The 110,066-nt window shown below is 43.2% G+C and overlaps 1 protein-coding gene across 5 annotated transcripts; it reads right to left on the bottom strand.

The window, feature by feature from the left end:
- Positions 1-8,300: 8,300 nt before the first annotated feature.
- On the bottom strand, positions 8,301-105,642 carry TGFB2 (transforming growth factor beta 2). 5 transcript variants are annotated; one of them, XM_005898568.3, is made up of 8 exons: positions 103,851-105,641; positions 87,563-87,646; positions 47,193-47,356; positions 21,221-21,353; positions 20,986-21,096; positions 19,182-19,359; positions 17,381-17,534; positions 8,301-12,930 (listed from the first exon to the last, which is right to left on the bottom strand). In XM_005898568.3, the coding sequence occupies exons 1-8, from the start codon at positions 104,194-104,196 to the stop codon at positions 12,772-12,774; spliced, it is 1,329 nt and encodes a 442-aa protein (XP_005898630.1). In that variant the 5' UTR covers positions 104,197-105,641; the 3' UTR covers positions 8,301-12,771. The 5 variants fall into 5 exon arrangements, with proteins under 5 accessions (XP_005898630.1, XP_005898631.1, XP_070241609.1 ...); XM_070385508.1 differs by having other exon boundaries at positions 12,768-12,930; positions 19,182-19,244; positions 103,851-105,642; XM_070385506.1 differs by lacking the exon at positions 8,301-12,930 and adding an exon at positions 12,979-14,950 and having other exon boundaries at positions 103,851-105,642.
- Positions 105,643-110,066: the final 4,424 nt, after the last annotated feature.

Below are 110,066 nucleotides of genomic sequence, written 5' to 3' on the forward strand. Positions count from 1 at the left end.
AGTCTATGAGCACACAACATTATCAATACTCATCTTCTGACTGACAGCTTTTCAAATATTTACAGTATCTGGAACCTCTCTCATTGAAATGGTCCCATTTTTATGAACATTTTCTCATAAGTTTATACCCATTTGTTAGACAATACAGTGAATCAGTGAACCATGCAGGAGTTAGGGGTGTCAATACTCCCCAAACCGAAAACCCACATATAATATAAACAGTTGATATATATTAATAAAATAAATAACCAACAAGGACCTACTGTGTAGCACAGGGAACTATATTTAGTATTTTGTAATAGCATATAAAGGAAAAGAATCTGATAAAGAATATATGTATTTGTATACATGTGTATGTATATGTCAGAGAAGGGAATGGCACCCCACTCCAGTAATTTTGCCTGGAAAATCCCATGGACGGAGGAGCCTGGTAGGGTGCAGTCCATGGGGTCGCTAAGAGTCAGACACGATTGAGCAACTTCACTTTCACTTTTCACTTTCATGCATTGGAGAAGGAAAATGCATTGGAGAAGGAAATGGAAACCCACTCCAGTGTTCTTGCCTGGAGAATCCCAGGGACAGGGGAGCCTGGTGGGCTGCCGTCTATGGGGTCGCACAGAGTCGGACCACGACTGAAGCGACTTAGCAGCAGCAGCAGCAGTATGTATATGTATATCTGAATCACTTTGCTATACACTTGAAACTAACACAACATTTTAAATCAACTATACATCAATAAAACAAACAAACAAGACTTTACATTCAACCCTCCCACACCCAAGAATTCAGCCAACTGCAGACTGAATAATACAATGGTATTTAATAGTGAAAAAAATCCATGTATAAATCCTGTTGTTCAATGCTCAACTGTGATTAAATGCTAGCATGGGACCACATAAGATTTCCTTGAAAGATTTTCTTTTTTTTACTGTACAATTCCCTCTCTATCTCAAAAATAACCTGATTTAGTAGGCTGGGATGTTCATAGGAATCTCTGGTTTTTAAATTCCTCCATGTGACTCTGTTTGTACCCTGGTGTAGGACCATTGAGCATAGACAGAGCACCCATCCTAAGGAATCATGAATTTTTTCCACTCCCCTACTTTTCAAAATGTCTTATGAAGGAAACGGGGTAACAGAGTTTGGTCTAATTGGCCCAAATTGTTCTCTATTTTTGGCACAAATATCTAGCCATTAGCAGATATGTGTGTGTGTGTGTGTGTGTGTGTGTGTGTGTGTGTGTGCTCAGTCCCTTCAATCATGTCCTACCTACTCTTTGTGACCCCATGGACTGTAGCCCACCAGGCTCTTCTGTCCGTGAGATTTCCAAGGCAAGAATACTGGAGTGGGTTGCCATTTCCTACTCCTGGGGATCTTCCTGACTCAGGGATCAAGCCCTTATCTCTTAAGTCTCCGGCATTGGCAGGCAGGTTCTTTACTGCTAGTGCTACATGGGACCTACAATAAACCAGTTTTATATAGTCTGATCTAATAATTTTACTAGACTTGTTTTCTGTTGTTTGTTACTCAGAACCTTAATACATTTCTAATGCATTTCACAACGTATTATTATCACCCACTAGTATCATTTCCATGCATCTGTCATCTCAAAACTGCTGTATTCCCAGTACCCGCAGAGTGCATACTACATCACAGGTACTCAACAAATATTGGATAAATTAACTGCTTTTGACTTCCATATTGTACTTTATATATTAATATTTATATACCTAGTTCTTTCAGAAAACTGAAAACTTCATGGCCAGAGATTGTGGACTTTTTTTATCTCTTAATCTCCAGCAATTTATACAGATCCTGCTAATATTTAAAGTTTCTGGGACTTCCCTGGTAGTCGAGAGGCTAAGACTCCACACTCCCAATGAGGGAAGCCAAGTTTAATCCCTGGTCACTGAAATAGATCCCACACAGCACAACTAAGAATTCATATGCTGCAACTTAAGATCCGGAATGCCATGACAAAGATCGAAGTTCACGTGCGCCACGGCTAAGACCCTGTGCAGCCAAATAAATACGTATTTTTAAAAAGTTGCTGAGAGACTGAATTCAAAAAGTTATTTTTTGAGAGAAAAGAGTCCATGCAGATCATCTAATTAAAGTTCCTATTTTACACAGGCTCTTAGTTTAAGGGATAAAAGTCAGGCATCTAACTTCTTAATTACAAAAGCAAAAAAATAGTCACTGTTTCAGTTACCATCACTGTATAACCAATCACCCCAAATTGGTGGCTTAAAAGGGCAACAATCATTTTGATTATTGCCTTTTGTCAACAACTTCGTACACCCTCTAATAGAATTTTCTATTGTCACCGAATTCGAGTTTGGCTGCTATTCACTTGAAAGTGTTAATTGGAAAGGAAAGGATGCTTTATTCAGGAGGCTGGCAACCTGGGGAGAAGGCAGACTCATGTCCAAAATCGAACTCTGAAGATTATGCACAGCCATGGAAGTTTTTAAAGGGTGAATCATTTGGGTAGGGGTTCAGAGTCTTCGTTTTCTTCCACCGTGTGCAGACTTCTTCCAGATTGGGTGGTAACGAGGCAACAGGGCAGTGCTCCAGGAATCCTGTGCTCAGCCCAAAACTCCCATCCTCCCCCCAGGTAGGGGCCTTTGTTCCTGCAGAAGAACTAGGTTCCTGTTACATATATCCTCGGAGGAGGAAGCCGGATCCTGCTTTATTGATGCATTACTGTTTCTTAACTGTTCCTCCTTAGTTTCTACATTCCTTCCTTTCCTGATTAGCAACTCCTCAAATCTGCCTTTTGGAGCTCAGGGAAGGTCAAGGAAGCTTATTTCCTACAAACAAGTAGGGGACACAGAAAGGATTGGTACCCAGGAGGGTCCCAGAGGGTCCTACTCCACTTCACTATTAATAAAGATGTTTCCTGATGCTTGCATTTTCCGGAGACTTAAGACTTCTGAACACACTGGGGTTGAAATGACATTCCAGTACATGCAGTCATAACTGGAGCTCTGTAATAGACACAGATTAATGAGTAACATGCTTTTAGAGACTCGGGTTGAGGTGAAAGCTTTCAGAGATACTCTCACTTCTGTTGCTGTGTAACTAGACTGTGATTTCGGAAACTCCTTATAGTTACTCACACTGCTGCTGCTACTGCTAAGTCGCTTCAGTCGTGTCCGACTCTGTGCGACCCCATAGATGGCAGCCCACCAGGCTCCCCTGTCCCTGGGATTCTCCAGGCAAGAACACTGGAGTGGGTTGCCATTTCCTTCTCCAATGCATTAAATTGAAAAGTAAAAGTGAAGTCGCTCAGTCATGTCCGACTCGTCGCAACCACATGGACTGCAGCTTACCAGGCTCCTCCACCCATGGGATTTTCCAGGCAAGAGTACTGGAGTAGGGTGCCATTGCCTTCTCCAGTTACTCACACTACATTTCTGCAAATATGTTCATCAACATTTACTGTCTTGTGAAATACTTGATAACTACCAAATGTTGCTGAAGTTTTGATCTAGATCAGAGTTTTTCAGTCTCTGCAATACTGACATTTTTTTGGCTAGAAAATTCTTTATCGAAGGAGACTGTCCTGTTCACTGTGGGATGCTTAGCTGCATGCCTGGCCTCTACCTCCTCTATGCCAATAGCACTTTCTGAGTTGTGACAAACAGAAATGTCTCCAGACTTTGTCAGATGTCCCATGGGGGAAAGGGGAGGAGGGAAAACAGCTCCCAGTTCGGAATAATTGGTTTAGATGGAACAAGTTAGCCATGGGAGATAAATCAAGATACACACACTTAGTAAGTTGCAGTGATGATTTTGTTGATGATGATATTGTTGGCAACAGAATCAATGGTAAGTATAATTGGGCTCATTGTTTCTTACACTCTAAACTGTGAGCTCCTGGGGTGCAGAACTAATTACTGTTCACTGTGGTGGAATGAGCATCTGAAGCCCTCTTTGCTGAGTCTCCACTTGTAGCAGCAACATGCTTCCAGTCTTCCTTCCTCATGAAGAGCAGTTTATCAATTCTTTCATGCTGGGTTATAGCCCAGTCACATCTTGGATCGGCAAACGAGAGGCTTGGCTCTACTGGAGAAAGTATTGGGGAAGAAGGGCTTCTTCCTTCTCCATTTCCTCTAAAATCAGCCAAAGAAGTGGCTGCCGATTCTGCTTCCACCAGAGATGGTCAACCAAGCCTCAGTGCCTGCAGCAAGGAAAATACAGCAGGAGGGCAGATTACAGCACTCTCTTTAGAGTTTCACTGAAGTGAAATTCACCCCCCTCTACCCAGAGCATCACCTACTGAAGGCTCAGAAGGGCCTGTTTTCTTCACTTGTGTGAACCTAGAACCTAAAACCTAGAAAAAAATCTAGTATATATGATATGCTCGGTAATTATTTGTTGAATGAATTGTAGTGAAGAGTTGTTTCATGCTCACTGGTGCAATCATAGAAAAACACACAGAGCACCCTACCAAACAGGAGGGGGAAAAAGGAATTTACAAAGGACTTTGTAGATCATCTAATCTAACCCCTTTTTTTTTTATTGAAAAAGACACTGAAAGTGATATCTCTGCATCCCAGATAGTGTGTCAGTGGTTGGGTGGGGGGTATAATCCCATCTCATGGTTTTCTTCAATTTATGCCATAAGCTAAGTTGTATAGTGGGCTTCCTTGGTGGGTCAGTTGGTAAAGAATCTGCCTGCCTTGCAAGAGATACAGTTTCAATCCCTGGATCAGGAAGATCCCCTGTAAAGAAAATGGCAAACCACATCAGTATTCTTGCCTGGAGAATCCCATGGAAAGAGGAGCCTGGTGGGCTACAGTCCATGGGATCGCAAAAGCTTTGGACATGACTTAGCAATTAAGCCACAGCCACAAGTTGTATAGTAGATGCTGAGGATTAAGATAAATGAGGATAAGTCCAGAATAGGAAATTTAGGATTGGGATGGCTCAGGGTTCTGAGGGAGACTCCTGGGCATGAGATGGGACCATTCCTAACACCTGGCACAGCTGGGCAGAGACTAAGCAAAAAGAATTACTTGTTCCAGTCACATCATATATGCAACTAGCTTCTTTACTTCTCAAGACACCTATTAAAAAACAATGGCACATTAGAACTCCCCCTTTGAATCTTGTGCTTGAGCCCAGTTGACTAACTTGTTCTGTATTTCTCACCGCATTTGTTTAGCTACTTTGGTGTTATATACAGACACCAATCTCTTGACTCAATGTGCGATGCACATCAAGTCTGGTGATCATGTAACCCACTCCCTTTCCTGTCCCCTTCCATTGTGCCCTGAGTGTTCACTGGTGTCACTATTCCAGATCCCAGATCAAGAGAAAAAAATCAGAATCGACCCTAGTATTCCCAGTGAATTAAAGGTTCTCACTTAGTCGCAAAAGAATTCAGAAATGAAGTTATAGGTAAGAAGCGGATTTATTTAAGGAGAAACACACACCACAGACAGACTATGGGCCATCTCAGAAGAAGGGAGAGAGTGAGAGAGTTTAGAAATATGACATGGCTAGTTTTTATGGGCTGGGTAATTTCATAGACTAATGAGTGGGAAGATTATTCCAATTATTTGGGGGAGGAGGCAGAGATTTCTAGGAATTTGGACATCACTCAGTCTTTTAAGTTTAGCCTCGGAACTGTTATGGCCTAACGGGTGCATCATTTAGCATGCTAATGTATTATAATGAGCATATACTCAGGCTCAAGATCTAGTGGAATTTGCCTCATTCACCATCTTGACCTATTTTTACGTTGACCTAGTTCACGTTGTGTCTTTGGGCTGTGTCATTCTTTCAGAGTGTGCCCTGCCCGCCTCCCTCCTGTTTCCCTAGCACCTCTGGTTGGAATTATTTCCTGCACTACACCCCTAAGGATACCAAAATTAATGTTAAAAAAATCTACCTACCTACCTAGCTAATCTCCTTGAGGAAAATTCTATAGGAATAATTCCTCATGGCTGACTGTAAGAGCCGGCTGTCAAGGGTTTGCCAGACCTCCCTGGGCCTTCTCCAGATCTGCTATGCCACCTTCTCTCCGTATTTTTCCGTTGTAGGACTCTGAATGTAGCCAGTGGCTTTGGAGGACACCAGGGTGTGAGCAAGTGGAAGATGTACATGCTTGGTGATGCAAAATGTATTACTTCATGAAATGGACAACCACTGCTTGATTGAAAGCGCTTCTCCATTTTCCGTACTGTTTCACTTAATTTTGCTTCAAATGAAGAAATTAGTGTTACACCCATGCTTGAGGACAAGCCAAACTACATGACTTCACATCAACTTCAGAGCTGGATGGGATTATGTAATATCTTAACTTGTTTGCTCCCAACATCCTGAGAGTCATTATTTTCTATATGAATCAGAATGGAGATTTGAGCCTGAGGAGAGAGAGGGTTTCCATCTCTAGGGCTGGCTAGCCCTTTACAATGCCACCTGAGTCACCCATCTGTGTTCTTCTAGTTGGGTTGGAATCTATAGGAGAGAAAAATCCCACCTTGGGGGAAAAGCCTCAGAAATGGTATTGGGCCTTTTTCTTGCCCACTAATGTCTTGCTTTGCTGTTTAATTATGTCTGTTCTCTTGGGCTGAATGATTTTCCTAGTTTTGATCACACAGTCTCCCTCAGTACATTCTGTTCCTTTTACTAGGTCTCTGCCCAATTACAGGAACACACTCATCTCTTCTCCAAACAGCCATTACTTGCTGAAATAGAGAAACCAACTACAAAGTGTTTCAGAGAAATAAGGACACAAGTACAATCATCCCAATGGGGGAGGAGAGGGGATCAGAGCAATTCTTTCCTTTCAAACAAAGTTAATTGAAATTTGCAATTTCAGGAGAAGTTATTCGTATCCATGATACAACTACCTGATATTTATATGAACTGCATCTCCAATCTCATGGGGTATTTCAAAAGAGGTATAAAAATAACATTATTTCTATTCCTCTGATCCAGGATGTCAGAAAAACCATGGTCTTCTTCTCCTTTGTTTAGCACACAGATGTGGTTTAACAGATGATTGAAAAAGAGATGGGATCTAGTTTTTGATGGAATTACAAGGTGACCATCTGATAGGAACTAAGGCATGTGCTAGCTCAAAGCCCCAAGGCCAGTTTCAGTGAAGCTCTCACAGCTCAAAATGTTCTAGGTTCTCACTTATATGGGCCTTTTCAAAGGCTCTGACTCTAATTTTGTATTTGTGATTTTTATTTTTGGTAAAACAAAATCCTCCCTTATATAAGCTTCTGGAACACAAAGTCTGGATCCACCCTTCCAAGACCTGTTAGTAAAGGTGGTACAGCTTATTCACAGATAGGAAAGCAATGTCTTCTCAGTGACTTGAAGGAGCACAGTATTTGGCTTTCCCAGCCGACTTCAACACAGTAGAAAATGTCATTACAGGTACATTAATGAAGATTTCTATGAACTGAAAATATCTGCTACAATAGTCTATCTACCCTAGAAATAAGTTGTACTGTCTCAGTAGTGCTTTGCTGATATGTAACCATTAATTTTACCTAGAACTTTGCCAGTAGACCTATTTGTATTTTCATTAATACATCTGTCAATCAGTTCCAACTATTAGGTTGAACCCTAAAGAACTGACGACATTCAACAAATCACAACCTACAAAAACAGTCTCCATAGTGTTTGACTCAGTATTGTTTAATCATAGGTTAATTACAAAAACAAGAGCTGGTCATACAGTTTATGGGAATAGCTTAGTCTTTGAACAGAGCTGTTATCGAGCTCTACACCATTCTATTCTCTATTCTAATAGAGAGCTGTCTAACAGAGGTAGAAAGAACTTCTGGCTCCACGTGTAAAGAGCTTAGGAATCACCACTCTGTCCTAACAACTAATAAAAAGCTGAACAGACTGAAAAAAACCAGCAAATCTTCTTGGATCCAAAAGAGAGAAGAGGAAACCAGGCAACCTTCCTCCCTCCAAGGATGGAGAGATAGATGGTACCAGATATGGCAGGGATGTTGGAATTATCAGATTTGTAATTTAAGACAATTATGATTAATATGCCAGGGAAGGCTGGCATGCTGCAGTCCATGAGGGTGAAGAGTCAGGCAAAACTCAGCGACTGACAAACAACACTATGCAAAGGGCACTAATGGATAAAGTAGATAGCATGCAAGAAGAGATGGGCAGAGAAAGCAGAGAGATGGGGAAATTCTAAGAATCAAAAAGAAATTCTGGAGAGATAGAACATAGAGTATGAGTACAAGTCCCATATGTAAGTTTAAATTTTCTAGTAATTGTATTAAAAAAGTAAAAACAAACAGGTGAAATAATTTCAATAATATACTTTATTTAATCCCATATATTCAAAATAGTATTATTTAGACATGTAATCAATATAAAAAAGTAATGAGACATTTTACATTCTTTCTTTTTTGTACTAAGTCTTCAAAGAATGGTTTGTATATTATACCTTGGAATATCTCAGTTCAGATTCACCACATTTCAATAGCTTGAAAGTCACACATGGCTAGTAGCTAGTGTATTGAACAATGAAGTTCTCGACCATCCTCTTGCAAACTGGGTGACCTTGGACATGTCATTTAACCATTCTGAGTCTGCTTACTTCTCTATAAAATGGAATTCTATCCAAAAAACCCTACATCCTAGGGTGATATGTGAGATTAAGTAAGATAATAGAGAACACAGCTGGTGGGTGCTCAACAAACTGGAGTTCTCGCAACCATCATCTTAGAAAACAGGTCCTGCAACTAACCACCTTGACTCTGTTATTGTGAATTCAGTTGGTGGACTGGAAGCAAAGTCTCACTTGAACATTTCCCCACCATCTGAAACAATTTCTGGTCAGTCATGTAGCCAAACAGTTAAGAAACAGAGTGACAGAACATTCTCTGAAATAACTGATGGCCTGATTCATTCATGAGATTAGGGTCTAGAGGTTACACATTTAGTAACAAGAGGAAGAAATACGACCCCAGCTTAAAGTCTGAACAGACGTTAAAAAGTTCATTACAACAGGATTGCGGAGCCCAAACCAGCTCAGTTTGGGAAATGTTGTTAAGACTATGATTTACTGACCATCAACTACAGGCCAAACACCAAAGTACTTTTTGTGTGTCCATTTACTTAACAATAGTAAGGGCATAGAAACAAACATGCAAAGCCCTGTAGAGCAGGTCATCTCATCCTCATTTTAAAGATAAGGAAACAGAGACTCAGAGTGGCTGACAAGTTTGTCCAAGTTGATATAGCTCTTAGGTGACTCTTCAGAACCCTATGATACCCTCTTATTCTCACGTGTCAGATAAAGGTGATGTGGGGTGGTACTGGCCTGCTACTGGCCCCCTGCAGAGAAGCACACACAAATTATTTCAAAGTGAAACCCTTCCTCTATGAGTTGGATATAAAAGATGAAACACAAATGGCAGAAAAGGAACCATTTTCTGTTCTACCTATTCGTCTGAATGGATGGTTTGTTTCTAGGTGATGTTTTTAGACAACAGGCACAAACTAGTTCTCTCACGAGATAAAGTGGGCAATCGGAGCCACAGTGGCTTTTTTTTTTTTTTTAATTAGTTCTATTTATTAAGAGACTGGCAACTCGCTTGCAAAGTCTGGTCTTGTAGGGAGCAGCCAAGGAAGCTTGCGGGAATAAGGGGTTTTTGGTACAGCGGTAGGGGAGAAACAGAGAGAGGAGTAGCTGCTCTCAACGATCAATCCCGAAGAGCACATGGCTCTTGTTATATCTGGCTGGCTCAGCAATTATCCAAGTTATGGGGCTGCAGGGGATACTGTCTAGACCAGTTCTTTTGGCCCTGGGGTTGGCAGAACATAGGATCAGAAAGCCAAGGCATGGTCCAAACATCTCTCTGCATTTTTTTCTGGTAGACAGTCAAGCTGGATGGAAACTAAATCTCCAACAATTACCAAATAGCAATAAACAAGGGAATAAAAAGACTGCACAGGGCTTTCTTCAGGCTTTGATAGATACATCCTGGCTCTTGAACTATAAAGTATGACATCTCTGGACTGAATCTCTTTGAGAAAAAAAAAAAAGCATGATATTAAAGCTGGTATGACTTTTCTAGCTTGAGCTGACGCTCTCTGCATTAGAAGCATTCTCTGATCTCCACAATGGACAGGAAAAACACATCGACGTATCATTGAAATAATTTATTTACCACTAGAGCACCACAAAAACAGACATACATTGTGTTAAAATACAGCGTAATCAGTCATCAAAATACAAAACAGCTATTCTTATGTTCCATTTAAAAAAAAAATCATGCCAACCATAAAACTGCATTGCTGTTTAACACAGAAAAACTGTAGCCCCATCCCACCCACATACTAACATTTTCCCCATTCCCTCCCACCTCCCTCCCGTCTCATGGCAATATTTACTTATGGGAAATAAAGGCCTTATAGAACCCCCCAAACTAAAAAAAAAAAAAAAAAAGATTCAAGATATCTTAAAATAGAGCATTTAAAATATTATCAGTGCATTCATGAGGAAAGACAAAATAATACAAAACAAAAATGTCATTCTATCTGAGAAGAAAATACCTGCAGAAATAAAAGTGATTTACATAGAATGAATAGAAAAGTGGAAAAGAAAAAAAAATCAACACACTCCAATCTGGGATTGGATTTCACCCAATCCAAAGGTTGTTTGGTATTGTGGCATCCTATCTCTTGCTTTTCCAGTTTTCAGACAAATCCAATTTGTCATTTTAATAATGGCCAGGAAATTCCAAGAAAAGGAAGTATACTATATCAAACAACTTCATTCTGGATTCACACCTCACTGTGCTGCTCTTTAGGTAAAACTGCAAATATTCCATTGTCTTACTATTAATGATTATTCTAAAGCTAAATAAGAGACAACTGACAAACTGACATATCCTACAAACCCTGACATAAGGTTACCTCCTCTGCAAAAATGTAGCAAATCGTGTATTTCGGCAAGGTAAATTCTAGCCTCTGATTTGGTAAGTTTCATTCAGAGGAAAGAAAGGACTTTTTGATCATGGGAGAATTTGCCTTGTGCCTTTGCAACCTTCAAAGAACATCTATAAAACCTTAATTTCAGTTAAATACACTAAATGACTTATGCTGACATGGGTTTATTTTTTCTTCCTTAAAAAAATCAACTGAAATGTTAATCTTTCCATTTTTCCCTGAACACTAAAAACTCAATTAAAGAAAAAGTTGTTTCCTGTGATCTGTCTGCTCTTTTTTTTTTAATAGCAGAATTCTGTGAAAATACTGATTAAACCAAGTTAGAGACACCTTTCTTAAACCAGTCACTAAGACTCTGAGTTCCAGTCAGATCCTTAAGCCCTTGCTAAATCTAAACATTTCACCTCAATTATCTATGTATCTATAATCCCGAATTTTCCTAAAATAGAAGCTTGTTAATGTCTGAATTGATTAGTAATGATGCTTAGAAAATGAAGAAAAACTATGTCTTTTTATAAAAGAAAAGAAAGGACAAGTGGACTCAGGTAGTTTATGTCATAATAATGGACAATGAAAAAGCACGAGTGGAACAAATACTATCAAACATGTATTTGTAGTGCAAGTCGAAATACAGGGGCTTATTCAAAAGTTCTGGCCAGCTAAAGGAAACACACAATTCCCAGCGATCATTAGAAAGAGCCCAAATTTAAGTCCAATCTAAATCAGAGTTGGCATTACTATAGAACATTAAAAAATATGGTAAAAATTTACACATTACACATAAAGTAGTTAATGTTTTGATTTCATCATTTGCAAAAGAGATCTGCAGTTGTGTTTCCAATTATACTGGCTTCTATACCCATCTATTGTAATAATATAGGTATGGTTACATACACCGAAATGAAAGAAAAATCTAGAGCGCAGCTGCACAGCAATACTTTAAGGTCTGAAGCTTGACCAGTACGTATCTAAACATCTCAACATCTCACTGGTTGACTAAACTGACAAAGAACCATTTACAATTAAAGAGAACAAAAAAATCTTACAGACTTAATCTGACTGAAAGTTTCCTTTATTAACAGGCTTTTCAGTTTTGAACCTTACAAGAAGCTTCCTTGGGCAGTTGGTACAAAGCATGTATTTGCAGGGTCTTTCTCTTTATGCAGACTCACTCGGTCATATAATAGATCTCACTCGCATTTTTCATCTTGTTAATATGACCTCTTTTGCTGGCCCGTTTGAGTTCAAGTTCCTTAAGCCATCCATGGGTTTCTGGCAAAGTATTTGGTCTCCACTTTTTTTACACCTGTTTTATTTTCCAAGGGCAATGAAATGTTCATTATATAGTAACACACAATAAATAACTCACTGTTAACTCTAAGAGTAAGAATGGGAAAGATACCTATTGCATAGCAATACAGAAAAATCAAGTGAGGCATGGGATAAGAACATATGTACAGCAACTCCACTGAACGGGATTTTCCTGTTTGTTTTTTTTTTCTTTCACATAATTAACACTAACAAATACTTCCAGTGTTTATTTTTTTCTTAAGAAAAAAAAGGTTTTGCTTCTTGTCTCTCTCACTTACAGAGTAGGTAAAATATAAAGCCTTCAACTTTTTTTTCGTTTCAGATGCCAGTTTTAACAAACAGAACACAAACTTCCGAAGTGTTTGAACTAGTACCGCTTTTTTCAATTTTTTTTTTAACACTGATGAAGCAAGGCTCTCTTGTGTTTTCTTGTTACAAACATTGCCTTTGTCACCATCATCACCATCATCATCGTGCGATTATCATCTTGTCACTTTTCCGAGAATCTTAGCTGCATTTGCAAGACTTGACAATCATATTAGAAAGCTGTTCGATCTTGGGTGTTTTGCCAATGTAGTAGAGAATGGTGAGCGGCTCTAAATCTTGGGACACGCAGCAAGGGGAAGCAGACGCTTCTGGATTTATGGTATTATATAAGCTGAGAACCTGAAAGAACGCAGGAGAAGAAAGAAAACATAGGAAAAGCCCAAACAAAATTAAGGGCAATTATTTTTTTAATTTATTTATTTAATTGGAGGATAATTACTTTACATTATTGTGATGGTTTTTGCCATACGATATGAATATGAATTATCAATATGCATTGGCCACAGGTAAACATGTGTCCCCTACATCCTGACCACTATGGAGAACAGTGTGGAGATTCCTTAAAAAACTAGGGCAGTTATTTTTAAATAGAACCATCCCACAATGTTATCAGTTCCAGTACTGAGTAGGCAGTTTAAATGATTTGGGGCTTACACTTTACTTATCCTCCAATTATAGTCAAATGGGGAGGCGTCCCCAAGAATCCCTGAGTTTATCATTTTCCTACAGAATCCTTTTCTCACACATTGGACAAAATTGCTCATTCAACAGATTTTCCAGTTTTTCCAATGAGTCTTAACTTTGATCATAGCTTTGCTGTCTGCACTTCACAGGCCCTCAGAAAACTAGGTCCAAACTTGGCAGTTGGTCTTGTAAATCTGCCTGCAATGCAGTTCGATTTCTGGATTGGGAAGATCCCCTGAAGAAGGGACAGGCTACCCACTCCAGTATTCTCGGGCTTCCCTGGGGGCCCAGATGGTAAAAAGTGAAGTGAAGTGAAAGTGGCTCAGTCATGTCTGACTCTTTGCAACTCTATACAGTTCATGGAATTCTCCAGGCCAGAATCTGAGTGGGTAGCCTTTCCTTTCTCCAGTGGATCTTCCCAACCCAGTAATCAAACTGGGGTCTCCTGCACTGCAGGTGGATTCTTTACCAATTGAGCTATGAATCCATCTGCAATGCTGGGAGACTTGGCTTCAATCCCTGGATTGGGAAGATCCCATGGAGGAGAGAATGGCAACCCACTCCAGTATTCTTGCCTGAAGAATCCCCATGGACAAAGGAGCCTAGCATGCTACAGTCCATGGGGTCACAAAGAGACGGACACAACTGAGTGACTACACAAGCACAGCACTAGACTTCTTCATAACCGAAGTTGTTTCATGAATAGATATTTTCAATTCCCACCCAGATGAAGAGTTCCCTTGAGGTCGGGGACTCTACACTCTTCATTTTTCTTTTTTTTTAAACCTTATAGCCCTAGTAAGACTTCTCTGGACAAGATGAGACTCATGTGCTAGGTGAAGAAACGAATACACAAATAAGTAAGAGAATAACTTTTTCTTTATTAAAATTCTTAGCAGAATGTTAATCTATCCTTAGGTAGAGCAAAAGACACCTGTCTGCAGTGTGAAATATTTCTATGCTAAGCGTCTTCTCAGGCCAATTTAATGTCATCTAAAATTTTCATTTAAAAGAAAAAAAAGTTCAAATTCTTTTCACTTGTCATTGCTTCATAAATATAATCATGTGAAAAAATAAGCAACCTATGTTCTTAATTATCCAGTTGGTCACATTTTGCTTATAACAATGATGATAATAATAAAAATATAATAATAATAATCAACCCTCCATTTAACTTTTCATGTGGTAAATAGTAGTGGCTAAGTATGGCACCCCACTCCAGTACTCTTGCCTGGAAAATCCCATGGATGGAGGAGCCTGGTAGGCTGCAGGCCATGGGATCGCTAGGAGTTGGACACAACTGAGCAACTTCACATTCACTTTTCACTTTCATGCATTGGAGAAGGAAATGGCAACCCACTCCAGTATTCTTGCCTGGAGAATCCCAGGGACGGGGGAGCCTGGTGGGCTGCCGTCTATGGGGTCGCACAGAGTCGGACACGACTGAAGCAACTTAGCAGCAGCAGCAGCAGCAGCAAGTACAGAATGAAAAGGAAGTTCTACAGTTTGCGCTATACCTTTAACCCTGTCCTCTATCAAAGGAGCACGTGACTTCTACCAGCAGAAGTGTGGCACATCCCCAGTGATGATAAAGAGACCTTTCCAAGGATGCCATTAATGTGTTAGTCAAACAGCAAGTGACCTTTTCCTCGAGATCCACGGCAACATTTTCAGCCTAAGACAGAAAATCTGTTCAGCACACCAACACTGACTACTTTATTAAGCTACCTCTGGCTTTTTGGGTAACTGTCCAAACCACATATTTGTGATCATGACAGTGATTCTTCCTCTCTCCTTGAAAAACAAGCATGGTCTCAGCCTTCACACACTCCCTCTGTGTATCAAGAAGGAGAATTATGTTTCTATTTGGCAACTGGGCCTTCCCACATTAGGGCTACTGTTGCCACAGCCCTGCTGAAGCAGCCTGGCCTGAGAGCTCAGACAAAGGGACAGGCAGGAGCAAGCTTCCCTCACATGGCCAAGCACGTGGTCAGTCCTGAGAGCCAAAAATCTCCAAGGGAGTCAGCAAAACAGTTGAAGGAAGGGGGGCCATGTTTGTCAACTGAAAGTTTTGTGGATGTAAGCATTTATCAATAAATAGACTTTATCCTCCACCAACACGTGATTCTTCCACTGAACACAAGAGGCATTTTCTAAGACAGATTGTCCAAAATAATGGATATCCCCCAAACTCTCGAATTCAGCTGAACACATTATGCGATCTTTTTTTGGCAGCGCATTCATTTTCCTACCCTGCAGTGAAAGGCAATTTTTCTAATGCTCCTTTAATAAGAAGATTTACAGAGGCATAACCCCAATGTGTAGCCAAGACAGAGCAAATGAAGGCCTGGTTATAAAACCGGGAGTCTTGAGTCCTAAGCTTTGGTTTGTCACCAACTGTTTGATCCTGGATAAGTCATCTACACGATATGGACTCTAATTTTTCTAGAAAAATGAAGGATTTGGACAATATAACCCATTTTTTGTATTTTATATTATGATTATTTTGTTTTTTATTGAATATAGTTGATTTAAAATGCTGTGTTAGTTTCAGGTATACATAAAAGTGATTCAGTTATACATATATATGTATTGAGCTGGCCAAAAAAATCACTGGGGTTAAGATGTTATGGAAAAATCTGAACGAACTTTTTGCTCAACCCTATATATATAGAGATAGATAGACATTCTTTTTCCGATTCTTTTCCCTTATATGCCATTACAAAATACTGAGCACAGTTCTCTGTGCTGTACGGTAGGTCTTCGTTATTTATCTATTTTATGGATAGTACTACAGGGTGGACAAGATAATTTATCAAGTCCTTTCCATCTCTAAAATTCTACACGACAAGGCACCAGAAAAGAAGCATTTGGAAAAATATCATTATTACATAGAAAAAGTCTTGGCTAATCTGGGCTGGGAACTCATGGCATCTACTCTGGGACCTGACTTCTGAATGAGACTTCATTCCTCATCAAAGTAACTTAATAAAATGTTGAGATTCTCATTTACTCTAGGTGATATTCAAAAAGACTTAGAGATACTGATTTTCAAATCACTGTCACATATATCCTCTTATGTTCTTCACATCTACTCTTGAGTTGGACATTATTATTTCAAAAAATAATTTTTATTCTTTTTACTGATAAGAAACTGAGGTTCAGAGAAATTAAATGATTTTATAATTGTCATACAGTAGTGAATCAGGTGGCACTAGTGGTAAAAAAACCCACCTGCCAATGCAGGAGATGAGACTTAAGAACCATGGGTTTGATCCCTGGGTCAGGAAGATCCCCTGGAGGAGAGCATGGCAACCCACTCCAGTATTCTTGCCTGGAGAATTCTATGGACAGAGGAGCCTGGAGGGCTACAGTCCATAGGGTCGCACAGAGTCAGACATGACTGAAGCGACTTAGCAAGCAAGCAAGTGAATCACTCAGGCTTCCCTGGTGGCTCAGTGACAAAGAACCCGCCTGCCAATGCAGGAGATGTGGGTTGGATCTCTGATCCAGGAAAATCCCTTGGAGAAGGGAATGGCACCCCACTCCAGTATTCTTGCCTGGGAAATCCCATGGACAGACAGCCTGACCGGCTACAGTCCATGGGGTCGCAAAGAGTCAGACATGACTTAGTGACTCAACAACGACAACACTGAATCACTCCACCAAAGCATCTACAGAAGTCCTCAGTGTTCTTCCTAGTATGATAGACCCTGATTGGGGTGATAACACATCCTTTTTTCAGCTGGAGAACTGGGTCCCTGCACATTTTAACAATATCCGACACTTAGTAAGATTTTGATTCCACCTATTTATGCTTACAGATGTTAAGAACATAAAACAAAGAGAAAATTAAACAAAATTGTCCTCAAGTTGCTTACAGGCTAATTGGAAAGGCCAGACCTACTTGTCTAAACTCATCAGTATTGCTTTCTGAATTCACCTACAGCCCGAATTTTTTCTCATCATTCAAAAGGGTTTCTCCAGCATCCATTTATGTGTGGTGACAAAAGGGCACGAGGCTATTGAGAATCCATGCAGTAAAACTATCAGCAGTTACAATTAGCAGCCCAAGAACGAAGAGACAAGTGAAGCCTGTACTTACCCTACTGTGCTGAGTGTCTGAGCTCCACAGATATGGGCATGCTCCAGCACAGAAGTTGGCATTGTACCCTTTAGGCTCATGAATCCATTTCCACCCAAGATCCCTCTTGAAATCAATGTAAAGTGGGCGTAGGCAACAATTATCCTGCACATTTCTGATAAAAGAAAGAGCAATGGAGATTTTAAAGCTGATTTCCGTCCCACTCCAGGTCCCTTATTCCAAACCAGAAAAAATGACTCATTTGTATATTCAACAAATAAATATGAGCATTGGGGTTCCCTGGTGGCTCAGTTGGTAAAGAATCCCCAGGCAATGGGAGAGACCTGGGTTTGATTCCTGGTTTGAGAAGATCCCCTGGAGAAGGGAACAGCTACCACTCTAGTATTCTAGCCTGGAGAAGTCCATGAACAGAAGAGCCTGGCAGGCTACAGTCCATGGAGTCACAAACAGTCAGACACAACTGAGTGATTTTTATACATACGTATATGAGCATATATCCCAGACAAGGTTTTAATGGTTGTACAGCAATCTCGACAGACTTTCAAAATGGGGTGTGATGGTGATTTTCCGGACTGCTTTCCCTTGTGAGTTCTATACTCTGACCCTCTTATCTGTGTCCTCAAAAACCAAACCCTGAAAGATGAGACATTGCAGAAAGGTGGCAGACTGAGACCAAGCCCCTTCCAACCTACAAAGCACAGTTTTGCCATCCAGCCTCTATTGCCTTTTCAAATGCAAATGGATGAAGTACAACAGCTATTTACAGAGAACCATCTCAGGCATTTTCCTTTGAGAAAAAAATCCTTTATTTCATTTCCTGGCCCTGGATCTAGGGATAAACCAGAGATCAAGAAACACGGAGTCTTGCTTATTAGTGCAACCACTGGCTCTCGCAAACAAAAAACACCCTTTTCCTTGCACTTTATCAGTGACGACCTCTCACCACCCCATAGCTCACAACATAAAGAAAGAGCCTTTCTCCTACCAGGCTCACTAAGAAACCACAGAAGGACATTCACACTTTCCCTCCATGAACTCATGTAGGAATAGGAGATAAATTTATGCTACTCCCCCTTCTCCCGTATTCTGTAGCAAAAGACACAACAAATAGTACTTTTCTTCTATCTCTCTCACCACTGTTACTGTCTGTGAAGGAGATCTGACCATGGGTACCCTGCCAGGTGGAGTGGATGATAAAGAACCCGCCTGCCAATGCAGAAGATGTAAGAGATGAAGGTTCAGTCCCTAGTCGGGAAGATCCCCTGGAGGAGGGTACAGCAACCCACTCCAGTATCCTTGCCTGGAGAATCCCATGGACAGAGGAGCCTGGTGGGCTACAGTCCATAAGATCGCACAGAATCGGACACGACTGAGGCAATTTAGCATACACGCATGCACGCACACCCTTCAGGGAGAGGAAAGGCTCCTACAGATGGCGAGTCTCCCAATTAGGGAGCCACCATCATGCTCCTCAAATAAACCTATCTTTGCTCTGGGGAGTCGAGAGTTCCTTTTCTCCTTCAGCCTCAAAGTGCTTCAGAGAGACTTGGGGCGAGGGGTGGAACTCAAGGGGCTAGTTTTCTCCCTTCATAGTGGGTTCGTTGCTAAAGAACTGATGAAGATAGCATAGAAATAACTTTAAACCTCTGGTGTTACAAAATACGATGGCTCTATTTTTCTATCCCCGGCTTTAAGCAACGAGTTACAGTTCAAGTCCATTTTCAGTAAAACAAAGGCAAAGGCAGTACAGGAGTTAAACAGAAACACAATTCCTTTTTGGTTTTCTTTTTATTTCCTTTACCTAAAGCAATAGGCTGCATCCAGAGCGCGCTTCTTCCGCCGGTTGGACTGTTGGGACTCAAGTCTGTAGGAGGGCAACAACATTAGCAGGAGATGTGGGCTCTTCCCACTGTTTTTTTTCCTAGTGGACTTTATTGTTTTCTGATCACCACTGGTATAGGTAGAGGTGCCATCAATACCTTGAAAAAATGCATTCGGGTAATAAACATTTAGCTTTACCTTCATCAAGTAGAATCAGCCATACCTTTTTTCCCCCCTTTGTCTATTGTCACAAACAGCAGTGATGACCACACAGCAGCAGCAGCAGTTGGCTCACTCCCCACAGCAACGGACAGGACGAGTACCGGTGACAAGGAACACGGCTAAATGGGGCTCTTGTCAGAAGGCAGTTCAGTGTCCAAGGCAGGGCGAGTTGCTTATGAAAGTCACTACAGAAGGAGTCTTTGACCTCTAGTCCAAGGGCACTCTTTCTCAGTAGTTCAGTCAGTCCTCAGCGTAGGCTGTGCTCAAGCCTTCAACAACTGATGACACGGCTATAGAACATGCCTTGTCACCCGCTGGGTTCCTCTCTTCCTAGGACTGGTCAACTCAAAGACTTTCCTCATGAACCTAAACTGAGTCTTACACTAAACTGCAGTGAATGAGGTTCAAGTGAAACAGAAGTCACCCTTACCTAATGCTGTTTGGGGAAGCTGTGAAGAAAGGGCTTTTTCATTGATTTTTATGGCATCCTCAACACTTTCCTGATTCCATCTGAGATGGAGAAACCTGAGCTTCCCAGAGCATGCTCAAGAGACTGCCAGCTTAAGCATTTAATCTCTGTACTTCTCAAGAATCATGACTAGGTTAGAGACTGAAATAAATCTCTAGACTTCTGGGAGGATTTTTCCATGAGCAAGGGCCACTGGAGGCTTCGGCCAAGGGATGGAGGTCCCCGGTGGGGTTAGTTAGGGAAGGGCGATCAGTTCCCTAACCTGGTGGTATGGAGTAAGTGCTACACCCGCAGTTGGTCCAGACTCTCTGCTCATCTCTCATCATCCAATGACTTGTTGTCTAGTGGAAGACATGACTTGAACCCTTAGCATCACCTCATCCCCTTCGACTTTTGGCTAATTCACTAAAAGGTGAGCAAGACTGGGGGAACAACTAACACTCTGTTCCGTGTTTACAAACTAATTATGAAAGTGTGATAAGGAAGCCACTTGGAATATTGGACATCAGCCAGAAAAGGGGGTGTGTTCTGACACAGATCAGGTTAGTTACAGAGGCTATGGCAGGAGGGGACATCCTTCTGTGAAATCCAGTGGTGGATTCCTGATGTTGGGTTTGGGAGCATTATCAATGGATGTCCTTGAATGCATGTTATCTTTTTCTTCTATAACATTAGCATGGGAGGAGGAAATGGCAACCCACTCCAGTGTTCTTGCCTGGAGAATCCCAGAGACGGCGGGGCCTGGTAGGCTGCCGTCTATGGGGTCGCACAGAGTTGGACACGACTGAAGCGACTTAGCAGCAGCAGCAGCAGCATTGAGGGAATGCTGATCTGCTTAAATGAAGAATGAAGAGCTTAACAGGTTCTTTAAGAGTCTGGAAGGCTGGTAAGTCTGTCAGTTAGTATTGCCAAGTCATCACCCAGCTTCGAGCAATGTAAACTGGAAACCAATCCCTTTCTGCCTTCACGTATCTTACCCCAGCCATAGCTTTGACCAAACAAATCTCATTTTCACACACAAACTGACCTCATTCCCCCAGATTATCGACAGAGGCCTTCCCTCCCCCACCTCCTTTGCCCAAGTTTCATTTACCTGCAAAGCGTGCTTCTAGTTCTTCACTTTTATTGGGGATGATGTAATTATTCGATGGTACAAAGGTGCAGCAGGGACAGTGTAAACTTATTTTAAATCCCAGGTTCCTGTCTGGAAAACATGACGTCAAGGAGGTTATTTTTCTGTGCATCTAATACGCCTCCACCTGCCAGTGCTTTGCAAATAATTTAGGATCAGTGAACATCGAAGGAGGAAAACAGAAAGCAGTGGTCACCTTTATGGTGGAGCCATTCGTGAACAGCATCAGTGACGTCGAAGGAGAGCCATTCGCCCTCTGCTCTGGTTTTCACGACTTTGCTGTCAATGTAGCGCTGGGTTGGAGATGTTAAATCTTTGGATTTGAGAATCTAAAGGAGGAAAGGGCAAGAGAAAAGCTCAGCTGGCATACTGACAGCAGGACTAAACCCAAACTATTAACAGTATCCCAATTCACTGTCTGAGGTGAGTCCTGCTCCAGTCTACCCAAGTACTGTCATCTCATGGGCATGGCCACATGCATAAAAAAGTAACACCAGGCCATATGCCATGAAAAATAGAGCTACTAAATCACCCATGTGTTTTGATAAAGGTGACAGAAACCATAAAGCCAAGTGTCTCAAAGAAAGTGACAGTAATTATTTTCCTCTGCTGACACAAGCTTTGCAAGATTTCGGCCATAAATTCTATGCTATTAAGTTAATGGTTTTGTTGTTCTGCTTCCCGACTATATTTCGTATGGGGAGCTGGGATGTGGGGAGGGACCAGAGGACTGGTCCAGGTCAGAGGATCTGGGCTCACCCTTGGAAGGCTCTGAATATAAATCTTCTTCAAATAAAGAGACAAAGGCCCTAATCTTGGTTCCTAAATCCACCACCATTTTAATAAAATATGGGACATGCCTCAACTTTGGAGGTAAGTCTCTAGCTGGGATTTTTACTCTCCCTGTGACTTGTTATGATTTATAAGGATATTCCACATCCCGCAGACAAAGAACGAATTTGGGCAGGAGCAGTCTGGCACGGTGTGGAGGGAGAGTCTGAAAGGAAATCAGCCTGAACACTAACAATTTAGAAAGATGCATTTATTTCAAATAAGTTAAGAGCAACTGCAGTCTGTTCTTGGGTTTCTATAGGAAGTGAGCATTTTAGGTTGCTTTTTTAAAAAACTTTCTGTCTGTCTTTAAATGATAGTGTTTTATGAACCAGTCAAACCACGACTCTAAGTCTCCAAGAACTATATTAAATCCCTACCCAAACCCATATCCTGCCTTTCCTCAGTACTTACAGGCTCAAGCCCTGTTCTTTATATTTATTTCCTGAGACTGAGTCTAACCGTGATGTGGTTACTTCATGTATACATGTTTGGTCTCTGCAACAAGTTCATAAACCTTGCCAGGGCTGGGATCAGGTCATCAATTTGATATCATTTCAAAGCACAGCACTTGACTTAATCAATGTCTATTAATAGGACTGCCTGCATATCTAGAAGATTGATTTATCCTCCTTTAAACCTTGTAAAACAAAAACACATAGTGTTCCTGCAGATTTTACAATGCATTTTCCTTCCATGTGTGCACATCATTGGTTTCAAGCAGTCCAACAACAGACACTTCCTAGGAAATTTGGCATTATAGTAGACTTTTTTTTTTCTGGATTGTTGTTCAGTCACTAAGTTGTGTCCAACTCCCTGCAGCGCCTAGGACTGCACCATGTCAGGCTTCCCTGTCCTTCACTATGTCCCAGCATGTGCTCAAGTTCATGTACATTGAGTCAGTGATGCTATCTAACTATCTCATCTCCTGTTGCCCCCTTCTCCTTTTGCCTTTAACCTTTCCCAGCATCAGGGTCTTTTCTAATGAGTTGGCTCTTCGCATCAGGTGGCAAAGTATTAGAGCTTCTTCTGGATTAAGGAAGTACAAAATAGGGAGAAAATCATATAATTGGACTTCGGATGTCCTCATGAATCTTTAGACTAACCTTACTCTACAAGCCTGCCTCTCAAGTGCAACAAACCCCACTATGCGCAGAGAATCTAGAGGTAATCGTGATCCTACCATACACAAGAGATGCCCTTTGTGAACCAAAGGAAGAAAAGAAACATGATTTAAGGGCTGAGTACATGGGCCCTGAGTTTGGCACACATTATTTCATTTAATTTAATTCTGAAAACATTCCTGTCAGGTAGATGAAGGAAACCAAAACTCAGAGAGGTTGAATAAGTTGCCCAAAGCCTCACAGTGAACAAATGATTCAAAGCAATTCCAAGTTATTTTTCCAACTCTGATGCTGGATTCTTGAAGGCCAAAAGAGTTGTGAGAGCCCTCTTGGATCATGACTCACCCTTACCCCTTTCCAGATGACAGAAAATAGTCAATGACAGAGGCAAATATTTCTAATAAGATTATAGTAAATGTTGGTAGAAGATGAAAATATACCACATGGGACATATATGTAGTTAGTTAATGCTGACTTATCTATAACTTTCAAGATGCAACTTAACAGTTATATCCTCTGGAAATCAAACCTTGATTTGATTTCCTGCCTTGGAAATACTCCCAGTTGGGGAAATAAGACACTATCTATCCAATTCAGGGAAATCAGTACAATTCACCTAATAGTTGAGAAGACGTTTTCAGGCATTTCCATCCGTCTCTGACTAAAAACGGTAACATTCCCAAAGCTCACCTTTCCAACTTTAAATTTCTTCCTCTAGCTGACTTTCTATCATGATGTGTTATTTCATAATGCTTTGTGTACTTGCTTTGTTCCTAATTAACATGTGCATGCTAAGTCAGTTCAATCATGTCTGACTCTTTGTGACCCTATGGGTTGTAGCCCACCAGGCTCCTCTGTCCATGGCATTTTCCAGGCAAGAATACTGCAGTGGGTTGTCATGCCCTCCTGCAGGGGGTCTTTCTGACCCAGGGACTGAACCCGTGTCTCTTATGTCTCCTGCACTGCACGCAGATTCCTTACCACTACTGTTACCTTGCTGTTCTTATTCAGTCACTCAGTCGTGTCTGACTCTTTGCAACCCCACGGACTGCAGCACTCCAGGCTTCCCTGTCCTTCACCATCTCCTGGAGCTTGCTCAAACTCATGTCTGTTGAGTCAGTTATGCCATCCAACCATCCCATCCTCTGTTTTCCCTGTCTCCTCCTCTCTTCAATCTTTCCCAGCATCAGGGTCTTTTCTAATGAGTCGGCTCTTTGCATCCAGTGGCCAAAGTACTAGAGCTTCAGCTTCAGCTTCAGCATTGGTCCTTCTAATGAATATTCAGGACTGATTTCCTTCAGGATTGACTGGTTTGATTTCCTTGCAGACCAAAGGATTCTCAAGAGTCTTCTCAAACACCACAGCTCAAAAGCATCAGTTCTTTGACTCTCAGCCTTCTTTATTGTCCAACTCTCACATCCATACATGACTACTGGAAAAACCATAGCTTTGACTAGATGGACCTTTGTCAGCTAAGTAATGTCTCTGCTTTTTGATACACTGTCTAGGTTTGTCACAGCTTTTCTTCCAAGGAGCAAGCGTCTTTTAATTTCATGGCTGCAGTTACCATCTGCGGTAATTTTGGAGCCCAAGAAAATAAAGTCTGTCACTGTTTCCATTGTTTCCCCATCTATTTGCCATGAAGTGATGGGACCAGATGCCATGATCTTAGTTTTTTGAAGGTTGAGTGTTAAGCCAGCTTTTTCCCAGTGCCACCTGGGAAGCTCTAATTAGCATAGTGTATATCTTATTCATCTTCATATCCCTAACACTTAGATGCACTGTCTAGAACAAAACACATTGCTTTCATTGTTGAATTAATTACATCTGATAAAGACATATCTATCATATATCAAATATCTTCAATATGTATCTGTGAGATATATGTATATATCTCATAACTTAAGATATCATATATGTCTGTATACATATATGTGTGTGTGTATGTGTATGTGGGCCTACCCTGGTAGCTCAGACGGTAAAGAATCTACCTGCAATGCAAAAGACCCAGGTTGGATCCCTGGGTTGGGAAGATCCCACAGAGAAGGGAATGGCCATCCACTGCAGTATTCTTGCCTGGAGAATTCCATGGACAGAGGAGCCTTGCAGGCTACAGTCCATTGGCCACAAACAGTTGGACAGGACTGAGCAACTAACACTTTCACTTTTCACATATGTGTATATATACAAATACACACAATCTCACTAAAAATACAGAATATTAAAAAAAATCATGACCACACTGACAACATGGGCAGAAAAAATGCACACTAGCAAATCTAATTAAACTTATCTTATAGAGAAGGTAAATCTAGATTATCTGGCTTTAAAATCAAACCAAGGAGGAGCAAAGAGATTCTGAATTTTTTTTCTTTTTAAATCTCATTAGAAGATAAGTGCTTCCTCAGCCACAGAACACTGGTATGTTCTGACATCGGACAACCTCATACTCTCACACGGGTGAAAGGTCCTCCATATCTTTTTACTAGTTCAAGAACAGGCCAATTCAAACCACCAAGAAAGACAGCTATTGAGCTACCAAATTCTGAAACAGAAAAGTGACTTCAGTCTTGTGGGTTTGTTGTCTTGAACTTTATGGCCAAGGAGTTCTTAAACCCACTTGTTGCAATTTAACTCCATTCTTTCTTATCCAGTCCTTAGTGGAAACAGGAAACAGCTGCTTTCCATCACTCATAGAATATCCCTCATATTCTTGGAGACTATTATTAAGTCCCCCTCAGCATGCTCAGTCTCCCTCTCTAAGCTAAATAAACCCAATTCCTTTAGACCATATTTTGAGGGCCAGTTTCCCAAACCTTTAATCACTTGGGTCACCAATAAGGATGGATGATGCTGTATAAAAGTACTCCTCCTACAGCTTGGGGGTTTAATTTCAGAACTGGCTAGAAAACCTTCTAATCACATCCCAAAGTCTCGAATCTTAACTTGAAAGGTATTTTCTAAGAATAGGCACACTCTCCCTGTTCCCTGTTTATCCTCCATTTATCACCCACGCTAAATTAAGCTGTAAGGAAAGAAAATCAACCCACTGCTTTTATCGAGTAGAATTTTCTTAAATTCAAGAGTTGATACAAAAATGAGCACCTCGGTCAACTTCCCATTCTATTTAGCCTTTTCTGCCAGCCTTTCTTCTGCTAGTGTCCCAACAAGTGTATTGATATTAACAGTCCTGGATGGCTTTTTTTCCCTAGAATCACAATCGTTTCTAAATTCCTTTATACATTTTATCATAACAAAGATAATTTAGTTGAATGGTAAAAACTCTCTTAACTGGCTGCTGTTTTACTGTCCAGATTAACCAGTGTTCTCCATTTGTTCTGTAATAGGTATTGGCTGATGCCCACAGCACAGTGGGATTCATTACTGGAAAGATACTCTCTAGTATGTTCCAAGGACTTCTGGTCTTACCAGTTGAGTGCTTAGAGAGTATCAATCGTATATCTTTCTAAGCCTGTTCAATATCAAGTTGAACATGATATTGTAATTATCCAAGTTCTTTAGATGTTCTAGAAACTGATGAAATACAGGACCAAATGTAAAGAAAGCTATGCTTCTGTGAGAACAGACCTGAATGCCTTAGAAAGTCTTCCCAAAACAAGTTTCTTTTAAAAAAAATTTTTTTGAAAAATAGTTTGGTGAGTCCTCAAAAAGGTAAACATGCAATTACCATATGATCTAGCAATTCTACTACTCCTAGATCCATACCCAAAAGAATTCAAAATAGGGACTCAAATAAATACTTGTATACCAATGTTCATAGCAGCATTATTCACAATAGCAAAATGATAAAAACAACCCAAGTGTCTATCAACAGATACACAGATAAAGAAAATGCAGTCTACACATACAATAGAATACTACTCAGCCGTGAAAAGTAATGAAATGATGACATATTAAAACATGGATGAATCTTGAAAATTATGCTAAGTCAAATAAGCCAGACACAAAAGGACAAATATTACACAATTTCACTTACACAAGATACCTAGAATAGGCAAATTTATGAAGATATAAAGTAGGACAGAGGTGACCAGGGGCTGGGGGTAGCAGGAATGGGAAGTTATTTTTTATGGGCACAGTTTCCATTTAGGATGATAAAATTTTTTCTATAAATGGATAGCGGTGATGGTTGGACAACACTGTGAATTTATTTGATGCCACTGAATTGTATACTCTAAAAAATGATTAAAAGTTAAATTCTATGTTAGGTGTATTTTACTGTGATAATTTTTTCCCAATTTTAGATGTGGGAGCGACAGCTATCAAATTAAAAAAAAAAAACAATGTGTTAAAAATTTAGAAGGATCTTGCACTCTGTTCACTTAGCAGATGTCCTGAAATGAGTCTCTCCCTCAAAGAAACTAAAAACTAAAAATCATTGACAATGTGCTATGGATGTGGTTTAGGCAAAATAGTAGACATGGATTGGCAATTTGTTGTCATTGTTCAGTTGCTAAATCATGTCCAACTCTTTGTGACCCTATGGACTGTAGCCCGCCAGGCTCCTCGTTCATGGGGTTCTCCAGGGAGGAATATCGGAATGGGTTGCCATTTCCTTCTCCAGAGGATATTCCTGACCCAGGGATCTTATGTCTCTCATGTCTCCTGCACTGGCAGGCAGATTCTTTAATACTAAGCCACCTGGAAGCCCTGGATTGGCAACAGACAGAGCCATAGTCAAAGAAGAGGCGTTGGTCTTTTACAGAAAACTCAGCATTTACATTGTGTTAGGGTGTGTGTGTGTGAAACATATATATACACACACATGTATACATTTTAAGTTAAAATAAAAGTTTACCTCCTGCCTTCCCAATTTTGTTTTTACAATTTTTTTTCTAAAGTTTTTGCTTTAACTGACTTTTTTCTTTAAATAACAGACCAACAACTGTTGTTGACTAAATTAGAAGAGAGTCTCTAATATATTAAAAATGAGATATAGCTGTCTCTTACTTAGCTACCACCCACAGCGATGCCTGAATGGTACCTTCATTATGTTATTGATATATACACATTATCTGTAATATGTGTAAAATGCCCACGTACTATCTTTGGCAAAGCTCTCAGTTCTTCCCTAAATTATAAAACTCCTTGCACAAAAGGATCCATTCATCCCTCTGACACTGGAAACCAGCCAATCAGGGAGTGGAGAGAGGCAAAAGTCACCAATGTTACCCAATAGTTTAGGAGCAAGGAAAAAAAGAAGAAATAGAACTCTAGATGCAGAATTATAGCCAGAGGAAATCTTAGTCTTAAAGGAAAAATGATGTAAATCAATCCAGGATTTGGCTTAGAACCCGAAGACACCTCTTCCATTCCTATGAAACATTGCAAAGAGTTGTAAGAAAGCACTGGGGATTCTACTTTACTTTCCATATTCAGACATCAATAGATCTACAGAAAAACCTAGGGGCCCATTCAATCAGACTTTTAATGGAAAGAGAGATTTAATCATAGGAGAGAAAAACGAAAATGAGGTTATCTAGTGTGGGCCCATCTTGTTCCTTTTTAATTTTTTTTTATGTTTCTTTCTTTTTTTTATTAATTTTTATAGGAGTATAATTGCTTTCAATGTTGTGTTAGTTTCTACCACATAATACAATGAATCAGCTATATGTGTGTGTGGTTATTTTTTGGATTGCCTTCCCATTTTGGTCACCACAGAGCACTGAGTAGGTTTCTATAAGCTATACAGTAGGTTCTCATTACTTATCTATTTTAAACATAGTATTGTATATATTTCAATCCCAATTTCCCAATCCATTCCACTCTCCTTCCCTCCTTAGTATGAAGAACAATATGAAGGTTCCTTTAAAAACAGGACTACCATATGACCCAGCAATCCCACTACTGGGCATATACGCAGAGAAAAACATAATTTAAAAATACACATGCACCACATGTCCATTGACAGAGGAATGGATAAAGAAGATGTGGTACATACATACAAAGAAATATTACTCAGCCATAAAAAGGAACAAAATTGGTTCATTTGTAGAGACATGGATGGACTTTTTAAATGTTTTTAATGTGCATGCGTGCTAAGTTGCTTCAGTCACGTCCGACTCTGTGCGACCCAATGGACAGCCTCCTCTGTCCACGGGATTCTCCAGGCAAGAATACTGGAGTGGCTTGCCATGCCCTCCTCCAAGGGATCTTCCCAACTCAGGGATCAAACCTGCAGCTCATGTCTCCTGCATTGGTAGGCAGGTTCTTTACCACTAGTGCCACCTGGGAAGCCTGATATTTAATGTACTTAAGGTTTAAATGCATTTCAGTGTTTAAAACGTTTGCTGTGGCACGTATTGGCATGCACAGAGTGACAACGCAATGCCAAATTAAACCTTCATTCTGCTGGCTCCAAGCACCAATCTCTTAGATCTACCTCACCTTGAGTCACTAATCTCTGTGTCATGAAATACAAGCGTCAGAGAGGCACTCAGAGGCCATCTCTCCAAACCAAAACAATTCATACTCTAACATCTCTGTCTTGATCTGAAGACCTCTCATGACAGTGAACTTGCTACTTGTTGAGGAAGATCATCCCTCTTTTGGCCAACTGGTAGGATGAAATTTTTCTTCATCTTGAACTTAAAATTTCCATCAACTCGTCTTAGTTAATAACAGTACCATTGGTTCATCATCATACAATTATGCTAGTTTTTCAAATATTGAAACATTGTCACATTTCTCAGTCTTCACAGACACCTGTGAAGTGGACATTCTAGCCCTTATCATCTAAGTACTACAGCTGGAGGAGAAAAAGCCTGAGGGACTTACCTGGATTGCCAACACCTTGCAGAAAAAGCCTGGAAACATCTTGCCCTGTTCATACCAGTGGAGGAGGCTTTCCAACACTGTATGTTTTCTGCCCTCTGGAACAAGATGTCAAGTTCTCTTTCTTCTCTCTGTCAGCCCCCCATCATAGGAGGGGGCTTTCCTCAACTTCTTCCTTCAAGACAAGGTTTGTGGAGCTCTGCCATCCTTGTCAAACCCCTTTTCAATATCCCTCTGAAAATCAGTTCCTCAACAAACTCCAGGTACAGTCTAGTGCAATATGGCAAATATAGAGAATATGCCAAATGAGGAGGGGGCTGCCTCTTGCTTCCCTTGTTCTGGTCACTATTTCCAATGCCAACTCTTTATTTTTGGCAGCAGCCACATCACACCACTGAATCTAAACTTTTCGTAAAATAAAACCTTTGTTCTTACACAAACCATTAAGTCAGATTTTCCACCCCAAGTCCTTTCTGGAATGACATTGAATAAAGACAAAGAAATGAAAGAAGGCAGAGAAGAAGGTTGGTTTTTCTAGCCAGTGGTTCTTCAACTTCAGCCTGCATTGACACAACTAGAGGGCTTATTAAAACATCTCTAGAGCTTCTGATTTAATAGGGATAAGAGGGGCACAAGAACTTGTATTTCTAACATCTTCCTTGGTGATGCACCAGCTGCTGGTCTCGGGACTACTCAGAAAACTACCGTTCTAGTATATACTGCTGCTGCTGCTGCTGCTAAGTCGCTTCAGTCGTGTCCAAGTCTTTGCGACCCCATAGACGGCAGCCCACCAGGTTCCCCCGTCCCTGGGATTCTCCAGGCAAGAACACTGGAGTGGGTTGCCATTTCCTTCTCCAATGCATGAAAGTGAAAAGTGAAAGTGAAGTCGCTCAGTCGTGTCCGACTCTAGCGACCCCATGGACTGCAGCCCACCAGGCTCCTCCATCCATGGGATTTTCTAGGCAAAAGTACCGGAGTGGGGTAACTGACACAGTTCATTTTTGAATCTAAATGCAAATTAGACATATGTCTCCAGTAACTTTGCAGCTCTTTTTTGACCTGGGTGTTTAGCACTTTAGAATTTCTCTGAACCTTAACTATGCTATTCAGCATCTCGACTATCCTTGCCACAGTACCAGTCACTATGCATCCAATATATTCATCGGGTTGATGAAGACATTCCATACCCTCTGTAGTTCCTTAGGTTTCTTTGAAAAACCCATGGAGTTTGCCAAGTGCCTTTGGAAATCATTAGTGTAGGGAAAAGGTTCATACACTAGGCTTTGAAGCCAGGCAAACATAAACCATCACTTGCTGAGTATGACGAACTCTAGGTCCGCCCATGTTGCTGCAAATGGCACTATTTCACTCTTTTCTGGCTGAGTAATATTCCACTGTACATATCTTGTGTATATTATTGTATATATCATTGTACCACATCTTCTTTATCCATTCATGTATCAATGTTAACTTAGGTTCTTCCATGTCTTAGCTATTGTAAATAGTGCCACTATCAACACTGAGATGCACGTATCTTTTCCAATTAGAATTTTCTCTGTATATATACCCAAGAGTGGGATTGTAGGATCATATGATAGCTCTATTCTTAGTTTTTTAAGGAGCCTCCATACTGTTTTCTATAGCTGCTGTGCCAATTTACATTCCCAACAGTGTAGGAGGATTCCTTTCTCTCCACACTCTGTCTAGCATTTGTTATTTGTAAATTTTTTCATGATGGCCATTCTGATGGCCATCAGTGTTAAGTGATGCCTCACTGTAGTTCTGACTTGCATTTCTCTATTAATAATAATTGGGGATGTTGCACATCTTTTCACGTGCACACGGCTGTCCTCTTAGAAGGATACTGCCCATATAAAATTAGAAGCCTACCCTATTCCGGTATAACCTCATGTTAACTAATTACATCTGCAATGCACCTATTTCCAAATAAGGTCACGTTCTGAAGTGCTGAGGTCAGGATGCCTATGTATCTATTTTGAAGGGATATAATTCAACTTATAACAGTAGATGCTCATACATTACACAGGGTTGGCTATTTTCGGGTGCTCAGTCTGATTAGGAAGTTCTTCAAAGCAAAAAGCACTTTCTTATTCTTCCAAAGAGTATTTTCCACTGCAGTTTACATGGTCCAACTTCAGTAAATTCTTATTGACTAACAGACTTCATTAGAAAGACATATATGATCAAGTGACATATAAGCCCCTGAACAATCAATCTTTTAGAAGTGATAGAAACTACTTCTCAGAATTTCATACATACATATGACACACACTTCACAGAGACTTCATAGATAGACATCTGTATCTATATATCTTTATCTCTATCTAACTATGATGACAAAGAATCACCAGACAATGTAAATGATTTTATACTGCATTTTACCTTACTTAATATATTTCATTGTAGGAATGAAAATGATGACAAAAAGCAAGAGAGCTGAATTTCCATGTAATAGAAAGTGGAGTCTTAGAGCAGAATTGGATAAAGACTTCTCTTCCATGAGGCATAAACATAACCCCCCAGCCCCGTTTAACTGCAGCCTCCTTGAGCAATGCTGGGTCACCTTGTGGGTATCTAACAAGCTTACATACTGCATGAATCTTTTGAAAAGTGGCCTAACAGACCCAGTTCTTTGCCTCCTTCTCTCATCACCACATCCTGTAATTGCCATGGCTCTCCAGTGACTGTATCCCTCTAGGGGGTTGTAAGGAATTTGTTCTTCGTAAGAGCTTCATGAGATCCTGTATAGTAGAAGCCTACAGAATGCACATCAACTTTGAAAGGAAGACTCACCTGACAACACAGTCTCTTTGGAGCTGAGAAATCTACATTATTATGTCTAATATTAACTCTTTCTCTTTACTGACCAAAGTAATGAAATTAAAAGACACTTACTCCTTGGAAGGAAAGTTATGACCAACCTAGATAGCATTCAAAAGCAGAGACATTACTTTGCCAACAAAGGTCCGTCTAGTCAAGGCTATGTTTTTTCCTGTGGTCATGTATGGATGTGAGAGTTGGACTGTGAAGAAGGCTGAGCGCCAAAGAATTGATGCTTTTGAACTGTGGTGTTGGAGAAGACTCTTGAGAGTCCCTTGGACTGCAAGGAGATCCAACCAGTCCATTCTGAAGGATTTCAGCCCTGGGATTACTTTGGAAGGAATGATGCTAAAGCTGAAACTCCAGTACTTTGGCCACGTCATGCGAAGAGTTGACTCATTGGAAAAGACTCTGATGCTGGGAGGGATTGGGGGCAAGAGGAGAAGGGGACGACAGAGGATGAGATGGCTGGATGGCATCACTGACTTGATGGACGTGAGTCTGAGTGAATTCTGGGAGTTGGTGAAGGACAGGGAGGCCTGGCGTGCTGCGATTCATGGGGTCACAAAGAGTCGGACACGACTGAGCGACTGAACTGAACTGAACTGAATGCACATTGATAGGCTACTATGTTATACAGATCCAAGTGCAAGTAATAACGTATGGCATACAGAGGGCTTCAATGACCTTTATGGAAATGATACTTGCAAGCTACACATATACACACACACCACACAAATGTACATCCACACATATATACACACACATACATACACGTACACAATATATTAATATATACACAGATACGTGCTTAGTTGTTCCTTTGTGTCCGACTCTTTGCAACCCCATGGACTGTAGCTCGCCAGAATCCTCTGTCCATGGGGAGTCTCCAAGCAAGAATACTGGAGTGAGTTGCCATTTCTTTCTCCTGAGGATCTTCCCAACCCAGGGAATGAACTCAGGTCTCCTGCATTGCAGGCCGATTCTTTACCATCTGAGCCACCAGGGAAGCCCAAAAATACTGGAGTGGGTAGCCTATCCCTTTTCCAGGGAATCTTCCAGACCCAGGAATCGAATCAGGGTCTCCTGCATTGCAGGCAGATTCTTTACCAGTTGAGTTACCAGGGAAGCCCATACACACACATACATATAAATACACACACACACACACACACACACACACACACAGAGGGAAGCCTCTCCTTTCTGATGGAAACACCTCATAATTCCCTATTGTTTCCTTCACTTTTTTTCAGTCTCCATACACAGGCCTTTGTGCTGACTGCACATCTGTATAAACAAGCAAATGAATCTCTATAGGTCTGGGGGATGAAGGAGTCCTTTGTGGAAATGGAAAGTCTCTGATGCTCTGCAGCTCAACAGCATTCACAAGACCATTGGATGTAAATCACACAACAGAGAAAACGATTCAAGCAGTCACAAGTCACGTCCTCACAGGCAAGGAAAGAGGCACGTGCCTTCCACCCATCAGTGATGGAATCTGAAGGGCAACAAAGTCAAGACCATAGTTCTACTTGGTCCCTGGGGCCAAACCACAGAGCTCAGTACCAAGGGTGCTGATAATGACCAGGTTGCTTCCTACCATGGGGTGAATGAGTCCCGCCAACAAAACTTCAAGCTCTCTGAGGCCATATCTTCATTTCCTCATTCAATTTCCCCTTCCAATCCTGCTGCAACTCCACACGAACACACACATACTTGGGGAACACACTTCCAACCCCCTTCTCCTTCTTCCTGGCTCCCAACAACCCATGTGACCTGTACTATAATTCAAGTCCCAGCTCACATTCAGCTGAGCCCTTTAATTTAGGGGGTGTGACTCTAAAGTAAGGAGTCTAAAAAAAACAAAGAGCCTGTCTTTTCTACCGTGTTGATGGGTTACCCAAGAGTATCAGTTTCACTAATTCATTATATGCATATGTATGTATTTTATCTACATGGTTATTATTCACTTACCAGAAGTAGCTCTGAATAAGTAACAGAAAATGGGTAGCTATCCATGTTTCTTTCTTCATAAATAGCTACATGGCTATGGTTAGAACAAATCTAGCAGAATTTCCAAATCCAAATAAATGATGTTTCTCAAGAGTCCCCTGATGATGTTACACTCTTATTTCCACAGTGTTCCTTGTACTTAAATCTTATTTTGAAATGTTCCTTCAGTGTATTCAAAGACGTTTGTTGAGCATACATATGCACTAGGTGCTGTTCTGGGAGTTTACCCCCAGAGGTACAGACAAGATCATAAATAAGATGAAGAAGAGAAGATCAAGTGTACCACAGGGCATGGGTATGGAGGAGAAACAAACAGTGAAGAAAGGGGATGGTACATGTTAGGAAGAGGGACCTTAGACATCACACAGGGTGGCCAGGGAGGTCTCTGAGTGAGTGACATTTGAAGAAAAATCTGAAGGAATGATGAGAGAGAGGCTTCTGGGAAGCAGTAAAGAGCATTGTGGGTGGAAGGAACAGCAGCTGCAGACGTGAGGAGGAGGTGAGCCCAGGGTGAGGAGCAGCAAAGAGGGAAGGACGAAGAACGCCCTGAGTGGAACCAGTCATGGCTGGGGGACGAGTGAGCAATGGGTAAGGGACGGCCTCACGAGGCACAAGAAGGCTGTTGGCTCTTACACAGAGTGAGGTGAGAAGCCGTGACAGGGCTCTGGGCAGGAGATTTGGATCTAAGCAACCTCTTGGGAGAAATCAGCCCCACTGCTGTGTTGCAAATGGCCTTGAACAGGGCTAGGGTGCAAACAGCGAGATGAGGCCATTACAAAAGTCCAAGTCCTGGGACCAGTGTAGTAGAGGCAGAGAAGTTAGAAGTGGTTGGATTTGGGATCCATCCTTTAAACACTTTAAATCACATAGGAAAATCAACTTAGCTATTTTTATTTTCGACTTAAACTTTGTTGGCTGGGACCTCCCTGGTGGTCCAGTGGTTAAAAAAAAAAAAAACAAAAACCTGCCTTCCAGCGCAGGGAATGCAGGTTTGATCCCTGGTCAGGGAACTAAGAGTCCACACGCTGCAGAGCAACTCAGTCCATGCGCTACAACCACAGAGCCCATGGACTGCAGCTACTGAGCCCCACGTGCTCCAGATCCCATGCCCTGCAACCAGAGAAGCCTGGAGGTCGCAGTGAAGACCCAGCACAGCCAAAAACAGAAAGTGTGGAAATACTGAAACAAAACAAATTTCTCAAAAATAAAAAAAAAACCTGGCCGTTTTTGGCCATTTTCAAGAATCAACAGGATTTTCAAAAATATAGATTCGTCCCCATTGAAAGAATTTATGGTTCAGTATTTGTAGGTTCTAAACACAGTTCTAAAGCAAAAGTTCCTCCAAATATTCTGATTATTGTTGCTACCAGGAAATAAACATATATCCTTCTTTGGAACAATTTTTGCCCTGGTGGAGTTATAGAAAAATTGGCATACAATTATAAGATGAAAATAAAACTACTGAAGTCAACACAGGAAGCAGGTATCAAGCCTATTTGTGTGGTGGTGAGGCAGAGGTACAAAGATATCCTCACTGGGGTTGGTCATTCTGTAATGGTTTCTTCAAAAAGAAAAGCCAGACACATTACAGAGTCAACTCATCAGAGCTGTGTCAGAGTCCTGATAAAGCAAATATCCAGAACGCTAACACCTCGGCTGTTCCCATAATCCTGCTCTGCTCTGCTGATCCCCGGAAATGGGTCAGAGGAGACCTCGTCCAACCAGAGATGAATGACATCATCCAACCAGAGATGACTGACATCATCGAGGAGTAGTTTTACGATCACAAACCCACTCTAGGGGAAATATAAACAAGTTCTAGATGACAAGCAAAACCCTGATGAAAATAATCCACTCCTGACACAGCCAATGTGCCAGACACTCTATAGTGGCGTTCTCTTCACACCAACTCATTAGACAAGAACAGTATCTCCATTGGATGATGAAAAACTGAGGCTCAGAGAGATAAGTGATTTGTAAGAGCAGAAAACTAATATTAATAAACAAAAAAAGGTAAATGATGAAACCAGGGCTGACTGGCTGCAATGTTCCTTTTCTTTCCCACCCAGAGCTACTCACCAGCAATTGAATGAGACCACCACCTGCAGAGTGAGTTGAAAATATTATTTAAGGAAGTCCTGAAGCAAACTCGTGGGACAGCCACTGCACACCCAGGACTTGGAGAGCTAGGGTCTAAGGTGAGTGTTCTCATTACTAAGAGATTTTGAAAAGATTGCAAATGTAAGAGATGGTTTCTCATAAAAGTTCAAAATCAGTGCTTTGGGAATAACAATAATACTAACCATTGAGTGGACTCATTGTGCTAGGAATTTCCATGCATTTGCTCATGCCTTACAAAATCCTGGCCAACGAGGTGTTTTTATTTACTTTTAACAGATAGAGGAATCATTTCGGTGCTGTGCCTTTCTCAGATTCCCCAAAGTCACACTTGGAACCCACACTGGCCCAACGCTGAAGCCTGTGATCCTCCTACCAGTAGGATAAAGTGAGCAACAGCACAGCATCTGGAGCTAGGCCATCTGGGTTCAAATCCTGGCCCTGTCTCTTCCAAGTTGTGTGGCCTGGACAAGTTGCTGAACTTCTCTGTGCCTCCGTTTCCTCATTTGTAAAATTAAGGTAATAATAGGATTATTATAGTGATTAAATGAATCAATCATTATAAAGCACTTAAAATAATCCCTGCACATGGTTAGTAATGCATATGTCAGTGATAATTATCAACATGGTTACTGAGCCGCATTATGCAAAAGAACAGAGAATTATTAGTTACAATTGCATGATTATTAACATTTTTTTTTAATACAGTGGGGAAGGGCGGCTGTTTGCACCACTTTTGGGGTCCTGTCTGCTCACAGGGTTCCTAGACTCTGGGTAACGTCATAACTTAATGCAAATGATAACGATCCAATTTCCTTACGAGGCGAGCATGTCATTCGATCAGTTTGCAAAAACCTGAGGTATTAATAGCCTTGTGCAAACAAAGTGTTTATTATACCTCATGGCTTTTTTTTTTAAGTGGGTTACTATACCGCGTGTGTCTCCAATGTGGCGCCAGAGTTAGGATCAGTATTAAGGGGATTGTATGCTGTAAAATTCTGGACAACAGGAGCATAGTATAACTTTTTTTTTCAGTGGCACTTTTTGCAAGTCTAATTTAACAGACAGTCAGTTTTCTTGGCTGACCTCTTTATATTTTATAAACCCTTGGGCAATATGAGAACTGAAAGCTGAACTCTGTGTGTGTGTGTGTGTGTGTGTGTAGCGTGTGTGTGTGTGCAGCACGATGGTACATATGCGCGTGTGCACATGCATGGGTTTGGGATCAGGAAAAGGGTGCAGTTTTCATTAACCCCACTGAGTACTCTGGTCCTTGCAATGACAAGAACCTCATCCTTCACTCTGCAGTTTTGTTGTTGTTGTTCAGTCACTCAAGTTGTGTCTGACTCTTTGTGACCCAATGGACTGTAGTGCGCCAGGCTTCCCTGTTCTCCACTACCTCCCCGAGTTTGCTCAAGTTCATGTCCAATTAGTTGGTGATACCATCTAACCATCTCATCCTCTGCTGCCCTCTTCTTTTGCCTTCAATCTTTCCCAGCATCAGGATCTTTTCCAATGAGTCAACTCTTCTTCACATCAGGTGGTCAAATTATTGTAGCTTCAGTTTAGCATCAGTCCTGCAAGTGAATACTCAGGGCTGAATTGCAGCTTTAGAATCCCTTAAAAAGCAAGTGGAGGCCATCTACTTTGAATTTTCACTGTAAAGCCTTAGGGGTGTGCATAGTTTAAAATCTTTCTCAGAGAAGAGATATGATGTTTATTTAAAGTGGTGGGTGATTCACTCCTTCCCACTAAAATCTTCGTTTATTTATTTTGCTCCATAACCATCAAGTCACGCTTTCACCTGCAACTCTGAAAAGTCATTTCATGTGTATTGTACAGTTTGAAGCCAGAGATAAATGGATGTGACTTAGATTTAGCCACTGTTTTTGTATTGTATAGCCTTGCAAGAGATCTCTAAAGATAAGAAATCATCACATTTGCAAGCCTGTCTAAACACAAATCCTACTAGGCATTAAAATCCAAGGATTGGGAATTCCCTGGAGCTCCAGTGGTTAGGATTCTGTGCCTCCACTTCAGGGGGCAAGGGTTCAATCCCTGGTTGGGGAACTAAGATCCCACCCATACAGCATAGTCCAAAAAAATAAAATAAATAAAATAAAATCCAAAGGATTAAAGAAAGGGATGAGGAAAAGCAGAAGGACAGATTGTATTTTACTTCTGTTCATCAAAGTTGTGATGGAGTATCCAGTAGAGGTGGGGTGGGAGTCTCTTATTAAGGCAAAGGTAACTTCAACTGAAGCTGAATGCTCCATCTCTACAAAAATAAACACTACTACTGCCCTTCTTATGACCAAGGTCAGGAAATACGTTTCCTTGGAAATCCACTGAGCTCATTTCACCCCAACACATTTATCTTCCACTGATTAACAGAGAACCACCAGCAGACTGTATTCTAGAAAGCTATCTGACAGCAACCTCTGTGGTCTCATGCCAGCCCCATGTGAGAAGATGACATCTCTCCTGATGTTTCATGATGTATCAACCCAGTACATCACACTGCATCAAGGAGTTCTTTTGTTTTTCTTTTAGTGGCCTCAAGCTAATAAATTAACCTAAAAATAATCTGGCAACTGACTTTGATAGGTAATTTTGTAAAAGGCTCTTCCTCTTGGAAGAAGTAAAGACTTAGAAGTCAAAATCTAAGAGATGACAAGGAAGGAAGGGAACTAACATAGATCGACTGCCCACTCTCCATCCAGCAACTATATACATGGTTTTATTTCACCCTTACAATAAACAGCAAGTGAACTGGAATTATTAAGAAAGTTTAGATCGCAATACTCACACCACTAAACACTACACCATGTTGTCTCATTAAGGGTGACTAGTGAACTAGTCAATGAAAAAAAAATACTGTGCATAGTAATTCACCAAACCTACTTCTATCTCAAGCTGATGCATTCAGATATTCCTGCTATAAGTATTGCTGGGCTCAAAGAAATATCTTGATTCAGGCAGATGGTGTATTATCTTGGAATTATCTGCCTGTCCACGCAAGGAATCAAACCAAGATGGTAGGATGTTGCCAAATTCTCACAATTCCCTTCTGGAAGGAATGAGTTCTGAGGCATTCCTTTGGATTCTCCAGATTTTGCACTAGAAGTCTCTTGGGTATATTTCAATTAGCAGAAAGACGGTACTATTGAAACACCATTTACACATCTGTTCCTCCACCAGACCCTGAGCAACTGCAAGGTACAAGCTGAGTCTGATATATATGGCTAGATTATTTATGTTGTTCAGTCACTAACTTTGAACTCTGACTCTTTGCAGAGTGTGGACTGCAGCACACCAGGCTTCCTTCTCCTTCATTACCTCTAAAATTTGCCTAAACTCATGTCTATAGAGTCAGTGATGCCATCCAACCATCACACCCTCTGTCATCCCCTTCTCCTGCTCTCAATCTTTCCCAGCATCAGGGTCTTTTCCAATGAGTCGGCTCTTCTACATCAGGTAGCCAGAGTATTGGAGCTTCAGCTTCAGCATCAGTCCTTTCAATGAATATTCAGGGTTGATTTCCTTTAGAATTGACTGGTTTGATCTCCCTGCAGCCCAAGGGACTCTGAAGAGTCTTCTCCAGCACCACAGTTCAAAAGTACAATTCTTTGGTATTCAGCCTTCTTTATGGTCTAACTCTCACATCCATACATGACTACCGGAAAAACCATAGCTTTGACTATCTGGACCTTTGTCAGCAAAGTGATGTCTCTGCTCTTTAATATGCTGTCTAGGTTTGTCATAGCTCTTCTTCCATATTGCTAGATGACTGGCATCAATTCTGCTACCAATGCCAGGAGGCACTCACTCAGAGTTTTCTGTCTATGACCCTGTACAGTGTGTTGGTGTGGCAGATTAAAGATGGGTGCAACTTCTTTGACACTCTTTCTATCAAGAGATGGGGTCTATTTCCTTTCCCTTTGAATTTCACCTGGGTTGTAGCACATTTGATCAATAGAATAAGGTGAAAGGGAAGTTCTGCTAGGTTTGAACCTTGTCTTTAAGTGGACCGGCAGCTTCTGCCTTGGACACTTGGGCCCCTGAGCCTCAGGTAAAAAATCCTGACTCTTCTTCTGGGAAGACCACATGGGTACATCCTGAAACTACTTAGAGAGGAGTAGGGGCTCAGTCATCCCATTCCAGCTCCAAGCTTAGAAGCAAATTCATCATAGATCGTCCAGTTCAGCCCAGCTCCCACCTGAGCACCATCAAGCGACCCAGGTCAGAGCCACATGGAGCAGAAGAACAGCCCAGTCAAGTCCTGTCCAAGTTTCTGACTCCTAAAAATCGATAAAAAATTGGTATCTGAGGCCATAAAATTTGGGGGAGTCAGTTAAACAGTGACTAACCGAAAAAGTTATAAAGGTACAAATCTTATTATCCTAGAGGTGATAAAGTTTGAAATGAGCAGTAAACAGAGCCACAGACAGAAAAAACAAACTTATGATTACCGAAGGGAAAAGGGAGGGGGATAGGCGTAAATTAAGAGTTTGAGGATCTACTGTATACCACAGGGAAGTATACTCAATATTTTGTAATAATCTATAAGGGAAGAGAACTCGACAAAGAATATATATACATATATATGTGTGTATATATATATATATATATATATATATATATATATATATAACTGAATCACTTTGCTATACAACGGAAACTAACACAACATTATAAATCAACTTGACTTCAATTTAAAAAAAAAAAAAAGGGCAATAAGTGTGAAAAGGGTATAAGTTGGTGAGAGGAAGCTATAAATAGCTGGAAGGTCCAAGGTCTTTGGAGGTCATCACCCCTAAACACAAGTATTCCTTGGTGGTTTCCTGTGGCCACAAGGTCATAGATACCCTTAACTAACTTATTAATTTCTTGGTGACTCATTTCTTTGCTTGTAAATTTGAGGACTTAGCTTCCTCCATGGTGGCAGATTCACTTGGCTCATGCTGGCGATATCCAAATTGAAGAAGATTCCTCTTTCCTACTTTTTCCCCTTCTCATAACTCTGGGCATGATTTTAATCATAAATACAAGTGTGATTTAATCAAATAAAGATGTATTCAATTTTCCAAAAAGGCTGAGAGCTCTACTAAATATTAGTAGGTTCAAAAACATTCCCAGAGCACTGGAGCTTTATCGGAACACATTTCAATAAAGGCTCCCTTTGGCATAGATCTCTAAAAATACAGTAAGGGTCACTGCTATTTGGAAAAAAATTTCCGTTTTCCTCTTTCCCTTCATATCAGAAGGCTTTATCCCTTTCCTATTCCGTGTGATACTGCTGTCCATCTGGAGTCATATCATGATCACACCAGTATATGCTCTTTGGAGTCCGTGAACATAACAGAAGTCAGGGGTAGGAGGAAGACAGGACGGTTTTATGTTACCACCATTCATCACGGCTCTGACAGACTATTCTGTAGAGAGGGGAAGGAGAGAGTCGCCTTGCCAAACTAAACATGATTTCCACAGAAGCTCGGGTGTCTTGACTCCCCCGGGCAGGGAGAAATCAACAGACGCAGAACCCCAGATGAAACTAACTCTGAGCTTGCTCCCAGAAATGCTATCTTAGGTCTTTCCCGCCTGGGATTCTGACTCTAGAAAGAGTAACCATCTACAATATGGGACAGAATGACCCCCAACCTTGGGATGTGTTTTAAATCTGTGATGCCCATGGCAAATGACCGCATCTGAATCACAAGGAGAGCTCTTGGAAACCACATCTGTCCACAGGGAAATCTTTTCCTTTCCAGGGACAATCAGAATCTCCAGGAAAGAGGCCATGGGCAGGGCTTGTAGAAGCTCCCCCAGGGCTTTTATAGGTAGGGGAGTATCTCCTACACCCACATGTGAGCACACACCCACATACTCTTCCCCTGCTTAAAATCAATGTCCTGAATAATCCTAATAAATCATCCATACAACCATCTAAACACACTGAAAACCTCTTCCTAGTGATCCTATCTTTTTCCTCTAGGAAGTAGGCTGTCAGCTATGTGTTAAGTAATACAGTAATCAAAGGGCACCTAGAAATTTCAGAGGCTTTGTCCTTCTGAATAGTTGAGCTCTCCAAACAGCTAAAGATCTGTCCATTTAAGTCTTTTATTTTTCAAAAGAACCTTTAAGCAATTTTGGATATAAAACTCTCTAGCATTTTATGGCATGCGTTCAAGTTATTACCTGAATATAATTTAGCCTCACCTACGTAATTCAAGGCTGTTATCATAAGCATCCATTTCTGTCCCCCGACAGAAGGGAGTTTTATACCAGGGAGCTTTACCACTGAAGGCTGCAAAGACTTCCAAATGCGCTGAAGGCAAGTGGAAAGTTGGAGAAAAACAAGCCAAAATGGGATTTCCAATGAGGCCACAGCAGGTATCAGAAGGCAGGCAGGGTGCCACAGAGACAAAGACTGGGTTAACTACAAACAGGATAAGATTTAGGAAAATTATCCATAAGAGACATCGCATTCTGTGACTGGGGTGCACTGGCAAACACCTCAAGTCTAAAGCTTCACCTCCTCCTGTCAGAGTGTCTTCCTCCAGAGCTCCTTCCTATCCAGTGTTTCAAATTTCTTAGTCCCAGAGAGGACCAACGGCTGCCTTTCCAGTGATTCAGCTGCATGTGTGCTGTGTCTTCTGTGAAGGTGTTCAGGGATCTCTCTGACTTACTTCTGGACCTTGGCTGTGTTTCAGGAGGTTAGATTGCAGCATAGCTGAGCTCCAGATAGATAAGGAGATGTTAGTCTTCCTTATTTTCCTTAAAAGTACCTCCTTCCCAGATTCCTGTGTTCAGTGACATTGAACAAACCCAAGGTCACAGTCTCCATTCAATGGGCTTCCATCTTGACCTGTATCTTTTCCAATTGTTGTTCAGTCACTAAGTTGTCTCTTTGAGACCTCAGGGACTATAGCTTGCCAGACTCCTCTGTCTAGGCAAGAATACTAGAGTGGGTTGCTATTACCTTCTCCAAGGGATCTTCCCAACTCAGGGATTGAACCCGTGTCTTCTGCTTGGCAGGCAGATTCTTTACTGCTGAGCCACCAGGGAAGCCCCATCTTTTCCAATTTGGGGACTTGAACTGGAACAGAGCTTGCTGCTCATGTCATGGGGCAGCCAGTGCTGCAGTAACCTCTGGGAATGTACACATCCCTTGAGGACTCATTAAAGTCCTCTAAATTCCAGCCTCCAAGTACAGATCCCCTCCTGGAGATGAGATGGCCTCTGTGAGGAAGACAAACCATCAGTATTCCACTATCAGAGGTCACACCTCAGGGCAAAAAGTCAGGAGCCAAAGAATAACAGTGATTTAGCACCTTACGTTACAGGCAACAAAACCTAACAAACCTTGCCTTCAATTAACTGAAGTCACATGTCACATAATTAAAACAGGGCCAGAGAGCACAATCCATCTATACAGGGAGGCATGTAAGAGTGTCTTAATTGAAAAAAGAAGAAAAAGGAGGACAGGGAATCATGTTTTTAATTTTCAAATCATCTTATAGTATCTCTGACTAACTTTGATCAAGCTGCTTTTTCAGAGAACTCAGTCTTTGCTTTCCCTCCAAATATCACTCCACCCTCTGGCCGGCCTAGTTTCTCTTATTTTTCTTCTATTCTGGCTGATTTTGAGGCAAAGAGGTAGGAAAGGATTTGCTACAAACAGCAAATGTGGTGAGGAGTGAGCACTTGGGAGTCAGAGTTAGACTTGTATCCCAGCCCTGCCCCCTCCTAGCTCTGTGACTCTGGCCAAGGGACTTAATTTCTCTGTGACTCAGCACCTTCTTCTGTAAAAATAAGAAAGAATGCAGGAGTAGAAAGAATATTTTAAAAGGGTGAAGGTGGTCCAAAGGCACAAACTTCCAGTTATAAGATAAGTAAATTCTAGGGATGTAATGTATGACATAGTGACCATAGCCAGCAATACTATATGGAATATTTGAAAGTTGCTACTAGAGTAAATTTTAGCAGTTCTCACCACAAAGAAAAACAGACGTATGAGTGTATGAAGCAATGGGTGTTAACTGAACTTACTGTGGTGATCATTTTGCAATATATACATATAGTAAATCCTTATATTGTACAGCTTGAACTAATACAATGTTATGTGGCTATTATATGTCAATAAATGGGGGAAAAAAGATGCCTCATCATGCAAACTTCATAGCACAGCTGTGAGAACAGAGATAATATTAATAAAGGGCTTAGCAGAGGGTCTGGTACACAGAAAGGTGACTCTGTCTGATGCTTTTAGAACATGCCTTAAAATTCGAAGGTCTCCAAGGTAGGTACCTGAGGATCCATTATAATAAGTAAGAATCACTTTTCATGAACACACATGTAACTAGTATTTGAAAACTCTTAACAGCTTTAACTTCATTCTCTGAGATTTCATAACCAACATTTATTTGTATGATAATTTTTCCATTTTCCTAATAAATGCAAAGAAAAGTCTTCACCAAATTTCCAAACATTTACAATCCAGGACAATTACAGGTTTCCACCTACAGATGTCAATTCCTCTCATTCCCTCAGATATCCCCGCTTCTCAGTCATATTGTCTCACATGTTTCCTCCATAACATTAGGTTTCTTGGGTCAGTTCTTGATCTTGTTTATCTCCCTTTACATACCTTCCCTGGAGGGCAACCCTCTCCCTGAGTCTTTCCTCACCCCCTAGCACTGGGCACCATATCTACAGTATCTTCTACAGGCCCCTTCAAAGGAGACCCTGTTTTTGCACAGGTGACTCCTTCTGTCAAGAATGACCATCCCTCATCCTGCTCTAACAGATGCTTCTTGAGGCCCCACACAAACATCAAGTCCATAGTGAAATCTTTCCAACTCTGCCCCTTACATATCGTGTTTATATGACACTATGACATATTTACTACGACCATGTGTGCCTGCCCTACTAGACTCAGGGCTTTTAGAGCAGTGCTTTCATGTGCATCAGAGTCCCCTAAAGATCTTGGGTCATGCTGATGCCACATGAGTAATAAGCTGTTAAGAACATCTCTCACCTCTTAGTAACTTGGCATCATCATCATCATCACTACCATCATCACCATCATGATCACTGCCATCATCATCACTGCCATCATCACCACCACCATCATCAGCACCATTCATCACCATCATCATCATCACCATCACTCATAACCATCATCACCATCATCATCACTACCATCACCATCATCATCATCACCACCATCATCACCACCATCATCATCATCATTCATCACCATCATCACCACCATTCATCACCATCATCACCACCACCATCATCACCATCACTCATAACCAACATCACCATCATCACTACCATCACCATCATCATCACTGCCATCATCACCATCATCATCACTGCCATCTCACCATCATCATCATCACCATCATCATCATCACCACCATCATCATCATCTTCATCACCATCATCACCACCATCATCACCACCACCACCATCATCACCATCATTCATAACCATCATCATCACCACCATTCATCACCATCATCACCACTACCATCATCACCATCATCATCATCACCATCATTCATCACCATCATCACCATCATCATCACTACCATCACCATCATCATCACTGCCATCATCACCATCATCATCACTGCTATCATCACCATCATCATCATCACCATCATCACATCATCATCATCACCACCATCATCATCACCATCATCATCACCATCATCATCACCACCACCACCATCATCATCACCATCATCATTCATCACCATCATCACCATCATCATTCATCACCATCATCACCACCACCATCATCACCACCACCATTATCATCATCATCTTTTGACACTGCTGCCCAGCACCTGTACCCAGGGAGATGAGATGCCAGGGCTGCCGGAAATAATGGAGGGCAGAGGTGAACAGAGGATGTGCATTTGGTGGCGGATGGACTGGAAAGCCTGAGTAGAATCAGAAAGGAAGAGGAGGCTGGATGAGGTTAGTGAAGAGAAAGGAGGTAGCAAAGACAGGAAGAAAAGAGAGTAAAAGGGATGGAGAGAAGACAACAGGAAGGGAAGAAAAGGAGAAAAAGATGGCCATCAGATGAGAAAAGAAAGGTAGCTGACTTCTCTCCTTGGGGCGGGATTGGTCTTGCACCATCTGACTTTCCAGGGTAGGGGGTGAATTTCAGGACTGGAGCCTTCCAGAGGATGGTCATTCCAGCCATTTACGCTCAGAGCTTCCCCCCTTCACATTAAAGGTTCTGCTTTCCTGAGCAACTCAGGAATGAGCTGTCACTGTGAGAGGAATAACAAATGAGGGCCTGTCCCATGATTGTGAGTGTAGAAAATGACGTATCAGCTCAGAAAAATTTCAGTCTGTAGTAAGTCCTTTACCCTAAGACTTAAAACTCATTGTCCATTCAAATAACCCAAACAAAATTACCTGATACAGCTCGATCCGTTGTTCAGGCACTCTGGCTTTTGGGTTCTGTAAACGAAAGACTCTGAACTCGGCCTTCACCAAATTGGAAGCATTCTTCTCCATCGAGGAGACGTCAAATCGGACAATTCTAAAGTACGGTCTGTAGAAAGTGGGCGGGATGGCATCTGTAAAAAGTTAGGGCAATCATTGAAAATGATAAAAATCCATTGTTCTCCCACAAAAGACCCTGCAGCATGAGACAGCCTTAAGAAATCATACGGGAAATATCTATAGAATGATTTCGTTTCCAATGGCCAATTTAATATCATTAACAATTGAACTAGGAAAAAAAAAATAAGCATGTGCATTTGGTTAGAGGAGTAGCCGATTAAAAGGGATTAACAAACCACTTCCAATTCTATTTGAGGGCACAAAGTTAACCCTCTTCTTTGAAAGTTGACGGAGTGGTGGAAAATCCTAAATGGTTATGAACTGGAACAAGTTCATGACAGTTGATGCCTGGAGAAAGCTGTCAGGCTTGCATACACTTTAATCAAATGTGCCAAGAAAATAGCTCCTAATGGCAAGCAGTTTGCCCATGTATTTTTTCCCTTGAAATTTTGGCACCCAAACACTCTACTCTCTCCAGGTTCATGGACTGCATCTTTTCTGGCTTCTATAATTTGGTCTTTGACACACATAGGACCAAATACACCCTCTAGTGAAGTTAGGGTAAGAACTGTTGAATGAAAATACACCCATGGTGGTGATACCAGGCCCAGTCTTAAAATTCTTTATTCGGCATAAAGGTTCACTGGTGGGAGGGAACCCTAGCGAATGAAGAGAAAGAATCAACCTCAATGACTTCTGTTCTGAGCCATGAAAAACACAGATTTGCAGACAGCCCACAACAATTTCAAGTTCATGGGCTGCTAGAATTTTGCTGTTATTTTGAGGTAACCTGTCTTTGCCTTTGGATATATAACTCAGGGTTAAAACAAAACCAAACCAAGTCTGAATTCTATCCCCATACTTCCTATACAACACCCATTTATTAAGTATCTACACTGGGCAGGCTAGCTGTTACAGGTATGTTTCTATAGTATAGGTAGAATAGGTATATTCCTACAATACTCTTTGAAAATCTCCTGCAAACTTACTTTCATTATTCTGGAATGTAGCATCCAACTCTGATGGTTCGATGTTGTTCTACCGCTCCTCAATTATGTCACGTCGTTACAACGTAATCATTCTCAGTTTTTATGGCCCCTTACAAATGTTTTCTTTTTTTTGGCGGGGGCGGTGGGGGGGGCGGGGGTGGAGCTTCCCTGGGGGCCCAGATGGTATTTTGGCGGGGGCGGTGGGGAGGGGGGAGCTTCCCTGGTGGCCCAGATGGTAAAGAATCTGCCTGCAATGGGGGAGACCCGGGTTCAATCCCTGGATCGGGAAGATCCCCTGGAGGAGGAAATGGCTACCCATTCCAGTATTCTTGCCTGGAGAATTCCATGGATAGAGGAGCCTGGAGGGCTACAGTCTACTTACAAATGTTTTTTATTATTTTGCTATTATGCTTGCTTATTTTGTTCTCCCAATGAAATTTTAAGAATCCTGAGGACTGACAGTATTTTTCATATATTTTTCTGCACCTACTAGAACAGAAGTCTGCACACATGAAGTTCACCAAATATCCACTGTTTGCATAGTCGGTCATCAACAGTTTTGAAAGACTTAAGCATCTGGTTATTGGCAAGACTAGCTTCTTATTAAATAAATGTACCATCTTGCTGATCTTAAAATAGAAATAAATACCTTTCATGATTTCCTGGGAAATCCTTGCTCTGGGATGATTACACTGAAAAACCGAATGCTAGGAACACACCAGCATTTCATCATCTGAAGAGCTCTGCACTTTTTCCCCTCACAGAGGCTTTTCTCCATCCTTTCCCCATGTCCCATGACTCTCAAAAAGCAGCTCATGGGGAAGTGATACATTTAAAACCATGCTCTGCTTGATGACTACTTCACAAAGGACTGTGTGGACTGAAACTTTGTAGATCCAAAGTCTCAGAAACAATCAAACAAACCTCATCTAAACCATTCGAGTTTCAGAGAAAAGAATGCATTTGCGTAGACACAGGGCTGATGCACTGCATCACTACTCTGAAACATTTGCTGGACAGTTTCAGGAAGACAAACATTCACCCAGGCAGAAAGGTCATGGGAGCCCCCAGCACAACAGTTTGAAAAGATAGCTGTGCCGACATTACTTGTCCATGCCCCGTGTAAGATCATTTGTGAGTGAGATACTGAGATGAACCAAAATGTCATTCAGTTACCAGTGAGGGATCCTTCCTAGAATCTGCAGTGATGTTGGCCACCGCCCCCAAATCCAAATTTGCTATAGTTTGGATTTACATTGCTGTAGCATCTGCCTTTGGCAAAAAAGCAATGCCTACTGACATTTTTGGTTGTTTTAAGATTGAAATGTGAAGTGCAGCAGATAGTACCATTAAAAATCCAACCACCTGTGTAAAAAAAAAAAATGAAGAAATCAACCTTTCTGCTGGAACATGACCAGCCCAGGATGGGACCGGCCCAGAACAGGCTGGTCCCATCCTGACAGCTCAGCTGAAAATAGGCTGGGAATCCAGGCAGAGAGGCCTGGAAGGATGGCTTCACACACTCTCCAGGTTGGCCAGAACCTTCCGCAGGCCTAGTTTCTCCATTTATCTTCTCATGGCCTCCCCATCAGAGAGCAGAAGCTTCAAACATGCTTGGAAAGAGCATCCTGAAAGGGCAAGGCTGCTTCAGTGGGTTTCCTGTCATAAGAAAGAGTAAACAATCTTGCTGGTTTCCCCCTTCCTTTCAGTGGAAACCACCCCCCCACCCCGGGGGCCTACGCTACTTCCACAGACATGCAGCGTTCACACCCGGCCGCCCCAATCTTATCCTTCCATCAAGTTTGTAAATAAGCGCTCTTGAGATTTATTTTTATTCTCTTTTGTGTTTATTAAACTTTGAACATTTTTTTTTCCCTTTCTGGTCATCTGCCCGTACACACACTTGCTTTTTACGGCCGCTTCAGACAAGGAGGTCAATTTTGTTTCTCCTTTTTCTAAGCAAATCATCCAATGGTCCAGTCCTAGGCTTTCGAGCTTTGAAGGGGTGTTTGCAAATATTTATGGGCGTCGCTGGAGAGTTAAGTACGTTGTTCTCTTCTATAAGCTGGCAATCAGCCCTCCTCCCCTCTGGCCATGATAACCGTGTTAGCTATTTTGACTGCCTGATAATACAAATCCACATATCTGGTGCTCGTTTTATAAGTCGAAGCTGTTCACGGAGGAGGTGAAATGACAGTTGGGCACCCCTTCCCTCCCCGCCAGTGCCTGGGCTTTGGACTCATGACTCCGCGAAGGGACCAAGCCAGCAGGACACAGCAGCCTTTCCCAAACCCCTGCTGCAGCATCCAAGAGCAGGAGCTCATTGGATAAAGACTGGTAACTTCAAGAACTGACTACCACTTCTAAGGGTCGGTCCCAGCTGTCCCCAGCTGTCCTCTGCTATGGGTGACCAGCCCATAGCCTGGCTAAGGTACTTGAGCAACTTCCCAAATACGTCTGCACTGGAAGAAAAACTAAAAGTCACAGCGAATTGCTTAGACCCAGCTCATGATCCTGACCTTACCTCATAGAAGCTCTCAGAGGCAATGTACAGAGAGCTGAACATAGCTCCTCTATACCTAGCCTGGTGCTGGGGCTCCTTTCCCATGCTCGTATTTAATGGCTTGATCCACCCATCTGGCCTGGGAGGGATGCAGCTTTTTTCTCCACCTTCTGCAAGGACTTGTGTCCCTCTTTGGAATGGGAGCTCTCTCTAAAGGCCTCTGGTATTTCAACTCAGCTTCTACCCCATTGCGAGGTATTCAGTGACTTGGGTTTGACCTTTGCCAACTTGCCCTCGCATATCCTAGTTGGCACTCTCCTCTAGATGTCTGACCCACTTTTTTTTGGTTCTGTCAAATGCACTTTCTGCCAGCTCTGTGGATTTCAGACCACCAAACTGGTTCTGCTCCCCTACCGTACCTCCCCTCCCTCCTCACCCCTCGCCATCCCATGCGCCTTCCTGTCTTTAAAAGGCTTGCACATAGGAGATTCCAGAATGTCACCCAATGAATGTTCCCCTCACCTCAAATCCCTGCTAAATCCCGCTTAGGGGAATAGACAGAGGGGAAAAAAAAGGAGGAAGTCTAACTACTGATTCCTAAAGTCTAGCACCTTAGAAATAAAGCACACAATAAATGTAACGAGTTTGAATAAACCCCAAACCATCCCTGCTCTCCCCACCCTCCAGCCCTTGGAAGAACTGTCTTCCACGAAATCAGTCCCTGGTGCCAAAAAGGCTGGGGACCACTGGTGTACAGAATGCCCAGTGGTAGCATCTGATCACAAGCTACTTTCATGCATTCTAGGTTGACTTGTCATCGGTTCCAAATAACTAATCAACTCATTGTAAATTGTCTCCTCCCCATGTTAGCACCCCGTGGTCAGCAATCTTCACTTAAGAGTCCTTCGGTTTCCCGTGACCCAGGGATGGCTTCATGGGCATGTGGTCATGGCAGTTGTACCAGTTCCCAAGCTGAGAAAAGGCTTACAGTGGAATCTGATAGTCTGTGGTTGCCATCTTGAACCCCTGATCATTTCACCTTTGAATTCAGGCTTCGAATGTGACATCTACTGGGACAACGGGGCTGGAGTAGGGCCATGGAGCCTTACTCCTGAGCTCTGCCACCCTTCCATACTCCTAGCGTCCCAAGAATTGGTGCTGGGCCCGCTGTCCCCTGCCCCTCAGAAAGCCTATGTCAGGCACCCATACCCGAAGCATCTCAGATAGGGCATGGGGGCAGCTGTGTAACCCAAGGCTGGCAATGCAACAGCACAATCAGACACAACTCAGTAGCAGCAGGGACCGAGTCCTGCCACAGTCCCATATAATTACAGGATCTGTATGCAGGGGGTCCTTTAAGGCCACCTGAATTTTAACCCCAAATCAAAAAAGTCTTATCTATGTGGCAACAGAGACAGCATTTAGCTTTTCAGAGCCTATTTCTTCATCTATATAACAAGGTAAATAATCCCCTATTTCATATGTACTGACTCAGGTTGTCAGGATCACACAAATGAGCAGAAGGAACATTCGAGAACTGGGTTTAGAACAAATTTCCTCTCAAAAAAGGTCCCTTCCTATCCCCTTTTCCATCCTGCAACAAAGGGGCTAAGTGATCCTTGGACCTTCCTTAAATGTCCCACAGAGAGAGAAAACTTACCACCTAACTGAATTAGAGGAGAAGGAGAAAAGTGTCCTGGGGCAGTTTATCAAGGACTCTGGGTTTTCGGTTCCTGCCCACTGCAGAGAGGAATGACAGTCACCACTATACTCACAGGCTCCCCACCACCAGACTTTAATATTTACCTGTAGTGCTCAACCCTGACCATCAGAAAGGATGACAAGAGAATTCTATCCTCCCACCAAACACCCTCTGCATCAAACAACTCCACCTCCCGTGACGATGCTCAGATTAGAACTGTTTAACAAATAAGTTAGTGAAAAACACAAACCAAAGAAAGGTCTTACAATGTCACCAATATGTGAGGAGCTCTGGCAGAAAGAGGAGATTTGGAGCCTGAAAGAAATACCCAAGGACATCCAGAGTTCAGCCTTTAGGGGGGCAATGCTTCAATCATCTCTATCTGTTGTCTATTCCCCATTGAGCTGCTTACACCACAGAACTAGTGGGAGAAAAGTGTGTGACAGACATTGGAATTGTGGGTCAAGTATCCCTGAGTATTTATTGCATTTATTAAAGCAGTGGTTCTGGAAGTGTGGTATTGGACCAGAGCATCTGCCTCACCTGGAAACCTGGGATAAGTGCAAATTATCCAAGAAAGCCTGATGCACCATCAAAGTTTAAGAACCACTGTGCTAAAAGGTACTAGCTGGAGAGGCCAGTGCTATTTAACAAAGCAAGCAGATTAGCAGAGCCAAAGAAGAAGAAAGAGACCTTAATTTCTAACAACTGCTCTCTTGAAGCTGGCACTCACAGAACCCCCAAGGGAAACTGGCACTGGTCTCAATGTCCGTGGGGGATTTCTAGGATAAGTCAGAGGGCAGTAGTTCACACTGAAAGGTAAAAGACAGGCATCATACTCAGTCGCTTCAGCCATGTCTGACTCTTTGCGACCCCATGGACTGTATAGCCTGCCAGGCTCCTCTGTCCATGGGATTTTCCAGGCAAGAACACTGGAGTGGATTGCCATTTCCTTCTCCAGGGGATCTTCCCGACACAGGGATTGAGCTCACATCTTTTATGTCTCCTGCACTGGCAGGCAGGTTCTTTACCACTAGTGCCACCCATGAAATTAAAAGACACTTGCTCTTTGGAAGAAAGTTACGACAAACCTAGATAGCATATTAAAAAACAAGACATCACTTTGCTGACAAAAGTCCCTATAGTCAAAACTATGGTTTTTCCAGTAGTCATGTATGGATATGAGAGTTGGACCATAAAGAAGGCTGAGAGCCAAAGAATTGATGCTGTGGTGTTGGAGAAGACTTAGACTGGGGCCTCTATCCCAGGTAAAGGAAATCAACCCTGAATATTCACTGGAAGGACTGATACTGAAGCTGAAGCTCCAGTAATTTGGCCACCTGACGAGAAGAGCCAACTCATTGGGAAAGACCCTGATACTGCGAAAGTTTCAAGGCAAAAGGAGGAGCAGCAGCAGAGGATGAGATGGTTGGATGGCGTCACTGACTCAGTGGACATGAACCTGAGCAAGCTCCAGGAGACAGCGGAGGACAGAGGAACCTGGCATGCTGCAATCCACGGGGTCACAAAGAGTCAGACACGACTTAGCAACTGAACAACAACATGGGAATGAAGGATTGTTAGAGGCCCAGAGGTTCTGTTTGTCTTACTCCCCAAAGCACTCACTAGTTACCTGAATTTCATTTTATGTTTTATTAATTTTTATTGGGATATAATTGCTTAACAATGCTGTGTTAGTTTCTGCTGTACAGCCAAGTGAATCAGGTGTACATATACATGTATCTCCTCTTTTTTGGATTTCCTTCCCGTTTCGGTCACCCCAGATCATTTAAGTAGAGTTTCCTGTGCAATACAGCAGGTTCTCATTAGTTATCTATTTAATATATGGTATCAAAGGTGTACATTACTGAATTTTAAATACAAGCTAGATTCCTTTGTAGGGGAGAAGTTGTAAGAGGCTTACAGAGCATCCTAGGGCCCTGTTGTTTAGTGTGGATGTACAGATCCTATTCTATAGCAGGGTTTCTCATGAGTGGGCATGGGGTAATGCTCAATGCTCCGCGTTTTAACAAACTCCTATGCAATTCTTATGTACCCTAAAGTTTGAGGACCATGAAACAAACCATGGGCTTCCCAGTTGGTGCTAATGGTAAAGAACTCATCTGCCAATGCAGAAGATGGTATAAGAGACTCAGGTTTGATCCCTGGGTCGGGAAGATCCCTGGATGTGGAAATGACAACCCGCTCTTGTATTCTTGCCTGGGAAATTCCATGGACAGAGGAGCCCGGCAGGCTACAGTCCATGGGTTGTAGAGTCAGATACAACTTAGTGACTGAGCACACATGCGTGAACGCCCTAGACTACAATTTATGAGTTCATTATAGACTATAATCAACTTGGCTAGGCTTCCCCTCCCTTCAATCTTATGAACTAGTTAGGGATGAATAAAATATGCCCATTTCCCCATTCCCCTGAAAAGAACAGTCTCAACTCAGCCTCAGAATTTTATTTTACAACCCTCTCCCATTTTCTAATAGCTTCACATGCTTCATTTCTGCTAAGGAGGTGTTTCCATCCCCATTTCACAGATAAAGAAATCAAAAGCAAGGAGAGTGAAATAACTTCTGGCTAAGGTCAAGGTAAGGCTGGCCTGTCAATCAAAAGCTCTGGCTTTTCACCACAATATCTTGCCTTCTGCACAAAGGAGTCCCATGAGTCAAAGACATGAATCCAACCCCAGGCAGAAATACCAAAACTCACTGGAGTATTGTAGCAAAAACAGGCACAAGGAAGCAACTCCTGTACAACTGTTTGACTTATTAAAAGCTCCAGAAACTTGAATGCAAAGCCCAGTATCTTCATTGATGGTCCTTAGAAGAATGGCCCTGATACAGCGATCTGTGGTTTGCTCAGTGCAAAAGTTCCCCCATAAAAGACACAGTGCTAAGGTCAGGATGGCCCACGATCTTTTGCACCCCCATAAAGATATGCATGATGCCTCGAGCCTGGGAAGCATCCACTGGTTCCCATCCCCAAGCTCCTCAAGTAAACAGATCAAACTTCTCATCCCTCTTTCCAGAAATAACGATACGTTCCCTGAAGCTCTGCAGTCATCTGCATGGACTTTCAACAGCGCTTGATGAGGACTCCTTGTTCCTGATGTCCCCAGCTTTGAGAGAAGTAGTCTGGGGTTCCTTAGACATCCTCTGGGGTGCAGCAAGACAAGCAACCTGCCACAGGGCCAGAGGGCAAGAATGAGCTGCTGTTTGTGTGCACACAGACACGGCCAGCAAGAAACCAAGACCATTGTGTTCGGGGGTTTTCTCCAATTTGTCTTGGCACATGGGAGATGTATTTGATTTCACTACCACAGCCCAAGCACTGCTGACACTCAAGTCACAGCAATTTAATACAAAATGACTGAGGAATAAACAGCCCATCACCAGCGGTTGCTGATTTTCTCCCTGGCCATCCCTCCTATTAAGTGTAACCCAGCCCTGGAGCACTTTTGATGGAAACTGGGTGTCTTGGAGAGGCAGATGGTGTCAGACCTGTCATGCTGCTGGAAGTCTGGAGTCTAACTGTGTCAGCATCAGTGTATGTGACTTGGCCCTCATCTAGCTACTATTTGAGACTATGCACACTGTCAGCAGAACTGTTTGGGCCCCTTCTTACACAGGGCCAAAAAAAGAAAGAAAGTAAAAATCACAATGATGCCAGCCCAGGGTGGTTGGTTTTACTGAACTATGACAGGGTTCCTAGCTTCGACTCCAAAGTTTCCATCACCTTCATAAAACTCCACTTACATGGAGACACCTATTCCATTTCGATTTCTCTACGTTTCTCATCGTGCTCAGGATTGTGTATGGAGAGGGCACCTGGATCCACTTGTGCAGGCAGGTGGACCAAGAACGGGACACACTCCCTAGGGATGACGTCACGGTGGGAGGCTCTCCTCCTGGTTGGACTAAGTGATCAGAGTCACTCTTCTCTGCCATTGTCTCATCTTTAAATTCATAAAACTCTTTTTTTTCTTTCTCCCTCCTTGTCTTCTCTCCTTCCATTGCTCCACTTTTTCTCTCTCTTCTTATTTCTCTTCAATCTGTGCTTTTTTTTTCCTCTAAAAAATGGGGGGCAAAGCAGTCATGACTCGATGGACATGAGTTCCAGCAAGCTTCAGGAGATGGTGATGGACAGGGAAGCCTGGTGTACTGCAGTCCATGGGGTTGCAAAGAGTCAGACACGACTGAGCACCTGAACTGAACCAAATGGCCTTTAAAGAGGCCAATGACCTCAAGACATAGCTAGCCACACAGCCATTCCAGAACCCAGCAATGGCCACAACATGGTTAACAAAAAGAAGGCAATTGGCAGCCAGTGGCTAAGACCCTCTGCACTCCCAAATGCAGGGGACCCAGGTCCAATCCCTGATCAGGGAATTAGATCCCACATGCCACACCTAAAGATCCTGCATGCTGCAACGAAAATCAAAGGTCACATGTGCCACAACTAAAGCCTGGCGCAGCCAAATAAATAAATAAATATTTTTTAAAATTTTGTAAAAAAAATAAGCATTGATTCCACTAACAAAGTAAACTTGGAAATGTAGGATCTCACCCTTAATCTCTTCCTGGATGAGAGGCACCTTTTATTTTTAAGCTTCTTTTGCAGATTGAGAAATGAGTAAAATCTTGCCAGAATTACACAAAACATTGGCAAAATAAAGACGAAAATGTACCCTGTTGGACATTCTGGCTCATCCCTGTAGAGAGCTTTCCTAACCCAGAACAAACAGACATTCCCCTTTTCAGAAACTCTGCACTTTCCCTGGAGCTCTGTGATGATTGGTGTGGACTGTTTGACATGCTTAATGGGTGTAGTGGCTCTTATTAGCTTGCAAATCTTTCTCTAATCTTCCTAAAATTATAGTGGTGATGCATATAATGGCCATTGCGTGTCTTGTACTGGGAGCTCGTGTCTCTGTGTTGTCTGTAAGCCTCTTGCTTGTGGCCTGACTTCTTTGTCAGGCAATCACCTAATTACTTGGAGACACTGTGCTGGTTTGCTGCTCTGCCCTGGAGCTAAGCTAATAAGCACACCCTGCTAGGATTGCAAGCTATTTACCAACTTCACCAAGTGGGACAGGCTATGATTGCTGATGTATTAAATTCATGACTTGGGAGTGAGGACATGTGAAGAGGAAGAGATGGTCTGGATTATCTCATTTGAAAAGGAAAGAAAATACAGCTAACGTTGATTCTCCCTGAAACTTCATTGCACTTAGAAATGAGAACACATAAAGGGCTTGCCTGGCATCTATTACATGCTCTCTCCATGTTCCTGGGATCTAATTCCCTCTTGCTGCAGTGTCTTGTTCGAGACAAGACAGTATCTTCTAGAACTCTTTCAGTGACAGAGACCTCAAAGCTCAGGCAGATGACCTGCTGCAGTCTGACAGCTCCCGCTGTACAAAGAGTTCTTCCCTATGCTGGACTGAGATCTGCTTACCTCCAAGGTCTGTCTACTGGGGCTGGTGCTGCCGCAAAAGATGATTCACTTCCTTTTCCACTTGACCCTACTCAGAAATTGTGAGGCCAGATTTCATGTCTCCTTGCCCCCATGTCTGTTCTTTTCTAAGCAAACATTCCTATTTCTTTTTATTATGACAGCCTTTTACCTCCATGGATGGTCTCCTCTCTGCTCCAATTTTAAAACTGGACCCTTAAACATAATTCTCAAGTCAGAATAGAGTAGAATTATCACCTTCCTTATGGTAGAACTTATGCTTTTATTAATGCATCCCAACAGTGAATTATTCTCATTTTCTCTCTTTTAACCTTTCTACTCATTTTTTCCTATGTGTTTTGAGTGCATAATAAATTAGAAGTCTTCAGTCTTTTCCACACAACCTCTATTTTACAGATGTCATTATCTTATGTTTCATACCCTGAGGCTTTTTTGTGTACAAATTGTACAGTATGCCCCTATTCAATATGTATTTATTTGATTTAAATACTCATTTCAAACATGCTCAGATGGATGTGAAATCTGATTTGGTGAACCTGTGTATTCATTTTGCAGAGGACAGAGTCTTAAAATCAGAACTATTCTGCTAAATGCCAGTCTTGAATCTTGACTAGAAAGATGGTAGGGAGTAAGAATTGCTTGAAAGGAATTTTTAGTTATCAGATATCTTTATTAGCATTTCAGTAGATGGTCATTCAGTACCTTACAAAGAATACCAGAGTTTCAAAAGATGGAGCTTTCTCAGGGTTGGTAGATGTATTCACTAAGGGCGTGGACTCTTCCCCCATCCTGTTTGTACTGGCAACACAGCTATGGGCAATTAAGATATGGGAACATACAGGAATTATAGGAATCCAGATGAACTGTGGCATGACCGAGTTCTGGAATGGAGCCGCAGGTGTTATGCTTGTTTTAAGAATTCTTATGCATTTGGGCGCTAAGCAGCTTTCGTCCAAGGTCGAGCCACCATTTGCAAGAAGAGAAAACACAGCTTTTAAAGTGAGAATCTCCAAGGCAGAACTAGACCACAGCTAAGTACCTTGAAATGTTTGAGTGTCTTATTTTTATTTAATTATCTGACAGCAAGCCCTGCCATCTAGCTTCAATCTCATGACTTTGGTGTATAGAGGTATAACATGTACACAGTTTCATACGCTCGTAGGGACACTGGGAAAGAAAACTGGTTACACAGTAGTAGGCAGGACCTCCACAGAGTGAATCCAATTGGTCCCAAGTCACTTTACACCCCAGCAAAGGAAAAGGGCACTGCCATTTTGAAAATGGAAAGAGAATTCTTAAGGAAAAAAAAAAAGTTTCTTCTCTTTGGGGAAGCTTTAGCTCTGTCTTACAGCTCTATTATCTTTCTAAGCCTTCAGAAGCCTTAGTGGTGGACTTCTTGATGGTCCAGTGGCTAAGAATCCACCTGCCAATGCAGGCACTCGGGTTTGACCCCTGATCCAGGAAGATTCCATGTGCCACAGGGCAACTAAGCCCAAGCATCACAACTGCTGAAGCTGGTTCACCCTAGAGCCCATGCTCCACGACAAGAGAAGCTCTTGCACATGACTAGAGAGTAGCCCCTGCTCGCTGCAACTAGAGAAAGCCCACACATAGCAGCAAAGACCCAGGGCAGCCAGAAACAAATAAATAGTATTTAAAAATAATAAACTTATAAAAAGGAAAGACAAAGTCTTGGTGGTAGGGGTCAAAACTCAGGCACTTTCTGAAGCTCTCCCCACTCTCTTTTCTCAAAGGTGGATGTGTAGATGGCACAGACCAACACCTTTATTTAGTTCTAAGCCAAGGGCTGGCCTACACATCTTAAAAAAGCATTTACCAACTATCCTTTAAAGAAGAACTTGTTGAGTAAGCTTCAAAAGCTTTTTGAAAGTCACTCAGTCGTGTCCAGCTACTTGTGACTCCATGGACAGCAACCCAGCAGGCTCCTCTGTCCATGGAATTCTCCAGGCAAGAATACTGGAGTGGGTTGCCATTCCCTTCTCCAGGGGATTTTCCTGACCCAGGAATTGAACCTGGATCTCTATCATCACAGGCAGACTCTTTACCACCTGAGCCACCAGGGAAGCCCCTTTGAATAAGCCAGTGCTTCTTAAATATGTTAGAGTGGAAGCAAATAGAACTCCCAGGGCACCGTAGTGATGTACACACACATGCATAACCAGAATAAAATAAGCAGCAAACTCAGGGAGAGAGATGGAACCTTTCCATAACATCAGCATGGGCTTTACATATGGCAACCCACTCCAGTATTCTTTCCTGGAGAATCCCATGGACAGAGGAGCCTGGTAGGCTACAGTCCACAGGGTCACAAAGAGTCGGACACGACTGAGCGACTTCACTTTTCACTTTTCACTCAAGGATGCCCTAAAATCAAGGGAATAACTTTTACCAGGTTGGGGTGTGTCTATTATGTCCCTGACCATATTCCATTTCTTGTCATATTCCATTGGCTTCATTAGACTATTCTTAAAGCCTAGACAACATATAAGAAAGATTTCTACATGTCAGAAAACTGAGAAAATAGCCAGTTTCATAATCTCACTGGAATAAATTAATTGGGCTTTTTTCTGTACACAGACAGGAAGATCACCAGTAAAGAACGCACACAATGCACAACAGAGCATGTGACAGTGTCCTGAGGGCAACTGCTGCCAGAAGAGGTCTAACCCTAGCACTTCACAATTCCTTTCAAGGACTCTTAGACACCCCAGGAATTCTCCTCGGGGAAAGCAGTCATGTTGCTGCTTGACTATAGCACTCGACTGGAGACCCCGAGGGTCAGGAAGAGGTCTGCACACATCTATTTCACCTATAGGAGAGCTCCTTTTTAGAGCTTTGTGACAAGCTGCCCCTTGGACTGACATCGGGAGGTCGGGCCCTCGAAACATTGCCTCTATATTGGAGGGACGAGCCTTCGTAAGTCTCATGAGTACAGGGACTGAAACCTCTCCCTCCCCAACGCCTCCCGGTATATAATAAGCGCTCAATAAATATCACCATGGAGATGAATCCTTTTCTCAATGATGACGACCAGCGTAAACCACAAGCTCTAACGTCTTCCTAGGATTTTATGCCCTACAATGTACTTTCACATACATTATGAGCCTGATAACTCCATAAACTAGGTAGTGTTATCTCTATTCTACTGTTGAGGAAACCATAGTTTAGAGGCCAGACAGTCTCATTTAAACAAGTCTGGGGACCCTTGGTGCTAACCTCTGACACCAGGCTCAGGACCCGCCCCCTCCTGTAAGATATAAATCAGTTTACGGAGCCGCACAAGCTCTTAGACAATGCATTCTTGAGTGAAGGCTGGGGAGACCAGTTCTGAGGCCTTCATGGTATTCCACCTTCAAGAGATATGGAAACATTAGAATAAACACACCATCTCTTCCACCGGCTCTGATCCTTTCTGGTAAGAACGGTTTTCATTGTTTTTGTGAAGGGCTACTCTGGTGCCAAGGGTACTACGTGTCCAGCAGCCTGAGAGGGGCAGTGCTTAGAAGGGACCAAGATGGAGAACGGGACTTATGCTCAGGCAGCCACCTTGGGGATCATGACATACAGTGAGTGACCTTCCCTGGAACTAGTACTTTGAGAATGATACTAAAATTCCAGAGGGAAGAAGGGAACAGTTTCCCTCATGTTTCAGCGGGGGATTAAGATGTCTTTGGGACATCTCTGTCTTCGACAGTGGATGAGGGAGAGACAGGACCACAGGCAACTGCGTGTGTGCATGTGTGCTAAGTCGCTTCAGTCCTGTCAGACTCTGTGCAACCCCATGGACTGCAGCCTGCCAGAGTCCTCTGTCCATGGGATTCTCCAGGCAAGAATACTGGAGTGGGTTACCATTCCCTCCTCCAGGGGGTCTTCCTGACCCAGGGATCAAACTTGCATCTTCTATGTCTCTTGCATGGGCAGGTCGGTTATTTACCACTAGGGCCACCTGAAGCAGTGGGCATAAGACTCAGAGGGACTTCCTGTAGGTCCAGTGATTGGGACTCTGTGTTCCCACCGCAGGAGGGGGCATGGTTTTGATCCCTCATCAGGGAACTAAGGCCCCATAAGCCATATGGCACAGCAAAAAATAAAAATTAAAAAAGCAATATTAAAAAATGAATGAAAGACTCAGTGATGCTTTTTGGCCATCAGCCACTATGACAAAATCACTTTTTGGTGTATAAAGTAATTCCACAATTACTCAGACTTTTGCTGCATTTGTAAAATTTTTTCTCTGAATATAGGGGATCAGCTGACCTCTCTTCCCTCAGGATGGCCTCACGTAAGTCATTCTGCCTTGAACAGGCAATCAGTGCAGCCCAAACACAGACAGACCTATACAAAGACCAGCTAATTGCTTTCTTGAAATCAATTTATCATACATTAATTACTCCTTGTTCATTGCAGGAAGGAAGCTAGGGAGCTCTCAGAGGTAAATATGCCTTCTCTATCTCTTTACTAGGGGCTTACCAGGTGGCACTAGTGGTAAAGAACCCATCTGCCAATGCAGAAGAGGCAAGAGGCTCAGGTTCGATCCCTGAGTTGGGAAGATCCCCTGGAGGAGGGCATGGCAACCCACTCCAGTATTCTTGCCTGGAGAATCCCATGGACAAATGAGCCTGGCGGGCTATAGTCCATGGTATGGCAACACGACTGAGTGACTGAGCATAGCTCTACTATAATTGCACATGTGTCTAATAAGCTCAGGCTCATGAGTCTAACCAGAGCTTCTAATCTCACATAGGACAGACACATCTTGCTCTTGGTGGGCCTTCTAGGCTACGCTGTCCTCCATAAAGGATAACCCTGATGGGAGGAATGCTGCAGTACGCATAATGGGTGCACAGACAGACACACGAACTTCATGGCAACATAAACTATGCCTCAGAAGAATCCTAGAATCCCAAAAGCGTCTTATGAGCCTGACATATGGAGAGACAGTCAGCATGGACTCAGTCGTATTTGCCCAGACTGCCATCTGACCAGCTTTCCTCCCAAGTCTAGCGTGAGTGAAGGGAAGTGCAATGCACAAGCGGCGCAGGCCTTGGACAGTGGCTATTCGAACCGCGGAGCAATTTACAGCGCAATGTGGGCGGGGCTCTGAAGATGTCAGCCTGAAGAGGACGCGGCAGTGTGACCTCTAGGAAGATCTCTTTAGGGATCTTCCTGCTGCTGCTGCTAAGTCGCTTCAGTCATGTCCGACTCTGTGCAACCCCATAGACGGCAGCCCACCAGGCTCCCCCGTCCCTGGGATTCTCCAGGCAAGAGCACTGGAGTGGGTTGCCATTTCCTTCTCCAATGCATGAAAGTGAAAAGTGAAAGTGAAGTCGCTCAGTCGTGTCTGACTCTTAGCGACCCCATGGACTGCAGCCCACCAGGCTCCTCCATCCATGGGATTTTCCAGGCCAGAGTACTAGAGTGGGGTGCCATTGCCTGGGCTCAGTTCCCTGGTATCTACAAGAACACTGGGCTGGGACTAGGCTCTAAGGCTGGGAGAGTCACTCCCTACCCATAAGGTCACAGGGATTGGCTGGCCTTTTCTAGCTTGTCAAGACACCGTGGTACAAGGAAAACCCACTTTTCTTCTCAGCCATCCTTTTCTCTCTCTTAACCCCTACCCAGTGAAAAGCCCTGACAATTTTCAAATGAAGAGACAACTCCAAGACACGTCTTGCTTTGTCCCCTAGGACCCCAACCTGCGTTCCTAGCTTTGTGGGCACATCGTCATCTCTGCTGCCCTGTCCCCTGCCCACACTCCCTCACCACAGCTGACTCGGCCCCAAGCGCTAAATGCACCATCTGACTTCTGATCTCCAAACATGCCAAATGCTGACACACCACCACACCCAAGCCACATGAATCCTTCACCTAGAAACCCTTTACATTTGGCAAATTCTACTCATTCTTGAAGGTCCGGCCCAATTTGTCCTCTTTTTAGAGGAATTTCCAGCTCTTTCAGAGCAGAAGCAATCTCTCCCTTCTTTGGGCGCAACAACACTCTTGTGTATGACAGTTCTCTCTTAGATTTTACCTGATAGATGAGCGCAAGGACTCAGATTAATTTTTGTGTAATAGTACTCACTCTTGCTTGTAAGAATCGCTCTAAGAATTAACTAACGTAATGACTATGAACACAGCCACTGCTCAAGAAATTTAAGTTTATATTATAACTGACCACTGAGAGCAGATAGGAAAGGCAGCATCCAGTCTCTGAGTCTGATGTCAGGAAGACTCTCCTAAAGAAAAAGTCACATAGGTCAAAACTACAGGAGAATCTGAAACCTTGTGGATGGAAGGTATTTTCTCTTCCTTTAGAGTCAAACAAACAAGCACAGTCCTTGGCTCCATTTCTCCTACTCAGTGGATAACTATTAGTATCAGAACCCTATGAACCCAATCCAATGGACTTATTAGATTTCCTGACCCATTGGATAACTCACATAAAATCAGGAGTAAAAGGAGATTTCTGGTGATTTTACTATTAAAAGTCATTAACATGCAGTTTACAACATGCTTTCTTGGATATGATCTCATTTCTTACTTCAGTGACATTTCATTTAGATGCTCTCATATAAGAACAGTGCCTGCTATGAGCCAGAATCCACCTCCCGTTGTACAAATGAAGAGAGAGGTTTACAGCAGGCAAGTCACTCATGCATGCAGTTAGAGCAGTGGCTGAAAATTGCAAACTAAGTCTATCTGGCCCCAACTCCACACTCTTTCTACTGCTCCATGGCCCTTTCTTCCCAATAAGGGCTCATGCTGAAGTTCTTCAAGGTGGAAAGTTCCAAAAGAACAGCCAAAGCTCAGTAAATGATGAGCCATCTCTAAGTGTCAGAACCATCTACAGAAGGAGTCAGAAACTTCTGACTGGGAACAGCCAAAGTCTCCGGACAAGGAGAGATGACAGAAGCAGATGCCCTTTGAAGTGTGACCATCCTGACAACTTGTGACACTGTGCTCAGGCTCATTGGACAGGTCTGGCTTCCAGCCTCTTGAATCTTCTGTTTTCCTCAAAGAGTATATACAGGGAAGGAAACACAACACTGAGGCTTCAGAGGTTGAGCTTCTGAAAAGCCTCATTTAGGTTTTGAAGGTGTGATATGTCTGTGTTATTGCCCCTTCACCTTGGCTCCTTACCAGCCAAGCACATGATGTGTGTGTGAGAGTTTCTAGCTCCTGACTCAATGCTGTCGGTTGTAACTAAGTTGCTGCAACTGAGTGAGGAGACTGGTCTTCATCTTGCCTTGTTGCTGCTGCTAAGTCACTTCAGTCGTGTCTGACTGTGTGTGACCCCATAGATGGCAGCTCACCAGGCTCCCCCATCCCTGGGATTCTCCAGACAAGAACACTGGAGTGGGTTGCCATTTCCTTCTCCAATGCAGGAAAGTGAAAAGTGAAAGTGAAGTCGCTCAGTCGAGTCTGACCCTCAGCGACCCCATGGACTGCAGCCTACCAGGCTCCTCCGTCCATGGGATTTTCCAGGCCAGGAGTACTGGAGTGGGGTGCCATTGCCTTCTCCACATCTTGCCTTGTGGTTGTGTTAAAAAACCTTCAGTAAAAAACTCTCTGATCTGGTTAAAGGGATGAAGGGTCTATGTGAGAGTGAAAGTGTTAGTCGCTCAGTTGTGTCTGATTCTTTTTGACCCCATGGACTGTAGCCTGCCTGGCTCCTCCATCCATGGAATTCTCCAGGGAAGAATACTGGAGTGGGTTGCCATTCCCTCCTCCAGAGGATCTTCCCCACCCAGGGACTGAATCCCGGTCTCCTGCATTGGCAGGTGGATTCTTTATCATCTGAGCCATTGGGAAGTCCAATACACAGGGCTACAACTTCTTAGTAAGAACTCCCATTTGCCTCTGAAACTGTGTTGTTTTAGATCTCTCCGTGCCTTTAGATGGAGAAGGCAATGGCACCCCACTCCAGTACTCTTGCCTGGAAAATCCCATGGACAGAGGAGCCTGGTAGGCTGCAGTCCATGGGGTCGCTAAGAGTCGGACACAACTGAGCGACTTCACTTTCACTTTTCACTTTCATGCATTGGAGAAGGAAATGGCAACCCACTCCAGTGTTCTTGCCTGGAGAATCCCAGGGACAGGGGAGCCTGGTGGGCTGCCGTCTATGGGGTTGCACAGAGTCGGACATGACTGAAGCGACTTAGCAGTGTCTTTAGAGCTCGTGACCACTTTACAGGGCTCTGGTCAGGCTCAAATATGATGATGTATGTGAAAGGGTTTTGTTAAATGCAAACTAATCCATAAGTGCAAGGTGGTATGACTGTATTTATGCTTATTCTTTGTTAATGGCTTTTTTACACTGAAGTGTAATTGACTTAAAATATTATTAGTTTCAGGTGTACAATGGTGATTCAGTATTTTTACACATTGAAAAATGATCACCATGTTAAGTCTTACTACCACCTGTCACCACACAAAGTTATTATAGTATAATTGACTCTATTCCCTATGCTGTAAATTATATCCAAGACTTATTTATTTTATAATAACTGGTAGTCCTTACCTCTTGGTCTCCCTCACCTATTTTACTTATCTTTTCACCCCCTCTCCTCTGGCAACCACCTGTCTGTTCTCTGAATCTATGAGTCATTTTCTGTTTTGTTATTTGTTCACTTGTTTTGTGTTTTAGATACCATGTATAAGTGAGACCATATGGTATTTGTCTTTCTCTGACTTATTTCACTTAGCATAATACCCTCTAGGTCCATTTATGTTGTCACAAATGGCAAGATTTTCTTCTTTTTATGGCTGAGTAATGAATGCCGAAGAATTGATGCTTTTAAACTGTGGTGTTGGAGAAGACTCTTGAGAGTCCCTTGGACTGCAAGGAGATCCAACCAGTCCATTCTGAAGGAGATCAGCCCTGGGATTTCTTTGGAAGGAATGATGCTACAGCTGAAACTCCAGTACTTTGGCCACCTCATGCGAAGAGTTGACTCATTGGAAAAGACTCTGATGCTGGGAGGGATTGGTGGCAGGAGGAAAAGGGGATGACAGAGGATGAGATGGCTGGATGGCATCACCGACTCAATGGACGTGAGGTTGCGTGAACTCTGGGAGTTGGTGATGGACAGGGATGCCTTGCGTGATTCGATTCATGAGGTCGCAGAGTCGGACATGACTGAGCGACTGAACTGAACTGAACTGACTATTCCATTGCATGCTGCTGTTAAGTCGCTTCAGTTGTGTCCGACTCTGTGTGACCCCATAGACGGCAGCCCACCAGGTTCCCCCGTCCCTGGGATTCTCCAGGCAAGAACACTGGAATGGGTGGCCATTTCCTTCTCCAGTGCATGAAAGTGAAAAGTGAAAGTGAAGTCGCTCAGTCATGTCTGACTCTTCGTGACCCCATGGACTGCAGCCCACCAGGCTCTTCTGTCCATGGGATTTTCCAGGCAAGAGTACTGGAGTGGGGTGCCATTGCCTTCTCCCATTCCGTTACATGCATGTGTGTAAATATATATATGTATACTACACCTTCTTTATCTATTAATCTATCCATGGACACTTAGGTAGCTTCCTTGTCTTAGCTATTGTGAATAATGTTGCAAAGAACATGCAGGGCACATATATCTTTTCAAATGAGAATTTTCACTTTCTTTAGATAATTATCCAGAAGTGAAACTGCTGAATCTGTTTTGAAATTTTGTAGGAATCTCCATACTATTTTCTGCAGGAGCTGCACCACTTTACATTCCCTCAGACAGCGCATGGGAGTTCCCTTTCCTCCATATCCTCCCCAACACTCATTTTTTTCTCTCTGTTTAGTGACAGCCTTTCTGACACTGTCACTGAAGAAGAATGTACCCACCACACCTCCTCAGAGGTCACTGAGATAGCAAGCACTTGCTTACACAAGCTGATCTATCCCCTAGAAACAACTTTTGAGGAACATATCCCACTCTTCAGATAAGGAAACCGAGGCTTAGAGCTGGTAACCAGAAAGCACTGGTAAGTGGATTATAAAACCCAAATCCTGACTCCCACCTCACCATAGAGAAGGATCCTTCAGGTTACAATGCACAGAACCCAAGCCCTCTCAGGGGGTCTGTGAGACCACAGCATCATCAGTCCTAAGAATGATACCTCCCGGGGCCCCGAAGCATCTGTAGCCAACTCTGATCTGTTTCCTTGGCTTTCCTGAAGCCCCTCAGGTCATCCTCCAAGTTGCCTTTTAACCAACACATTTGAGTTTTGCCTTCTGTTCCTTTTTAGCCAGACCCTAGGGATGTGAAGGACTGTCACAGTCCCTAAGCTTAAGGATGAATGAGGTGAAGCAAATGCACAGTAGGTACACTGCCTCTAAATCTGCCTTTAATATATAAGTTACAGATAATAAAAGCAGCAGATCAGATTCCTACCCACATTCTCTCCTTTAAACTTCACAAAAACTCGACAAGGTAGACACTCTTTTTGTTCCCATTTTGCAGATGAGGACACTAAGGTTCAAGAGGATTCCATAATTTATCTAGGGTAGGACTGATGCTGAAGCTGAAGCTCCAATACTTTGGCCACCTGATGCGAAGACCTGACTCATCAGAAAAGACCCTGATGCTCGGAAAGACTGAGAGAAGGAGAAAAAGGTGACAGAGGATGAGATGGTTTGATTACATCACTGACTCAATAAACATGAGTTTGAGGAAACTGAGGAAGATAGTGAAAGACAGGGAAGCTTGGCATGCTGCAGTTCACACATGACTCAGTGACCGAACAACAATATAGCCAGTAAGTGGTACAACTTTTAGGACTTCATTTCATAAGGTGAGAGAGATCCATTTACATACAATCTTGTTTATAACACACAGAGTATTTAACATATCTGCTTTTCTCAGCTTGGCAAACAGACCACATACCCACTGATGCTTTCCCCACCTCAAGTTATTCTGATTCTATTCCAACAAACAGAGCAATTTTAATTGTCTAGATGAAAAAGGTTATAACTTCTAACCCTACAAAATAATAAATGACAATCCACGGTCATCAAAAAATAAGACACACACCCAGTGCACTCAAAACACTTCTGCTACAAAATTCCTTTTTTCATTTTTTAAAAATGAATCAAGATGTTTTGGATGAGGGATGGGGCATCCCATGAATTACTTTATACCATTCAAATTAATCTTAAATAAATTTTCCCTTTATCTCATCTCTACAGAACTGTCACACCACCATAAAATTGCCACGCATGACAAACTCTGTGAGGCAGAAATGAAGGGTGGAGGGAAGGCATTCTTGTGTTATTTCACAATTTCTGGGAGGCTCCAGAATGTGGTACTCTCTGGTCAGTGTGTGTTTACGCTCTACCTTTTAAGGTGGGGAAATCCAAAGGCAACAGTTTTTCCTTGAAAATGTGTTTCATGGAAAGTTCTTCAGAAGCTTGTGGTTAATTCTGTTGCAGCTTCTAACTCCTTGAAACCTGACTCATAGAACATATCACCAAATCTGGCATGTAGCTGTGTTAAAATTCTTCAGCAAAAAACTTCCAGATATTATGGTCAAAGGGATAAACAGTTTATGTAAGGGCTGCCACTTCTTACTGCCTGTGCAGCCAAGAGGAGCCTGTGTGACAACGAAGGCCTGTGACTCCCTCCCCCATGTCACCTGCTTCCCCATCAAACATAAAAGGGACCTCTGAAGGTTACACAAGCAACATCACTGCATTTCCAAATGTTCCTGTGCTTTATTCAATGTAGATTCATATTGACAATAGATGGTACATTTTCTTTAAAGGCACACACTTTGCTGTCTTGCAGTTTTGACCTGCCTAAAACATCGCTTACAAATCCCAGGAGGATTCTAATTAACAAAGCAGCAGTGGGCTATCCTGTCTAAACGGGAGTGTGTCTGTGCTTCTAAGCTTCCCACTGAGCCTCTGTTTAGAGCATAAATCCAGCTCCACTGCTCTTCTGTAATATCCCAGGGCAGCATCCACATTTCCAAGGCTCTGTCAGTATTTCCTGACTGGGAACTGTCTTTCCTTTTGCTTTCTATTCTTTCTTGAAACCTTTCCTAACCATCTAGTGTTTAATTCAAAACCCCAATTATTTCCAAGAAGACTCTGAAAATAATGTACACAGTAGACTTGTGTCACGTGACAACCTCCTAGTCTCCATAGATATTAATTTCCAAAAACTGAGATGAAGGGGATTTCCCTGGTGGCCCAGTGGCTAAGACTCTGTGCTCCCAGTGCAGGGGGTCCAGGTTCTATCCCTGGTCAGGGACTTAGATCCCACATGCCACAGTGAAGGCCTGACGCAGCCAAATAAATAAAAATAAATATTTTTTAATAATTGAGGTGAGGTATCAAAAGAGAAAAAGCACCTCATAGCTCCATATACCACCAGAGCTTGAAAAGGAAAGCCCATTAAAGATCTGCACTTCTAAGAAAACTAGAGACAGTATATGATGATGATCTTACCATTATGTTGGGAGCAGGAGTCGGTGTCTTTCATCCTCCTCTTCCTAACCCTGACTCCTTTCCCTAAACACTAGCTGTTTCACCAAAGGCAAGTTACTCCTCTCTCCTCTGCTTCAAGATTTTGTTGAAGGCATCCCTTTCTGCACACGTAAGACCTGTGCATTTCACCATATGCAAATAGTACTTCCATTAAGAATGGGGAGTGCTCACTTTGGCAGCACATATACTAAAGTGGGAACAACACAGAGAAGATTTGCATGGTCTCGTTGTGAATGCAAATTCACAAAGCGTTCCATATTTGGGGTTGTGGGGGAGTTGAGTTGGGAGTTTCGGATTAGCAGATGCAAACTATTATATGTAGACTGGATAAACAACAACAAGATCCTACTGTATAGCACAGGGAACTATATTCAATATCCTGTAATAAACTATAATGGAAAAGAATATATATACATATATAAAACTGAATCACTTTGCTATATACCAGAGACTAACAAAGCATTGTAAATCAACCTAAAAAAAAAAAAAAACTATTAATAAAAAAAAAAAGAATGGGGAAAAAAGAAACTAGAAGGATGATAATGCATATAAATAATTTAAAAATAATATCCCTATGAAATGTCCCACAAAAGAAATACTAGTCCCAGGAAGTTGTACAGAAGAATCTCCCTAGACTTTTAGGAAATACATCATTCTAAACCATGCAGACTATCCAAAAGAAAGTACTGGAGAAATATCCCAACTCACTCAGGCAGGCAGTATAAACTTGATGCCAAAACCGAATCAGAAAAGGGAATGTAGAGACCAAATTCACTCATGAAACAAAATCTACTCCACAAAATAGTAGCATAACCAAGGTCTGTTGTATGTATGACCCCCTCCACCACCACCACCAAACTTTGAAATGATGGAACATCATCCTTTGGATTCAGTTCCTATGACAAGTGTCCAGTACAGGACACAGTGGCATGTGAAGGTAGTAAAGAAAAACTCTGAATTTGCACAGAGAAAGAAACCTGTCTACCGACTTCAGTGTTCAAGCAAAACCAAGTGCTTAAGACCAGTCCCTTTATCAGTCCCGCCAGAGCCGGTGCTGCAGGGAGTCAGGGGCCCTGCTCCAGTGTGGATGGGAATCTTGGAGCGACTTCGTCTATGCTGGGGGTGACTTCTTCCACTGACAACACTCACCGAAGAGCTTCATTTCACATCTTTGCTTTTATAATTTTCCATCTTCGGCTAAAAATACAGCTTTTTGGGTGAGATTCAACCAAAGCATCGCCCTCCCTACCTCCCCCACCCCCAAAGCAAAGGGAGCAGTAGCGAATAAGGGCTCTTGCAAGGGGCCCCCAGGCAAACTAGCTCTTCTGTTTATATTTCCAGCCTCATTGGAAGACAGCCCTGAGCACTTCTGGTGGGGGCGGGGGGCTGCTGCCAATGCTCTGGCTTCATTTTCAGTCAAACACTTCTACGCCAAAAAAACAGAAAAAAAAAAAACAACCCAGCTATGGTGAGGGTGCTGATGGCAGCCCCCATCCAGGAAGGGCAGAAAGAACTAGAGACCGGTTTCACCATCTCCTTTTGCTGACCTTGGGGATCTTGTCTCTATTTACTCATCTGATGAAGTGATGATGAAAGTAAAATATGGTTCATTACACATGTGCTGCTCTGGCAACTGCTGACCTCTTTGATTTGAAAATCATTCTCCTCTCCTCCAGCCTATGAGTGCCTCACTGTTTGTACAGGGACACACGTGCGCACCACACACATACACACACACGCGTGTGCACACACACACACACACTCTTAATCACATTGTCTCATTTACTAGCTCTGTTTATTAACACACAGGGTTCAGTACAGGCTGTCTGAAATGGCCTCCAGCCCCTTCTCAGAACTGAGGAACATCACAGAGAGCTGTACTTGTCCAGAGTTTTAGGATGGGGTTTTGTTTGTAAGCTTGGCACTGCCAGCTGATGAAGGAAGACACAGTGCTATAACACAAGATTTAAGGTCTGGAACTCAGCAGACCCCAATTCTGCTTCGGCTTTGTCACTTAAAAAATCTGGCTTTGGGCACCTGTCTTCACCTTTCGAGGTCTCAGTTTCCTCACCTGTAGAAAGCGAGGAACACCTACCTGGCAGGGAGGCTGGGAAGGTCAGAGGAAGTGAGACTCAAAAGAGGCTACAGGGAATGAGTCAGCCCCACTTGGCCACCTTCACCTCCTTTCTCCAAATCAGTTTTACTAAAGTCAAAATAAAGACAGGCTTTGGAAGAGAACTAAATATGTGAGCTTGGGCAATCCACTTATGTCTCTAAACTGCGTTGAAAGTAAAAGTCGCTCAGTCATGTCCAACTCTGTGTGACCTCGTGGACTATACAGTCCACGGAATTCTTCAAGCCAGAATACTGGAGTGAGTAGCCTTTCCCTTCTCCAAGGGATTTTCCCAACCCAAGGATCGAACCCACAGGTGTCCCACATTGCCGGCAGATTCTTTACCAGCTGAGCCACCAGGGAAGCCCAAAAATACTGGAATGGGTAGCGTATCCCTTCTCCAGCAGATCTTCCCGACCCAGGAATTGAACTGGGGTCTCCTGCATTGCAGGCAGATTCTTTACCAACTGAGCTATCAGGGAAGCCCTGAACTGCATTAATCCTATCTACAAAACAGGGACAAGACAGCATCTATCACCTAGAGATGTGAGGGTAAAATAGGATTGTGAAAGCAAAAGCACTCTGTCCTATGAGTTTGCTGGGCACCCCAACCACGTAAGGTCTGTTATTTTTTCCTAGATTCCTGGTTGCCAGGAAAAAGGCTTGTTTCTGGCAGATCTGCGCTCACCTCCCCAGCTCCCTGCTCATTCGGGGATGCCTCTGCACACGGAGCTCCCTTCCCAGCAGCCAGGCCCGCCCCCACTCTGGGCAGCTCTGCTCTTCATCTCCAGATGAAGCGAAAATCTGGTAAATATTACACTTACAAGGTAACAGGTCTGGAATGCTCGGCATCCCAGCGGAGCACAGTTGCTTCTTGGCATCCAGACACATATAGGCTGCAGCCCAGGGCCAACTACATTTGGCTGCTTTGTGTAATTCAAATAAAGATATTAAAAATCCTCCAACTCTATCAACATCTGTACTGTTTGCTAATCAGAGGGGTGAGTTTTAAAAAGTCATCTGGAGAGAACTTGGCATGTTGACTGCTCTTTTCAGTTTCATCCCAAAGGAGCACTGCGTGGGTGGATATTCACCACATAGGTTTCTCATATATAAATGATTTCTATATTTTAAGCCAGGTGGAGTCTGCTTTCAGATCTCACTGCCTTTCCCCAAACAGATAGTTTTCTGGAGCAGTTTTCATTTCAGAGTTTGTGCCCTTAATGATGACACAGCGTTGCCACTTCTGTGTCACATGATCAGCTCAAGGGTCAATTAATGAGAGTATGATGATAATGGCAGATATGAGCGGGGTGGGGGTGGGGGGTCCTGTTTCTTCCCTTTATTAGCTACGGATCTGGGGAGTGATTTCATCTATCTCTGTGCTTTGGTTTCCTCCCATGTGAAATGGAGAAAATAATAATATCTACCTAGTATTGCCAGGATCAAATGAGTCAGTATCTCTCAAGTGCTTAGGAAGGTCCCTAGGGTAGAAGCACTACATGGGTATAAGTAATAAATGTTATTATTATAAATATTGTTCTTTTTGTTGTTATTGTTTATTTTGGACCAAATACTAAGTGTGAATAAAAGAAACTAGATACAGATTCTTAGCAAAGGGTGACTGGTTCCCCCCATAAATAAAAGAAGTTAAGTGTAATTAGGCATCTTTAGGTCCACCTTTCTCTCCATTAACTAGCAGCAAGTAGAGAAAAGTGGTAAAATTGGATTCTAACACAGCCAGTGACTTAAACCTTGGGCTTCACTGATTTGATCAGGACTGAACTTCCCTCAGTTAAGAGCACAGAAAAAGGACACCGTTTTCCATTGGCTTCATCTTACTTTCCGAATAGCCAACCTCAGCATTTTTAAAGAAAAACTCCTCCCAAATGGCAACCTTGAGAAAAACTATCAAGGTGGGAACTAAGAAAGGTACACCACTGTCCTAAGAATAAAGGAAATAGAGCATACTCTTCTCTCAGTCTGCTCTGACAGTTAAAGGTAATCGTGAAGCCTGACAGCCCCTGTGGGTAATGGAAGGTCTGGGATTTCCAGGATAACAGCTTAAGGCTGCTGGCAGACACCCTTCTGGCTTCACTGGCCTGGGAAGGTGCTGCCCCATGAGGAATGGCCAAGTCCAGGCAGCGAGCAAGTGAAGGCTGCCTCGGTCCTTTGCACACCTGTCTCCCACCTTCCCTTCCTCTCCTCCACTCTGGTCTCCCAGTGCATTCACAACCCCTCCCGCTGCTTGAGTTCCCTACTGTGTAAGAACAAGAAGGAAAAAGCAGTACAAGACACATAAGGAATGAAAACGAAGCTGAGGGCTAGTGGGGACCTCAAGATTCCCATGACAAAGGATGCAACAGGAAGCCAGTTGTACTGGTAGAGAGAGGGCAAGATTGTTTACTCGGTAAGGTTTGCTGGGACCTCAGGCCACATCCTCCAAAGACATCTATCCTGTGTCCCTGTGATGCTGAGGCCACAGACACCCCAGGCCAGGACAGGACGGGGCTTCCCAGGAGTCAGGAGTGGGGCGTGCGAGACAACACTGGAGCGGGCAAACCAGCACAAGACGGGGACTTTCTGTTCTTTGTATTCGAAGAAGCCTGTCTCTCGATACAGAGTCTACGACCGGGGAGGAGCAGTAAACTGAATGAATCACAGTGCTGACTGGGGGTGGGGCTGCTGGGGAGGGATGTCCTTGTGGTTAACCACATTTTACTGGTTTTTTTATTGATTGCAGTTGTATTGAAAGAGACATGACTCAGACAAACCATATCCAAAGCCACGTAAAGCAGTGGGTTCTAATGGAATTTCAATGTATGGAAACGTCAAGAACTGTACTCTGAGATGGGAAGAGCTTTGCTATCAACACAGCCATCATTTGCTTCTGTCCTTTAACAGCTGAAGGAGACACTGATTTTCCTATTTTCCTTTCCATATGGAGGTTGTGGCTATTCACCGCTCAGGTACACATAGCAATCTGCATACGATACGGATCAAATTTTTTTTTAAAGTTGTTTTCATTACTCAATCATTCTGTCTTTGTGTTACCATTGGCCTTGGCTTGTAAATATCATTCAGCAACTTTTGAATGGTTCTGCTGCTTTGTGTAGGGTGGTGGGTATATCAACTTGTTTTCACCAATACGTTATAAGCTACTTGGGGGCAGCCATAATAGAAAAATAACAATAAAAAGAATAAGAAGAACACTGACAAAAGCAATATCACATGTTCTGAGGCGCATCCCCTCTGTCATGTACCCACCATGATTACTACATTTTGGTGTGAGCTAAGAAACTGAAGCTTAAAGAAGGAGCGCACCCAACCATTGTTCCATCAAAAGGAATCTGGTGTCTCCACTTAGACCTGTGTCGTGTGATCGCAGTGCCTTCCCCTGGCCTATCTGTGCTGCCTCCTCTGGGGGAGTCCACCCCGACTCTGCCCATTTTTATCCACCTGTGTGAGTCAGGCAGCAAGCCCTGGAGGCAGTACATGCTCAGTGAATATTTACTGAATTAAATTGAATCAAATGGTATTTTCCACATTACTGCTTTTAGGGACAGTCCAGGAAGAGATTAAAGTAAAATAACACACACAAAAAAAAATGTTGTTTAAACTGAAAACAAAAGTATGATCAGGAGCCTATGTGGCTCCTGATAATATTTCTAATATTTGATATTTCAAAATATCTAATATTTTTATGTTTCTGATATTTCTAATATTTTTCTCATTTCATAGTAGCCTAATTTGGCAAACAAAAGTGAACTGGAACATATCTCAAAGGTTAACATGTATATAAGTGTGCATGTATATCATGTATAATATTGTGCATATATAATGGAAACCTGCAAAATGCTTAAAAATAAAGTGAAATAACAAGGGAGAGAGATGTACCACTTAGTTGCAGAAATAGTTACTAACAAAGAGAGTTCTTTTAGGCAGGTTCTGAGAATTTTGAGCCCTTCTGATAAAACTGAAAATATCATTCTGCCTTATTTACCTCTACCAATATTTAAATGATATCTCCAATATTATTTTTGTCTAACAGAAATTGGAACTATTTTCAACTTTTTCCTAGGCTTAAAAAATATCTATCACTTGCTTTTCTCAACATATGACTTGATATTAAAAATATGGGCTGGAATTTCTGGTTTTCTTAGAGGTCTCAGAATACCAAAAAACAGGAAAAGTTAAGTCTTTACTGATCACCTTAATGAATAAATGAATGAATAAAAAATATATTCACTCCCTACCACATGCAAGGCATTTTTATGTGCTAATCTCTCTCTCTCTTTTTAAGTAGCATTTAGAAGAGTATTTTTAAAAATTAATTTTCATTTTAGAGAAGATAAAAATGAGGTTCAGAGAGGGTAAGTGACTCGCCTAATATTTCACAGTCAGGATTTTTACCCAGGATTCTCCTTTATGCAAAGTCTATGTTTTCTTTCTATTATATCACAGACGGTGTCACACACGAGAGTCATCCTTGGCTCATGTGTGAGTCACTTTCTTGGCTTATCAACAGTAGGCTGGGATCAAAAACCAAAGGTTGACATCCTCATAGAGTTGAAAGGAAGGGACCACCGTCTGTTATAACAAAGCAAAAGAAACAGAGAGGCCCATTATATGAACTCGTCTGTCTAGACAGATGACTAAACAGGGGTCCCTCCAGGGTTAGACTTGAATTTCCTCTGTTCAGCCTGTTGGATAGTTAGCAATAAAAAAAAAAAAAAAAAATTGCTCAAAGGCTGTGGTACTAATCCAAGCCCTCCTACACTACCCAGAGAGTAGTTTAAAAGTCATTTCTGTGCAGTCTGCATGTGTTAAAGTTTCAAGCAGAAATTAGATTGAGAGGCGAACAGCCCTAAAAATACTTGTGCCGTCTGGCTGAGGACCCAACTGCCCCTCTATAACTCCAGGGACAGCACTTTGAACCCACAGCGGGAGCGGGGGCTAATCCAGGTGTTCCCGTGGGACCATCCACAACAAGAATGCATCAGCGTTGGGCTTGGCTTTCCTATGGGCTGGCAAGTAACTTGCCTCTTTCTCTCTCCATGCTCCAGGGGACTCTGAATTTTACCCAACTTATAACATGAAAAATACTACTGAGACTGAAGAAAAAGGCAGTGTCCTTTCATCCAGGCTGAGAGACACAAACAGAGGTCAGAGATAATAAGATTGTTTTAACCCTATTAATATTGCTGTGCTTAGTGTACAAAAAGTTACCCCAGGAAGGAATTAGGAGTTGGCTAATTGATCAAGTGGCCCCATGGAAAACCTGGCAGCAGACCAGTGGACTAAGACTTCACTCATTCCCCAAGAAATCCTTAGCAATATGCTATATCTATTATGGTCCATATTTGCAAAGTTCATTCACTCCCTCACTTGACAAATATTTACTGGATGCCTCAATCTGCAACATTCTTTCACATGTATGGGTATATATAGGGTGGCCAAGAGCTGGAGACGGAATTTCCAGGGCCTTGGTCTGGTACCATTCTGAACTTTTAATAGGCATTAAAGGATTAATGGAGTAGTTTAAGAACTCAGATTTACTAGCCTGAAAAAAAAAAAAAAAAAAAAAAACAGTTGTTCTTATATAGGGAGAAAAAATGAAAAACTCCAGGATTTTCCCTTGCACACTCCAGTAATTACCCAGTGTGGACAAGAGAATCACTTCAGGATGTTCCATACAGTGAACAAGTTTGGATAAGAAGCAACCATGGTCGTTCCTCAAATGGGGGTAGGTAAAGATGTTCCTCAGACAGGAGGTAAAGATGAGCTAAACTCAGAAGCCACTGCCTAATTCCAACACCATCATGCAAGTCATTGGGTTCTGCTGCTCACTCTGAATTTCCATAGGTTTGGGGGAGACAAATACTGGCTTCAAAAGAAAATAAGAAAGTCATCCAAAGATATCTTTTTTTCCTTCATTTTTCAGAAAAGAATGATCTCCCTTAAATATAGTTATATGTTATTTTCACTCAGTGAATTCTCCTTTCTTGACATCTCATCCCTTTACCCCAAATATTCTTGTTCATATTTAAGTTCATCGTCTTAGGGGAGTGATTGGGTTGGATGAACTTTGGAACCAGAAAGACCAAGTTCAAGTTCTGGCTCTGCCACTTGTTACCTGTGTGACTGTGGGGAAATTATATGATGTCTGCAAGCCTCAGTTTCCTCATCTGTAAAACTGAAAATAACAGTAGTGTTTATCCTATGATGTGCTGTGCTTTGCTAAGTCACTCAGTTGTGTCCAACTCTGTGTGATTCCATGGACTGTAGCCCACCAGGCTCCTCTGTCCAGGGGATTCTCCAGGCAAGAATACTGGAGTGGCTTGCCATGCCCTCCTCTAAGGGATCTTCCCAAGTCATGGATCGAACCCAGGTCTTCTGCATTGCAGGGAGATTTTTTACCATCTGAGCCACCAGGGAAGCCCAAGAATACTGGAGTGGGTAGCCTATCTCTTCTCCAGGGGAACTTCTTGACCAGGAATTGAACTGGGGTCTCCTGCATTATAGGCGGATTCTTTATAAGATGAGCTACCAGGGATGCCCTGTTTATCCTATAGGGCTAGTATAAAGATTAGCACAGTGCCCAACGTAAGTATGCAATAACTAACAGTGATCAATATCATTATTATTCATTTTCTTATTACTAAAGCCAGGATCCAGACTCTTCATTTATTAACACCCCACCTAGATCTTTGCCTTTTTTTTTCATGCAGAAATTCATGCAGAAACTCATAACAGGACATGGATAGCTAGACAAAAATCACAGTAGCAAATGTTACATAAACTCCCAAAACAGAGATTCTTAAATCTGGCTGCACATCAGAATGCCCTGGGAAGCTTTGTAAAACTAAAGATGCCAGCTCCCAGCCCAGACCAATCAAATCAGAATTTCTGGAGGTGGACCCCAGTCTGAGTTTATGATTCTTATATTATACACAGTGAAGTTGAGAATCTCAGTAGCAGAGTACCCAAGTAGAGACCACAGCCCTGAGGGTCAGTGCTTCCAGTAAAGGATCTGAGTGCTCTGCTATCTGAAGTCCAAGTCCAAGTTTTTGTCATAGTACCAGCATACCTGTGGGTGAGCTGGTCCTGACGCTTCCCCTGTTCAGTTTCTGAAAACCAGTCAGCTCTCTCCCTAACAATAACACTTGAGTAAACCATCCCTGAAGCCACAGTGGCCACAGTACCACAGGGAGCTGCCCTCCTGCTCTCCTGAATACACACAATGGACGAGGTAAGTAGCAGCCTTGAGAAAACAAGCAACGCAGAGCAGAAAAACAGAGAAGCAACCCCTGCGGTGGATGTGAACAGAAACGAATCAGCTCCACTTCAGAGCAAAGATACAGTCCAACTGAAGATTAGAAAAATATGGTCTGACCGTTTAGATTTCACAAGGATCCAAAACCAATTTAGAGTCCAGTTGGTGGACAAAGTTCACATTCAGCAAAACAGCTCCAGCAGTTGCATCATCCACACAACAGGGCAATTCAGAAATACAGATGTCCAGCCATGTGCAAAACAATGCTTTCATTTTTTTCTGCTCTTTCCCACTGCTGACCCCAAAAGCAGGATGGAGATGTTCAGCATCTGCTGCTACTAAGAATAGGCTGCCGAGATGATGGGGAACTTGCAAGCAGGGAGTTACCCAGCGTGCTCAGGGGCATTCAGAGCAGATGGATGGCTGCCCCTGGGTTGAGAGGGGCACAGGAGATGCCCCATGCCAGGTGGGGTCATTCTGCAGTGTTCTCACTGGACACAGCAGGAGGGAGCCTGAAACTAACCCATTGACCTCATCAGTCACTGTCAGGAGACTAAGGCTCAGGTTAGGTAGAATTTGAGGCAGCCACATGGTACTCAATGTTTAACTCATTCAATTGGCATGGAACTCATACAAAAGAGATAAGAAATAGGAGAGTCATGGTACCTCCAGCTACAGCTAGGCATCTTCAGACTTACAGTCTCATAGAAGCTTAACCTGGATTGTGAAGAACATTTACCAGATACTGCTGGGCATGTCAGGAACATACTGGCAACCTGAGACCCTAAGGCGAAGAGATGTGAGTACATGTTTTGGAGGTAAGCCTGAGTTTCCCTGACACACATAAATTTCACATAACATATCAGGACTTGCTTCCTAAACCTAGTACTACCAACTGTGCCTCTGACACCAAACAAACTTGTTTTGGTTGGAAGAATAAGTTGTATATAAAAATGAAGGGGACTTCCCTGGAGGTCCAGTGGTTAAGACTTTGCCTTCCAGTGCAGGGATATGGGTTCCATCCATGGTCAGGGAGTTAAAATCCCACATGCCCCATAGTCAAAAAACCAAAACATAAAGCGGAAGCAATACTGTAACAAATTCAACAAAGACTTTAAAAATAATAATAAAATAAAAGTGGAGCAGAAGGAAATTGATGTCTGTCTTATAAAGCCAACTGACTAAGTATTCAGCAAATATCCATTATAAAGCTCCTCATAATTCCATGGACAAAGCAAAAGTGTGGATCCAACCATGCCATACCAACAACATAGAAAGTTTTTAACATGGGTGAAATCCTTCTCTTTTCCCCAACTCCACCACTTACACTACGGTAGACTATACCATTTGGTCAAACTCTTCTCTTCTAGACCCACCGCCAAACAGATCCTTTTCTTGTGCCCCTTCTTGCCCTACTGAAGTCATGTTTGGTCACGGGAACATAGTGGATAACTATACATCTCCTGTGGTCCAGCCAGGAGGTCAGCATGCCCGGGTTTAGACGCTGCTCCCTCAGCTGGGTCCCACAACAAAAGATGTCATAGAATCCATAGACTATAAGTGAGGGATCAACCTTTGTGATGTGTCCTTAAGAAGAAGGGGAAAGAAGCTCTAATGACTTTGAGTTGTCTAATGGATTTTGTGCACCATGGGTCCATTATGTCTTCTGAATAACAGATACCTCATGTAACGATCTTGCCCTGTTCTCCAGCCTCACTATTTCATAGTGGGTCTCCTGTAGGTACACGTTCAATTTTTCAAAGACTACAGTAAGTGCTTCTGCTGTTTCATGATTCATCAAGACAGTAATCATGCGAGCTCAAAGAGGGAGAAAACATGAAAGGGCAAATCTTCCCCTTACTGAAAGCTGAAGACTTCCTAGTGCTACTGATTGACTGCCAAACTATCCTCCCAAAAGCCATCTGTTGAAGCAGCAAATACCAGCTGCCCCTGAGAAGGCTTCCTTGACCTGTCTAGAGCAAGTTCATCAATTCTTCTGACCTCTCAGACCCTTACTTATAATCAACCACATGGTGTTAGCTTCTCAGTTTGATTGGGCTGGTTTGGTAGGCCTGAGCTCCTCACTAAGTCAAAGGCTCTTGAAGTCAGGATCTGTGTTCTATTACTCCATCCACCGGCAGAGCTCACACAGCACCTGAATGCAGTAGACTCGATTGACATGTCTTATAGAGATGGATGAAGGAATCGAACCGACATCCCAGTGTAAAGTCTTGCTGCTCAAAACTTAAAAATTGGAACACAAACTCTGGTCCAAGAGAAATGCTTTTTGACTGATAAGAGACATAGTGTTACACATTCCCTGGCTTATGACCTCATTTCAAAGTTTAGGCAAATGTACAAGGCACAGCTGGACAGATCCAAAGAGCCTTCCAAGTCTGACTTTCCACTTCCTACAGGAAGAGACAGCTTGTCATCCTCGGAGGCCAACCGTGGTCACCTATGAGTGTAGTGTCCTGTGTTCCTGGTCATGAATCAAGGGTGGCCGTGACTAAGCGGTCCAGTAAGTGCAGCCTCCAGCAGCTGCCATTCCACACTTGTCAGCACAAGATGGGAGACCCAAGAGGTTATTTGCATACACAGAAGGTGCAAAGGTAGCTTCTTTCCAGAAAGGAAGGGGGTGGGTTGCCAGTAATTCAGGAGTGTCCATTTAAAACAAACAACAACAAAAAAATATTTTCTATATACAGAACCCACTTGTGACCTGCCTATCAAATTATCTGTTAAAGAAAGAACTCAGCACAAGGAAGGTCTTGTTGAAGTTCCTAGTTGTTGGAACTTCCTTGTGCTGAGTGCCTTCCCAGTGCATTGCCAAGACCAGTTCACTGGGCTTCTGGCTCCTGCCTTGGTCACTGTCCTCAATTTTGCTGCAGAACCCCTGGGCTAAAACCACCCTTCTCCCCATTTGATTCAGAGGAAAAACCACAGACTTGGCAATGGCCTCCAAGTCCCCACCTGACCCATGTGTCATTCTCTCTCTAATCTCATCTCCTAGGATACGTCTGATCAAATTGCAACTCACCTCCCCACTCCCCAACCTTGCTCTGATTTTCTGTCCTATCACATTGATCACATTCTACCATTCTCATCTTTTTAATTAATTGTCTATCCTCTTTCTGCAAAACGTGAAGCACCCCAAGGGCAAAGTTTTCTGTTTTATTCACTGATGGCATCGCTAGTGCCTAGATGGATGCCTAGTGCATTGCAACAATGAACACTGTGCAGTGAACGACTGTTGTAAGAATGTCTCGTGTTTACCTTCGTCTTCCTATGATCTTTGCATGCATTAGACACCTGTCTTACAACTAGATCTATATTTGTAGTGCACGTAGAGACCTTTTTAATGGAAGGCTTGCTGGGAAGTAGAATGAATACGACTAGTCATTCTTTTCCTGCTTCAATAGAAAAATGCTTATTCCCATTGTTTAAATCTGCAAAGTGATGAGAGTTATTATGGTATTAAGACTTCAAACTTCCTGTTTTCCAGTGGTTATTAAAAGCCTGACCAGTATAATCCTAGGGCAATTATAAAGTGACCACTGTAGTTAGTGCCTCTTCCTCTGGTGTTAGTTCACTGTTATATTTACTCTTCACCACATAGCAAAGAACTTAGCTCTCAAACTGGTAGAAATAACAGAGAAATCACTTGGGGCACAAAGACAATTCCTGGGCATGTTTATTTAAAAAAAAATGCTTTTTTTTGGTTCAGTGATACAAAGCATGTAGAAGAACTGGCTATTTCTCTATCTTGATCATCAAAAACACTACAGTAGTTATAGAATAGCCATATTGTGTGGTTGGATTCAAAATACTGGATGGTTCTAAAACAATATCAAAATCACAGGAGAAAATACCAAAGTCATTTATTATTAACTTTTATTATTAACTTTTTCTGTTTAATATCTGGGTCAGATTTTCACCTGCTTGAATACCTCTGGTTGAAAAAAAAAAAAAAACGCTATTTGGAAAGAGAAAACTTCAGTTACTTGGAACTGAGTTGGGCTGAGTGAGTAGAGTTTACATTCCATTGTTGGCGAGATCCTTACCCCGTGGAATGTCTCAGAACAGATTTCAGGCCATGAAGAGGTCAGCGGTGCTTTGACCAAACACTACCTCAGTGAACTAAACATTATACATCGGCTATGGCATTATAAATTGTACATCACTTGCACATTATACATTTGTTTTGAAACTGCGCTGTCCAATCCAATGTGCGTAACCTCCCAACGAGGCATCCACCCCCCGCCACTCGGTCATCTGCCTGCACATTCACAGCCCCTCTGTGGTGAATGGTAAGCAGGGGTGATGTGTGATCAGCGTGATTAACTACGGACCTAACTCGATCATTGTATGCACTGAGGGACATGGAGAGCACAGGGTGAAAACGTGGTCACGCTATGGATTCGGGGTCTCACACTTGTGGGACCAGCTGATCAAACAGAGGCCCTGCTAGATCTGAATCCTTCAGGCTGAAGGACTTGGAGTAAACACACCGGCAGAATAAGAGCCTCCACTGCATCAGGTTAATGGGGACCGGTGCACCTGCGCTGCCTTTTAAAGGTACAGACTCCTTGGGTTCCACCCGCCCCAGGGACTCTGACTCAAGACAGGCCCGGGAATCGGCTTTTGATGACCCTTCAGAACGTACCAAAAAATGCAGGCCACACTCTGAGGAGCTCATCTTTAAATCTGAACCAAGCTAATGAAAGGCATCACGCTCAGTAAATACTTAAAGAACAAACAAAGCTGGATTTGCCTTCATGACTCTTAACCCATTCCTTCCTGGAGAGACCATCTGGACTGCTTATCTCCTGGACTCGTCTATCTTAGAAGAAAAACCTTCAGGCAGGCTAAGCTCACCTCAACCTACATTTTGGAGGAGAGTGAACTTAAAGGGCGGGAGGGGGTGGAGTGGAAATGATGTAGCGGCCACACAGGCTACGAGGAGCAAGGACGATGTCTTCCTCCAGGGGACTTGATGTAAAACTGAGGAGGCATCAGCACTGCCAGTCCAAGCATGGGTTCAGGTCACGTGGTGATAACTACACCCAGGTTAGAGAGGGAGGCAGGAAAGCCAGAGGCGCCACGGGTCCCCCCACCCCCCGACTCCCTGCGGCCACTCCCAACATCTCCTTGGAATGGAGAGGCGGTTCACACAAGGTGACAGGGATGACCCTCAAGCCGCTTGGCACCAGCCAGCCTCTACTTAACGAGTGTTCAGAATCACAGTCAGCATGGAGAAATTCACCCTGACCCTGGACGCCTGCCCCCTGGCATCGGCTCACTTACATTTTTACTCAATTACTGTTTCTAAGAACAGAGACCAAAAAAAAAAAAAATTGCAGAGCCCCACTGCTCAGCAGTCTTGCATGGAAGGTCTGGAAGGGTCTGCAGGCTTGACTCCCAGGCGGGAAGCTGGGTGGGGCAGGAGGGCCTCCCACTGAACAGGGATCTCTTTCCCCAGCCTCACCCTCTGAGACACTCCTGATTTTCCCAGACTCAGGAGAGGCAGGGTGGGCTTCCAATGTTTTTCCATCAAAGAAAGGGGGAAGCTTGCAGCCATTAAATGACCGAAAATAACCCCAAGGGAGAAGGCGTGTCCGAGGCCAAGTGGAAGGGTAGACCTCTCCACTTGTTTACTATGAGGAAAAGATGAAAAGGAAATTAATCCAAAGTGATAGGTAAGAGAATTATAAAAACTAATGGGATGGGATTCCCAGGGGAAATAAAAGAAAAGCAAAAAAAAAAAAAAAAGAAGTTTGGGGTCTCTGTGGTGTGGTGGAGGGTACGCGGGCCAGACCTGACTTCGGGATTTGCTTCTACTCCCTTTGCTAGTTTGATGACTGAGGACAAGGTATTCACCTCTCCAAGCCAGAGTTCCCTGAAAAATGGGGATTTCATCCCACCCTCGCCAACCAACCAACATGGGAAGAATAAGGACCAGAGGCCTTCAGTACCCGGGACATGGGGGAGGGGTGGGGGGGACTGGAATTCAACACATGTTTTCCTTCTCTCATCCCTTTCCCTTGTCTTTTCCAACAAGCTGGCGAAACAAACAAACAAACAAACAAAAATCAGACAATTAACTCCTTGGTTTAGACAGTACAATAAAATACAAATTTAGAGATGGAAAACCAAATACAATCTGCCTTACAAACAGGAACTTAAAAAGCATGGATGAAGCCATTCACTCTTTTTATTCACATGGCAGCTTGTAGCCATTCTGAGGCTTTCTATACTCAAATAAATATATATTCTCAATGCAATCAGTTTTGTTTTTGAGGAAAGCCCAGCTTAGGTCACTGTAAATAGACTATTTCATTTCTTGATTCCTTGATTCCTAAGGAGCAAGGTTAGTAGCTCAGTTGGTAAAGAATCTGCCTGCAGTGCAGCAGATCCAGGTTTGACCCCTGGGTCGGGAAGATCCTCTGGAGAAGGAAATGGCAACCCACTCCAGTATTCTTGCCTGGGAAATCCCATGGACAGAGGAGCTTGATGGGCTGCAGTTCATGGGGTCGCAAAAAGTCGGGCATGGCTGAGTGACTAACACTTTCACAATTAGGAGTGGTAAAGTGCACAGCAGGATAACCCAGGGAGTGCAGACATCTATCGGGGAAATAAAAACATTTCTCCTGTCCTTATTTGGGATCTCCACTTGAATTTAGAATCCATATAATTCATGCTTCCTCAGGGCCTCAAAAGTGTAGAGGGAACTAATGTCAGGACAGTAAGTCCATTTCCTCCCTTCCTGAGCATGGATCAGGGTACCACCTGGGCCAGAGTGTTTCAGTGTCACAATCACCTAAGCCCTGTTCTTTGCTGTGGTCTCATGGCTCAGCAGATGATAAAAGATGGTACTCAATAAAAGCTGGCTGATTTATTAATGTTCCAAATCAGAAAGGGGTGAGCCCTCTAGCTTTGGTGACCCCCCCACCCCACCCCAGCCTATCACACAGGGTTAGGCTCTGAGGGGCCTGCACTTGTCCTGAGGGTCAGGGCACAGTGGCAAGCTCTCAGGTTCAGCCAACTGAAGCCTTGACCATAATCACCCCATTCTCTCATGCAACCCATATGAAGGCCACAAACAACCCATTAATGACTGTATGAAGGCCACAATGATCAGCGTACATTTCCCACTGTCCTCCCTGTAGAACTTCAAAGGAGAGAAAGATCTCCTTCTTCCCTTTCAGTTCAGTACCAGAAACATTCATTGAGCCATTGCTGTGTGTCAGAAATAAGAACACAGGTTCAAATAAGAGACCAAAAACAAGGAACCCTTGACATTCTGACCATACAATCCCTCCCCCCACCACAGAGTATCCTCCCAGGGAGTCAAGAGATCAATCTATCAAGTCACTTGGGAAGCCCTAGATCACACATCTCATAGACCCACAATCCATCCTTCCCCGTATTAGAATCAAGTCATCATATCACTTCAAAGCATTCATGAGTTTTTCTGATAGACACTCTGACTACAAGATTGGGGGCACCTGTGTGACTGTCCAGCTACGAGGCTGCACTTCAGAATTCTCTTTCGCCTCTGACAAGTCCCCCCCCACCCAGGAGACAAACACTAAAGATGGACCGGCTACCACTACGTCAAATGAGGTATATAAAGCAGACGAGTGTACTCACCAAGGTACCCACAGAAAACCTGGGACTGTCTGGAGCACAAGCTGCCCACTGAGCCAGAGGGTGTTGTAACAACTGGGCAGACAGCTAGGAGTTTTAAAAAGCACAGTCATTAGCTATTTTACTGAGGAGATGCCTATACAGAGCTATACAAAGATTCAACGCAGAAGAGGGACTCTATGCATGTATTTATCATTCCCCCAGAAACAGAAGGGCCCCGCTACTCAGGGCCAGGGGACTACGGGGTAAGCAAGTCTGGGGGATTGTGGATTCTCACCCCAGATCTTTTGGCATGCCTTAACCAGCAATCAGGCTCCTAAATTTAGCGTTCCCCTTAACACATTCTAGTGTTAAAATAACAGTGTACAATTTATATACTGAAACAGTCACATAAATACCTTGACTTATATTAAAGATGAATAGGAAAGGCCCTGACCTTTTGAACAAAAGACAGACTCCCTCTTAAGAGTAAAACTCACTTTCATTTGGTTGGCCTCGATTTCAGTTTTCTTAAAACCACCTGTTACCATTTCTAACACATGAAAACTCCTACATCAATGATCAAAAATTCAAGTATATACTGGTTTAGGGCTGCTTAGTGACAATTTAAAAACCTTGGCCTCCTTGGAATGGATTACACGCATCTTCCATGATACTTTTTGACATCCTGAAATTCTGAACTCTGCCTTCTTTAAAGATCTTGTATGCACACTAAATGTCAGATTTTTGCATGAGATGATGTGGATGGACACCCCTGCTCTGTCATCAGTCTCCTAGAATCTTTGAACAAATGCCTCGATGCACCTAAGCTTCTGTTGCTATAAAATGAAACTGACATTATGCTATTCCTGAGGATTTATGAAAGATTGAAATGAGATATTTAAAAGAAACTGACAAATAAAAGGTGCTCAGGGATATAATAATACCAGTTATCTAACTTATTTGATAGGTGAATCCCCGAAGGCCTTCCAGGTCTGCATGAACAGACTTCCTTCCCAGCTCCTTATACCAATTTAAAATCCATGCAACTTCCATTCACCTAGGGCATGTCTTCTGAAAGTAGCATGACCACTATTCATACCTGACTTGAAGATTTCTTTGGACAAAACACACAGATCTTACGGACTTCCCCCTCCCCTCTCTCTCTCTTTTTTTTTTTTTTTTGCCAGATTTTTGTTTCTCTCTCAATTCTAAAGCAGATAAGGAAAACTTTTTTCCATGCCCTATAACTTACCACCTCCAACATTCAGCCCCCTAACAAGATCCCAGGGACACATTTTCACACTTGTGGGAATTATACCTTCCAGTCAAAACCCTCTTTAATTGAGATGTGGGAGGTGCCCAGCCTGGATGGCTCGGAAGGCGAAGGCCCAACACCCAGGCCTCGGTAACATGTTGCTCTCACGTCGCCACCATACGCTGCTACCAGCTGACATCTGCTCACACACGTTCTCACCCACAAGCAACCACGGTGTTTATTTTCAGAGCCTCCCCGAGAGAAAATTCCCTCCCATCACCCGTCAGCAAAGATAGGAAGCTACAGACAGGGTAGAAACTGTGTCACAAGATCAGCAAGGCACACGATGTCTTCTCATTCAGATCTGACCTCTAAAAAGAGATGCTGAAAGCTCTCTGCGATAAAAATCTCAAGGAACAGAACCAGAGACACGCAGGGCATGCAGAGCGTGGCTGGGTCAGCAGCACGTTCTCTTCACACGAGGGCCCTGTGCGTTTCTGGGGGGATTTCACTCCTTTTCCTGGGAAATAGCACCTTCTTCAGGCCAGTGGCTGTGTGGTGCTCCAGAGGGATACTGATTCTGTTAATGGAATCCAGATCCCTGAACTCAGCCCTGATCACCCGGGTCAAAGGAAGTCTATGAGAGAACAGGGCAAGCTGACTGTTGTCATCTGTCATTTCCAACAAGCTGTCCTCAAGTAGGCACCTTTGGTTTGCTCTCCCTCTGCTATCAAGCTACAGCATTAAAATCCTTCCTTTCCTCCCCTCCCCTTTTTGTTTATTTTGTTTTGTTTTTAAGTAGGGCCCAAGAACAGGGTGAGCTTCACTGGTGGCTCAGTTGTTAAAGAATCTGCCTGCAATGCAAGAGTCACTGGTTTCATCCCTGGGTTGGGAAGATGCCCCTGGAAAAGGAAATGGCAACCCACTCCAGTATACTTGCCTGAAAAAAATCCCATGGACAGAGGAGCCTGGCAGGCTACAGACTATGGGGTTGCAAAGAGTCGGACACGACTGAGCGACTAAACCACTGCCATAAAGAACAGGGTGCTCTGGTGCTGATCCAGGGCCTCGAAGTTAAGACAGTGAATCAGATGAGATATAAGTGATGCAAATAAGGGTGATTTATGCCAAAGAAAGTAACTGTTAGTTTAAAAAAAAAAAAATCAATTTTCAAGATCTATGTGTTTGAAGTCACACTAAATACAGGTAAACTTTTTCTATTAATAAGGTTTGGGGTCTGTGTGAAATGCTTTTTAAAATGTGAAACCCTAGGGAAAATCTGAGACATGAATAGTCTTAGAGATACAATCATTTTTAGAAGTCCCTGGGTATACTCATGGATAATGGGGGAGCATGGCTCAGGTAAGTCAGAAGATAAAAACAGTCCTGGAATTAAAATTTTGCATGAGTAATTTACAAAATAACTAAAAGACAATGAAGCTAACTATAAAAGTGCTAGGACTCCTTTTGCCTGTGATGACACAACTAAGAAATAAAGCAATCAAACCTAAACACACAGGGTTTCCAGAGTCTGCTTCTGAGCTACCTACTTGGATCTCACCTTGAAATGAAAGAATAATCATCTTGGTAACTCTAGGGGGTCCAGTGGTGAGGACAATGCCCTCTCACTGCTGAGGACCCCGGTTAGATCCCTGGTGGGGAACTAAAATCCCTCAAGCCACGAGATATGGCCAAGAAAAAAAAAACAAAAAACAAAAAATAAAACTATTGAATAATAATTTGGATGGAGGGTAGGAGACAAATCCAGGAATCCAGACCCAGCACTCCAGGCGATCCTTTTGCTTGGTAGAATTCCAGAAACACTTGTATAGCCTTTGTGAGCTAGAGGTTAGAAAGGCCTTTTACAAAAAGCGCATTTGTCCTCAAAACAACCCAATCAGGTGGATCACAATCCTTTCATAAGGGTTGTCTGTTCTGGGTAGTTAGTCTTTTTATGTAGCGTGAAAGTGTCTCTTAGCCAGAGAGAAAGACATTCTTGCTGCAATGACTTCTCAAGCAGAATTAAATGTCACTGAAAATGGGCTTCCCAAGTGGTGCTAGTGATTAAGAACCCGCCTGCCATTGCAAGAGATGCAAGAGACTCAGGTTCCATCCCTGGGTCAGGAAGATCCCCCTAGAAGAGGGCGTGGCAACCGACTGTAGTATTCTTGCCTGGAGAATCCCACGGGCAGAGGAGCCTGGCAGGCTTCATAGGGTCACAAAGAGTCGGACACGTCTGAGTGACTTAGCAGGAGCAGCAAAAATGCTGCAGTCAACTCCACATCAAATTAGTCCCTGCCTCAACCCCTCCCCAGCCTCCACACAAACATCCTCCACACAGACATCTCTCTCACGATGACAACAGTTCCAGAAGTGGGCACCGTTATCTCTCCCAGCACGAGATGACAGGGAGTTTCTACTCCTCTCAGAGGATTCCCAACCAAGGTTTCTTACAAACTGCTGATCCCCAGCGTCTAACGACTCAGGGTCAGTTTGGCTCAAGACCCTCTTTCTAGAATCTGGGTACAGCTGCCAAAGAATTAATGAAACTAGACCTGACCCTATACACATAGTTTCATTGTTGATGGTGATGCTTTCTGACAGCGGAATTCTTCTGAAATATATCTTGCTTCAAGACAAACCAGCGGCTGCCACCTCATTCCACAGAGGTGTAAAGCACAGTAGGTGAAATAGTGGCCATTCAGGACTGAGTTCACACATATGAACAGCAAACTCTACTAACACACTTAACAACCTAAAGCTTGAGTGAGAACCGCTGTCTGAGAACCTTAGGTGATAGCCATCATTCTCCTTTGGTTCTGCCCAGCTATTTCTGGGTAAAAGCTCTGTTTCTCTCTCCTTAACTTCCGGAGCCAGATGCTAAGATGCAAGCTTGGATGTGGAAACCCTTCTTCCAGAAAGCCCTGACAGACTTCCAAGCAGCCAATTCCTTTACCAAATCATCCATCTTCTGTAAAGACATGTCCTCAGTCTGTGATTTTCTTTTTTTTTTTTTTCCTCCTTCTAAAGTCAAATCAGAGTTAAGTCAGCCACCTATTTTTCTTTCTTTTTTTGGCCTTTCTCAGCTAGCAACTTAATGATAGGAGTTTATTATAAGGAAAGAATCACTTCAATGGCATAGTCATTAAGTTGTCAAAACTGAAGTGAAAACGAGATGAAGCCAACGGACAGGGAAATGTGCTGTGTGCTCAGTCACTAAGTCGTGTCGGACTCTTTGCAACTTCATGGGCTGTAGCCTGCAAGACTCTGTCCATGGGATTATCCAGGCAAGAACACTGGAGTGGGTTGCCATTTTCTTCTCCAAGGGATCATCCAACCCAGGGATTGAACCTAGGTTTCCTGCACTGGCAGGCAGATTTTTTTTTTTACCACTGAGCCACCTGGGGAGCCCAGATAGGGAAATAAATAATCCTTTAAGAATAAACCCCCCCACCAATGGAAGGAATAATAAAGTTACTGCTACATATGATCTAGAGAGAATAACCTTAGTTGAATTTGGTCTAAGAACTATTGAATTCCCAATACAGAAATGACTCCAAAACTTAGGTTATAGTTCTTAGAAAATTCCCATTTATGTGCAATAATATACTTTAGTGACCTTAAAATGCATGAAAAACTACTGTCTCCTCGTTTAGACAGTTATTCCTCTGAGATCAATGTGTCTCTTAAAACCAAACTCTGCCTTCTCATTCACATGCTGGAGTAACAAACAAGAGCTGTGACAACAGCCTGAAGTTATGAATGAGCAGTTATTTGTGAACACGCTTGTCAAGACAGATGTGGAATCTGTCAGTGTGGTGTGGGTTAGATACGGAAAGCCAAATGAACTGAGCCAAGGTCAAAGTCACAACATTTTTCTTTTTCCTCCTTGAGACTGGAAAGATGCTACAGGGCTTCCTGAAACTAACATCTCCAAAAAAGCAGCCCGAGTGTTACTCGGGCTCATGGTTGCCTCGTGACCCTCCTTTCCAAAACACCACGTCTCTTCCTCAGGAACGTCCTGCTTCCTAATGACCCATGTGGAGGCCGCGAGGAAGGCCTGAAGGAAGAGCCACACTCTCTCTGTGGACAGAGATGCGTGCCACATGCCAGTGTGAGAGCAAACAGCTGCCTGAGGAGGCTGGAAATGCATCCGAACTATTTCCAGAAGGTCTGGGCTTTGCAACATCCAGAAAGCATTTTCCATTTGCTTTAAGTTCCTCAAGTTGTTGTGATTAAAGGGGACATCTAAGCCCCACATTTCTGGCTTATCAGGCAGAACCAAGTCCAAAGGCTCATTTCTGAGAAGGAGGGGATGGGGTTGGTCCACAGAGAAGAGCTTGTGGGCACAAGAAGGCATTCCCCTCCTTCTAACAGCTCCTGATACTCTGCTTAGTTGCTTCACTCGTGTCCACCTCTGTGTGACCCCATGGACTGTATGTAGCCCACCAGGCTCCTCTGTCCATGGAATTCTCCAGCCAAGAATACTGGAGTGGGTTGACATGCCCTCCTCCAAGGGACCTTCCCGACCCAGGGATCTTCCCAACCCAGGGTCTCCTGCATTGCAGGCAGATTCTTTACCACTGAGTCACAGGGAAGCCCCCTAACAGACCCTAAGCCCAGTAAACTTGGTTCCCTTGGGACAGCAGTGCCCTCTCACACCAATGAAGTGGTTTTACTCGGTTGCTCCAGGAAAGCCAGGATGCTGCGTCACTCAGAGAGCATCTTACTCTAATGACAGCTGCTCCTGCCCGAGTGTGGCCTGTCCTCTCGGACAACACCTCCTCAGTTTTCATTTCCTCCTCAAACCCTTTGCAGCAACTTCTCACCACCCTCTCCCCTTCTTCCCACCCGTCCTCCTCTGGGAGACTTCTACCCTGTAATGGCATTTTGTTGCTGAAGTCTGTTGCTAAATGAATTGCCTGGGACTTCCCCAGCAGTCAGTGGTTAAGACTTCGCCTTCTAATGCAGAGGTTGTGGGTTGGGTCCCTGGTCAAAGAGCTAAGATCTCACATGCCTCGTGGCCAAAAATCCAGAATTTAGGAAAAAAAAAAAAAAAGAAGAAGTAATACTGTAACCAATTCAATAAAACCTTTAAAAATGGTCTGCATTTTTTTTAAAAGTCTTTAAAAATGTTAGAAAATAATAATTAATAAATAAATAAATTGCCTGGCAGTGAAGAAACCGCTGTGGCTGGTTCCTGATCATGAACGTGAGATGAGGTCCAAACATCCTGGCTACCTTCTCAACAGAGCCTCTCACCAGGGGAGGCGATGAGACAAGGGACCTGGGAGAAGGGGCCGAGCGTGGCCCAGAGACAAGCTGCCCAGAAGCCCCTCGGCATGTTAGCCTTTTATGAACAATATCCTCCCTCATCCAACCCCAACCTTTGTTGGATTTCAGCCTTTAGGGCCCAGAAAGATAAAGAGGCAAGTATTATGTAACTCATACGCATATTCAGAGAGATCAGTTAAAATCATTTCAAAAAAAATTTCCCTAGAAATGTACAGGCCCTTGCAACACCCTGAGATGTCAAAAAATAAATAAATAAATAAACCCTGATATTAATGCACTGAGCATGCCTAGCAAGACACTCCAGCTGGGAGGGATCCAGGATGCAGATCTCCTGTGCCAGAGGTGGCTATTGCCAGTCAGAGGCTCTGAAAGTTTACTAAATAGAAACGTTTCCTGAGGGCAGATATCATGCCCCCTCTTAATTTTATTTTCAATGTGTTTCCAGGACAGAGCACTCTGCTATATACACATGGACTGCTACTCTTGCAATCCACAAACATGACTTCCCTGATGCTAGGTATTTTTCATATTTTAATACCTCTAAAATCCCAATGATCTCTTAGAAACAATGGCATGTTACAATTAATGAGCGCTCTAAGTGGCATATGAAATTACAGACTGTCGCTTCAGGCGTGTCTGACTCTGTGACCCCAAGGACTGTAGCCTGCCAGGCTCCTCTGTCCATGGGATTTTCAAGAATACTGGAGTGGGTTGCCATTTCCTACTCCAGGGGATCTTCTCAACCCAGGGATCCATATGAAATTATGGTGCATTGTGAAATCAGTGGTGCTTGAGATTCAATGCATAATAACTGCCTGCAAAGCAAGCCTATTAAATGCCAGAAGTAGCTACACTGGGAATTTCTTTGCACATCATCACCCATCCTCCACAATCCTAGGGGGCAGGGCACATCTTCATTATGACAAGTGAACAAACTGAGATCAACTTAAGTGCCAGGGCTGTAGCCCCACCACCAAGCTACGGATGGCAGAGCCAAGATCTGAATTCAGCAGTGTGCGTTAAGTCGCTTCAGTTTTATCAGACTCTTTGTGCCCCCATGGACTGCAGGCTGCCAGGCTCCTCTGTCCATGGAATTCTTCAGGCAAGAATACTGGAGTAGGTTGCCATTTCCTCCTCCAGGGGATCTTCCCAACCCAGGGATCAAACCCGAGTCTATGTCTCCTGCACTGGCAGGGCAGGTTCTTTACCACTAGCGCCACCTGGGAAACCCCTCAGCAGGAAGCAACTGAAATGTCCCTGAGGCAGTTTGAATAACTTGCACTGAGACAGTCAGGTGGCTCACCCAGACAAGACCACGTTTTAACAACTTCCATCGGCCTAGAGTAGGGCTGCTTGTCTTTGAAGCTCCCTTTTCCCTTTCCACCTCTGAGACTGTTCTGGTGCAATTCCCTTTTACTTATTCTCTTTCTTTTACTTATTGGGTCTGTCTGGCTCTCAAGCCTGTGCTCATTAGACAACACCATCCTGCCTTACCCAATCCATTTTCAAGAGACAAGATGAATCTCCTATTAATCAAATTTAGAAAAGTTTTGCAAAGAAATCATGGCAGTTCAAGATGAAGACCAGGAGACTAGAAAGATCACAATATTTGTATCAACTACCTGCAGAGATAAAAGCAGAATGTGTTAAAGACAAGAAAAAAGACCCAGGGCTGTAGAAAAGGATTCAAAAATATAGTGCCTTCTGGAGGGGAAGAATGCAGAGCTTCTAGGAATAGAATTCCTGCCAGGAGAGGAAAGTCACCACCCTTTCAGGGATGTTCTATGTCAGTTTTCAAGAGGGCAGGAAAAGTCATGCTCTCTGTTTCCTGATCTCTATTTAGGGCTTCTATTACTTATACCTGACTTCCCTGGTGGCTCAGATGGTAAAGCGTCTGTCTACAATGCAGGAGACCTGGGTTCGATCCCTGTGTTAGGAAGATCCCCAGGAGAAGGAAATGGCAATCCACTCCAGGACTATTGCCTGGAAAATCCCATGGACAGAGGAGCCTGGTAGGCTACAGTCCATGGGGTCGCAAAGAGTCGGACACAACTGAGCAACTTCACTCACTATTACTTATACCTAAAAGCCTGACTTTCAATAAGACATCGCTGATAGAAATAGTTACAGCCATGTCCTCAGATGTTGCAGGGAAAATACTTGAACAGACTATACAGGGTTACTTGTGAGAATGAAATATGTGCACACATATGAAATATTTAAAACTATGCTTGGCACATAGTGTGTACCCGCTGAGGGTTAGCTTTCATCATCATCATTATCACCAGCATTTTCATTCTTATCTGCAAAATTGGAAACAGGAACTGGGTGGTTCTGAAAGGCCTGGTATTGCCTTTAGCATAGGAACAAGATCCATCAGGCATGGTTTCCCTGATAACAGAGGTAAGATTTCCATCTGTCCACATCTCCTGGTCTTTCAACTATGCTTTCAACTCATAGATCTTTCTTCTGGTGACTTAGTCTTATTCTCTAAAGGGAAACCCTCATTCATTTATTAAGTATTGGTTGAGCAAAAACAATAAGCTGTAAGAACATAGCTAAGTCCAAGTGAGTTCTTGTTCTGAGGTAGGTCACCAACCGATGAAGACAGGTCAGGACACAGCTAGATTTTACCTACAGCAAAAGAAAAGAGGCTGAGATAGAGATGAGTATCAGTACTGTGAGAGTGCATACAGAGGAAGAGCTAATTAAATATGACGAGGAACATCAAAGAAGGTTTCATAAGGAGATGGCACTCATTTAACCTCAAAGGATGCTTAAAGGTGTTAAAAGATGGCTCTCTAAGTGGAAGAAACAGCATAAACAAAGGCCTAATGGCAGGAAAATAAATAGCCCCTTTGGGTAAAAGCAAAGAGAGTGATCTGGCTGGAGTGTAGTTTTCATGGGAGGATTTAGTTGGGGGCGGGATGCTGATCAAGGAGGAGGGACCAGACCCTGAAAGATCTTGGATGTTATCTAAGATATCTGAGATCTTATCTACAAAGCCAAAATTCTCAAGGCCTTCCTATATTAGGATTAGACAATGATGGGCCTGCTAGATTACCAGCCCTGCCAGTCTCTGTTCCCACCCTCTTAGGTGCCAAAAATCACCTAAGGACCTATCCCAGGGAGCCATGCAAACAGATCCTCTGAGGGAAAGTTACAAAGAAATGAATGAGATGGAGGTCCTGAGACATCCTGGGCTGGTGGGAGTGGTCCCCAGAGTGTTACTTTTAATCACATCAGAACACCTCTAAAATATCTTTTTTATATCTCATAACCAGTGGCATGTTATAGTCAATTTTCAGCGATGTTTCTTTCTTCAGGGCACATATAAAAAGGGTTCACTTTAAAATCAACGGTCTTTGGGAATCAGTGATTAATAGGTACTCTGCAAGGAAGGTCCACTAAGTGCCAGAGGCAGGGTTTGGGACTTCTTTACACAGGTCATGGTCAGTCTTTTGCAACCCTAGGAAGCCAGCATCTTATTCATCTTTACAAATGAAGAAACAGAGGCATGAGTCAATGAAGTTCCCCACCCTACACACAGGTATTCCAGAAGAGAGAACAGGAAGGCAATCTAGAGCCTGTGGGGAAAAGGTCAACGGGGAGAGTTTATGAAGAGCTGAGGCCACCAAGCCCATCTGGCAGTAAAGTGGTGGTCACAGCACAGAACTGTTCTAACCTACCGGAGGTTAGAAAAGAAACAAAACCCGTGACAACCACCGAAACCGACTTGTGGTTGCAGCGTGACTCGAATTTCTCTCAAACACAGGATGGAAGCAAGCTCTGCAGTCTAAACAAACCCATCAAACAGTCCCTAGCATGTGATTAAAGTGAAACTACCTGGAAGACACTGAATTCCTAGGTCAACAACTATCCTTGTTTAAAGAAGAGTAAAAGACAAAGCACACCATGTGGTTTCAAAATGACAGTGGAAACTTTTGTTTATCTCGGCCAGAGGCACGTTTCATCAAGCTATTCAGCATGGGCAGAGTAGACCCACCCTTCGGCAGACAGGGAGAATGAGCACATTTGGGAAACCCACACCCTCTCTCCAGGGTCGCTCAAGACCAGACCGGAGGTGCTGCAAGAGGAGGGCTGAGCAGGACCGGAAGTGCTCCATGAGGCGGGCTGAGGGAGCTGCAGCCAGAGCTCTTCCCCGCCCTGCTCACCTTAATACTGGGCTTCCCAGGGGGCGCTAGTGGCCAAGAATCCCCTGCCAATGCAGGAGACATGTAAGATGAAGGTTCGATTCCGGGGTTCAGAAGATTCCCCTGGAGAAGGCAATGGCAACCCACTCCAGTATTCTTGCCTGGGAAACCCTATGGACAGAAGAACCTGGAGGGCTACAATCCATGGGGTTATAAAGGGTCAGACACGACTGAGCGCGTGCGGGCGCGAGCGCGCGCACACACACACACACACACCCACCCCTTAATACTGAACTTGTAAAGGGGTGGGTGGGACCAGGGAGGGAGAAGGATCCCCTAGTCCCACCTTGGTGGTCGGCTTGCACATCTCCCTCAGGGGTAGTCTCCTCCACTCTTCTTCCCTAACCTTCGAAAAATGCAGCCTGAAGTGTGTTGTAATCTCTGGGCAAAGGCCTAGCAGTCGGTGACCTCCTCTGTTCTAACCCAGATTTGATATGGGATCAACAGTGAGTCATTAGCCCTTTTTTCACATCTCAGTTTCCTCTAGGAAACAGGATCTGTCATTCTTTCATATCTTTTTATATGAAAGAGGCTGTGCCTGGGTTACATCAACTTTTCACTAGAGAGAAGACAGCATTCAAAAAGTGCAGTTCCTTGAGTAGACCCCAGGGGTCGCTGTGGAGACACAGGCGGCTCCCGGAGCCTCTGCCAGGTCAGCGGGTCCCCACCTACTCCTCCAGCTTGACAAAGCCCAGCCTCCATCCGGTTGGTAGGGACTCCTCAGAAGAGGAGAGCGGCCTCCCTTGGCAACAAAGACGCCCAACTGCTTCAGTTATAACCAGTGTATTTCTTTGAGGGTTTTTCCCAGACTGTGAAAAGTAAAAGAAAGAAAAGAGGAAACCCTGGAAGAGACGAACGTGGCCTAAGTTAAATGTGACCACAATTAGGCACTAGAGTTAGTACAAGCAATGATGCAATTCAATACAAGTGGGAGAATTAAAACTTGGTCTGCTGTGTATTAATAACTCAGTCATTGGGGAAGTCTAGGGAAGAGGTTCAAGTCTGTCTCTGATCTCTGTGTCTCTCTTTTTCACACATCCACACACACAGAATCTTCAAAAACGAAATCCCTATCACTTGGCTGTACACCTGAAACTAACACAATATTATAAATCAACTATAGTTCAATAAAAGAAAAAGAATCCCTGACTGTCCAGCAAAAATACTACTATATTCTAGCAATTGCTAGTGTTTTCCTTCACTGGTTGACAGTCCAGCCATGCATTGGAGAAGGAAATGGTAACCCACTCCAGTATTCTTGCCTGGAGAATCCCATGGACAGAGGAGCCTGGTGGGCTACAGTCCATGCGGTCGCAAGAGTCAGACACGACTTAGTGACTAAACCACCACCACCAGCAATATATACATAGAAAAGATATACCCATGAATAGAGTGTTAAGTTGCACCCCTGCCCCAAATCATAATGCTACTACTGTGTCCATTCTATGTTCCATGATTTCACTTGGCAATTTACAGGGGAAATAGAAAATGAGATTGCCTGGTATTAAATGTTTAGCATTTATGTGAGTCAATTACAAAAGAAACCTCATCATGATATCTCCAGCTGTACAGTTGAATTTATCTAATTCAATATGACAGAATAAACCAACATGATTATTGACTTTCTTCCATTGCGTAGCTTGGAGATTCCACTCTTCCTGAACATGAGCTGCTTATTTTCCTTGCAAGGAAAATCCAAGATAATCCCACACTTCTTTTTTCTCTGTCCCGACTAACATCATACTGCTGCTGACTGAAGTTACAGATGGGTGGGGTGACGCTACTGCTCAGGCTAAATGAATGGCAAGTTTTGATGCCTCTCGTTGAAGCCCTTTAAGACCATCATAATATACTATATATCATACAAAAGAGTGAAATTCATGTTCCAACTTACTTAAGAAAACTTACTGATTATTTGTGTATTTCATGTTAATGTCCTTTTGAGCCTAAAGATGTTTTGTTTTTAGGTTATTACTTTGGAGGTGGTGCTACTGCAGAATTTAGCAATCCCAAGTAAATCCCAGAGTTACCAGGCTTCTCTACATGGGAATTTCATAATTTTTTTTTTTATTTAAGGGGGTTGGGAATGGGAAGAGGACCTGTCCTGTGCATTCTAGAGTGGTTAACAGCAATCCCTGGCCTCTCCATCCCCAGTCATGACATCCAAAAATGTCTCCAGACATTGCCAAACATTCCCTGAGGGTGGGAATAGCAAGAGCGGTAACATCACCACAATAAGAACCATGACACCTGCCTGAAATTTGTTACATGGGAAAGAGAGGAGAAAGAAAGAAAAAAAGAAAGTTTTGTCTCATCCTTTTTCCTTTTTTGACTGTCCAAGTGTCTACATATTTCAATTGTTAATCATTTGGATTCTTACTCCATTAAGTGGAATTACTCTTTCTAAATTTCTAAAGCCTACCTAGTACAGTGTCTTTGGAATAGATGTGCCTTGAGGTTCCAGTGGATTGTCAAAGGATGAGAAGTCCGCTAATTCCCACTGGGTAAAGTGTGGGTAAACCTTAGTATAACTCCACTTTGAGCCTTAAACTAACAGCATGTGAAAAGATCAATATGAATAAATTCAAAACTAATCAGACCCCTTCTTCCAATGTTGACACAGTATTATAACCCATACATACCTTCTTGACTAAAATTCATCCTAGGAGATTGGCACCTGGCCAGTTCTATTCATATTTACTGTATTTATATAGTACACTGGTCCAAGGATAATATTTAAGACAAAATATGCTTCAAGGCATATACAATATCTCTTATATTTTTACTTTTAAAACTTCGCTTGCTAAAAATATTCGTCTGAACTGTATAAAATGTCCTGCAAAGGACTATCAAGAATCTGTAATGATATATAGCTCATTGAGTATAATTAGAGCATATTTGTAATATTTGAGTTGAAGTCACTCCCTGAACGCTAATAAGTTGGTGGTAAAAAATGAACCAGTGATCTTTCCCATGCCTCCATCCCTGGGGCTCGTGACCCTCCTCGGATTTCCTTTGAGAAATGACAGGCACACTCCCTCCCCACAGCAGCTTCAGAGAGGACCAAGTTAAAAGTTAGGCGGAACAGTCCTCAAGAGGGAGACTTGGTATATAAGCCAATGCTGTCCTTTCAATTTGCCCTTTAAAAAATATAGTGGAGTGATTTTTTTTTTCTTTTCTTCCTTTTTTTTTTTTTTTTTGGAAGGGTTCTCTATATTCCAGTATAACTAGAAAGTGCTGGAAAATCAGTTAACCTACTTTCTATAAAATTATCCACAGTCTTAGCACAGTAGTATCAAATCTGCTATTAATAAGACTTTCTGCTCCTAAACTTCCTTTTAGACTTTAAGAAGCCTGCATTCTTTGTAGGAAAACTGATAGTGTATATTTTATCCTGTGCTGATCAGAGGTTTTCAATTTCTTTGTAGCTGGGAGTGGAAACAGAAGGGAATCCACACACCCATCTTTAATGCCAACCTCTGAAATCCTAATAATCTGAGAATTTTCCCAGTTTGGTGATGATTATGATCCTGAGTGGGATCATCTCAATTCTTGAGATTGAAGAGGGTTTGAAAGAATGAACCCTCTTGGGTAACTTGCTCTCTCTACACCTATATCAGGAAAAGATCAGACCTCCTCTGTGTTATGAAAATACCAGCAGTTCATTAAAGCTGTTGCAGGTAAACACTGAAGGGTTGGCTTGTTCTGATTCTACATAACTGCCTGCCTGCCCAAATTCCAGTAGAACGTCGCACGTGCTAGAGAAAGCAAACTGACTCAACTCCCTGTTGGATCTCAAAGATTTTGGACTAAATTACAATGAACTTTCTTTCCTAATATCTCCAGGGCTCCACCCCAGGTAGAAAGCTTTCCTTCTTCCCACCCCCCTTACCCACCTCCCCCCGCCCCGCATCACGAAGATGGAGTGTATATTATCACCACTGTGGTGAATGGTGCCATAATTACAATAATAAATTCGACCCCCTTGCCAGGATCTCCTATCTCGGCTCTGCTCTTAGACAACAGATGATCCTGCAGCAAAACAGAGGTCGCCAGGAACACTGGGGTTGTATACGTCAGCGATATTCTGAGACCATCAGATACAAGACACGGCAAGTCCCGGAACTACGACTTGTCAAACTAAATATAAATATTCAAAAAGAAAAGCACCTCTCTGCAATTAGAACCTCTAGGATAAAATTACCAAGATGGCCATATTATCTCTGTAGGCAAGACACAGAGACTTTGTGAAGGCAGCCAGAGAGTATATAGGGCATGAAAAGGGGCGGAGAGAAATGGGCAACCAATGAAAAGTGTATTTTCTTGGGATTTGGAATACGCAAAAGTTGGAGCTTTTTTTTTTCTTTCTTTCTTTTTCTTCTTCCTGGTATTTAACCCTCTCAGGTATCAATATATGCTGCTTCTTTGCTTTTTCTTTTTTTAAGAACTTGGAAATCATTCTAAGCTAACTGCCCTTTTCCCTTCCGCCCAAGGAACTCCAACAATAAATCATTTCACTTCCATGGCTACTGTATGCCAGCTGGTTTTGAGGACACTGCCCTCAGAGAAGCCAGTTTAAAAAAAAAAAAAAAATCGGCTGTCTTCTACGCTGAGATTCAGGAATGCAACGAAGTGACTGCAGGAAGCCTATGAAAGGGCAGGGAACACCGGGCTCCAGAGTGAGAAAGATAAACGATAAACGCCTAAGAAAAAGGATTTGCTACACCGGCGATTTTAAGAAGGCAGGTTTGAGAGGATTCTGGAAAAAAAAAAAAAACATGAAGGAAAAACTCTTTTAAACGTAGCCAGAAACGAAGCTGTCCTCTCTACCATTCCAGGTGAAATCAAAAGGGGACGTGGTTACAAGATCTCGCCTTGGCGGGGACGGGGGGATGTAAACACCCCGTCGAGGTCAGAGATTCACGAATTGAGGGGTTGGAGGTAGGTTTTTGGAGGGGTCGCCAGATCGGGTTTCGTCTTGGCGATGCTGACATTTTTCGGGGAGTTAGAGACAATAGGGAAGGCTTGCAGAATCAGCTGATAGGTCGGCACGGAATGGGGCGCCTTCCGGTGAGGCTCGTTTTGAGCCACTCTTTTTTTTTTTTTTTTTAACCCTTCGTGCCCCAGTTCGGCGGGCTCCAGGCCAATCGGAGCAAAGAAAACAAACCCACCGAGGTTTCCCGGTTTAACTCGGCCCCGGGGAGTGCCTGGAGTTTGACAGAGGAGGGCTGACTCCTAGCCGGTGGCCGAGTCGAAAATTCCAGGGAAGAGGGAAAAAAAGAGAGAAAGAATAACGCCTTATAAAGGACGGGGGCGTTGTGGGGGAGAGGAAGAAATGGAGAAAATAAAGTCGCAACTCCACGTTTTAAAGCCTAATGTTCTCAAGCACACAACTGGCAAGGAGGTGGGTGGGACGGAGGACCGGAGAAGGGGAAGGAGCGAGCCGGGGACCCCAGAGGGCAGGGCTATCCCTGGAGTGGCTGCGGTTCTGGAAGCCTCGGGCAGCGCTAAGCCCCGGGGAATGGAAGCGAAGAGCGGTACTTACTTTCCGAGGGTAAGAAGGACGGCATGTCTATTTTGTAAACCTCCTTGGCGTAGTATTCCTCGTCGCTCCGCTCGCGCTCGCAGGCGGCCGCCCTCCGGCTCGCCTTCTCCTGGAGCAAGTCCCTGGTGCTGTTGTAGATGGAGATCACCTCCGGGGGGACCTCCTCGGGTTCGGGGTAGTCTTCTGGGGGGCTGGTGAGCTTCAGCTTGCTCAGGATCTGCCCGCGGATCGCCTCGATCCTCTTGCGCATGAACTGGTCCATGTCGAGCGTGCTGCAGGTAGACAGGCTGAGCGCGACCGTGACCAGATGCAGGAGCAGAAACGCGCTCAGCACACAGTAGTGCATTTTTTTAAAGGTGGAAAAAAAATTTTTTTTTCTTTTAAGTAAAAAGTAAGAAAAAAAAAAAAACCTAGCAACTCTCAAAGTACAGATCAGGTAGATTTTTTTTAATGCGAAACTTTTGCAAACAATCGAGAGTCAATGTCCGAGAGAAAAAGGTATCTTGCTTCAATTCCTTTCAAAAGAAAAGGCAACGTCGTTCCCCAAGTGGAAATATTAATACACGACGGGCAGGGGGAACCTGCACTTGAGGGAGTCGGCAAAAGTTTTCTTGGAGCGACGAGATGGAGGGGAGGGGGGGCGGAAAAAAGAGACGAGTGGCTATTAGGCAGAAATAAATTTAGCAGGAGGAAACGGAGTTCAGTGTGTCAGTTTCGGGTGCGGAGTGGCGAATCTGAACTCGGCTCCTCCGGCCAAAAGGGAAGAGATGAAAAGGTCCCGGGGCTGGCAGCGGGCGCGCCGGCGGGAGGGGCGCGGGCCGCGCTGTCAGAGGGGCGGCCGAGGCCGGCCGGCTCCAATTTATATATTTCAAGAAGGAGCGGCGCGGCGCGGCCCTGCCTTCCACTGCAGCGCTGAGAGCAGGAGCGGCAGCAGCTCCGGAGCGGAGGAGCGCACACGTGTGTGAGTGTGTGTGTGAGTGTGCGTGTGAGTGTGTGTGGTGTGAGTGTGGGCGCGCGCGCGCCCGGGTGCGCGCGCTGGGGGCGAGCCCGGCCCGCGGCGGGGAGGCGGGAGAGCTTCGCTCGGCGCCCGGGACTCGGCCGGGTCCGGCGCGGGCCGCGGAGGCCGCGCAGGGAGGCGGCGAGGATCCTGCTCCCGGAGCTGCGCGCGGGGCCGACACCCCGGCCGGCGCGCCGACCCGCCCGCTCACTCCACGTTGCCGCCGCTGGCGAACGCGTCCGGCCTCCAGCTCCCTCCTTCTGCTCCTCCTTCTGCTCTCGCTCCAAACGCCAACCCGGCAACAGGCGAGCGGCGGCCGCCGCCGTGGCTCTCGCCGCCGGCGGACCGCAGCGGCAGCCCGGCGACGCGCCGGCGGGGGAGTTTTATTCCTAGCGGGGTGGCGAAGGGGTTCCCTCGGACTCCCACCCCGACCCACCCTCGCCTGGTTTCTCTCCCACGTGGGCTTTTCTAGCTTAGGGCAGCAGGCACTTGGCAGCCCGCAGAAGGTCCTCTCCTGCTTTCTCCTTTCTGCAGCCGGACAGCCCCCTCGGTTTGCTCCCGAATGGCTCCCTAGACCGTTATCCTAGCTCTCCATCCCTCTCCCAGGGCCTCCTTCACTTGCGCTCTCTCCCTTCCCGGTGTGTCGCTTCCTTTCTGCCTCTCTCTCTCGGTCCTTCTATATCTCTCTGGCTGACCTCTCTCTCTCTCTCCCTGTCTCTGTCTCTCTCTCTCTTCGGGAGCTTCTGGAGCTCCCCTCAGAGCGAACCTTCTGCTGGCAGCAGATAACATCACGATCCTGCCTGGGAGGAGAGATTTATAAGTTCTCCCCGAACCACGTGTTTGCCTTCAACAAAGTGACGTGCTAGGATTACAGTCAGGAGTCCTCTCGTTTACTTAGACCACGAGCTCTCCCTGAACCGTTGAGGGGGTGTGGAAATGAGGGTGGCTGAGAGGCAGGGAGAGAGGAGGTGCAGTGTGCGCCCTGACAGAAGTGATTTATGGTATTTACTTTATATAGTCATTTTGGACCCGTCTGGTGAAGGACAGGCGACCAAGCCTCCCATTTTTACTTCATGTGGCTTGCTCCCGGCTTCCCAGATGGGATCACTTGCTCTAGTCTTCCCATATTGCACACACACACACACACACACACGCCCGCACACTTAGGCAAATGAGCATCAAACAGTTGACTCTGGGCCAGGCCAGCCCCTGAGATAGGTCATCCAAGCTCCACTTTCTTTGCTGTTGTTCACTCACTAAGCCATGTTCCACTCTGCGACCCCGTGGACTGCAGCTGCCAGGCTTCCCTGTCCTTCTCTATCTCCCGGAGTTTGCCCAAATTCATGTGCATTGAGTCGGTGATGCTATCTAATTTCTCATCCTCTGCCACCTTATTCCCCTTTTGCCTTCAGTCTTTCCCAGCACCAGGGTCTTTTAGTGGAGTCATTTTCTGAGATTCCACAGCACCTGCGCTGCTACCTCTGTCCTAAAGCTTATTATGGTTTGTTGTTCACAGCCTGGTTCTGCACTTGAAACAGAACTTTATCTTGTGCACCCAGAGAATGAATTGCATTTATTTTGCTGTTTGAATGGATATCCTCTTAATTTGCTGCCAAAGGCTTTCTCTTCACCTTTTCCCCCAGCTAGACGTGAGTGACCAACTTCATTTTTTTCCACAGCATATATCCAGGAAGCTGGGATTTTAAGTGTTAGATGTCTGCTGTTATACACTACTTATAACTTGACATTTTCTATTTCAACCTAGTCCAAATGAGATGAATAAAAATAATGCTTGCCCCTGTTCACTTTTCCCTTTTTCTCTTCTTTTACCTTTACTCAAAAAACATTTTCATCATGACTGTAGCCATACCAACTAGACAGATGATTTAAACTGCAAACTGTTGAGTTTTCCCCCAGACTCAAGGCCACTATATCATTCTGTAGTTTAGATGTTCCTTTTATTACAGAAAGGTCACAAGGAACTTTCTCTAACTTTTGGAATTTAAACTTTCCATGGGTATGGGGTCTATATCATTAGTAAGTAGAGAGTTAAAATAGCTGTAGTAACAGTAGCAGACACATTTTACACTTAGTAACGTGCTGTGCTGTGCTGAGTCACTCAGTCGTGTCCGACTCTTTGCGACCCCATGGACTACAGCCCTCCAGGCTCCTCTGTCCATGGGATTCTCCAGGCAAGAATACTGGAGTGGGTTGTCATGCCCTTCTCCAAGGGATCTTCCCTTCCCAGGGATTGAACACAGGTCTCCTGCATTGCAGGTGGATTCTTTACTGTCTGATCCACTAGAGAAGCCGGTAGATCCTTAGATGTACATGTTCATTTAATCTTCACAAAGTATTTTTATTATCTCTACTTTGCAGATGAAGAGACTGTGGTACAGAGAAGCTAAGTACCTTTTTCAAGTAAGAAGCAGAGCTGGATTTTGTGAACAGAATCCATTTCCATGTTCTCACCCACTATGTATTTCTAAGAAGCACTGGTTCCAGAACATGTCTGATAAACAAGGATTCTGTGGTGAAGTGAAGTTTAGGAGATACTGGGTACTGTTGCCCTCTCAGGGGTTCATATTTCCCACCATGTTAAAGGCTGAGACTCTTCTGAACTCCTGTGGACATGGGATTTTTCCCTATTCAAACACATTGGAAAACTCTGACATAAAGGAATGGTTCCAGCACACTCTGAATAATTCTGAAAATTACGTATAAATCGACATAGGTGTGTTCTTTTCTTTAGGTCAGCTGAAAATTGAAGCAGCTTGAAAGGAGTTAGGACAACCAGCTACAATTCCAATAGTCAAAGCAAATTAGAGGCCCTACCGTGGGGTGAGCAGTTTCATCAAGTTGTCATCCCTTTGAGTTAAGTTTGTGAACTGCTCTAATCTAGCTAGACACAAATGAGGAACACTGAATATCCTTACACTGGGGGCAATGACAGAACATAAAGCAGGAGGGACTGAGTGAAGATGTGGCTTTGGAAGGCGCTGGTTACCTCAGGCACCATACTCTGCCAAGGACATAGGTTCAGCCTCCCCTCAAATTAGGGAGACTACCTCTGAGATATAAAGGCAAACGCACCTGAGGTTAAGTGGATTCAGATTCCAGTGTGGATAAAGCAGCAGAAGTCCATCTCCATCACTGCTAGGAAAACAAGCTAAGCCATAAATCCTTCTGACAACCCCCTTCCCAACATACACACACACACTTTTGTCCATAATATTTAGTTTGTTGAACACATATTGCTTACTTTACAACTCCTTAGACTCCTGGCCTATTCATAAGAGGCTACTTTTAGTACTTCCACAGCCTAAGAAGGGAGGACAGCGGAGGGGTTGGTCACTGTAGTGTGACTGAGCAGTGTCTTGAGTATAGCAGGAGGAGCCCCTTTCTATCACTCAGGTGAGCAATCCCTTGAAGATGCAACAGGTAAGACTTCAAGAGCTGTCTCCCCACTTTGCCATAGCCATATGGGTATTTAACCTCCACAGACCATCCTGATTCCCTCAAGGAGGCAGGTGAGCATTGTGGTTAAAAAAAAAAAAAAAAAGAAGGTAGGTTCCAGATTCAAGTTTTCTTGGATTCAAATATCTGTCACTTTCTGGCTTTATGATCCTGGACAAGTTACTCAGACACCTTGTGTTAGTTTCTTCATCTATGAAATGGGGATAACACACAGCTACCAAGAATATAAGATGATTGTGAATTACACACGGTACGAAGAGAGCTTCTAACACAACCTGGCACTTAATACGTGTTCATTAAATGTTAGCGACCATTTTCGTATCCTCTTTCAGCTTCAATTTGTCAGATCTTTCCCCAATAGGATGAAAAACCCAGGGAAGATGCTGCTAAGAATTTGCTTCGTGGTAATGCTTCCATGCAGTTTCTATAAGCACAAGCTCACTGTTATTTAAATGTTATGATATTTTGCCCCTACTAGTTATAGGAAGAAAGGATAAGAAAATACACTTTTTCTATGGTGAATAGAACACTTAGTGATTACCAAAATCCAATTAAGTCCAAATCCCAGTTTCAGTTCTTATTATTTAACACCCTAAAATAGAATTCTTTGTTTTCCAGATCAGAGCAGTAGAGGGTACAGCTGTTTCAACTGCTAGCCCTTCTTTGCTCATTAATGGGTCTATTCATTTAACGTACCTGCAGTTCCTACAAGATCCTAAACAAATGCTTGATGTCAAAACAATTACCCCTACAGAGGAGTTTTTCCCCTAAGGATCACAGACAAAAGTTTATAACCTAGTAGGTCCTTCCTAAGTCTGGTGGAAGAATAACTTCATTTGTAACAATTCTGAAAGCCTCCCCAAGGGTTTCAAGCCTTATAAACCAGGAGGTACAGAAAAGAAATATATGGAGCAAATGTAATTGATTATACTCTCAATAGTTACACTTGATAGATGAAAAGTAACTCTTTAATGTGAAGACATACCAAAAGCCTTTTTAAGTTCTAACTTATATCTTTGGTTTTGTCTTGTTTACTTGCTAAGTTGTGTCAGACTGCAGAATCTGACTCTACTGACCCCAAGTACTATAGCCTCCCAGGCGTCCTCTGTCCAGGGGATTTCCCAGGCAAGAATATTGGAATGGTTTGCCATTATGTTTGGTAACACGATTCAAAAACAATTTTTTGGTCCACACCATGTTTCGTCTCATGTTCTGTATACATGTCTATCCAAGTTTCTGCTCTCAAAATAATGAAATGATATAGTTTTTTGTTTTTCGCCATGAAAAATCATCCAATTATCATTTCCATTCTGTATCTACAGGTTTATCTTAAGAAAGAAGTGATGGAAGGATGAAGGAGGAACACTGGTAGGGAGGAGAAAAGCTGAAAGAGAAGATCAGAGGTGGTAAAAGATAAAGGGGTGAACTCAGGAGACAGGGACAAGGGAAAGCAGAGCATATCAGTAGGTTGTGAGGTTTCAAAGAGATAAACTCCTCACACTTTGATGATGCACCGTGGGAACACTGGTCTTAACACCTTGGAACTGTGACTAGTTGATGGATTACTGCTGGTGGCTTTGCGGCCCTTCCGTCTCTACATTTTCTTCAGTTCCATGAGATTTCCAACAAGGGGGGCAAACCTCCAGAGGCCTGTATCCTGTCAATGCCAGGGCTTACAGAAATCAGCCAGACTGTGGTTACTCTGGTTCTTACCCCGGGTGCAATTCAGCCACTCAAATAGC

The sequence above is a fragment of the Bos mutus genome, chromosome 16 (assembly GCF_027580195.1).
Source record: "Bos mutus isolate GX-2022 chromosome 16, NWIPB_WYAK_1.1, whole genome shotgun sequence".
Classification (NCBI taxonomy): Eukaryota; Metazoa; Chordata; class Mammalia; order Artiodactyla; family Bovidae; genus Bos; species Bos mutus.

Coding starts and splice junctions, on each gene's coding strand:
- TGFB2 (XM_005898568.3), bottom strand. CDS start 104,196: ATGCACTACTGTGTGCTGAGCGCGTTTCTGCTCCTGCATCTGGTCACG. Junction 17,535..19,181: donor GATGCAGCCTATTGCTTTAG/GTAAAGGAAATA, acceptor TTCTTTTATCAG/AAATGTGCAGGATAATTGTT. Junction 12,931..17,380: donor CAGACACTCAGCACAGTAGG/GTAAGTACAGGC, acceptor GCGTTCTTTCAG/GTTCTCAGCTTATATAATAC.